The 102,799-nt window shown below is 52.6% G+C and overlaps 6 protein-coding genes across 12 annotated transcripts; 2 read left to right on the top strand and 4 right to left on the bottom strand.

Moving 5' to 3' along the window:
* The first annotated feature begins 4,620 nt into the window (after positions 1 to 4,620).
* Positions 4,621 to 31,685, top strand: PPL (periplakin). Its single transcript, XM_057407932.1, has 22 exons — positions 4,621 to 4,779; positions 14,204 to 14,303; positions 14,813 to 14,967; positions 15,485 to 15,605; positions 16,039 to 16,164; positions 16,435 to 16,476; positions 16,592 to 16,753; positions 17,295 to 17,402; positions 17,924 to 18,019; positions 19,013 to 19,135; positions 20,051 to 20,197; positions 21,002 to 21,153; positions 21,694 to 21,791; positions 22,102 to 22,259; positions 23,200 to 23,378; positions 23,480 to 23,618; positions 24,439 to 24,632; positions 25,281 to 25,431; positions 25,708 to 25,791; positions 26,749 to 26,865; positions 27,520 to 27,612; positions 28,100 to 31,685. The coding sequence occupies exons 1-22, from the start codon at positions 4,718 to 4,720 to the stop codon at positions 30,782 to 30,784; spliced, it is 5,292 nt and encodes a 1,763-aa protein (XP_057263915.1). The 5' UTR covers positions 4,621 to 4,717; the 3' UTR covers positions 30,785 to 31,685.
* Positions 31,686 to 34,321: 2,636 nt separating this feature from the next.
* Positions 34,322 to 59,536, bottom strand: UBN1 (ubinuclein 1). Of its 7 annotated transcripts, XM_057407934.1 has the most exons (18): positions 59,461 to 59,536; positions 58,668 to 59,080; positions 56,694 to 56,780; positions 55,644 to 55,739; positions 55,216 to 55,350; positions 54,600 to 54,703; positions 51,753 to 52,191; positions 48,917 to 48,987; positions 47,465 to 47,594; positions 46,995 to 47,113; positions 46,383 to 46,511; positions 45,340 to 45,483; positions 42,334 to 42,384; positions 41,133 to 41,175; positions 39,593 to 40,810; positions 37,793 to 38,045; positions 37,409 to 37,498; positions 34,322 to 34,946 (listed from the first exon to the last, which is right to left on the bottom strand). In XM_057407934.1, exons 2-18 carry the CDS (start codon positions 58,905 to 58,907, stop codon positions 34,894 to 34,896), a joined length of 3,402 nt encoding a protein of 1,133 aa, XP_057263917.1. In that variant the 5' UTR covers positions 58,908 to 59,080; positions 59,461 to 59,536; the 3' UTR covers positions 34,322 to 34,893. The 7 variants fall into 7 exon arrangements, with proteins under 7 accessions (XP_057263917.1, XP_057263916.1, XP_057263920.1 ...); XM_057407933.1 differs by lacking the exon at positions 59,461 to 59,536 and having other exon boundaries at positions 58,668 to 59,194; XM_057407935.1 differs by lacking the exons at positions 34,322 to 34,946; positions 59,461 to 59,536 and adding an exon at positions 36,034 to 36,981 and having other exon boundaries at positions 58,668 to 59,194.
* An 11,741-nt stretch (positions 59,537 to 71,277) lies between these two features.
* On the bottom strand, positions 71,278 to 74,948 carry NME3 (NME/NM23 nucleoside diphosphate kinase 3). Its single transcript, XM_057407988.1, has 5 exons — positions 74,812 to 74,948; positions 74,599 to 74,729; positions 73,687 to 73,788; positions 72,453 to 72,565; positions 71,278 to 71,678 (listed from the first exon to the last, which is right to left on the bottom strand). Exons 1-5 carry the CDS (start codon positions 74,855 to 74,857, stop codon positions 71,561 to 71,563), a joined length of 510 nt encoding a protein of 169 aa, XP_057263971.1. The 5' UTR covers positions 74,858 to 74,948; the 3' UTR covers positions 71,278 to 71,560.
* A 6,492-nt stretch (positions 74,949 to 81,440) lies between these two features.
* On the bottom strand, positions 81,441 to 88,817 carry SPSB3 (splA/ryanodine receptor domain and SOCS box containing 3). Its single transcript, XM_057407971.1, has 6 exons — positions 88,669 to 88,817; positions 86,019 to 86,196; positions 85,165 to 85,352; positions 83,212 to 83,314; positions 82,693 to 82,818; positions 81,441 to 82,444 (listed from the first exon to the last, which is right to left on the bottom strand). Exons 1-6 carry the CDS (start codon positions 88,795 to 88,797, stop codon positions 82,098 to 82,100), a joined length of 1,071 nt encoding a protein of 356 aa, XP_057263954.1. The 5' UTR covers positions 88,798 to 88,817; the 3' UTR covers positions 81,441 to 82,097.
* A 1,452-nt stretch (positions 88,818 to 90,269) lies between these two features.
* NUBP2 (NUBP iron-sulfur cluster assembly factor 2, cytosolic) lies at positions 90,270 to 94,891 on the top strand. Its single transcript, XM_057407983.1, has 7 exons — positions 90,270 to 90,288; positions 91,369 to 91,487; positions 92,147 to 92,345; positions 92,634 to 92,788; positions 93,005 to 93,115; positions 93,396 to 93,465; positions 94,000 to 94,891. The coding sequence occupies exons 1-7, from the start codon at positions 90,270 to 90,272 to the stop codon at positions 94,143 to 94,145; spliced, it is 819 nt and encodes a 272-aa protein (XP_057263966.1). The 3' UTR covers positions 94,146 to 94,891.
* An 841-nt stretch (positions 94,892 to 95,732) lies between these two features.
* Positions 95,733 to 98,932, bottom strand: IGFALS (insulin like growth factor binding protein acid labile subunit). The gene is made up of 2 exons (XM_057407957.1): positions 98,637 to 98,932; positions 95,733 to 98,082 (listed from the first exon to the last, which is right to left on the bottom strand). Exons 1-2 carry the CDS (start codon positions 98,650 to 98,652, stop codon positions 96,269 to 96,271), a joined length of 1,830 nt encoding a protein of 609 aa, XP_057263940.1. The 5' UTR covers positions 98,653 to 98,932; the 3' UTR covers positions 95,733 to 96,268.
* Between the last annotated feature and the right edge of the window lie 3,867 nt (positions 98,933 to 102,799).

Genomic DNA, 102,799 nt, shown 5'->3' with positions numbered 1-102,799 from the left:
AGTGGTCCAGCTCTGCCAAGGCACCTGGTGCCCACTTCTGCCTGCCTCCTCACAGTGGACAGGAGCACACAGGGACATCCCATGGATGTGTCCCCCACCTTGCCCACAGCCATGGGGGATCAGAGCATCCCTCGAGTCAGGCTTGGGGGGTGGATCATGGAGATGTGCCGGGAGCAAGGCTCTGCCTTGCCCTTTCCTCTGAGTGCTTCCTTCCTTGCTGGTGGAAGCAGAGCATTAACTCCCTTGCCCCTCGGCAGCAGCTGCCCCTGGGTGCTCTCCATCTGCATATTTACACTGATGCAAACGTTACACCCCGGAAATTCCCAGCTTTTGCATCATGATCCAAAGCCTGCCGTGGAGCCCTGACCTTTTTCTCCATCCCAACGGCTTTTGCCAGGGTGGACCCTACCTGGGACATCCTGGCCACGACCTCCACTGTGGGCATCAGGACCACTACAGTGGTTAGGGGCTGCATGGGGGCGCGGCTCACCATGCCACACAGGAGGCAGAGGGGAACCCCGTGTCCACCCTGGGACACCCCATCCCTCTCCATCTCCCGAGACAGGAGAATAAGGACCTGCTGCCACCTCGAACCTTAAAATCGCATGGCTATCTTTAAAACCCGTGATGCCACCAGCGCTGGTAAACGTGCTCAGTGCCTCTCTCATGGCCCCTCTGCTCTGTTCTGTACCAGGAGGGTGAGGAAGAGCCAAATTTAATCTATTCCATGCTGTATTTTCATGCCAAATGAGTCAGAGCGCTGGCCTAACTCGGCGTTTGTTTTGCTTGGCTGCTAACACTGGCTTTCGCTTAGTGTTTGTTCAATATTTAACTCCATTATTGGCACTTGGGCTCAAACCTGCAAGTGCAGCAGCAAAACCCACTTCCTTGCTGGGTCAAGAGCTTCCCTGCCCTTCAGCTCTGCTTGGGAGTGACATACTTGTTTATTCCATTTATTTCTTACAGATGGATGAAGCCTGATCCTTTGAGTACCCCACAAGACCCATTGAAAGCTGGGGGGGGGGTGAGGGGGCGTTTGCAGAAGCTGCAGGATGGGGCTGGAGAAGCCAGGCCGGCTGCTGCTTTCGGAGCAAACCCAGCCTTAAACGGAGCTGAGGGAGGTTTCACCCTGCACAGGACCAGTTAGGAACAAGCACGGCTGCATTCCTGTGCATGTGGGAGCTGCTGAGGAGGAAGCAGCAGCAGCACAGAGGTGTTCTGTGCCCTGCTTTCCTGCACCACACTGGCTGCAGGCAGGAGCTCCCTTCCCACCCTGACACCAGCAAACCCCTGCTGCGGGAGCGACGGCTTGCGCTGGCCCTTCCAAGGGCTGCCATGAAGTCCCACCCAGAAATAAATGAGGTTTTGCCCCCCCCCCCCCCCCCCCCCCGTTGGTTGTGTTCCACCACGTGTATCGGCTTCTGGGAGGCACTTCTAATTCTTCTTTAATGACCCTACCACCCCATCCAGAGCTAAATCCATAAATTCTTCATTGAGACACCCCCCTGAAAAGCCCCTGGGACTGAGTATCCCTGTGACTGGCTCCTCTGCTGCAGTGGATCCCCAAAACCGCTCAGCACCACAGGATATGCTGGGGCCACAGTGCCTTTTGGGGTGCGCAGGGAGGAGGACACCGCTGACACGATGCTGGCTTGGCCCAGCAAGCCCTGATGCCTTCCCGAGTCCGGATGGGCTCAGATCAGTGGGACACAGTGGGATGGCCAAGCCCATGGTGGAGGTGTCAGCAGGACCTGGCAGTGGGGTGGCCAGTGGTGATGGGGCCGGTGCAGGGTGGAGCAGGGCGCACTTGGCAGGGTGCGGGATCCATGCTGGAGAAGGGCTTGCCAGGAAAATGCAATCTGGTTGCATAAAAACATAGTCCCCTCCCGCTCGAGAGCTCCTTACTCAGGTTAAGTCAATACTGCCACATCGCTGCCTGTAGAGGGGCTCACCCCCGTGGAAGGAGCTTGATGGGTGTTTTAGGAGCTTGGGAGGGAGGCAGGGAGTGTGGCTGGGTTGGCTCCAGCCCTGCGGGTGGCTTCCCAGGGGACCACAGAGCAGCAACCCGGGGCTCAGCACCCTCCTATGAGCTCCTATACCCTGAGCAGTATGGAGCCAAAGCCCTCTCTGCAGCATGGGCTCCTACCTGGCAGGACACCCCTACTTCTTAACACTCGAGGCTTCAGTGGCACCAGGTCCAGGTACCAGCATGGGAGGAGCAGGGGGGCACAGAGCACAGAGAGGACCAGCTGCATCAGTAAAGTCATAGAAAGGTTTATTTACTGAATAAATGGTGCAAAAACAAACCCTTCTGAGGCTCCAGAAGATCCCAGCTGGGGAGGAAAGCTCAGCATGCGGCACATGGCACTTTGGGCAGACACTGGAGCTCGGACATGAGCCATCAGAACCCCCAAACTAGAAGCCTGAGGCCCCCCCCCGAAAAGCACACTGTGCAACATGGCTTTGTACAGCGCCTCTGATCTTAAGCCAGCACAAAGACAAAATACCTGGGCAGTTTACATAAGACATAGTTTTCCACTACAACAGAGTTTCTCTCCACCCCATGTTTCGCCCAGCAGCTGCAATTCTGCAGCTCTTAAGGGCATTTGCACACAAAAATGAGCCACGCCAGAGATGTGGGGAGATTAGGAGTGAGCTGGTGCAAGAGAAGATGCAGTGCAAACCCCCCCAGTCCCCATGGAAAAAGACATTTCATCCCAAACACGGCTCACCTCACAAAGGGTTTAAGAATGAGGGGGCTCTGGGATGCATAAAGCTCATGGGGGGGAGGTGGCAGAGGAACAACCAGTCCCCTGAGCACCTGGGTATGTGTTGTCAATAGATATCAGCAGGAATAGAACCATATGAAAATGAGAGTACTTCTTGAGTAAATAAAGATGCTCAGAACTTCATGTGGTAAACTAAAAGCAGTTAGGTTGGGTTTCTCCCTTGCCTTGTTCCGGGATCGGAGCCAGTGTATGCTGCCCAAGGTGGGAGGATGGATTGGGGATGTGGGTGCTGCTGCAGCGATGCTCACAGCCTCCCAACACACTGCAGCACTGGGAAAATCCTCACCCCCACAAAAGATAAGGAAAACCAGGTCTGCATCTCACCTGGGGAGGAGCTCGGCACAGGTGTTTGGCCGTGGCAGGAAATGTGCCAGTCTCCCAACATTAACTGGACCCACAGGGATCAGATGAACGGTTCTTATTCTACATAGAAATCTATTTGGAAGCAGACATTGAAGCTAGGCACCCTGAAGACAAAGCTGTAACCTCAGTTCTAGTTAAACCAAAGTCATCATGGCTGGTAGCTAGTGAAGTCCAGAAATGGCCCCAACCTGTATGGGGCCAGGCCGGCAGCCCCAGGTCAGGGGTGAGCATGTTAAATCTGCCTCTGCTCACCAAAGACCTGAAGGTGCTCAGCTGGACAAGGCCATGGAAAGCCAAAGCAGGGGCACAGCCTGGCTCCAAGCGGATCCAAGGCTTCGCTGCAGGTTTCAGCCTCACAACGAGCTGGCTTCTGATGCCTAATTCACCACTGAGAAGCAGCTGGCAAAGCCAGGGAGCACTTCAGAGCACCCCAATACCACACAGCCTCCCCACTACGTGCCAGAGCACTCAGCCCCTGCAAGGAAACTACTTCTCACCCCCCAAAAGCAGCTGGGAAGGCAACCCTCACTGAACCAGGATAGAGGAAACTCACCCACAGACAGGAACTGGCCTTCACTGTAGCTGCCAGGACCCACAGCCCCCCAACAACCCAAGGCAGGTGCAGCTGGATCCGTGCAGGAATGTCTCCTGGTTGAAGGGTTCCGTGCTCTCTGGCAGAGACAATCGGATACACACAGGGGATTGGGATCAATAGGTCACAGCATGCACTGCCTTACCCACAGAATGAAAATCAGCAGAGGATTTGGGGCTGGTGGGGAAGCCACAATCAGGCCTTTAATCCCACATGGGCACAAAATCCCGGGATAAAAAGGCCAGAGCTGGTCCTAATTGCTGACTGCTGTGTGCTTCTGAGTGTGTGAGCAAAACTTCTTAGGCTGCAGCAAGCCCGGGGTGGGGTTGGGCTGGGCTAGGCCAGGGAATCATCTCTTTGCCTTCTTGCTGCCCAAGCTTGAGCCTCCAGGAAGGATGGGCCCCGCATTTTGAGGGGATCTGCCCCAGCGCTGGCACTGGCTGCAACCTGCAGGGAAGGTGATGCTCCTGGAAGGGAGCCGTGGTTGTTCCCAAAGGCAGAAAACCCCGGGAGGTGCTGGAGCAAAGTAAACCGTGTGGGGGAGGCCGGTAGTGGGGACATCCAGCCTCTCCATGCCTGTGTGTGCCCTGAGCCTATCACCACCGGCCCATCCGAGCTGGCAGCATACACACACACATATATATATATATAACTGACTATCCGTAGGTACACACGGTGTGTGTCTGTGCACTTATACCCTGACTCGGGGAGGAGGTCACTGCTGACCCTGCACGTCTCGGGGTCCCAGTCCTGTCGGAGCCCCTCTCGGGCAGAGCTGAGAGCAGGAGCGCGGGGCTGCACCGGGGCGCTCCTAAGGGCGGGGAGCGCCGAGGGAGGTTCTGCGGGCAGGGGGCGGGGCACCCAGTGGCCGCCTCCCGGCGCGGCCCGCCCGGTCCCGGTGGCGGCGCAGAGGGCTGCGGGCGGCGGCTGGGCAGAGCAGGCGGAGCGCGGCGGGCGCCGTGCCGGGGACGCGATGCACTCGCTCTTCAGGAAACGCAACAAAGGAAAATACAGCCCCTCCGTGCAGAAGAAGAGGTGAGTGACCCGCTGCCCCCAGGCCGGCACGAGCAGCGCCGCGATCCCGCGGCTCCCACCCTGCAGCATCCCCGCACGGAGCCCGGGCACACGCCGCTGTGTCGGCTCTTCTCCGAGCCGGGTCCCCACCTCACAGCCCGCGTGCTGGCACAGGGAGGGTTTTTCCCCAGTCCCTCGCAACGCAGTAGCGGCAGCTCCGGGGAGCAGGTTCCTTCGCTTCCCAGGGGTGTGCTGGGTGTGATCTCAGGGAAGGCAAGCCTGGCTGTCCTTAGCCTTCAGCGACTTGGTCCACCAGGACCAATAATTTCGCCGATCGGCCTCCCCTCAGCCCTGTCTGATGGGGTGGGTATGCGTTTCAGCTGTACTGGTCGTAAAAAAGAGAGCAACGTGTTTAGACCAGGTTGGACGGGGTTTGGAGCAACCTGGTCTAGTGGGAGGTGTCCCTGCCCGTGGCAGCGGGGTGGAACTGAGTGAGCTTTAGGGTCCCTTCAACCCAAACCATTCTTTGATTATGATTCATTCTACGGAAAGTAGCTGTTAAAAGGGAAAAAAAAACAAAAAAATCGCGCCCTCCCCCCAGCAGGCTCAGCCCCATTGTACGGGAGGGTGCTGGAGACTGGGCAGACCCAGCCCCTGCCTGCACCAAGCGGGTGACACAGGGGACATTTTTTCCGAAGAGGTGGCTATTTGCGTCAGTTCAGAATCGTGCCCGCGTTTCCCAGAAGAGCTTCAGCGGCTCTGGAGCATGCGGAGCGGGGTGGCTGGCGCACATTCGAGCCCATGGCTTGCTCGTCCTCCTCTCTAGAGGTACTTGCCCTGGCCGGCAGGCGCAGAGCAGACAAATCTCCCTCTGGGAGGAAACTGGGGAGCTGGTGTAGGGGCTGAGTGTCTTTGAGGACCCAGAAGGGTCTGACTGACGTCTTCCCGGGCGGAGAGCCCCTCGGTGCTCGCGGGTGCGGTGCCATGCGGTGGTGCACTGGAGGGGTGTTCCCCGAGAAAGGAGGGTGCTGCCCCGCGCGGGGCGCTCACAGGCTGCGGTACTCGCTGAGCTCCTCTGCTCGGGCTGGGGTTCCAGCTCCAGCCCTCGGGCCGGCTCCCCCCAGCCCGGCTGGCTCAGCAGGGACGCCCAGGCTGCTGCTCCCAGAGCCTGGGGCACGCTCTGCTGCCAGCTTCTGCTCTGGGGCAGGCTGGCAGGAGGAGACAGGGTGGCCCGGAGCTCTCTGAGGCTCAGCATGCACCTCCCTGGTGGCCCCAGTTTTCCCATGGTTGAAGGATGGTGTAAATTGGAGAGCTGGGGCTGTTCAGACTGGAGAAGACTCCTTAAGGGGAGACCTTAGAGCAGCTTCCAGTGCCTAAAGGGGCTACAAGAAACCTGGAGATGGACTTTGGACAAGGGCCTGTAGGGACAGGCCAAGGGGGAATGGCTTTAAGCTGACAGAGGGGAGATTGAGATGAGCTCTTAGGCAGAAGTTCTTCCCTGGGAGGGTGCTGAGCCTCTGGCACAGGGTTCCCAGAGAAGCTGTGGCTGCCCCATCCCTGTCAGTGTTCAAGGCCAGACTGGACAGGGCTTGGAGCAACCTGGTCTAGTGGAAGGTGTCCCTGCCCAGTTGCATTTCTAGTCTTTGGGGGTGTTAGTGGGACGCTTGAAAAAGAGAAACACCACACCTGGGTTGGCAGCTCAGGACTCTGAGCAATGTCAGGATGCTGGTAGGCAGGAGGAGACAGACCCACCCTGTGATCCCCACCCTGGGACTGGGGTACCTGCTGCTGCACCCTGAGCCTTGCCAGCACTGGGTACTCTCACAGCATCTGAGAACAGATGGGGCTTTGGAAGGTGTCCTTCCCTGTGCACCCTGCCCGAGAGCTCAGCAGTTCTGGCCCGTGCCAAAGCACCTTTGAAGGCTTCGGGCCAGGCTGAAATCTGCGTTTTTCTGGCTGGTGGTGGCCGAGTTGGCAGCACAGGGCTGAGGCCTCAGGCCACCCTCCCTCCCTGCACCTGGCTGTCCCTGCACACCTCGGGAAGGGCTCTGCTCATTAGCCCCAATTTGTTAATTCCTGTGTTGAAGTTTACAAACACCTGTGAATCCGGGGAACACTCCCACCATGTGGAAACAGCCCCACCATCAAGATGGGGAAGCCAGTGCTTGGACCGGTTACACAACTTGCTGGAGAAGGATTGCGAAGCAGCAGCAGTGAGAAGCTCCCCTCCCAGCCCCTGCTCCAGGCACTGCCAGGCTCCCGCCTGGTTTTGCTGCCAGGAAAACAGCAACAAACCTAAAAACCCAGACCGCCCCGCTGGGAACAGGGATGTGTTGATTTCGACACCGGGTACGGCCCGGGCTCACCCTGCGCTGCGGTGAGGCTGCAGGGTCTGCACCTCCGACCAGGGCTCAGTGCAAGGTGCTGCTGGTGACAAGCCCTGGCAGCGCCGTGGTAACAGGGCAATAACCAAGCTCCGGTTTGGCAAGTGCCGGGGCGCTGGAATGTTTCCTGCAAGCAGTGAGGAGCCAGGGCTTCGAGCTCAGCTGATGCAGTGAGGGGTTGCCCAGGAAGCACCGTCCTACATCAGGTCACAGCCTGATGAGGAGCCCCTGTGTCTTGGTGGCTTTTTCAGCCAGGGGACAAGCCCTTCCCATGCTGGTTGTATCTCAGTGAGCAGCTCTGGGGAGTCAGGATTCTGTTAAGTCTGTGCAGCTCAAGACAGGCACTGTAATCTTCCCATGAAAACACTCTTTGTACCTCTGGATGCAGCCAGCCACCCTTCCCCAGCCCTGAAATCAGCCTCCCATCCAAAGCTGTTGGAAGCCTGTGTGCTTCCATACAACCACCTCTGCAGCTTGAGGCCAGCCAGCCCCCCGCTGGCGTTGGTAAGGAGGGAAGCCAGCCTGTTTTGCAGCTCTAATACAGCAACAGTGGGGAAAGAACAGGAGCAGCATGAAATCCTGCAAGGGTTTGAAGACTTGTTGCCTGGTCCTGTGGCCTGCCACTGCTTGGCCATCCTCAGCAGCACCAGCTGAGTCTTGGAGCACACTGGCTATGCATCGGAGGAAAACCCTGGCAAAGCCCTTTGCTGAGCACCCTGGACCACATCCCCTTCCATCCACCTCCCAGCGCCACTCACAGCACCAGCAGTTTCTCTATCCCCAGTGCAGGTGATGCTCCGGAATCACTCCCCAGGATCTGTTTTTCTGATGCACTCCTTAGCAGGACCAGGGTCTGAGTCTCTTAGTGGGAATATCGGCTGCAGCTCTTGCTGGGGCTTGTGGTTTCCAGGCTCAGTAGCCACCTCCATCTGATGCTGGGCACATCAGAGACGTGTGGATGTCTCCCTACTTTGGGGAATGTGGATGACAATATTTTTGTCTCAGGGAGTTATGCTTTTGCTCACCCCGTCCCAGTAGTATAAGGTCCTGGGGGATTCATGTGGGACTGGCTGTGACTACTGTGCTGTTAGCAGATTGTATATGTGTCCCTAGAAGGGAAAGCAGAAGCTTTGAATAGGGACATAGTATGGGGGGAAAACCCTCTCCCTCCTTCCCCATTACCTTCACCAAGCTCTTTGCCATGCTTGGAAAACAGGAGGTTGGTTTTCTCCGAGACAGTCCAGCCTAAGAGAGAGGAGGTATAAAACACAGCTCAGCCTTGAGCTCCCAGCCTTGGAACTCACACTCCTGCCACCAGGAAAGATGTTCATCCTCGGTGAGAACATCCATCACTGAGGGCTCTAGAGACCCTTAGTGTCAGGAGACCCAGTGCCCATGGATGAGGGGGTCAGGAGCTCTTCCTGCAGGGCTGGCATTATGTCTTGAGGCTGTGTGGTAGCACTGGAGTCAGCACTAGGGACCAGACAGCCTGTGAGTCAGGGGACCTGCTCTGTATTTACGCTGGAGCAAACCTCACCATCATCGCCTTGGCCTATTTCTGCTTTAATTTCCATGCACATTACAATCACCATTGCTACGAGGAAAGATAAATACAATTTAAACAAGCTGGACTAAGCACAACAGCCATGCTGTTCAGCTACGCCCTTACTTGATGCTTGATGGCACATTGCTCCAGAGTTTTGAGCCAGATTTTAATCTCTCCCAAACCTGAATTACTGAAGCCAAAGCCTAGCCCTTGTCCTCTGCCCTGCTGCAGTTTCACTCCAGTATCAGAGCTGCACAAGGGAGTATCATGCAGTGGGAGCTGTGCCTCAGTGAGCTTTAGGGGTGTTGATGGTTCTGTGCTGTGGCCTTCTGAAGGATTTGTGCAGTTTAAGTCCAATCTCCAGCAGCAGTGCTCACATGGGTATGGGCTTTATGAAATATGGATGGAAATTAAATGGGAATGGAATTTAGAGCAGCAGTCACTGCGTCCCAGGAGTGGGATGCAGGAAGCAGGACCAGGATCCATGCCCAAACCCCATCCTCAACCAGCATTTGTCCCTGGCTGAGCATTCCCACTGTGGAGAAGCTCTGGGCATGGAAAGGTTTCCCAGCACGAGAGCAGGGGTAGATCCAGCACAGAGCCCTTCCTGTTAACCCTCCCATCAAGTATCTGACCCACAGGGCAAGCTCTCAGCAGGAGCCTTCCCAGGGACACCTGAAGCTGTCAGAACTCCAGGAGTATCTATTTGAACATCCTCACTTGGGGATTAGTGAAATGGCCTCCTTGTTTGGGGAAAGAAAAGGAAACAGCAAGCAAAGGGATTTCCTACCACCTGCCAGAAGGGCAAAGCCAGGGACAGCCCAGAGATGTTAGCTGTGGGGAAGTTTGCTCCAAAAAGTCTCTTACCAGTGAGGGTGCAACCTAACGGGAAGAGATAGGAAGGTAGGAATAAAGAAAAAAGGCCAAGTTTTAGCAGCAGTTTCCATATCACAATAACTATCATTGTGTTTGATAAAAAACTCTCAAAAAAAAAAAACAAAAAACAAAACACCAAGCAACCAAAAAACCACACACATAAAACCTGAACAGAAAACCCCAAACCCAAAGAAAACTCAGTGCATCACCTGAGGTCAGATGTGGTGCATGGATGAAGTGATGTTTGTCATGGAGCAGCAGCTGGGAGAAACTCTCCCAGTCCTCATGGGAATAATTGTGGGACCTTAGTGCCAGACAGATGATGCTGTGGCTGCTCAAGGCAGCATTGGAGAGAAATAACCCTTCTGCCCCGTGCAGCTTTTCAAAGTGACATCAGTTCTTCCTCCCTCATCAGAAAAGGTTGGAGCTCTCCAGCAATGGCAAAGCCAGGTTTTCCAGGCGGGTTTTATTATTTATTCATCCTTCAAACAAAGGCTTATCTGTTAGCAGAAGAGCTCTGCATTCCCCCCCCCTGCCTTACAACGGCTGTGCCCCCAGCGCCTTTGCTCCTGCTCTTCCCAGCTGGGCCACAGCCAAATCCCACCCTCCTCACTCCGCTCCATGCTGCAGCCATCCCCTCCTGCCTGGTTTCAGGCTCTGGCTGCCCTTTCCCTTACCCTGCCCGCAGTTCTGCTCCACAGTTCAGGACCACCTGCAGCTTTTCCCAGCAGCTTCCCAAATGGATCCCATCCACACACCTTTCTTGGTCCAGCCAAAGCTTCCTCACCACTTCACCCATCACCTTGTGTTTCTTCTGCACCTTCCTCCTCTCAGCAGAGGGACACAGGGAAGTTGACATCCTCCATCCCCTGGCATAGTGATTTCAGCCAGGCTTCAGCTTTCCCTGCCAGTCCCTCTGGCACCCTGCTTGACATCCAGACAGATGCAAGGATCATGCTCATCATCATGGGGCGTTAACACAGACCCTACTATGGAGGGGACAGGCAGTTTACTAATAGGGCTGATGTTCTCATATCAGTAATGTCCAGGTTGCTTGGCTAAGTGGCACAGAAGTAATGTGTGATAAGAAATATTATAAAAGAGAATAAGCTCTCTATGATTTCCTTTCTTAGCTCTCATTTCTGTGCTTACTTCTGCACACGTACTGTTTCTGTGTTTCAGGCAGCAGTGGGGTGAGCAGGAGCACACACAGCCTCTCTGCTCATGGTCCTGCATTGTGTTCAGCAGAGATTGAGGTGTGGGGGAGCAGCTCCCCTGCTGCTGCAGAGGGTGTTTGAAATCCAGCTCCTGTGGGAGGTATATATTAGGTTTCCCTGTACCAAAACCTCAGCTGGTGTAAACCTCTTGTGTAAACCACAGAGGTGGAGAGAGCAAGCAGCTCTTTTGTATGCATCAGGGGAGTGGGGCTGAGCAGCAGAGCCATGCCTGTATTACAACCGAGCATGTCCTTGCTTGCTCCAAGCAACCTCTGTCTTTCCTCTTCCCTGGTCACTCCGATACTGCACATTGAAGCAGCAGTTTCTGGATTACGAGGCAAACCATTCTCTGACACAGCAAAACCCCATCCTTTGCCCTTCCTCCTCCCGCAGCCCCAGCACATGCTCCTGCTCCCTTCAGTGCTGAAGAAGGGGCTTTCACCCCCCTGGTACCACTGGGATGGGGTCGGAGGGTGGCTCTGCCCCAACTCTGGGTTCCCCAGCACTGGGTGGGTGGGAAGGACGGCCGGGGGCAGCACCATCAGCTTGGGCAGGGCGCAAGCAGCACTGGCTCGGCAGCAGGGTGGTTAATGGGGGCGATTAGGGCCTGTGGCTCAGACGTGGGGGAAGAAGGGCACAAGGAGTCATCCTCGCCCTGACACGTCACCCCCATCGCACAGTGGCTTGGCAAAGCTGGTACCTGAGTAAGGAGGTCAGGGCACTCCCTGGTTCCTGGCTCCCAAGATGTTTTGCTGATGCAAAGTGAGCACAAAGGCCAGGCAGAGGCTCCAGGCTCAGCTCTGCTAGACCAGATCAGCAGCAACAGCTCGGGAGGCAGTGGCTGAAATGCAGCATGGCCACAGATCCCCAGTGACCCCTGGCTTAATTCTATTTTCTCAATGCAATTCAGAAGCTTCATTCAAAACCAGAACTAGAAAAGCCCCTGGATTCCTGTGCTTTTGGGGGTGGTTTTTCCATTCCATGCTATAGATACACTGAAACTCTGGAGATTGACCTGGGCTTGCTAGGAAACACCAGGACCAAGTTAGGGAACATGTTGATGAACCAGCAAGCCCTGCCAGCCCGCACTCAGCCCCGCTCAGTTCCAGTTCAGCTCCTGGCTATCACAGTGAAGCATCCCAAGCTCCCACCTGGATAATCGCCTCTCCCATGCTCAAAGCTCAGGCGGCCTCCACTTTTTGGTGAGACATGAGGAAGGTTCCATAGCAGTTAGAAGCTTTCTCAGGATGCAGGAGATGCCAGCTCAGAGCAGCCATCATCTGAAGACACACCAACACGTGCAGCACATCTTAGTCACCCAGTTCAAACCACTTTCTCTCCACTGGTTTCATCTGATGTCTTCCCTGGTTTACATGGGATGACGCAGATTAGAAGAAACCCCAAAGTGGATTTTGAGAAGCTGCTTCTAGCAGTGCAGCAGGATCCAGCCACCCCTGCACCCTTCATCTGTGATTATGGAACAGAAAATGAGATTCACTCCTGCCATTACTGCAACCAGGCACACAACTCACAACCACCCCTTTGTTTGCTCCTCTGCTTGGAAACACCAACTTGGATCATTCTGCTGATGCAAGAGGGCCCAGAACCACAGCAATCCCTCTGCTCATCAGGAGGTGCCAGCAGCAGCAGCAGTGACGGACACAAACCACCAACCCTGATGAACACTGTCCTCATGATGCAGCTTCTCTAAAAAAGAGGAGAATCAGTGTAAATCCTTCCCACGCCAAAACTTCCTGGGAAAGTGTGAACTTTTGTGACACTGTTGGATGCTACGAAGCTCCTGCAGCCTGGGGCAGGGTTTGAGGGTGGGAGGAAGGAGCCCAGAGCTGGGTTTTGTTTTGTTCTGCTGCACTGAAAGTGATAGCACTCATGGCAGGCAGGAGTGTGTCCTGCAGCTCAGACCAGTGCCAGGGGGAGGCTGGTCAGACCAGGCTGGCCAAGCTTTGTCCCCCAGTGCCAGTACTGGAAAGGCAGTAAGGTGAGATGTCCCCGCTGGAGGCTGCATGCAGTCCCCAAGGTGCACAGCATAGACAAGGCCATGCCCTGCTTTTACCTGCGGGCAGCTGAGCACTGGACCTGTCCAAGGAAGCCACTGCAAAGTATCAGGACTGCCTCGATGAGCCACGTCCACTCTCAGCTTTGGCCAACCACGCTGTGGCAAGACAGGAGGACATGCCTGATGCTGTCCTGGAAAGGCTCAACCCCTGCCCTGGGAGGGATCGCAGTGCTGCAGGACCTCTCGGAGTTGGGCTGACCCAGCTGCTGAATGAGGATGTCCATGCAGGAGCCTTCTGTGCCATGACAAGCGGGGTTGGGATGCTGGTGCTCTGCCAGGCATCTCTGCTCTCCCCCAGCCTGCCCAGGAGACACACAACTCACCTACCAGCAGCTGTAACAGCTGTTAACACTTCCAAGTACCATCTAAAGATTAATTCTACCACCACATAACAAGGCCATTAAGGCTCATTATCTCCACTCCATAGTGGTTGGGATCGCAGTGAGCCAGCCCTTGGCTTAAGCCTGTATGGCAAAGCAGCTCAGCCGGGACTCGAGCCCCAGGCTCACCACCAACCTCGGCGGGATGAACCCTCCTATCCCGCTGCAGGGACTGCTGAGGACCTCACCCTGCTCCCTGCCTCCGGAGCTGCAGCGGGATTGCTGCTGGCACCGAGGGCACACGGCCTCTGGAGCTGGCCCTGGCAGGCTGCGACTTCCCCTTGCAGCCAGTGACAGCAAGAGGAGGAATGTTTAAAATAACCCAGCAATGCAGGAGCTGCGTCACGGGTTGTTCTGGCTCCGCAGCGGGCTGAGGATACTTGGGCTGAGGCTGTAAACAGGGAGGCTTGGACCAGCATCACCCTGGGGAGCAAAATCTGGGGCCTAGCACGAATGAAAGCACGGAAAGATGGATACAGCATGTGCTGTCCGTCCCTTTATTTGGCTTGAATTGTGAAGAGCTCCTCACAGAGCAAGGAGGCTCTGGCCATGGCATGGAGCGTCACAGTAGGGGCTCCAAGGCAGGGGCTGCCCTGGGCATGGGCAACAGCCTCAAACTGTGTGCATGGGGTCTAGGTCCTCTCTCCCTGTCCCCTGCAAACTGTTCTTTTCCTCCCTGCTCCGAAGCCAGGGGAGGCTCAGGCTCGCCTATGGCACCGCTCCCATTTCCCCGTGTGGGATACACTGCGTCCCCACGCGCCACCCCCCTCCTGGCAGAGCGGAGTATTTTGGAAAGTGTTGGGAATTCTGCAGTGAGTCACAGGCAGCTGCAGGGCCTGGCAGACTCCATTGGCCTCTGGCCACCCTCGCGGTCACAGCACCCCCAGGGCAGCCCCCGGCACAGCCCCATAGCCTGGGGCTGTGGCCGTGTTTGTGGGGTGATGACTCCCCCTCTTTGTCCCCAGCATCTCCAGCAAGGAGCTGACTGAGCTCATCGAGCGCCTGCAGAAAAATGCCGACCAGGTGGAGAAAAACATCGTGGAGACTGACTCCCGGATGCAAAATGTAAGCACACGGGCTCCTCCGAGCAGCCCTGTCCCTCCCGCTGCAGCTCTCCCTCTTTGCTGCCATCTCCTCTCCTCCAGTACACGTGTGTGTGGCTGCCCTGCCCTGTGGTGGGGCTCCAGGCTGTGTTGAGGGGTGCATGGGTTCCCCCAGCTCATGGCAGGGTGCAACAGGCAACAGGGCCCCAGAATTCTTCCCTACACAGGGCTGGGCAGAGCTGGGATGTGCATCCCTGGATGCGCATCCCAGCAGGCATGCAGCTAGGATGGAAGAGAGTGGGCTTTAGCCATCCTCCTCTTCGAGGGGTAAAATGCAGCCCAAGGCAATGCAGCCCCCCAGCCACAGCCCTGCCTCAAGGCTAGCACAGGGGAGGGAAAGCAAAATACATCACTGGGAGGATGGGATACAGCAAAGCTCCTGCCCATCTGTGGTGCCCAGGCACAGTGTGGTGGGATGACCTCTTATTTGTTTTCCCCTGGTGACCCTTCCTCCTGCTCTCTCCTGGGCAGGACTTGCACAAGATCAAGGCGTGCCAGGTAGCACAGTACAAAGACCTGACCGCGCAGAAGCTCACCGAGTCTGACAAGCTGCTCTATGTGCTGGATGGGGATGCAGCCATCGCCCGGCACATGAAGCACCCCCAGGGTGACATGATCACAGAAGAGTGAGTACCCCAGAGCCTCGCAGGGGGAAAGATGCTTCTCCAGGGGCACTGCTCAGCTCCTGCCTGCAGCTGGCAGGTCACCACAGGCTTCTTTATGTCCCAGTTCACATGAAGGTGCATAACCCACAGCCGTCCTTGGGCATGTGTAGAGTGAGAACGGCTCCACGCCTGCTGACAGCAGCTCTGCACAGAGCATGGAGGGTGGCATCTGCCCATGGTGCGGGTAGACCACTCTGTCCCCTGCTCCAACCTGCCCCGAGTGGGTCAATATGCTGAGCAGCCCTGGGCTGTACAGGAACCACAGGATGGGTGCACAGGAACCTCTGCCCTCTCCCTCCCCAGCCCATTGCACAACGCAGCTGCTGCAGCCCGCCTGCAGCGCTGGGCTATCCAGGGGCCCCTAAGAACAATCTCCCCCCTCCATGAGGGCCTGGGAGAGGATCACCTACAGCTCCCAGTGCTAAAGCTGGTCCATACCCACATCCTGCATCCCACCCTCATCTTTCCCTTCCTGCAGCATCCGGCAGCTGAAGGAAAGAGTGGCAAACTTGCGCGTGAAACACGACCAGATCTACAGCTTCCCCCTGCAGCATATTGAGCCCCAGGTCAACTGGACAACAGTGATTGAGGAGAAACAGGTACCAAAGGGACCATCAGTGACATTGCCTGGCCAGTAGTACCAGTTGGGCAGGACCTCATGCATCTCCCTAAGGAGAAACAGGCTCTTGGAAACCTTCTTGGTATCTTTATGCTGGGAGCAGCAATCAGCATGGGAAGGAGCTGGGGTGCTGGGTGGCAGGGAGGGTGCAGAGGATGAGGCCCTAATTTTTTATTTTATCCCACTCCCTACACTCTTCCAGCCGGAAAAGCATTAGAAAACCCCAAACTGGCTTTCCCACGGCTGCCCTCCAGCACAGCCAGTTTCACTCACATGCTCCTGAGTATCCACACGCTGCCAGCACTGGAGCCCATCCAAGCCCAGCTCTACAGCCACCTCCAAGAGGCGTTTCCTAGGTCTCAGCCACCCCATCCCTTTCCCTCATCACTAACCCCAGCTCCTGTGCACTGCAGGATGCATTAATCAGCAAGGGCTTTGGGACCGACCTGCCGCTGGTCAACAGCCAAGTAGAAGAGCACAACATCTTCCACAATGAGGTCATGGCCATTGGCCCGCACATCGCCAAGGAAGGCAGCAAGGTCAGTTCTCCCGCCTCCTGCCCTCTCCCTGCTGCCTCTGCCCCAAGCTGCTCCTGAAGATGAGAGCATCCCACCACCCAAGCTGCTATACCCAGGTTGGGTGGGTGCCCAGATCCACACCTCGGAGCTCAGCATCACACACCAACTCTAGCTATACAAGGAAACACATTCTGTAAACCCCACATCCCCCTCCATCAGCAAGCCCCTGCCAGGCCACCAGTCTCCAGAGACACACTCCTAACTCTTGCCTTGCTTCTCCTCCCTTACCAGGAATACATGAACGACTTCCAAGACAAGTACCAGAAGCTGCTGGTAAGAGATCCCTGGAGTCCTGGGGGCAAGGGATCCCCTTTGGCAGGGGTTCCTTGTTGGGTGGCCCAGCCAGAGAGGAGCTTTGGGCTGAGCTCTCCACTTTGACCCTTCCCAGGCCAGCTCCCAGCAGCGGCAGCAGGATCTGAACTCCCTGCAGGACTACATGCAGCGCTGCACCAACAAGCTCTACTGGCTAGATCAGCAGGCAAAGGACAGGACCCATTACGACTGGAGCGACCACAACCTGGACTACCCCAGCCGGCGCCGCCAGTATGAGGTGTGTGTGCACTCGCCGCACCCCGTGTCAGCTGGGTGCTGGGCATGGAGCTGGGGAGCAGGCTGGGGGCTGGACACATCCTGTGCCTCAGTTTCCCCCATTCCATCATGAAGGAGGTTGGACGGGGCTTGGAGCAACCTGGTCTAGTGGAAGGTGACCCTGCCCATGGCAGGGGGTTGGAACTGGGTGAGCTTTAAGGTCCCTTAAACCCAAGCCATTCTGTGACTCCATGAAGCACTTTGGGATGTGCAGGTGATAGTGCATGAATAGTAAGGTTAATTCTTACCTCTTGCCAAAGATAACACAAGGAGGAAGCTCAGCGGCTTCCTTACTCTCTTCCTTATCTCAGCATTCACTTGGCAAGAGTCACATCTTTAGCAACATCTGCAAGGGAAGGAAAAGCAAAAGCTGCCGTGGGGGAACATCATGCTGTCTGTCCTGTGGAGTTGTTCAGGCCCTTTCAGAGTAGCTCAACCACAGGATGCAGACAGGGTCGCCTCTCTGCACGGGAATTGGTATTATCTCACCTCTTTCCATCTAGAACTTCATCCACCGGAGGCTGGAGGAAAAGGAGGAAGCCATCAACAAGCTGCACGCGGATGGAGATCAGCTGCTCGCCCAGAATCACCCTGGGAAGAATGCCATCGAGGTGAACATCAGGAATGGGTTCCAGTTTCCCACCCGCCCTAGAGCTCAGGGGACTCACCCAGCCCTTCTCCAGTATGGGACCTGGTGCCAATGACTCTTGTCTTGACTTCCTGGGATGCCAAGTAGGAAAATAGTCTCCTTCACCTGTGTGTAAACACCATCAGAGGAGCTGAGATAAGCATAAGGAGCTCTTCTCATCTTCTTCATTCCTGTGGCAATTACTCTGTGCCTGCCTACAAAGGAGAAATTATGGTGGCAAGTTCCACCGCTGATGGGAAGATGGACATAAAGCAACAGGATTTGCCACCTCCTTCCACCCAGCCCCACGGTCCCATCACAGCATTCCAGCTTTGGTCTAGCTCTTTGCTATTCTCATCCTAGCTTTGACTTGACAGCATCTGGGTGGCTTCAGAAGCAACCAAGGGGCTGTTTGCTCAAGATGGAAACTGGTGCTTTCTGGTGGGCAGCTCGGGATACTGTAGGGTGTCCTGCTGACATCCAGCTCCCACCCCTGTGTTGCAGGCTCACATCGAGGCAGTGCATGCCGACTGGAAGGAGTACCTCAACCTGCTGATCTGTGAGGAGAGCCACCTGAAGTTCATGGAGGACTTCCACAAGGTACCAGATCCCACCAAAACTGATGTTTGCTCTGAGCAGCCCAGAGAGTAGGTGCCGAGTTGAGAATATGAACAATTTCCTGCTGCTCTGGAAATAGAAGAGATCGAGTGCTCTAGTTGGTCTGTGGGGTTTTAAGGCTAGGAGGACCACCCTGAGCTGCTATAACACAAGTCATAGCTGCTCAAAAGCCTTGCTTGGCCAAAGCATGACCTGCAGAAAGCATCTGCTCAATGCTGAGGTTCAGGAGCCACAGCCTGGTGTCTGTAGGACATCCTTGTCTGCAGTACAGCAGAGGTGTCTCACAGAGGTACCTCACCCCCAAAACAAGGCAAGGGGAGACTCTGTATGCTCCACTTGGCAGTGGAACAGGTCCAGATGGGGAAATGACACCCGCAGAAAGCAGAGCTGTGCCCTGGGAGCCCTGTGCTGGGGCTCAGCACCTAGCTGAGCTCAGCAGACAGATGTCTGTGGATAAATGGCATCTGCCAGCCAGGGAGGTTCTGCAGGGAGCAGGTTGGGCTGGATTCCTCTCCCACAGCCTGGGTGTGTTGACGTGATGAGTCTGTTGCCAAAGCTAAACTGCGGTGCCCAGCCCAGGCAGCGCCTTTTGCGGGGATCTGACAGAATAACTGCCCCAGGGGGTGGTTTGTGTGTGGAAGGGCTTGGCTCTGCCTCCTCAGCGGAGGCATCACACACCATCGTGATGCTGTCCAACTGAAACGGAAGTGAGGGCAGGGAAAGGTGGGATTTAACCACACTGCAGGAGAAGACCACAGAATAAGCTGCCCTTGGTTGTCTTGACAGTTCTGTTGTCCTGAGCATGCGAAATGGCAATTCCTTGCCTTTCTCCATGTACTTCTGGGTGTCCACATGCCTGTCATAGCTCCCTGTAGCTGTCCCTGCTCTAGACAGTGAGAGGGCAAGGGTGCTGGGGTGGGTCTGCTCCGCGTTCCAGCAGGACCCTCTCTCACAAGAGGATTGGCTTTTCTGCAGTTTCAGAAAGACACCAAGGATGCTCAGGAGCTCTTGAAGAAGGTGGATACAGACCTGGACCAAAAATTCAGCCCGGAGTTCAAGGACAGATACCAGCTAGAGTCTCTCCTCCGGGAGCTGGATGTGAGTATTGGAGCAGGCAGGTCCACAGCAGCAGAAGCTGGTGTCCCTTAGGCACCGAGGGAGGGACATCCCTGCCAGCGCAGGCATCTAGCCCAGCTTTCACCACGGCAAGCAGCAGGACCACACCACTGCCTCCTTTTGCCTGGCCTTCACACATCTCTTCCTTCCCCTCCAGCTAAGAGATTGCCTCTCCCATAGCAACCTAATTGCTCACTGAGCTGGTTTTTATTTGTTCTCTCTCAGTTAGTGCTCACTCAGGGCGGGAGCAGATTTAGATCTGCTGCCAGAGGAGGTGTGGAACGTGCTGTGCTGCAAGAGCCTGGTGCCGAGAGAGATCACCCACTCGGGAAGGGCTGTGCTGAGCCTGGCCACTGGCCCAGCCCCAGCTGCAGCGTGTTGCAGCAGGCCCAGCTGATGCACGTGTCCCAGGACAGCTGATAGCTGTTCCCCAGAGATGTCCCCCTCCTCCTGCCTGTTCCAGCCCACTGCACATTACAGGATACCCACTTGCACAGCTAGAGATAGAGCAGCTGATGAGAGCCTTTCCATGGGACTCTAATTAGAGCTAATAGCTGGGAAGAGGGCTACCCAGTAACATGCAGCCACACCAATGTGGACCGCGAACCAGGGCATGCCTGGCATTGCCTGGGGGTTAGTGCTAGGACATGGGAACTCGTGGGCATAATCTCAGTCCTCAGCATGGCTGCAAAAGCGGGCAGGAGAGCACAGGAGCGCAGGTGTAGAAACAACAGCTGCAGAGCAGGACCCAGGAGACATTTTCACTAGCATAAGCAAAGGAGAAGCCACAGTCTCTGTCCCAGCTGTACACTGGTACACTTTCCTCCCAGCTGGGAAAGCACAGAAGCTCAGTCTTCCCACATTTCCCTACTGGTTTTGGTCATTGCCCTGTGCTAGGACCAAGAGAAGGCCTTGGACAAGTACGAGGAGGTGGTGAAGTCGCTGCAGGAGCGCAGCCAGCACATCCTGCCCCTGCGGTACCGCCGCGAGACACCTCTCCAGCCCGTCCCCGTGGAGGCTCTCTGCGAATATGAAGGCGAGCAGGTAACATCCCCTCATCCCATGAGCAGTGCAGGGGTACTGTGAGGGAACGGTTCCTTGGGGGCACTGGGGGTGGAATTGGTTTTGCCAGTGCCCAAGCAACAATGTCTTCTGCAGTGGGGATAAGGTGAAGATAGCGCTCGCCCCGGTGGGAAAGTGGGTTCTGCAGCTCAGGAGGGGCAGTGCAGGAGGGATCTGGGGGAAACACAGCCTCTGGACTGCGTGCCCACCACATGCCCTTCAGGGGGCTCTGACAGTTCGGCTGTCACATTCCTACACTTCCTGCGCCGGGATGAAGATGTCCAGGCATGTTTCTGTTCAAATGAACTCCCCACTATCACTGGCACAGCCCCAGCAGGCAGCCCCTCATCCCCACAAGCATGGGATCAGTCCTGGGTAGCCAAATGAAGGGATGGGCCAGCAAAGCCAGCAGCCACCCCAGGAATGGCAGGGGTCTGGCATGGAGCAAGCAACTCCAGCTGACTCAGCTGCCTGCCTCTCCAAAAAGGAAAGCCACAGCACAGCCTTAGGAACGCCTTCTCATCTCTGCCCTAGTGGGAATTTGCTTGTTGTGGTTGTTGCAAGAGGAGGCATGGCTTCATACCTGGAGGCTCTGGGGTGGGAGGAGCAGGCACATGGGGTTTTGGCAAGCAGCAGACACTTGGAGATGTGAGAGGGTGCCAAGCAAAGGGATCAAGGTTTATGCCAGTCATGCCTCCCTGCAGTGCAGCTCCCCCGGGCTGCCAGCGTGGAGCAGGGTGGGTGGTGTGTCCTGACCTGCTGCTGTGACTGGTTCCTTTTCTCCAGGGACAGATAAGCCGAGGAGCCCACTACACCCTGCAGAAGAACAGTGGAGACATTTGGGAAGTGGCAGACGGCTCGGGAGACAAGATCAGCGTCCCAGGGGTCTGCTTCATGATCCCCCCGCCTGATGCAGAAGCAATAGCGCTGGCAGACCAGTACGTGCCCCCCAGCCTTGCCATGCCCCACAGCCTTTGCCCTTGCTTTCACCAGCCCAGGCCGTGCCACCAGTGCTGCATAATGCATCTAGCAGTGCTGATGGGGGGCTCCCACCTTGATTCCTGCAGGCTAAGCAGGTTCCTCCTCCTCCTCCTGGAGGAATTCCAGCACCCTCCTTCTTGCACACAAGATTCCACCTGGCAAAGTGGGGTCAGCTCAGAGACATCCAGGTCCCCCCTCCTCTGGGGGGCATTATGGCAGGGGGAGCTGCCCATGTCTCTCTCAGCAAGCAGGTGGCTGCCTTTGCTGCCTGTCCCCTGCTCTCAACCCTTCAGTGACCACATTGCTCTACCCCTTTGCCAAAACAGGGTGAAGGTGCCTCTCACCACCTTGCTTCAAGGCTGCCTTGAGAGGGGCCAGGTCCCACAAGCCCCTCTAGAGCTGTATCTCCTTCCTGCATCAGCACTGAGATGAGCACCAGGGCGATGGAGGGGACAAGGGCCTGACTGATCTCATGTCCGTGCTGTCCTGTTATGCAGAATTGCCAATCACTATGTGAGCATGAAGGAGAAAACAACCAACTGCAAGAACATCCTCCAGCAGCGCTACGAGGGGCTGAAGGCAGACAGCATCGGAGGTGAGGCTCTGGAAGGGCAGCCTGGGGCTTGCTCCTTCTCAGGCACAAGGTGGCCGCTGTAGCCTTGAGCTTAGGTGATTGCTGTAGCCTTGGTGGTGGTCCATCTTGGGATGTCACTGAGAGCTTTCCATCTCCTAACGGTCCTGGGGACAAGAGTGCTGGGCTGGGTGCAGGGGCAGAGCAGCCAGGCTGCAGTTGCAGCAGGCAGGGCTCAGGGAGAGGAGGAGGCTGTGGGTTTTGCACTCACCAGTGGGATTGAGCCTAGACCCAGCTTCCAACCACCTTGAGCCTGCTCCCCCCCATTCTCCAGATGCTGCATCGGTTCAGGGGCGCCAGCTTCTGGCAGGGCTGGAGAAGGTGAACAGCGACCTGGACAAGCAGGAGAAAGCTATAACAGCAAACCTCCGTCCACCGCTGGAGCAGAGTCGGGCTGTGCAGGACAGCACCGAGCGCTTCAAGGACCTCAAGGTACGGGGCTGTGGCAGCACATGGACAGTTCTGTACATGGACCATGCTCCTTCCAGGGGGTCTGCAGGGTGGTCCTCACTATGCTGGGTGCTGTAAGCTCTCCCTGAGCCAGGAACACACAGGGGCGGAGTGATGCTTACAGCTGCTGCCTCTTCCAGTGGACGGGGAGTAGCCCTTTGTGCAGCCTCACAAGCCATAAACCTTTGCCCTGGTCCTGGCCCAGCTCAGTCACAGCAAGGTTGAATGGGAAGAAGGTGATGGCTGCAGAGAGCAGGCTGTGAGGAAGAGAGGGAAGCCCTCGAGTTTTGATCCTGCCCATATGCCCTGTCCCATGACCTGTTCCCTTTTCTCAGCAAGCAGCTGTTAAACTTTGCCACCACCATCACCAGCTCAGAAAGGAACAGAAAAACACCTATGGTTCAGGGCACATTTTCTCTGCTAGGCTCCAGTGCTGGTAGCATCCCAATCCTTTCCTCTCCTTCAGAACCCTAATTAAGCCAGACTCCATGCCACAAACCTCCCTTGGTTTAGGAGGAAGTTCAGGTCATGGTTACATCACCTGCCAAGGGCTGTGTAAAAATCCAAGCGCTACCACAACAGAAAGCAAATTGCTCCAACCGCCTGCAGCGCATTGATGTTTAGGCCAGAATTCATCCGTCAGCCTGCAGAGCCCAGTGATCCACAGGAGTCCAGCACATTTCTAACAGAGCTGGAGCTGCTGGGAACCACTCCCCAGCCAGTTTCTTTGCTATGGGCTAGCTAGACTGCCCAGAAAAGAGAAAAAGATCAACAGAAAACAGCCTACAGGGCTGAAAGGCACCTTCCATCAAACAAGCCCCCAGCCCTGACCCCTCTTCTCACACTGGACAGCCAAGGGTCAGCTGCTGTGTAGGCAGAAGGCCCTAGTTCAGTTGCTATAGCTGCTTTATTCCTCCTGCAGAACATCACCAATGAGGTCCGTCGCATTGAACCTGAGAAAACGAGGAAGATCCAGGAGTGTGAGGTCTTCATTGAATCTGTGCCCAACACCGGCAGCGCCACCTTGGTAAAGAACAAGGTGGAGAACACCAACAAAAAGTACGACCGCGTGGTCCAGCTGCTCAGCGCTGCCCAAGAGAAGTAAGTCATGGCTTAAATCATGTCGAGCCTGGGATAAAGTAGGATCCTGCAGGGGGTAGGTGGGGGTGTGCATAAACACCTTTCCTCCTGTGTCCATACAGAGTTGAGGTGGCCACGCACCTTGAGAGGAGCCTCCAACAAGGCCGAGATCTGTTGTCTACCTACGAGAACCAGCTGGTCACAGATGACACGGTACCAGAGGACCTGCGGGTGGTGGACCGTAAGAAAGAAGAGCTGCTGGTGAGTTTTTTCTCCAGAGCGTTTTCTGCCCTACTGACATGTTCCACATACAAAACCACTTTCCAAGAGCTGGGGCAATTGCTACTCATGTCACAAGCTCGAATCAGTTGGTAAAGGGATGTCTCACCCCAGCTGGAGATGAGTTCTCATGTTAACTGCAGTAATCTCACCTACTTTAAACGCAAGCCATTTCCAGCCACAAACCAGAAATCAAATGCCAGTTGAGTACTTGTGATCTGACAAAAGGACTAATGGAGAAGTGAAGGATAAAATAGTCTGGGAAAAGCCTACACAGTGGCCTGATGCTTGAAAAACTGGACCTAGCAAGGCGCCAAGAACACTTACCATTAGGAAAAGCTGCCAGGCAAAATGGGCAATCCTTCTGCTGCAGAAAGGCCAAGAACTGGTTAGGCTAAAGCTGTCTGACCTTCTTCAGCTTTTCCATCAAGTCCTCAGGTTCAGAGCAGCATGCGAAACTTCCACAGCTCCTTCTGGAGCTGTTGCACTGGCAGGAACAGGGTTTAAGGCTTGCATAAAGAGGACCAAATATATTTTTCACATAGTATGCTTGCCTTTAAAGGTTAACAGGTGGAGAAGGGAGCAAGAGCTACCTATTCACCCCATCAGGTTTATCAGTTGGCTCTGCTTACAATGCAGGCCTCTTAACTTGCTTCTCCACAGCTCAGAGCACTACTGCAGCTCAGCTTTCTTGAGCACCCTGTGCAGCTCCAGTGCAGTTGCTGAAGTTGCTGGGGAACAGTGACAGAAGTCTGGCACATGTGCAGCTCTGGAAAATCCCTCTCTCCTGCTTTTTCCACAGGCCATGAGCACCGAGCTCCAGTCCAAAAGGTTCCTGCTCAATGAAGCAGAGCAGAACTTGTTAAGGACAAAGACGTGCTCCAACACACTGGCCAGCAAGTTCCAGGAGCACTGCCCTGACATTGAACGTCAGGAAGCTGAGCTCTACAAACTCAACCAGCGCTTCAACAACCTCAGCAAGCAGATTGACCACAGGTAAGACTCTGGGACAGAATGTAGCCAGGACTGGATCAACCTGGGTAGCTGGGATATTTACAGTGGAGCTGGAACCACACTGAATGTGGAATGCCACTGGGCATGTAGTGATAGAACAAGGGGGGATGGTTTTGAACTGAAAGAGCGTGGATTGAGATTAGACATTAGGCAGAAGTTCTTTCCCTGTGAGGGTGCTGAGGCACTGGCACCGGGTGCCCAGAGAAGCTGTGGCTGCCCCATCCCTGGCAGTGCTCAAGGCCAGGTTGGACGGGGCTTGGAGCAGCCTGGTCTAGTGGAAGGTGTCCCTGCCTGTGGCATGGGCTGGAACTGGATGAGCTTTAAGGTCCTAAACCTAAACCAATCTGGGTTTCTGTGAATCCGGAAGAGGCATAACACTATCAGAGGAATGAGGAGTTGCAGAAGGGCTTCCAGGGAGGCCTAAGGAGGAAAAGAGGTTTCTGGTGTGCTGGGTCAATCTGGGCAGCCTGTAGGATTAAACACTTTTGCAACAGATGGAGATTTTGGCAAGGGAGAAACTCTGTCTCAAATCTGTCTTTAGGGAGCAGGGGAAGTGGGGATAGGTTAGGAGGTGCTTGCAGGAGACAAAGGAGATGTGACAGTGCTGAAGCTGAGCCAATTTTCCTGCAGAATGCAGACCCTGCAGAAAGCAGAAAGTGCCTATTCCAACTACCGCAGCAACTATGACAAAGTCAACCAGTTTCTGTGCAACATCCCCAACTATGAGCCACAGGAGACTGACAACATCCAGCAAGTGGAGATCAAGCTGAAGAACCAAGCGGTAATTCTGTCTGAGAGCACTCTGGGAGCTCCACAGGGAGAGGAGGAGCAACACTAAAAGAAATAGGACTGAGATAGCTCCTGAGCATAAAATAGAAAATTATAGCGACTTGATTTACATGTTTTTATGCTATAAGTTCCCACTGTCCTACCTGTGCTTGCTTACACATAGCAGGGCAGCTTGAGAAGCTTGTCATTCTCAGGGTTGTAATTTTAAAATGGCAACCCTCAAAAAGGCTGAACAATGCGTTCTGATGTGTGTCTCTGTGCATGCCAGGCACTCCTCAGTGACATTGCAAGCAAGGAACAGGAGGTGCAGAAGGTCTCTGCCACAGCTCAGCAGTACCAGCAGGCAGTGAAGGTAAGGACTGCAAGTCGGCTGCTGGAGAACTAACATAGAAGCACGGAATAGTTTGTGTTGAAAGGGTCATTTAAAGGCCATCTAGTCCAACCCCACTGCGACTAGACCAGGTTGTTCCAAGCCCCGTCCAACCTGGCCTTGAACACTGCCAGGGATGGGGCAGCCACAGCTTCTGTGGGCACCCTGTGCCAGCGCCTCAGCACCCTCATTGTAAGAAATTTATTCCTTATATCTAGTCTGAATCTCCACTATTTTGGTTTAAAACCATCATCCCTTGTCCTATTGCTAAAGGCCTGTCAAAAAGTCTGTCCTTAGCTTTCTCCTAAGCTTCCTCTAGGTACTGAAGGGCCACAATAAGGTCTCCCTGGAGCCTTCTTTGCTCCAGGCTCAACAACTCCAGCTCTCTCAGCCTGTCCTCGTAAGAGGTGCTTATCCCCCTGATCTTTTTTATGGCTTCCTCTAGACTCACTCTAACAGGTCCAGATCTTTCTTGTACTGGGAACCACAGAGCTGGAACAGAACTGCAGGTGGGGTCTCACCAGAGTAGAGGGGGAGAATCACCTGCATCCTGCAAGGAGCTCCATAAAGAAAGCCTAGTGCTCTTGCTCAGTCAACACAGGTTGTATCTACTCTAACATTGACATCATGTGGCCAATAGCATGGCAACTAGCTCAGATTTATTGTCTGGCAGAGGAGGATTTCCACTCCAAACCCAGCACTAGTAAGAGGTAACTCCAAAGTCAGCACATGCTGCAGCTGCACTGTTATGGTCACTTGGCAGTACCTGACCCAAACTGCTGGTAGGTTCTGCCTCCTGTGCTCTGGATCCCATCAACCTCAGCAACTCACCTAAAACACAGGTCAAGGGAAGAAGTCATTAAAACCAGGGTTTAGGAGGATCTTTGCATGATGGGGACCTGGTAATCTCACTTTCTGCCTGGGAATTTCTTCCCACAGGACTATGAATTGGAGGCTGAGAAGCTACGGTCCATCCTGGACCTGGAGAATGGCCGCAATGGGTATATGAGCAAGAAGCCCAGACTCCAGTCTCCAGCTGCGAAAGTGAAAGAGGAGGTAAAGAAGGGGTTGCCCACAGAGAGCTAAAGCAGATGACAGCTTATGGAACTAGTGGGGATTTTGCAGGCAGTTCTAGTTACTGTCAGTGACTTTAATCATGAAGGGACTGTAGGGGAGGGCAGAGAGTCAGGGGAAGAAGGGATTTTTCATCATTCTTAACCCATCCATTTTCTAGGCTGGGCTGGCCAGAATAAGAAAGGGAAGACACTGGATGAAGCACTTTCTGAAAGGGGGAAAAGGGGAGGAAAAGCCAAACCCTGAAAGTTTTTATCCCTCCGGACTTTCAGAGTGAGATTTCACCGTCAAATATCACAAGCTAGACAGAAACACAGAGCAGGCCACAAGCTATTTCTTTATGCAGGATCTGTTCAATGTCTGCCTCAAACTCATCTTGCCTATTGAAGGAAGTATCCACCTGGTTCTTCCTCAGCTGCCTATTTTTGCATATCTTGAATAGGAAACATACAGTACAATGAGTGTGTGTGTGGCTGAGAATCACTATTCCTACCCTAAAGCTCCCCCAAAGCAGGTAGAAGGTTTTTAGCAGAGCACCCAGGGTTACTTCTTTAGGGCCTGTTGCTTCTATGAAGTCAGTCTTACCCAAGCTCCCCTGGTTCCACCACCTCTTTTCAATGCATTTTTGATCCACAGGAAGCTGTTCTGGCAGCCAAGTTCACCGAAGTAAATGCTGTGAACAAACAGAGGCTGCAGAACCTGGAGTTTGCTCAGAGCCTCCTGCGGCAGGTAAGTGATCACCAGGAGCACTGTGATACTGAAAGGAGGCATGGAAATAATACACACGTGTGCCTTTGTGTTACGAGTTGAACTGGAAACAAATGCAGTGTTTCATAGCCCCCAGTCATTAATCAGTAGACACATCAGGCAGACAACCCCTCTGTGCTTCCCAGCCCCATCTCCCACTCACCCTAAGAAGCTCTGCATCATTTTTAACACTTTTGCCAAACCAGGCCAGCATTAGTGTCCCTTGTGGCTAAAAGCTTTGTTCTGACAGCAGTGGGCATTGCAAAAGCAGTTCTCATGCTGGGAGTTCACACATCTGTTCAAGGGCAGCCTGTTTGCATATACCCCCTGTTCAGCATTGGCAGCAGGCAACCGCCATAAAGCGAGCTCAACATCCCCCTGTCATATTGTCACAGGAGGCACTGAAAATGAGCACCAAAAGTATGATTGTTTGGTAGTTGTTGACTACACATTCTTTTCTCAACAACAGCAACCAGAGGTTCAAGTGACAGAAGGCTTTGTCCAGAGCAAAAAATCCCTAAGGCCTGTGGAAGAAGTCTGGAAGCTGAAAAAGGAACTTGAAGATGAGACGCAGCGTCGGCAGCAGCTAGAAGCAGAGATCAAAGCCATTCAGAGCAACATTGTCCACCTGCAAAACCAGAAGCCCCAAGAAACTGTCGTTAAGAAAGAACTGCTGAAGAAAGTACCTGACCCTCAGCTGGAGGAGAGCTTCCACAAACTGCAGCAAAACCTGGCTGAAGAGCAGCGCAAGAACCAGGTCCTCCAGGATGAGCTGGAGGCTCTTAAAATCAGGCTGCGTGTTCTGGAGCACGAGAAGAGGGAGGGAGGGCAGGAGTATATAGTGAAAGAGGTACTGCGTATTGAACAAGACAAAGCTCAAGCTGATGAAATCCTGAAGCTCAAAGAAGAACTGGAAGAGCTCAGGAGGCAGGAAGGAACTAGAGAGAATGAAGTCATCCTCTTACGCCAACAAATCGCTGTGCTGTCCAGCGAGAAGGACAAAGAGCAGGAGAAGGTAACAGAGAAGGAGGTGCTGAAGCTGCAGAACGATCCCCAGCTGGAGATGGAATTCCGGATGTTGCAAGAGAGCAAGCAGAGGGAGAGCGCCCTTCGGCAGAAGCACGAGGAAGAACTCAGCTTCCTCCAAGACAAGCTCAAACGTCTTGAGAAGGAGCGGGCCATCGCCGAGGGCAAAATTACCGTCAAGGAGGTGCTGAAGGTAGAGAAAGACTTAGCCATCGAGAGAGAGGTGAATGAGCTCCGGCGCCAATATGAAGATGAAAAGTCCAAGGGTCGTTCCAATGAGAGGGAGAAGGCTGAGCTGCTCAGGAAGATCCAGCTGCTGGAGGAAGAGAACTCCAAGGTGGTCGTCCAGGAGAAAGTGCGTGAGATTGTGCGCCCAGATCCCAAGGCTGAAAATGAAGTTGCCAACCTTCGTCTGGAGCTGGTAGAACAGGAGAGGAAATACCGAGGTGGTGACGAACAGCTGAAGAGCTGCCAGAACGAGCTGGCTGCTCTGAGGAACAGAGGGCCACTGGTAGAAGTCAAAGAAGTCATTAAGGAGGTCATTAAGTACAAGAATGATCCAGAAACTGAAAAGGAGCTACAGCGACTCCGGGAGGAAATAATCGAGAGGACAGGAGCAATTGAAAGAGCTGACCTTGAAATCTACCAGCTGAAACAAGAGATACAAGCTTTGAAAGACACCAAACCTCAAGTGCATATGAAAGAAGTTGTTCAAGAAATTCTGCAGTTTCGGGAAGACCCCAGGACTAGAGAGGAGGTCGAGTCCCTGAGAGTGCAATTAGCAGATGAACAGATGAAACACATTGACCTGGAGAGGGAGCGCCTTCTTCAAGAAGAGAAAGTAAGACAGAAGGAGGAAGAGCTCTCCCAAGTGAAGGAGAAAGTGGTCCAGCAGGAAGTAGTGAAATATGAGCAAGATCCTGCCTTGAAAGCAGAAGTCAACTCCTTCTCTCAGAGCATTGAGTGTGAGCTGAGGCAGATTGACAGCCTCCGTGAGGAGCTCCGCAAGCTGCAGAGGAGGCGTTCAGAGCTGGAGCGTCAGCTCGAAGAACTGGAGAAGGAGAGACAGGCACGCAGAGAGGCCGAGCTGGAGGTGCAGAGGCTGAGAATTAGGCTGAATGAGTTGGAAGAACAGGAAAGGGAGACAACAGAACGAGTAACTGTGAAACAAAAAGTGATCCTTCAGCAAGATCCCCAGCAAGAGAAGGAACACTCTCTCCTCAAGCTGGAGCTAGAAGAAGAGAAGCACCGGAGACAAGTCCTGCAAACTGAACTAGAAGCCCTGAGAAAGAAGCTCCTTTCTTTGGAGAAGATGGAGGTCAAAGAGAAAGTGGTCTTTTCAGAGAGTGTCCAAGTGGACAAAGGAGACACTGAGTATGAGATTCAAAAGCTGAAGAGCAATCTGGAGGAAGAAAGTAGGCGTAAGAGGGAGTTAGATGCAGATATTAATCGCCTTGAAACCAGGCTGTCTGAGGTGGAATTCAACAACTCCAAGTCGTCAAAGGAGCTAGACTTACTAAGGGAGGAGAACCACAAACTACACCTTGAGAAACAGAACCTCCTGATGGAAACCAGGAGACTGCAGTCAGAGATTGAACTCACAGCAACAGAAGCTCAGGATTTGAGAAACATGACCCACGTGGACAGTTCGATAAACCTAGACTCCAGATTCCAAGCTTTGGAAAGAGAGTTAGATGATCTGAAGCAGTTATCCAGAGAAAAAGATGCAGAGATAGAGCAACTCCAAAATCGCCTCAAGACAGTGGCTATCAAGAGGGAACAAAGAGAGAACCACCTGAGGCGCTCCATCGTGGTCATTGACCCTGATACAGGAAAAGAAATGTCTCCAGAGGAAGCTCATGTGTTTGGCCTCATTGAGTGGAGCCTGTTTGTCAAACTGAAGAGCCAGGAATGTGACTGGGAGGAGATCTCAATAAAGGGTCCCAATGGGGAATCGTCTGTGATCCTTGACAGGAAGTCTGGTAGAGAGTTCTCAATTGAGGATGCCCTGAAGAGTGGGAGGCTAACCACGGCTCAGTACAACAGTTACCTCAACAAGGAGATGTCGATCCAGGAGTTGGCAGTCTTGGTGTCAGGAAGTAACTACACAGCGCTCCCTCCATTTTAGAAACTTTCCTGAAGAGCAGCTGATCAGAGCTGCACCAGTTGTTACCTACCAGATCACTGCAAATCCTTGCCCTCCTTTGCGTCTTCCAAAATGCTAGAGCCTCTGCCCCAGCCATGCTACGAAGCCACACTGCTTGCTGTCATACACTGCAGAAAAGCACCACCAGCAGTAGAGAACACGTTTGTCAGGACAACAGCAAAACCTTCTACCCCTCTTCATCCATACCTACTCACTCAACCTAACAAAACCTAAGACAAAAGCCTCAGGACAGCGAAGTACCTGAAGTCCAAAGACTCGGTAGAATCTGCAGTTTCCTCTGTAGTCACATAAAAAGTTGTACATAGCAGTCATTAGGGACTGAAAGTCAAGGCGACACTGAGGTGACCAGCAGGAGCTGGTTCCATCAGCTGCATGTTGGTAAGCCAGACAGCTCATCGTGCACAACTCACTATGAATGATGGGATCACTTTCCGAGAACACCAGCTGTGTAAAAACAAAGGTGTGCTACACATCTCAGTTCAGTGTCACCATGCCAACACCTGAACACCATCATCTTGTTCACCTACGTGCCTGTGCTGCTGGGGAACAGTGAAGCAGACGTACTTTGACGGCGTCAGCTATAGATCCAGGAGGAGCATTCACAGACCAGAGAGGTCAACAAAAAGTATGTGAAGAGGTGGCAGTACTGCCCAACACGAGAGGGTCGTGTAGAACAAGCAGCTGTACCCAAATGCAGAGTGCCTTCGGAACAGTTCACTCACCTCATGGTTGAAAGCCATTTGTGCTGGTATTTTACTGGTTGGAGTTACATGCATCTACATGTTTCATTTACTCGTGTAAGGCAATGGGAAATAGAGGGGAATTCTATTTATAGTACAAAATAAAAAGGCAGTGATTCCAATCAGAAGTTGGGTTTTCTTTTTTGGTTACACAGTCTGTTCATCTTTGGCTTTGCAAGAAGATGGCACTTCAGAGTCAAAGTTAAAAACCGACACTGTTCGTTTTAGCTGTTGGCTTTTTTCCAAGAGAGAAATTGCTGGAGCAGCATTAAAGCTGGGACTAATTAGTATTAGATGAGAGTGAAGTGCACTAAGAAATGGGACCTGCAGCTGCAGGAAAACAGGGAATCACACAGGGTTGGTAGCAAGAGCTTCCACATCTAGAGCACATTCTTTTCCCCCAAATTTCAGCTAATACCCAAGCCTCAGTAAACAGATAAGGATTGGACTGTGACAGGACAAAGGGGAATGGCTTTAACCTGACAGAGGGGAGATTGAGATGAGCTCTTAGGCAGCAGCTCTTCCCTGTAAGGGTGCTGAGGCGCTGGCACAGGGTTTCCAGAGAAGCTGTGGCTGCCCCATCCCTGACAGTGTTCAAGGCCAGGTTGGATGGGGCTTGGAGCAACCTGGTCTGGTGGAAGGTGTCCCTGCCCGTGGCAGGGGGTTGGAACTGGGTGAGCTTTAAGGTCCCTTTCAGCCAAACCACTCTGTGATTCTATGAAACTCTGCTGTCACCAAAAGCAGCTGTAAGCATTCACTGCACATCCACCAGGCTCTGGGGATTAACACCATTATTTTACCTTTGTGAATCAAAGTGTCTCGCAGGATCACACTGCTGCTGCAGGGGCTGAACCTCACACATGTTCTTTCCAGCACATGTCAACTTCAAGCACCATCAGGAGCACATTGTATGAGAATATGGAAATCTACCACCACCATGGCTAGAAACAGAGCTGTAGTTCACCTACTACGTAAGAGACTGTAGTTAATTAATCAAGAAACAGATGATCATCCAAGCTGAAATGCTTGAAAACAGAATCATGAAACTAGAGGTAAGGAGATGGGAAAAAAAGCATTTTGGAAACTTTGAAACAATTTATTCAGTTGTTCTGTACAAGATGAACAGTTTGCATACCACCCCCACCATCTTCAGCAAGACAGTCCCCGACACACTAAAAAATACCATAGTAACCTGCAGCTCTTACACCCAAAAGGAGCTGCTGTCTGAAGCACATGCCACGGGAGCATTGCAAGTTGCCTCTCAAGGCAGAGATGCCAGAATCCTGGCTCCCATCCACTGCTGGGCCTCTGCACAGTTCTGCCTTGCCATGACTCTGCTCCATCCCATTCACTCATTCATTATAGCATGTAAAGAAAAAATATCCCACAGAAATTCCACCAAAGAAACATTTCCCTGAGGCAAGAGGCTTCGCTAAATTCCTAGAAGGAGGGCATTCTGCTCCAGCCACGCACATGGTGCTTCCCAGCAGAAGCAGTCAAGTGAAAGCAAAGAGGAGTAGAACCAGTACCTCAAGTCACTTGCTGAGGGTCCCTATCCTGTAGGTATCTGAGCACTCTGTCAGCTACCAGGGGAAGCAGGATCAGGCCTTCAGCAAGAATCATGCGACATCCACTGCTCAGAGTCCATCAATAACTGCTGTGCTTAGTTTTATTATCTAGTTCTGTCTTTGGCTCTTTTGCTACAACCTAGGTATTTTCTGTAAACAGATTTTAAATCTGAGCTGCTTATTCTATTTACTGATCTTGGGGAATTATCTATCAGCTCAAACTGAAAACAGTCAAAACCAGGGAAAACTAAAGATCTGCTGGTATACTCCATGTCAGCATCCTTCCCAAAGCTCCCAAAGGAAGGCTGCAACCTTTTGCTTGAAATACCAGTGAAGTCCATGTGGATCAGCACTACTACTGCACGATTCAGATGTGGCTGGGGGTTGGGGAGGCTGAGCAAAGGGAAACTGGGAGGAGAGCAGAAAATCAAACCCCACATTGCTCCGCTGGATCCACAGCCTGCCCTTAGTGCACTGACTGAAAGGGTGCTAAGGAGAAGTATTCAGGTCTGAAAGTTACAAATTCACAAGACAATATACCCCCCAATTCTAGAAGGTCCCATTCCTGCAGCTGCAACAAGCACATGATCCTAGTGCAGAAGTCATTAAGGAAAGCAGTATTATTCTCTGGAATTCACTTGACCTTGGTTAATATAGATCATTCCCTCTGCCCACCAAAGATATCCTAACTGGCGACCCTAGGAAAGAATGGCTTTAAGGGAGGGTCTGGAACCCACCTGCACGTCCTCAGCTACAAACTGGTGTTCTTGCTGAGTTTGGTGCTGTGTTCACAGGCACCAGGACACCACTGAAGTCCAGACAGTGCAGCTTGGTTTTTTTTTTTTTCTTTTTTTGATGTGCAACCATAAAAAGCTCTATTAAATAAACAGAATACATTTTAAATACAGAATGATTAAAAAAGGGTTAAGGAGCACACAAAATAGGGCTGAAATGTGTGTCGCTAGTCCATTCTTGCTCCACCATAAAAGGCACTGGAATTATGTCTTCCTATACACGTGACATGCTGAGAAGTGTCCGAATCAATCCAATGCATTCGATGGTAATGAGGATAGAACTAAGCAGGAAAAAAGCATTCCTTTGGAGGAAAAAAATCCAAAACCCAAAAGGAGAATTCTCAGAGTCAATGACTGCATCTAAAAATGTCTCTCTAAAGAGTCTTCCATGAACATCAGGTGGTTTGTTAGATTCACCACACAAGAAATGTAAGTTCTCCATTGAACTGTAGCAGTGTTTTATAGTACAATTGAACAGTTCCTCAAACGTCTTCAGAAAGCACTGGCAGTGCTAGAATTATCCAAGTAAATCCAAATCAGAAGAAAGAAGCACTTTCCATACCCTCCACTGGGAGACCAAGGAGGTAACTGGACTTGGAGGTACTTGGCAGGTACAGACAGAGGTGGGTGAGAATCCCCTGCAAGAAGCTGAGCCACCCGCGTCTCCCTGCGAGTTCCAGCTCCTGCCAGTGCCAGGGAATGCATGAAGGGCAGCAGCAATAAAACAGTGCTACAAAATGCATCTCTCATTAGGGCATGGTGCAAGGTGGCCATTGTGTGGGGCTTAGCTCTGAGTGCCTCTGAGCCAACACACCAACAAGCTCTTCATTGTGGTTCAGTCTCCAGTTGTCATGAAGGGAAAAAGAAAGGAGGGAAAAAACCCAAAGACACAGCCGGTATTTAAAGTCCATGATCTGTTCCTCTTGGCTTTATCCTATGCATGCTGTATCCTATGCTCCTTGCAGACATCACAATTTGCGCTGCTGAGCATTGGACCCTTTGCCATGAAGCTGAGAAGCATCTGAAAGAAAAGAAAACCAAGTGGGAAGGGGATTGAGCATCAGGTCCACAGAGCTGTGTACAGCCAGGGCAGCCAGATCCCTCTGCACAGAAAAAACTCCCTCTGCCTACCAGCTCCAAGGAATTGGGGTGAGAGGATGTGCTTGGAGACATCTCACAACTGGGAGCAGCCCTGCCCCTGCACCTGAGTTAGGGACTTGGGAAGCTCTGAGGGTCTTCTGTGGCCTCCTAGCAAAGGCACCACAGCATAGATTCAGATAGCTGGTTGATAGCTACCCTATGCCCTTCTCTAATAGCCACTCAATCATGTCTCCCCATTCAGGAAACTAGAAATGTGGTACTGGCTGCCTTGCATCTGAAAGTGGATTGAAATAACACTGTTAGTACACCTTTGCTGCTGTAGTGAAGGCTTTAGGTGCCCACTGAAACAGGAACAGGAAACAGGAATGTAATCACTGAAGTACCATAAAGGAACAGAAGTGGAGGGGAAAGAGAAAATGCACTGAAGAGAGAAAAAGGAAGTTTAAGGAAGCAGAAGTTTTCCAGGAGCAATTAAAGTATCATCAATGATAAACAAATGGGTGTACCAAGATGCACAGTTAAGCGGCAGCGGCACCGACCAGTGTGACAACAGCTTCTTCTCCAGGACAAGGACAGTCCATTCCATGCAAGACCTCAGCCCCAGCACATCACATTTCTGAAGCAATCAGTCAGAATCATCACCACAGCACCAGCACACAAGCACCTCCCCCAGCAGCAGAGACACACAAGCAAGCACTGACTGCTCCTTGCTCAGGTGCTGAGTAATGAATGCTCATATAAGCATTTTCATGAGATACATCAGCATTTGTATTGCATTTGTAGCAACCTCCCAACACACCAGAGTCCTCACAGCTTTCAGGCAGAGCAATGTGGTTCTGGCCACCTGCTTAGGCAGCCAGGCACAGTTTATGCCACAATATAAGTTAATACATTTTAAGATTATGGTGGTCGCTTCAGTATTGACTGTCCTTCTCCAGAACACCACAACTGGTAATGTTCCCGGAGATGGCAGCATGAGGCTCGATCACTAATCTTTATGAGAGAACACACAGTGAGAAGGCAGGTCCCTGATGCAGCTGTCTCAATGATCTGGTTTTCTTCACTTATTCTAGTCACCTTTTGTCTACTCACAGCTTCTGGCACTACATCCTGCTAAAGAGCAGGAGGCCATCAAGAAGTTCTTTTGTTAGAAGCAACAGTGAAGTAACCACTCTAAACTCCCTCAGGTAATGGGACAAAAAACTCCTCAGTGACACAGAATACATTTCACAAGCCATGTTCAAACTGAAATCAACTATCTTACTCTCCATTAACTGAGTTTACAATCAGGAAGGGGCTGTCATACCAGTGACTGCTGCTAGTAGCTGCTGCTTCTGCTCTACCACACCTGAGCAGCGTAACAACCCACCTGAGACCAACTTCAACCAAAGAAGCAAAGACAACAAATCCTTTGATCTCCTCAGGGCACAGCACTTGCTTCTTTCTTCAGCAAAGAGCAGCTCCACAGCCAAGGGCATTTTAGCCCATGCTGGCCATGGCAGGCCACCTGAACCCCAGCGCATCTAACGCAGCAGTAGCACATCTACTCCTAAAGCAGCCCCATATTCCCCAGGGAGACAATCCAACAGGAGCAGGCACCAAGACAGCACTGAACTGCACTGAAGTGCTGAAGAGCACTTGATTAAGAAAGCAGAAACAGTGATTACTAACAGGGAAAGCAACTCCCTGAAGCAAATGAACCCAATCTGCTGGTCCTGCATTTCAATTTTCTAAGTGCTCCATGGATCCCCCTTACTTCCCTCCTTCCTCCACGGTGCTGCTTATTTACACATGAGCACAGCCCACCAGGCAGGACTCCACTTACAAGCAGAGAAGGTGTTCTTCGGGTTACTCTTGGTTTATGCATTGATTCTGCAGGCATCACACTCAGGCTTAACTGCAAAATCATCCCATTGTCCACACCAAGTAAAGCAAACTCCATCTACACCACAAACCTGGTGCAAAGGAGATGCAGGCAATTAGCTCAGTGCACAGACATGGGGCATTCTGCTCTGACACATTTTATGTAGGTCACCAGTAAAAAACTCTATAAAACCCAAATATTCATTCCTGAGCAGTCCCTGGCAGACTATGCATAAACATCGCAGCTTTAATCCTGGCTGGATAATTCTTCACCATGACACAAGCAGCAAAGCTGAGTACCTCCAGGAACCAACGCCTGCTGTAAGCAGACAGGGCTCCTCATTCCAGAAATGCCCAAGTTTGCCCTGGCTAACGAAACAGAACCTCAGGATGGACGTTGGCTTTAGTGATGACCACACTGGTCTGACAACCACTTTGCTTTCACCCGTAGATGAACCATCTGCTGAGACAGAGGACAGCTCAGGAGGCAGGAGACACCGCGACAGACTGACAAGTTACCTGGCAAGCTCTGCGGTATATGAGTGGACAGGGCAGAGTGTGGGAGTGGCGCGGCATGGTGGGGGCTGGAGTGCAAGCCAGCTAGAAGACCTAGAGAGAAAAACAAAGAAAGGACAGGGGAAAACAGGAACAAATATGCATTGAAGACAGAAATGAGCAGAGGAGCTGCCTATAGCTCAGCTTCCAGCTACTGGGATTTCTGGGTTAGCTACCAGGACGTGCCAGAGGTTCTCCAAATGCAACTGCTGCAGATAAAAATGCATGAAGCAACAGCAAGAGAGATGAGTTGGTCTGCAACGGGTTAATGCAGCAGAGCACTGGTGGTGGTGTTATTTGACAGCACAGGCACAAGCAGTACACACATGTGACCAGGAGAATACTCACTGTGGCCAAGGCCATGGTGAAAAGTTCCTGGAGCAGGTCCTGTAACTATTGCATCTTTTGATACTCCTGCTTTTGGGGAGGAGTCTGAACTGAAGGAGATGACATGAAGAGGGAAGGAATGAATAGGAGAGATAATACCTAACGGCGTGGAGCTCAGGGCAGCTGGCAGCTTTGGATTGCTGGACTTGTAGGATGGAGCCAGTACACTTAAGGAGGAAGAACTTGTTAGCAGCACAGCTCCACTAGTTCCTTTCTGAAAAGCAACAAAAAAGGTCAGTCAGGAGTGGGAAAGCATCATCCATACTTAAAGAGCTGCAAAACATGGAGTGCTCAAGAATTCCTCCTTGCAAGAATCCACCTTCCCAGCCAGAACCCAAGAGCTACGAACCCTGCAGATGCCCAGGACACATCATACATGCTATCTAAGCTCTTCTGAATGGGACTGTACTGGATTAAACTCTTGCTTCCTTACTCTGGAACTGTGTCTCCATTAGGCAGAGGAAAAGCCTGTGAGTTCCAGGGAGGATGCTTCCTACTCCGTTTTGGCAGCAGATCACTGCTGATAACTCAAGGCACCAAGGTTTGGTGGACCCCTGCACCCCAGAAGGTTGAGGACATCATAGGGGAGTGCTTTTCAGCTCTCTACCTCAGTAACAATCAAGGTACATAGGCTGAGCAGCATATGGGTTTCAGGGCCATTTAAATACATGCATTTAATTGCTCAGCTCTTTCCATGTGCTACCAAAGACAGGTATGAACAGCCAACAACAAATTATTATGACAGCATTAGGAACGGCCTCAAGCTGCACCAGGGGAGGTTTAGACTGGATATTAGGAACAATTCCTTCCCCAAACAGTGCTCAGGCATTGGAACAGGCTGCCCAGGGCAGTGGTGGCGTCCCCTTCCCTGGAAGTGTTCACAGACCGTGTAGATGAGGTCCTCAGTGACATGGTTTAGTGGTGGCCTTGGCAGTGCTGGGGAATGGTTGGATTTGAGGATCTTAAAGGTCTTTTCCAACCTGCTTGATTCTAAGATTCCTTTTTTGCTATAGGTGAAAATTAAGGCACTTATACCATTAAATCCAGTGGCTGAAAAACATGAGTCTGTAGAGGTAACGCAGGAGTCCTTCAGGAGACATAACCCCATGAACTGTGAGACCCTGCATTCCACAGCGCGCCACTGAGCTCAATTACAAACACCACTTCAGTAGCTTACAGAAGTAACAAGGAGCAACAGGAAAGGGACAGAGAGAACCACCAAAGCTGGGCAGGGATTTGAGTTTATAGCCCAGAATCAGAGGCTATTCTATAGGTCTGTCATGAAAAAAGTGGCAATAATACTACGATTACTTGCAATAATTTAAGAAAGGTCAAGCTTGCAGACCCAATTCACAGCAAACCGATCACCATCATTTTAGTTTATGCAATGATTTCTAGCTCTAGTGGTGATTTGCCCTACTGCACTTCTCCTGACCCAAATGGAAATTCTGCTGCTCCTGGAAGTCTCAAAGGCAGAGCAAGAACATTCGACAGCCTATGCAAAAACTGCAGTCTGGAAGGTATTTTGCTTAGTAGTTAAAGCTGAAAATGAAAGCTGGAATTGTGGCATGCAAGCCCCTGGCAAAGGCCAGGACTTCCCAGCCTAAGCATCCAAGATCCAGACAGTCAGTCAGGAATTTCAGGAAATTCTTCTGAAGTCAATGCCAATGCTTTACAGCAGGTCTGAACACAGGAGGATGTGCCTGACACAACGCCACACACTCCCCTGGCTCCAGGCTGGCCTAGCACAGCCCTGCTTACCGGCACAGAGGTAGAAGATGCGGTGCTGCTAACGACAGCTGGCTTGAGGGAGGAGGTCAGCAACTTGGCCACCCCTTGAGTGCCCCCACTAGAATCTCCGTTTGAACCTCCCGGAGGTGCCACCAGAGTCAGCTTCTGTGAAACAGGTGTCTTCTTCACCGAGGAGCTTGAGGACGGGCGGCTGGACGCCTGGCCCGAGGAGGGTGTCTGCACGCTGTGCAGCAAGCTCCCAGAGGAGCAGCCCTGGTTTGCAGAAGCTCCAGATGAGGAGCTGCTAGAAGAAGCTCCATGCTTGGAGAGAGAACCAGAAACGAAAGGTGATTTGTAAGATTGTCCTGACGAGCTAGAGCCACTTGAGTGCTTTCCTGTGTAGCTGAGAGGTGATGATGATGAACCTGGGCTCTTGTGGGAGTTGCTTGAGTTTTGGGTGCTGCCTGGTGATGCAGAGGAATGGAAGCTCTGAGCTTTGGTTGATGACTTGACCTGTTGGAGGAGAGAGCGCTGGGGCAGTGGGGAGGAGGACTTGGGATTCTGCAGTTTGACAAATGGAGCTGGGGAGGTGAATGTTTTCTGTACCTGGCTGCCTGAGTGAAAGACCTTCACCTGAGAAGCCGGCACTGGCGCAGAAGTCTGAGGGCCGTGGCCTGGCCGGACCAGACTGTGGTGTTTCTGTTTAGCCTGGTGTGCATCAGGAAGGATTTTGCTGGGGGAGGCTTGGCAGGAGAGCTCTTTGTAATTAGAGTTCTCTGTCTTTTTGTCTTGAGAAGACTGGCCCAATGCCAGGGCCTGCTCAGCCAGGAAGTTTAGAGGAGACTGAAGGGAACCAGAGGATGATGTAGGGGAAGGGTTGGACTTTGAAAACGTCCTCTTCTCCTCTGAGGATGGGATCTTTTCTGGTGGAGCTTTTAGAGCCCCAGGAAGAGTAAAGTCAGGACTCCCTCCTGCTCTGCTGTTCAGCACAGCCAGTTCCTTAGAGACTGCTTCAAGCGAGGAAGTGGGATTATGAATTAAGTCCTCATCCAAGGAGTCATCCATGAAGGTAGCGGGAGTGCCAGTGCTGCTGGCTGCCTGGGCTGTCCCAAGGGACAAAAGTTCTCTGGTTTGGGCACTGATGCCCGAAGCTCCCCCCTGGGGCTCTGAAGACAGAGCTAAGGTGTTGCTTGAGTGCATCAAAGGAACAGAAAGTGACATCTTTTTATCTGGTTTGCAGGAAGATTCCTGGAACAAAAGTCACAAGAGAAGGCAGAGTCAGGATAGAGGCAGGGTTTCCTGCTGGAAAGTGAAGGGATCCTGGTTTGGGGATAAAAGGCAGGATAAGCATGTTCCGTGGTCACTCGCCTCACTCCCAGCTGCTGCTGCCATCAATTTTAGCTGCTCTTCTAGTTGTTTTTTTCAAGGCCAATATTGACTAGAATTATTTCTCAGTACAAACTCCTTGTATACAATGTATAAATACAAAGCTCAAATACAGGATTTAAGATAGCAGTCACTTGACTCTTGGTATATGTCAACCAAGAGAACCAGAAAACAAAGAACTCACCTTCACTTTCACTTTAGTAGAAGCTATAACTTTCTTCTTCGACCTGTTTTGAGGGAGACAAAAGAAACACAGTTTCACTGAATGCCCAGAGGGAAGCGTCCTAGGAGGGATTACATATCAGCCACGTTAGTTAAGATCCACTGAGGCTTTTGCAAAGAACCAAGGGAACAGAGGCTGCATCTCAGGTTGCTAGGATTCAAAACCACATCACATTTGGTTGCTGCTCTAGGAAGCCCCAACTCCCACACAGGGGAATGAATCAGGGAGCGGAGCAGAGTCTTGAAACAGCAGCAGAGCAGTGCAAACACTCAACAGACACATCCTGCACCAGTTCCACGGCTCAGAGCTACTGCAGGAACCCACTGCTGGCCTAACTACAGCAATACCCATAGAGAAAGTGATACAGAGACTGGTTTGAAGCAAAGTTACACATTTCTTTAAGGTTCCTGGAAGAAGTCAAGGATGAAAAAGCATCTGCCAAATTCACACAAAATAGAACGTTTGGTCTGGTCAGATGCAACCTCTCATACAAAGCATCCCTGAACTGCTGTAATGGTATGGCTGAGGGAAAGATTTCCTACTAACTGTTTCCTACTGTTCCTCACACTTCCCCTCGCTAACCCAGTGCCGCAAAAAGGACCGCCTGTCCAACAGACATCAGCCTCAGTCTGTATCATCGTCTATTATAGCAAGATCCATGAGACACTTTGGCATTAAAGCACTTGCCCAGCCGGATTCTGAGGGCACTGTTGGTTTGCCACCCAGAAGCCTGTTGCACCCATCTTCACTACTTTGAGCTCATTGCACCCCTTGTTCAACCAGGCAACAAGAAAGAGGGAATCCAGAATCAGAGCGACTGAACAAGCAGTAATAATCACACTGCTTGTACCACACTCCACTTTACCTTCATATGCCTCCCAGGGACTAGCACAGACTCCAGTCTGCTGAACAAGGCCAGGAGGCAACCTGGCTTCAACATTCTTCTCTATGAACTTACTCTAAGGCTAAAGCACTTCAGGAAGGCTGTTGTTGGGAGATGTCACACACAAACAACTACCCTTCCTAGACCTCCCCAAATGAAGCAGCGCCAAACTATCTGATGGGAGCCAAGCAAGCTCTGGTGCTCCTGTGTGATCCACCCAAGCCCCAGGGAATGGAGTTCACCAGTTATCACTCCAAAGGAATGCTACATGATACTCACAGGACTGATGTGAGGTGTCCATGTACACGCCTGCTCTCCTTAAACAGTGTCCTAAGAAGGGAAGAGAGCAATGAGAAGTGATATCCAGCAAGACCCAGTAGAGCAGCTGGGATCACTGGAGACAGAGCTGCACAGTACAGCAGGGGACTTGGTGAAATTAAAAGTCACAGAGAGCAAACAGGTATTCATCCCTTTTCAAGGAAGATCCTCCTGAACTCCCGCACACAGCTCCCTCTCTGGAGCTACGCTTGTAGGCGCTGGAAGGGCCATTAAGGCAGTTGTTGGTCAATAACTAAGAAAGAAGTTCTGCCAGCTTGAAAAGCTGACAGCCAAATGGAAAAGCAGCACATTCAAGCTGGGCATTATTATTGCCATGCATCCCCAAGAGCTGGCAGATCATACAAGAGCTCTTCACCAACTTCAAGGGAGAAAGGTTACCTTCCCCTGCCTCAAATAACATGGATGAGAAGTATTCACATGCTGCATCTCTGCTGCCTTCACATCCCCAGCAAACAGCCAAGGTGACTTCTTCAATAAGCAGCACCATCTCCAACAACTGACTAACCATCATCAAGAGAGCTTCAGCCAAACCCCTTTATTCCTGAGGCCAAGTAAACCAGGATCTCAAACACGAAATTTCACCTAAACCAGGTGCCACTCAGCTGTAAGGGTAAGATGCTTATAAATAAACCTTCAGTACTGGCCTGCAGAATACACTTCCCATCTGCTGCTAACAGCTTGACAAAGCCTTTTGCCATCCTTTATCTTTCAAAAAGCAAGCTTATTTTAGCCTTTTATTCTGTCAATCACCTTTTTGTGCCAGCTGAAAAAGCATGGCAGAGCCTCTCTGAACTCCTATGCAAAGTTGCTACTCTGCCCATCTTCAGCTACTCTGCCCATCTTCAGGTTCCTCTTAAAGATGAGCTTCTACAATGTGATGACAGTGACTCAAGCTGACATGTCCATAAAACTGTTCACAGTTCTTCTAGTGTTGCCAATCCCTCCTCTACCCTTCCACGTGGCTGTCAGTCTACCCTGTCTTTAAACCACAAATCACAGAATATCTCAAGCTGGAAGAGGCCCCTAAAGATCATCAAGTCCAACTCCATCAAGCCCCAGCAAGAAAAAAATATTGTCCTTGGGCCACTGGAAAACCACCAGGAAAACTGGTTTTATTCAGTCATTCTACAGTTAACTTCACTGGAAGGCCTTTCTACACCAACTCTGAGGTGAGCAGTTCTATGCCTAAATACTTCATTTACAAACTAAAGGTGAAAGACTTTAATTTTCTTTTATTCAAAGAAAAGAGCCTTTCAAACTTGGCAAGCTCAGATGCTCAAGCCAGTAACATCTTAATTAACTAAGTAGGAATCTCCACCCACCACCTCCTAGTGCTATCATTCAGCTCCCATACACTGCAACACCACACTACAACCATGCACAGTATGTACTTCATGTGCACCTGCAATAAATGGCCATGGACTTTTCCAAACACATCTGTAACATGCTACTCACTGGTCTTAAGAACTGGTACCTACTTCTTCCTTTAGCCCCCATGAAACCCAAAAAGCAAATTCAGCAAAGAGAAGACAACAAGGCTGCCCAGCTCTTTAAAGGCAAAAAGATGGAGGTTCCAGCAGTAAGACTGTACAGTTGCTCCTTCTTTAAAACTATGGAGCAAACCAAAGCAGGCCAGGCACTGATGACAGTCCCAGAATGACCCTCTGCAACTGCCAGCTCAATGGCATGGATACTGGAGGGTATGAAAGAGCAGGAAACAGCAGTGAAGACACCAGATAGGGTAAAGAAAACCACACTAAAATCCTACTTACTCTACTGACTCTCTGATGTGTCCAGTCCAAGTCCATAAGCCCATAAAACTTTCTGCTTTGCTTTCTTTTGGGAATACCCTAAGGAAGACTTCCCAAAGAGTCTGAAAAATGTATCCTTTGTGAGAAAGATTACAAAGTGACCCTTTGTAATACAGGGTCAAGAAACCAGAGGCCAGTCAGCCTCATCTCAGCGCCAGTCCTGCCTTGTAACTTGTCACCACCAGTGGCATCCATCGGAGGTCAATACAGGGGCCAAGATAACTCAACACAGTCATTTACAACCTGGACTACAACATGGCTGCACTCTCAGTAAGTTTGGGGGTGATGTGAAAACAGAGAGAGAGAAGAATATGTTGCAGGGCTGGGTTGCTGTTCACAGGGACACTGACAGGCTGGAGAAAGGGGCAACACAGACCTTGTGAAGTTCAACAAAGGCAAAGTCCTGTAGGTGGGATGGAAATAACCCCACACAGCAACATGGGCTGGAGACCAACTGGCTCTGTAACAGCCCTGCACAAAAGGACCTAGGGGTGCAGAGAAGGACCCAAGGGTCCTGGTGGACAAGTTGAACATGAACCACTGCTGCAAGCAAACTGTATACTTGCAGGTATTAGACAAGAGCACGGCTCGCAGTTCAAACACTTATTCCCCTCTGCTTAGCACTTGTGAGATCACATCTGGATGCAACATCCAGTTTCAGGGTCCCCACAATACAAGAGACACACTGACAAACTGGGAACTGCCACTGTGGTGGCTGAGGAACAGGGACACATGACAGACAAGGAGAGGCTGAGGGAACTGGTTTGCTTAGCCTGGAAAATATGAAGACCAAGGAGGGATCTAAAGGCAGTCTTCCACTACCTAAAGAGTGTGGAGCACAGGGAGCCATGAAGAAGATGGAGCCAGACCTTTCTCAAGAGTGTCAAAAGCAAAAAGAAGGAATATTCAGTTCAGTGTGGCAAGGGGAATTCTGAGTGTAAGCAAGAAAAGATTTCATGAAGAGTGATTTAGTACTGGAACAGGGGCCACTCCTGGAGATCTCCAGAACTCCACAGGACAAGGCCCTGAGCACTCTGATCTAACTTTGAAGCTAGCCATTCTCTGAGCAGGGGTAGGACCTTCTAAGGTCCCTCAGGACAAGGAATCCCTAGGGTACAACTTGATTCTTGCTCACCTGGCCTGCATCCAGCCTTTTGGCCAAAGGGGCTTCACCTCTCCATCTAGGAAGGTCTTCACATAATCCTCTAGAGACTGAGCCTTATTCTTGTCAAGGTCATAACCATCCAACTTAATCTTCACCAAGTGGCAAAGCAGCTCCCTGAAGAACAGGAAGATTTCAAATACAGTTATGTGGATTAAGTGCCCTGTGTTGGAGGTCACTCTGCTTATCCAGGGCTGGATAACCACACCTAGGTACACCTGGCTCTGCACGACACCCTGCTTCAGTAAAACAGACCCTATGCTGCCTCCACAAGAAAGAGGAAGGGAAAAGCACATTCCCTGCTTCATGTGTCCACACATCCATGTGCCAGGGCAGAAAAGACATGTTACCCTTTCTCACTTTAATCTCCTGAAACAGCAGAGGTACTAAACCAGTGACACCTGTAATTGTGGCACTAACAACCACAGAACTGAACCTCTCTGCTGACCTCCGTACTGAGAAGCAGTCAGAAGGCAGGAAGCAAAGCTTGCTTTGTTCTAAGTGAATCAGCCATCTACAGACCAGCACCCCAACTTGTTACAGAAGCAGACAAAAAGGACAGTGAGATTGAGTCTCATTATCTTTTGTCACTCTTCCCTTCTTCCAGCACCCTCTTGTCAGAGTCTTGGGCTCCAGTGGCAGCAATCCCCAGGAGCTGTAACTGCTTTCAGAACCGGAATCTGCTCTTGGTGAGAGTCCAGTCTCTAGGATTTCAGCAATTCAGCTGAGTTCCTTCTTTTCCCAAAGATCTGTCACTCTCTCTTTTGGCCTCTGCACAGAGGGTTCTTTGCACTTCTCTCAGAGTTGGCTTGTGCCTAAAATCAGCAATTTATATAAGGGTGAGAGTTAATCAGTGGCTTCCATAAAGAGCACAGTCTGCCACAAATCTCCAAGCTGACTTACTACAGATGATCGGCACTGCTCTGAAAACAAGACACAAGTACCAAAATACTCCACTTCCAACTGCACAGAGTAAGACATGTCACAGGTTCACTTAGTATCTAAATTATGCAAACCTGATTTCATCATTCCATTGAAACCTCTTTCGTGGTCCTGCAGCACGCTTTCCTCCCTTTTCTTCATCCTCTTCATCATCAGAACAAACTCGGTCTCGCTGCTCTTTGTCCTTTTCTTCTTCCAGCATTCTAAAATGGAGACAATGTGGAAGTCATTGTCCTGGAGGCTCAAGGAGAGGGTTAAGTATCTCTGAACGACACTGTTCAGGTCTCAGTAGTCAATGGTAACACACACATGGAAAGAGGGCTCAAATGTCTTGCTTTGGTTGCAAGCTGAGCCAAGTGCTCACGGTTAAGAAATCTCCCAATATTGTGAAATAGAGACCATGGGACTAGCCCAGCCTTCCTGTTCTCAGACCGCTGTGATCCTAAAGGCACACCCTCCAGAAGTGAAACACCAGCCAGATCCTGGTCCCATCAGTGCTGCTGCAGTTGGCATTGCCATGGGTAGCACAAAGACCACACACGGCTTGATGAGGCCAGCTAATGCCCATCAGCAATTTTTGACTACAGACTAAAAACAGGTTTCAAACTTCATGAGAGCAGCCTCCTGGTGACAGGGAGCCTGCTGAGCAGAGCTGCAGATGTACAACATGCAAACAAGGGGCTTACTTGGCAAACTTGGCCTGAGTATGGGCTTGGCATTCCTCCTGGTACTTTGCCATCTGCTCTGGCATGGCCCTTCCAATGGCTTCCTTTAGCTTCTGCAGAGGTTCCTTCAACCGACCACCCTAGAACAATCACCAGACTGATGTTCCACATAGAATCATAGAATAGTTACAGTTGGAAAGCACCTTAAGATCATCTAGCTCCAACCCCCCTGCCATGGGCAGAGACACTGCCCACTAAACCATGTCACCCAAGGCTCTGTCCAACCTGGATCACATGACATCTTCCAGCCAGGACAGCCAAACATGGCAGGTCAAGACCTGCCCAGTCCCAGATCCACATCACCACATGCATGGCCTGAACTGTGCAGGCTGGAGGGCACCACCCCACCACAGAAGATAGACAACACCTGTGCTCCAGAGATCAGGAGTAACCTGCACACCAGATGGGGCTGTGCTGCCAAAGCCACTCACCTGCTCATAGAGGTAAAGCTTACGGGCGCGCTTGACCAGAGTGTCCTTGCTGCAGGGGAAGAAAGCAGCCAGGTGGGCATAAACCCCTGACCGGATCTGGCTGTTCAGCTCCCGGGTCTGCAGCTCGATGCTGAGGAACAAGACAAAAACAACGTTGAACGGAGATCTGGCAGCGGTTCTCTGCACAACATAAATGCAGCCCCAATGCAACCTAAAGGGCTGGAGGCAGGGAGAGAGGAATAAAGTACAAGCAGCATGCACGATGGCTCTGCAGGGTTTCAAACAACAGACGTAAAGCCTTGTCCCACGCTGTGGCTTTTAATCTGGTTTCAGAAGATCTTGAAAAGGAACAAAAAAGATGTCAACACCCTCATTTATTCTGCAGCTCTTCCTGGCAACTCAAGTGCAGGAGCAACAGGCAATGAGAAATGAGAGTACACACTGCTGATGTCAGAATCTACAGCAGTCTAACTCAGGAGAATACAGATTCAAACTTTATCTCTTGGGCTTGAACTTACTTCCCAGTGAGAAGGGCAGAGGTGCCAGTGCGCACTAAATCGATCTACACGGTTATATGTCTTAGAGAGCAGCCCTTTAAGCCACCTCTCAGTGTCACCAAGTGTAAAAATCTGGAACTGATTCTACAGCAAAGTCATACAAATATAAATCTCTTCTGAATGTGCATAAAGTTTTCAGTTTGACAACTGATGACTATTTGTGCAGTCAGCACTGGAATGATGAAAGGTTAGCAACCACCACTTGAAACATGAGGGAAACAGACTCCCGAACTTCCCTTCGTCAATTCCCTTCAAGTGCTTGATAAACCTTAATGAAATTAAAGCCTCTGTGTAAGTGTTATTACTCTGTGATGATCACAAAGCTGTGTTCATTCAGCAGCTTTCATTGGGCACCTGAAGAAGAATGAAACCATTTTCAACCACTGCATGAAGCAACAATGACATTCTGTAACTGGGGGACTCGATAACACAGAGCAGTGATGGAGCTCCTCCAATCTGCACAGAAAGTGAGTTGAACAGAGCAGCTGTAGCCTAGTTATAAGAACATATATTATATATGTATATATATTAGCTTATATGTAAATATATTCCATATATTTTCAACAGCAAACAACATGCCTGGTATTTCTGACAGGGAGAGATTTACTGTTTTTCTATCAAGCTATAATCACAGGTCAAATGACCAAATTTAAGTACATGGATATCAAGCGTCATCTTGAGACCAGGAGGCCTGGATATAGCCCCTCCAACATTCTCCTACCTCAGACATACATCATGCTTCATCTGAAAGTCACTTCCAGGAGACTTTTAGGTTACTCTAGGCATGTTCTGTGTCGAGGAACCCCACAACTCCTGCTGAACCTGCTCCTGAATTTCCCAAAAATGCTCTGCCCAATATCCTCCTTTTCTATTCTTCTCCCCCAGCAGCACTTACTCCAATATGATGTTGTTGATGTCCTGAGTGAAGAATCTCTGTCTGCCTTCTCCCTCAGCAGCTCTGGCAGCCTGGACATTAGGATATAACACAAGACACCATCAGTTCCCATATACAGACCCACACAAGCAAGCAGCAAGGGCATCACCCGCAGAGATAAAAATAATATCCCACTCTGCTCAGTGCTTGTCTGGCCACACCTGGAATACTGTGCTCAGCCTTGGCCCCCACTATATACAAAAAAGATGTGGACAGGCTGGAGAGGATCCAGAGAAGGGTCACAAAGATGATCCAAGGTCTGGGAAGCATGTGTGGAAAGGCTGAGAGTGCTGGACTTGTTCACCACTGAGTCAAGAAAGCTCAGGGGAGACCTTATCACCATGTGCCAGTATTTAAGTCCAACCCTGCCATCTGAACTGGTAAAACCACATCCTGTCCAAAGACCCTTGCACTTTGGATTCTGCTGTCCAGATGCACTCAAGTTACTACACTGGAGTAAAGATTTCTCCATTGAATGGGGCAAAGGAGATGGCTTGGGCGCAACTAGCTTTTTTGGCATGCTTCCCACAGGGAGAAGGGGCAGTTTGAGGGCATGGTTATAACTCCACATTAGAGCTGTTAGATTGATTAATGTGAGCATAGAGCTTCTCCCTGAACAGGAAAGATCATCTTAGTCATGTTGAATGAGGGTCAGGGATAGTTATCCCCAGGCTTTCTAGCTCAATCTGGACACTAAGCCAAGAAACCAACAGAAAGAATAGCAGCCCTAGGGGATGTGTTATTCCCAATCAATACCATGGAAACTAAAAAGAAAATAATGAATAAATCCTGTTCAGGAAGCTTCCTGAGCTATGACTGCAGCACACACAGTGCTGCCCAAACATCACACCCATGGAAAACATGTCCAGGGGGGAATAATTCCAAGAGCTGAACAAGATAGTAGAAAACTGCCAAGAGTTTTCAGACTCTTCTGAGTGGGGCTGTAAACAAAACTGGGATTGACCACAAGGCACCACATCAAGTTAGTGATTCCTTGCATAGGAAAGGAGACCAGGAGAGAAGGACAGGGCCTGATTCTGAAATCCCCTATTTAAGACTCCAAGGTTTGGCTAGGAAGTAACTGATTTATGCCCAGAAGGGGCACATTCATCTCCGTCAGCAGCCAGTCACACACACCTATATCAAAGGAGAAGGCTCAATGCTAAAGAGAATCCTCAAACAAGGAGAGGGTTAAAGTCAAACCAATTCAAGGAGAAGAGGGAACGCCTGGAGGCTCCATTCAACTCAGGAGATGCTCCCACCTGCTGGGATGAAGGGACCTTTTCCTCAGACAGAGGACTGGTACCTCTTCTTTCCCACATGCAACAGATCTTATGTCCCAGATTCGCAACTGCCCCAGAGGCTTCAGTTTGTTAAATCTTTATTTCTCCACCATAGTTTCTTTCCTTAACATACACAGTTCACCAACAGGCACAGAGCAGGAAAATCTGTGGGTAGTGTGCCTATCTTGCAGCAACATAACAATCAATTTGATATCATGAGAGCCTCCATAACATTCTCATTTAACTCAGCTATAGCTCAGGAACAGCTGTTTCAGGGGTTTCTGTTAACAGCCTGAACAGCAAACAGAAACCCATGAACAGACCATTACTTTTATCAGCTGTGGCAATACTTACTTCAATTCCTCCTTCTCTTCCATAGCTCACCACTATATACACTTCACATTTCTCAGCAGAACACAGATCTCTAACAGAAGCTTGTCTTTAGTAACAGAAGTTACTAGGAGCTGCTCAGCTAGCAGGTGTTCTAAATCCATGTGCCTTGGGAGGCAGAACACAAACCACTGCACAGGCCTGAGAGCACCGTTTACAACTTACAAATCAATGCAAACCAATGTTCCAAAACATCACTAGTAGCAGGAACAAAACATCTCAGCATTTGTCAGGCTGATGGGGACAGCCCTCATAGCAGAGAAGCCCCACAGCAGCCCTGAAAACACACTTCTTTGACGGGCCAGGAGAAGGATCCCTGACCAGTACCAGGTACTTCCCAGCTCCTCCAGAACTGCACTTCCCAAAACATCACAACATTATGGAGAAGATAGGAGAGTCCACAGGAGTTCAGCTGCAGGAGAAGCTACGTGGCACCCTTCTAGAAATGAATATATTCCACTCCCTAAACAATACCCCAACACTGAGATGTTAAAGATGGGTAAAGAACCCAAACTGCCAGTGACACAGCTCTGGAACTTGTGTTTCAGGAAGGCATCTGCCTGCATATGACACGGGAAATGCTTCTAACAAACCCTCAAGCCCCATCTACAGGGCTTCTCGTGCCTTCTCACACTGCAGAACAGGTAATGCTTTCCAGCTGCACCCACTCATTTCACACACAGAACACCCCACACCACTTCATACACTACATCCTGACTGTCAACAGCACGTTAAAACCATTACACTGGAATTAGTCCTTCAGCCTCAGTTTGCATTTTAAGTTGATTTATTTTCAATTTACTTTGGAAATTACCTGTGGCATCAGGTCCATACTTCGACAGGAGAGGTAAAGAAGCCTTGCTGCCAGGTGGGATATTAAGTGTTACATGCAGTAGGTAACAATGTCAAGGAATCTGTCACTCCCTGACACTGGTGTTCAAGAAGCAACTTGGCCATAAGAGAAACCCGGGTGACACAAAGGTGTGATCCCACACAGCACTGCAGAACAATCCCACTGGAGAATGCTTCCCCATTCCACTATGGGAGCAGCTACCCAAACCCAGCAGGACTGTCCCCTCTCTGGTAACCCCACAATCCCAGTACCCTGCAGCGACCTGCCTTACCTGAGCCAGTTCTTTGATGCGTTTCTCCAAAGGGGCTGGGAGGCCATCTGGGAGAGAGGGTGGCTGCTTGAAATCCTGCTCCAAACCCATCCCTGCAGGATTGCTCCCATCCTCCACGTCAGGACAGGGGCTCCCTTCTGGGGACTCACTGAGGAGCCGCTCCAGGTCGAGGTCAGTTAAGGAGTCCATAGCAGTCGCTGCCTGAAGCAGGTCATTGTCACTGGCATGGCCAAAGAGTGAGAGCAAAGGGTCGGCCATCGCCTCTGCCTCCCTTGGGGCTGGGGGTTCTGCTGGTAAAGGAGTCACCACTTTCTGCTCTTCATCTTTTTTCTTCTGAGCATCCTTCTCCTTCTGAAACCTCTTCAGCATCTCCTTGACACTAAGAGCTCCAGAGTATTTCTTTTTCTTCTTCTCCTTACTAGCATTTAATGCCGTAAAGCTGTAAACAGAGCAGGGAGGAGGAAAGGGAACTGAATACAAGATGAAGGAGCAGAGAGGAAGAAACCTTCATCCCAGCTCACTTCAGCCATAGGCACCAATCTCCCGGGAAGGCTCAGCCCCTTGACCAGTGTGAAATAATTACTGAGCATGATTTAGAAATTAAACTTATATTTGAAAATGTAGCATTGTTCACACATAACGGAAAGGTATAAATTTAAGTGCACCTTCAGGGTAAGGTGCGTCTGCACCTGGTATGCAAGGAACTCGCTCCACAGCGGTTCCTGTGGCAACATCGCACTAGGATGGGGCCGAGTGGAGATTCTGCGGCCAAGCTCTGTCATAACACAAGCAGAGATGGGAACTAGGTGCTACAAAAAACTGATAAGGATGGGTGAGATGCACACGTGCTACCCTGAGCCAGCAGTCTGTCATCTTTTGACAAAATGTTGTCCTTTGTATGAACTTTGCTTAATTTTAATACATTTTAATACAAAAACACATCTCCATCTCCAAAGCTACCCGCCTCCAAGGTGAGATCACCCCTCCTCAAGCATGCCCTTTGAATTCTTTTTGGTATATACCTTTATCAGTGAAGCGAGAGAATTTTACACCAATAAAGGTATGTATGACTAGAGTTGCTCATGCTCCACCTTGAAGGGGAAAAACAGTATAAAAATGGCCCAAGGAAGGGGGAATATCAGGGAAGACATCCTTGTGGACAAGTCGAGGAAGATTCCATCAGCAGATTACCCTTGACTCCTGGGACTGGTCGACAGGCTGGACCTTCCTCTCCCCCCACACAGGGATGCCTTTGGGTAAGACTTGCACTGTACCAAGTGATTCCCAGGAAAATTAGGAATCTCTATACAGAGTCACTTTCTACTTCTACATTTTGAAGCCAGGCTGTGTTATTCATAACTTTGTCGCGCGTTTGTACAATTCACAATCCTAGCATTTGCACGTGCTTTCTGCAGACGGTGTATTTATCACTGGCAATCCATAAGAACCTGTATCTGTTGCTTCAACAAACTGCACTGTTGAAGTAGCTAATCGTAATAGTTTTCTCACTGAACAGGACCAAATGCTTTTAAGTGTGGCCATGTTAGTTCCTGAGCACAATGAGGCTGAAGGTGCAGTGCGCTATTAGTGCATCCAGAATCGTGACAGTTCAATATATCCAACACAACTGGACTGAAAGTGGTAAACTGGGCATCACCCAGAATCTAAGCCTCACCGCACCTAGCCGCTCCAATATCTGAGGACTAGCTGGAAGGCAAGGGGGGTTTATTTTCTGCCAAAAGAATTATCTATTCTCAACAACCAGTTGTTATTCTCTTAATGCAACAACCAGTTACACCAGGAAGAGCATTCTACTGCCTCTTAAGGTGCTCTTAAGGTCCCTCTGCTTGTTAAGCTCTGAGAAGGCTGTTCTCTTCCTCACTGCAGAGAGGTGATGGAGCTAGAACCATCACAACCAAGCAATGTTCTTACTACCTACGTGCATTACTCCAGCATGCAATATTGGGAAACACACTAGTGGAGAGGAACTGAGGCAGGAGTGAGTTAGTATGACAACAGCTTGATACATTTTGCCTGTTAAAACCAGGAAAGCAAATTACTTTTCCCAGCTCACTATGAAGGAACCATGCACTGACAGTACCATGTCAGATGTGTGGTTTGGTGCTGCTAGAAAGAATATCCATGCAGAAAAAAGGAAATCCCAAAGAATAATTAAGAAAGAAGGAAAAAGATAGGAGGAAAATGTAGGAAAATAGACAAAAAAACAGATACAGACATTGAAAGAGAGAGGCCATGCAGAGCAAAGCAACAGAACCAAAGAACTCAGCAAGACAAATAGCCACTCAGGTTTATAGCCAGAAGGAGAGAAGCAATACAGAAGGGTGGTCACTCACCCAAGAAATACTTCAGGCAGGAGTACAAACAACTGCCAGCGAGAGCAGCAATACACAACTTGCCTTTCTGCTATGGTCACTCAAAGCCTTCTAACCAATTCCTCCCCACTAGCCTGACCCGCGCACAGCTCTGAGTTCTTGCCCTTCCTGCCTGCCTTTCCTCCCCCAGCTTTGTCCCTGTAGTTATTATCCTGCTCCTCAGGCTCTCCAATCCCTGTGCCAACCACCACCGTCTCAACAGAGCTCCAGAACACACCAATACTGCTCCAGTGGTGGCACTTGTGCTCACACACCACTGCTGTGGAGCTCTGCTCCCTCCCTGATCCAGCTGCCTCTTGTCACCCACTGTGGAACAATGGGGCGCTAGGGGCTGGTGGTTCCACTGCTCACACTCAGGCCACCTGCACTGCAACAGATACCACTACAGTGTGACAAATGGCACTGTGACCCTGAAGCAGACTGTCCAGCAGTGAGCACTCCCTCCCCTCCTTACCCAGCTTTGGGAAACTTGGATTTCTTCGATTTCTTTTCCTTGTCGTAAGAATCATCTTTCTTTTTCTTCTTCATTTTTTCACCTCCGTCTTTCAACTTCCGCTTCTAGAGAGGATTAAAACCAAGTCATGACTAAAGTGTCTCCTACAATGCTCCCTGCACCCCCCAGAGCCCAAGAACAGGAGACCAGCTCCTCCCACACTGGAACCCAAACCCCACACATGGTTAGTATGAGAGGGGGCTGCTGTCACCTCTACTCTCAGAATCAGGCAGCACCTCCAGAGTCTCATCCATACCAGACACCCCCCATTTTACTGTCAAATACAGGGACAGAAAAAGATTTCAAGGGCTCATCCCTATTTTGTCCACACCAATTCACAAACCTTGCCCTACTCTGAAAGTCCACACGCCATTCACACAGGAAATACAGCAAAAATTCAAGGCCAGGCTGGACAGGGCTTAGAGCAACCTGGTCTAGTGAAAGATGGCCCTGCCCATGTCAGGGGGTTGGAACTGGATGAGCTTTATGGTTCCATCAACCCCCAAACCAGTCTGGGATTCTATGAAACCCTCTGAGCATTAACAGAAGAAACAACTGAGAAAGGTGCCTTGCTGACCTTGGGACACTTCTTCTTCTTCTCTTTAACATAGTCATCTTCAGATTCAGATGCTTGGCGAAACTGCAGCGTTCCTGAGTTGATGTAAAACCCTCCATACTTTGTAGTAAGCGAAGCTGGAACAAGCTCATCGTACTGGAGATAAACCAGAACAATCCATTAGCACTGTAAGCAGCTGAGCTACAGAATGAACTGCAGGATTTGTGTTCCCCAAGAACAGACAGGCCGTGCACACACCTCGTAACTGGCATTCTGCTGCTGGGAGCCTCCCCCAGCATCTCCCCTTCCCTTGGGATCTCCTGTTCCCATGGGATATCCTGTTCCCAGCCCTGGCACACTCCTGGCTCACACCCCACAAAGGCTCCCCCCAGGTGCGAGCTCAGACCCAGCAGCACCTTTAACCACCCTCCCAACGCTCCCAGCCTCACCGCTTCAGAGTTATCGATGAAGGAGTCGGATTCATCATATCCGTACCCCATGTCAATCAAGTCCTGAATCCGGTCCTTCCTGCGTCTCTTGCCACCCTAAACAAGAACAGATTGACAGTGTTCAGCCCGTTTCCCAATTCCCATGGGAGAGCCCCAGCACAGGACACTGACACAGCTCCAGCACAGGAAAGGGAACACAATCTTTTGTGCTCCAAGCAGCAGGAGAATGAGACCAGCAGTAACTCCCATCATGCTGTAACCTCAAGATATGGTAAATCCAGGTTTAGGCCTTGTCATACAGAATAAAACCAGTGCAGCCAAATGAAACAAAACAGTGGGCTGCCCAACAGATTGATGCTGTGCCAACAGAGTTTAGGTTGAACTGGGTCTGTACCCCTTCCACACTTCTGCCAGTGCAGGGATGGAGTGTTCTTCCAGAACTGCTACATAGTACATACAAACATGGTACTAGACACATCAAACTATATACATCAAGCACATGAGAGTGACCCACAGGTCTGATTTGTATCACAAGACAATACAACTCACTATCCAAAGTGCCATTTATAAAGCAGAACATAGTTTTATTGCCACCTACAGAAGTAAAGGGAGGGGAAGAACAGAGAGGAAACAGGCAAGACAGATCTGCTTCTCTCAAGCTATGCAGCCAGTGCTGTCCTGACAGCAGAAGACCCACCACACAATGAACTTAGAGACTTGACAGACTGCACCATGCCACAGCCACCAGGCCTAGAAATTGTTTTTTGCCCAAGAAGATTAAATTTTATAAATTACAGTAAGTTATTTGCCACTACAAGCAAGAAGGTTGTTCAATTTCAGACTCATCTGATTGAAGAACGCAGCAGAACTATTTTTGGGGATCACGGGCCTGAGACAGAAAAAGAACAAGAAAAAAGCAGCTTCCAGGTGAGAACAGGACTGCCAGAGAACAAGAAGGTGAGAGCCAGTGGCCACGGAATGAATACTACAGGCTGAAAGGTGAACAGCAGTGGCCATTCTAAGGGATAACAGAAGGTAACAAAAACATACATATTTTTCTTCAAACTTCCTTGCCAGAGCCTCTACTTTATGCCTTTCCTTTTCGTCATCATTAAAGGGATCAGCCAGGTCTTTCTTCTAGAGAAAGAAAAGAGACAAAAGCATCAGAATCAACCCATCATGCTGCCACCAAAACCCCATGCAGTAAATCCATCACAACCAGAGCAACCAGGTGAAGTCCAGACACATCAACCTTCAGTACAGCATAGTTTTTAGTATTTCACTAACCACTTACAGAGTGGAATCAAGAGCATGCACCATCAGCGAGAGCTGTGTGGTGCAGCTGACACACTGGAGGAAAAGGAAGGGATCCAGAGAAACCTGGACAGGCTGGAGGGGTGACATCGTGCAAACCTCATGGAGATCAAAAGGCCAAGTGCAAGGTCCTGCGTTTGGATTGAGGCGATCCCCAGCGCAAACAAGACTCCCCAGGCTGGCAGACACTGAATGGAGGAGTCCTTCTCCTCTGAGGAGAAGGACTTGGGGGTGTTGGTCAATGAGCAGCTCCCCATGACCCGGCTTCAGTGAGTGCTTGAGCCCAGAACCCCCCCGTGTGCTGGGCTGCACTCCCAGAGCGTGAGCAGTATGAGAGGGAGGGGATTTTCCCCCTCTGCTGTGCTCTGGGGAGAACCCCCCTGCAGTCCTGATCCAGCTCTGGGGAAACAGCACAAGAGGGACGTGGAGCTGTTGGGGAGAGTCCAGAGGAGGCCAGGGGGATGCTGTGAGGGCTGGAGCAGCTCTGCTCTGGAGCCAGGCTGAGAGAGCTGGGCTGGTTCAGCCTGGAGAAGGCTCCAGGGAGACCTTAGAGCAGCTCCCAGTTCCTATAGGGGCTACAAGAAACCTGGAGAGGGGCTTTGGACAAGGGCCTGTAGGGACAGGACAAGGGGGAATGGCTTTAACCTGAGAGAGGGGAGACTGAGATGAGCTCTTAGGCAGAAGTTCTTCCCTGTGAGGGTGCTGAGGCGCTGGCACAGGGTGCCCAGAGAAGCTGTGGCTGCCCCATCCCTGTCAGTGCTCAAGTCCAGGTTGGACAGGGCTTGGAGAAACCTGGTCTGGTGGAAGGTGTCCCTGCCCGTGGCAGGGGGTTGGAACTGGATGATCTTAAGGTCCCTTCCAGTTCAGACCCATCTGTGACTCTGGGAGTGTCTCAAGGCTGTGGGTGCTCTCTCAGACTATTCTGCGCCCACCTCTGCTCTTCCCAACTCTCAAAAGAAAACACAAAACTAAGCAGCATGAACCATGAATTTACTGCTAAACAGTTCAGAAGAGAACTTGCAATCCCAAGTATAGCCCAAACAACTTTCACTTCACAGAAAACACCCACACATGCAGTACAGCAGGGTCCCCAAAAGGCACAACCAAATACTGTGGAAGCATCTCTCCTCATGGCTGCCAGCAAGCCAGGTACCAAAAATCACTGTTATTTCAAACAAAAGGAGCATTATGTCCCATGCTCCGCCAACAAAACATCCCCTTTTGGAACATGAAATTCCAGCCAAGGCAAAGGAGTGAGATAGTGGGGCCGGACAACAGAGCCCCTGCCTGCATGCCAGTTCTGCCTGCAGGATGCCTGACTCTCCACCTTCCACCTCAGGCACCTCCCAGCTTCAACACACACTCCAACAACAATGCTGAACAAGCCTTTCAAATCTTATAGTGATAGGACGAGGCGCTGAAACTGAAACAGGGGAAGTTCAGATTAGGTATAAGGAAAATATTCTTCCATGTGACGATGGTGATGCGCTGGCACAGGTTGCCCAGAGAAGCTGTGGCTGCCCCATCCCTGGCAATGTTCAAGGGCAGGTTGGACGGGGCTTGGAGTAACCTAGTCTAGTGGAAGGTGTCCCTGCCCATGACAGGGGTTTGGAACTGGATGATTGTAAGGTCTTTTCCAACCCAAACCATTCCATGATTCTATGATCTTCAGTTACAAGACAGGTCCCCACAGGCCACAAGGACGCTCACCTTGTCTCCCGAAGAACCACCTTTTATTTTCCCTCGACAGCTCTTCAGAAGATCCGGGTAGAAAAATTCAGGACAACGTTTGTGGTCTGGCTCAAAGAGGGTGAGTGTGATCCGAACGGCAGTGGCAGCCGGCTCCACGTCCTGGGGCTGCTCCGCATCATCCTTCCGAGACCTCTTCAGGAAGGTGCTGCTCAGTGGACCATGGAGAGTGGTGAACGAAACCCTGTGGGGCTCTGTCATGGCTATGGCCAACTCTTACCACTCCTCAGGGCATAGTTCCCATTGCACCAGAGGAGCTCTGCCCCAGCCGCACAAGTACAGATGTCACCGGCTGGTTACAGGTAACGGAGGACATCAGAAGTGGAACGAGCCATTTAATTCTCAAGTTTTCTTGGGAAACAACAGAGGCCCCGCTTGCCGCAACCGGTAGAGAGAAAGAGTCAGCGCTGGCCCCGGGGTAGCCCCCGCGGGGCTGTTCCTGCCCGCCCCAGCGCTCCGTTCCGAACGGCTGCGGGAGGAATCGACTGGCCCAGACGGGGATAATCCCCAGCCCCGTGAGCACGACCCCGGCCCCGCACCGCGGGGCGTTGCGCGGAGCCCGGGCACCGGCTGCGCCGCGGAGCCGGAGCCGAGGGGGAGCGGGCCGCGGAGCTGCAGAGGCACCCGGGCCCTGGTGCTGAGGGGAGACAGAAGCCGGCGTTCTAAGGGGGAGCGCGCCGCAGGGCTGCGGGGCCCGCCGTTGAGGGAAGGCGCTGGCCGGGCGGGGCAAGGGCCGGGGCGGGCCAGGCCCCACTCACCACTACCACCGCCGCCGGGCTCCCGGGGCCGACTCCGACCCCGCTCCCACGTCACGTGCGGGGGACGCCGCCGTCGCGCTAAAGCGCGCACCCAATCGCGGCCGGGGCCGAAGTCACGCCTCGGAAGAACGGCGTCCTGACGGCCGGCCCGGGCCACGTGAGGAGAGCGGGCCAATCCGCGCCGCCGGTGCCGCTCCGTCCCGGCAGCCCTCGCGAGGCGGCGGCGGGGCTTGTGGCGCTGCCGGGGTTGGGACCGTCCGTGGAGGCGCATCGGGGGGGATGCGGGGTCGCGGGCCGGCACCGGGGGCTGCTCCGGCGGTCTGAGAACGGCGCTCAGGGGAGTCCGGTAGAAATCGTTGACACGAGCGCTCCAGCCGCCGGGAAGCTGCGGCCACCTGCTGTGATTTAACCTAGGCGGTAGCTCAGCACCTGCAGCCGCTCGCTCACCGCCGGCGAGGTGGGAGGAGAATGGAAGAGCTTGAACCCCGAGGGTGGAGATACGAACAGTTAGTAACTAAAGCGCAATAGAATACTGCTAGTGATGTTCGGGCGACAACACAAGAGGAACGTGGAGCTGTTGGACCGAGTCCAGAGGAAGCCACGGAGATGCTGTGAGGGCTGGAGCGCTGTCACAAAACTGAGCGCTCAGGATCGCCAGAAGAATCACCATCAGAGATAGTAACAAAAGTAATTCTGATAGAAATCTGTAAATGTGGGATTCAGCAGAACTCAATGGCATGGCCCACTCTTGCACACAAAAGAGATTATGTCAGAATTGGCAGTGATTTATACAGAAATGAATTAAAATAATGTGTATAGAAGCTGAAAATACAAAGGACTGAGGGAGACCTCCCATGAAGTGACGAGGTTCAGACTAGACCCACTTCTATCCTGACCCAGCCTCAGTGTGGCCAGATCTAGTCCTGGTCTCAGGTGTGGAGAACAGGGATTACAAATGTCTTTGAGCAGCAGTTTGGATTGTTCAAATGAACACACGGTTTCTAACAACAGTTTGCTGTTGAAGCTCATGTACGTGCACTTACAATGGAGTATCTGACCTAACACAACACACTCAGATGGAGACAGATGGATATAGAGATGTGTAGACATATATTTACATAGCTATACTAGATTATATACATGTATTTCTCTTGGATGCAGTATACAGTGCAGTACTGATAATACACTCACATCAGCCCTTTCAGCACTCCTCACAGGCAAAGGTTGAGTGTCAGCAGCAGGAACACCCCAAGCAAATGATCCCCCTATTTCCTGAACTTGGAAAGCTTGGGGGATCTTAGAGGTATCCCACTCCGAGAGAGATCACTGGGTCCAGGAGAGCTCAAAGGGTGTCTCTTGGCACCACTGTTGACATGCTTTAAGAGTTGGCTTTAGTCAGTAAATTTTCCTCCTGGCCTCCGTTCTTTGTCAGGGAATGACTGACCATCCTAAAAGAACTCCTGATAGTTAACGGAGTATCTGACCTTCCTGATAGCTGTGTGGTGCTTCCTGCCTGTGTTAGGCAATTAAAGTTCCTGACAGGGCCAGGGAGCACCCAGCACCCAACTCCTTGCACTGTGCAAAGGCTGGGGCCCAAGCAGGAATCCCTGGGGAAGCAGAGGCATCCAGGAGAGGGGAGGGAGGTATGCACCACCACAGCCTGCCTCATGACTAAACTCACTCCATCTTTCTCACAGCATGGTGGTGTGGTGGCCTCTTGCCTCTGTGCTATGAACAGAGCAGTGCTGGATTCCAGTTACAAATTGAGGGACGTTTTTGGTGGGTTTATTCAATTGTTAAGATTTTGTTAGAGGAGATTAAGCAACATTAAACACGTGAGGAGGATTTTGCAGTAATGTCACTTGTCCAGCTCATCTCCATGTTCTAATGTACAGCAAAACCTTTAGCAACAACCCCACTGTAGCAGAAAGTAGTAAAATTAAGGTAAGATGTAACATTGGGTTTAAAGTCCCAGTTGCTGTTCATGACCTGAACATGAACATGACCACCTGAAGATAAACCTGGCCATGCTGTTCATCTGAACAGGGGTCTCCCACCACTGATGTTCTCTGTCCTTCTTCACTCTTTCTAGGACATGGTGTGCCCTTTCTGCATCGTGATACACTGTAACCAGTCTTGTGTCCCTTAGTTTGAACTTGCTTCAGCAGCTGATTCAGGTCATTACATTGCAACAGGTTCTTCGCCAACGTGAGATTCATTCCAATGGGTTACCAGAATCCTGATGGGGTGTAGCATGAGATTGAAGCAGCTGGAAAGATGGAACAGGACTTGGAAAATTAAAGTCTCATCCTGTGATTTCAGTAAAGTCCCACCTCCAGGTGGGTGTGTGAGTGCTTGGGTATTTCTACATCAGTGCCATCCAGAAACATGGAATCCCAGTTCCAGTATGTAAAAGTTCAGTGTCAGGTATCTCATCATTTCAAAATGATGACCATTTTGGTCAGTGTCAAGACAAACGTCTTGGGCCTTAATGATGTTACTGTTACAACTAAACCCCTGGTGTTTCCTAGCCTGGTTTCAGCTAGGACAGTTAATTCTCTCCCTAGTTGCTGGTGCAGTGCTTTGGTTTTAGTCTGAGACTAATGCTGAGAACACACCAACATCAACAGTTTGCCTTTTATCTCCACGTTGTTTGGCTCATACTTTCTGCTGTCATGAATAGAGTTTGGTTTAATCCTAGGGGAACAGTTGGGTCTGTGGTATATACTGAAGCATCACAGGTTGTCAGGATTGTCAGGACACAGGCTGTGATTTTCCTGTCCCTGTTTTATAAGTCAAATTCACTTGGTGTTACCAGCATTGGAATTCTCTTTCCACTTCAACTGCATTGTCCCAGATCACTTTGGAACTTCAGTGGCTGAGGTGCCTTCATAACCCTCTCTTATGATGGTAGCCACAGTTGAGTTTGGATGCAGCTAAAGCCAGAGCAATGTTATATTGGAAAATTCCAAATGCATCCACAGTTACCTGGTAGTGTTTTCCATTAATTCTTTCCCGTTCATGTCATATATCAGCTAATCAGCTACAGCTAATGCTGCAGTGCTGCTGCAGCAGCTGATAAGGAGCTGGGTCAGCTTTAGTGTCAGCCTAAAGCAAAGCATAGCAGTGGGCCAGCGGCCAGGAAGAAAATCAACTATCCCAGCCCAACTAGGAGAGCATCCACCCCTTATTCCATCCCAGTCGCATCATGCCAGGCCTCACACTTGTCACCAGCACCTTTCCTGTCTTTTGACAGAGGTACAGATACATACACAGAGAGATCTCTGTCCCCTGGGGCTCCATCTGTCACACCAGTCTCAGGCAGGGAGGATGATGGTATGTGGTGTTGAGTTGTTGGATGCTGAAGCTCATCCTGATCCTATCCCTCCTGTGCTTGTCCAGTTCTATCAAAGTCCATTTTTCCTGAATGTGGGGATCCAAAGGGAGTCAGGTTCAGATCCCCAAATCTGGAGCAGTGCAGATGGTACCACGAGGTATCCAGTGCAGTGAGGGGTTGCGTAGCCGTTGTAAAGCAACAATATCCAATGTTCTACAGCATTACACAGCTCAACTTACTGCCTACTCTCACCCCAAATCAAATCCCATTGAGGTGCACACTGGTTGGAGTAGCTGCAATGCTTGTAGCTGGGGTTGGAGTAGCTGTATTGCATGTAGCTGTGTTTGGAGTAGCTGCAGTGCCTGTGCTTTGCCATCACATCCAGACCTTCTCTCCCCCTCGAGGGCACTGACTGGTGCTGAACAGGTCGGTGGCAGGGCCTAGCCCAGCTTGTTGCTGTGGTTTGGCCTCTCTGAAATTCCCAGCAGACTTTTCCCAGTGTTTTACTGGTTATTCTGGATTCTGCACTTGTCCAGGGGTGAAGTTCCAAAGCTCTGGAGGTGCCTCTGGCCAGGTCCTTGCTCACACTCTCCACACACCTGCACTCACAACTGTCCAGCTTGGGAACATCTCCCGGTGCTGTTCTCAGAGATGTTTAACCTCAAGACCTGAGCCATGTGCAGCAATGTGCTGGTTCCCATCAAAAGGAGTAGGTTGTTTCAAAGGTACTCAAAAGATACTCAGTCTACAATTCTCGCATGCTGCTGTAAATAGCCTGGTGGGGAGAGGAAGGGGTGGAATATCCTCTCCAGAAGTTGGTCCTCTGAGCCCAAAGCACAGGGGTGACGCAATGCTGAATACGTAGCCCAGAGTAGTGTCACACCAGCAATTCTATCACATTACAAGCCATTACTAAACAGTAGAAGAACCACCTCAGCCCAGGCCCCTTGAAGGAGAAATGTCACTGCAGGAACATACACTGTGAGTAAGGTGGGACCTAACACAACTCTGGGACTCAGAGCAACAACTCCAAGAGCAAATCAACTGGCACTGAGCAGAGACTGTGAACCCACTGCAATGGCTGTTGTAATGGATTTGGTTGGACACATCTGGTCAGACCTGCCATTAGCTCAATCCTTTGGCCCCACCATGATGCCAAAAAGGGGTCTGTGGTGGTTTAACCCAGGCAATTAACCCAGCCTCAGCACCAGCAGCTGCTCACTCACCCCTGGTGGGATGGGGAGGAGAATGGAAGAGTATAAACCCCATGGGTTACGATAAAAAAAGTTTAGTAACCAAAGTACAATAGAATACTACTACTAATGATATAATGATGATATATAAATAATAATGATAAGGGAAATAACAAGGGGAGAGAATATAAAGCCAAAAGGGGGAAAGCATCAATAAACCCAAGTGATGTACAATAAAATTGCCACTTCCTGCTCTTCATCTTTTTTCTTCCAAACATTCTTCTTCTAAAACTTCTCAAACATCTCCCTGTTCATCAGGAGCTTCAGTGTGCTGTTTCTTCTCCTTCCTGGCATTTAATGCCATAAAACTATAAAGTAGGGAGGAGGAAAGGGAACTGAATACAAGGTGAAGGGGCAGAGAGGAGCAGACCTTCATCCCAGCTCACTTCAGCCATGGTCACCAACCTCCTGGGAAGGCTCAGTCCCTTGACCAGTTACACCAAGAAGAACATTCTACTGCTTCTTAAGATGCTCTTAAGGTCCCTCTGCTTGTTGCCCTCTGAGGAGGCCAAGGGTGCAGACTGGGCATTAGGAAAAGGTTCTTCACCCAGGGGTGGTTGCTCACTGGAACAGGCTACCCAGAAAAGTTCTTATGGCACCAGGCCTGGCAGAGGTCAAGCAGCATCTGCATGATGCTCTTAGACACAGGGTTTACTTGTCGGTTGTCTTTCAAGGAGCAGGGAGTTGGACTCAATGCTCCTTACAAGGCCCTTCCAACTCCAGATATTCTATTGTCCTATGATTCTAAGGTCATACTGAGAGCTAAAGATCAGACTGAATTCCCAACACTTCACCTGGTACCAGATGTCCTAAATGACACAAAGCATCTTCATTCAGTTAGGTCCCTCTTTAGTAGCATCAGATCTTCATTTCCCAACTTCAAAGTTAAGGTTTCGGTTCTTTTTCTGGAATCCTCTCTGCTCTCTGGATGCATTTGTCTGAATGCACACTCCTCTCAGACTTCATATCCATTGCCCATGGAACAGTAACAAGTTAGGGGATGTTAAATGGAATTGCACTAAAGCAGATTCTGTTGGAGCAGAGAAAACTGTTCTCATGTACTGGAAACTGTGCCTTGAGGACACACAACCTTGCTGGTCACACACTTCTCTGACTTCCAACTCGACTTCATGACTGATTTGAGCCATGGCTTTCTTTTTAAGGTCTAGAGTGTAGCTGCCCTCCACAGAGCAATTGTCTCTCCATCCATGGCCCCTACCCTGAGGATCCAAATGGAAAGCCCTTCTCAGCTGTGCAATCTGAAAGTGAGGGGAAGCAGAAAGACTCATGCACTGGTGATGCCACAGGTTCATTACCAGCGCAATCATTCACAGCAGGGACAGGGCTCCCGCAGCACAAGACCCACCTTGATGTACAGGTACCTTCTCACTGCAAGACAGGTGATGGAGCTTGGACCATCACCACCAACCCATATTCTTATTTAGCTATGTGCATTATTCCAGCAAGAAAGGTTGGGAAATGCAAGTAATGCAGAAGAACTGAGGCAAAAGAGTGGGCAAGACAGCAACTGGAAGCTTTCTGCTGACTGAAACCAGGAGAGCAAATTCCATCTCCTGCTCCTCAGGCTCTCCAATCCCTGTGCCAACCATCAACGCCTTGCAGAGCTCCAGAACACACCAATACTGCTCCAGTGGTGGCGCTTGTGCTCACACACCATTGCTGTGGAGCTCTGCTCCCTCCCTGATCCAGCTGCCTCTTGTCACCCACTGTGGAACAATGGGGCGCTAGGGGCTGGTGGTTCCACTGCTCACACTCAGGCCACCTGCACTGCAACAGATACCACTGCAGTGTGACAAATGGCACTGTGACCCTGAAGCAGGCTGTCCAGCAGTGAGCACTCCCTCCCTCCTTACCCAGCTTTGGGAAACTTGCATTTCTTTACCTTGTTGCAAGATTCACCTTTCTTTTTCATTTGTTCCCCTCCATCTTCCCACATCCACTTCTAGAGAGGATTAAAACCAAGTCATGACTGAAGTGTCTCCTACAATGCTCCCTGCACCCCCAGAGCCCAGGAACAGGAGACCAGCTCCTTCCCCACTGGATACATGAACCCAAACCCCACACGGTCACTATGTGTGCCAGCACTATGGTCTTCAACACTGCTCAGCACACCTACCTTTTCCACAAGTGATAATCACATTGGGAAAAGGGAAGGGATGCCAAAGGCTCATGCTGTTTTCCCTTTTAGCCACCCTGCTTCAGCATCACGCAATCAGTGCTCTCTCCAGCAGATGCAAGAGAAGAACCCTCCCAAGATATTTTGGCATCTGTATCATCAGGGCCACAAGGATGATCAGGAGTCTGGAGCATCTCTCTTATGAGGAGAGATTGCGGGAGCTGGGCCTGCCTTGGCAGGGCGTTGGACTGGATGATCTCCAGAGGTCCCTTCCAATCCTAATGGTTCTGTGATAATGCCAAGTGACTTTCAGGGTGATGGGGGCTGCTGTCACCTCTACTCTGGGAACCAAGTCCCATCCACACTAGATATCCGTCCTTTTACTATCCAATAGGAGAACAGAACAGGATCTCAAGTGTTCATCATCCCAATAGGGATGATGTCCACACCAGTCCAAGTCTCCCTACTTGAATGTCAACATGCCGTTTGTGCAGCAAACCCTGCGACCTCTAACAGAGAACTGAGAAAGCTGCTTTGCTGACCTGGGGACACTTCTCTTTAACATAGTCATCTTCAGATTCAGACACTTGCTGAAATTCCAGTATTCCCATGTTGATGTAAAACCTCCCATACTTTGTATCAAGAGAAGCTGGAAGAAACTCATTGTACTGGAAATGAGAGAGAGCACTCTGTTGGTGCTGTTGAGCTTTGTTATTTCATTCTGAGGCTGAGCTGCTTGGAGAACAGAGTGGGATTTGTGCTCCCCAAGAACAGACAGGCTGTGCACACACCTTGTAACCAGCGTTCGCTTCCTGGGAGCTTCCCCCAGCAGCTCCTGTTCCCCTGGGATATCCTGTTCCCAGCCCTGGCACACTCCTGGCTCACACCCCACACAGGTTCCCCCCAGGTGCCAGTTCAGACCCAGCAGCACCTTTAACCACTCTCCCAATGCTCCCAGCCTCACTGCTTCAGAGTTATTAATGAAGGAGTCAGATTCATCATATCTGTACCCCATGTCAATCAAGTTCTGAAACCAGTCCTTCCTGCATCTCTTGCCACCCTAAACAAGAACAGATTGACAGTGTTCAGCCCGTTTTCCAGTTCCCATGGGAGAGCCCCGGCACAGGACACTGACACTGGCTCCAGCACAGGAAAAGGAACGTTATCTTTTGTGCTCTCATAAATAGCAGAACTAGATCAGCATTAACTGGCTGAGGTCTGAACAGCACTGCCCATTCTCAGGAGTAACATAAGGTAAAGAACAAAAACATATGTATTTTTCCACAAACTTCCTCACCAGATCCTCCACTTCTTGTCTTTCCTTTTCTTTGATATTAAAGGGATCAGGCAGGTCTTTCTTTTGTAGAAATGAGAGACAAAAGCATGAGAATCAATCCCGTCATGCTGCCACCACAACCCTATGCATTAAACCCATCACAACCAGAGCATCCAGGTGGAACCTCCGACACATCAACCTTCAGTACAGTGTTCTGAGAGTCTCTAGGTTATGGGTGCTCTCTCAGACTATTCTATACTTGTCTCTCCTTCTCCTGACTCTCAACAGATAATACAAAAGCAAGCAGCAAGAACCATCAATCGACTGCTAAACAGTTCTTAAGAGTAACAGCAGAAATGAGCAGAGTAGTCAACTTTTCCTTCCAGAGAAGAACATCCATAGTACAGTTAAGGTGGCTACAGATGTTTGCATGTTGTCTTATCCTGAGAAATGCCTTTCAACAGGCAAACAGCCTTGTCAGGCGGCTTGTCACAGCACCACGTTGGCCAGCTGGAAGGAGATGCCAAGCACTAAGGTGGAAATATCCACATGCAGCAGACCAGGGTCCCCAAAAAGACAGAGCCACGTCCTGGGGAAGCATCCCTCCTGTGGATGCTGTCGTGGTTTAAGCCCAGTTGGCAGCTAAGTACCAGGCAGCCACTTGGTCCCTGCCTGCCTCTCCTGATGGGATGGGGAGGAGAATTGGGGAAAATAAGGAAAACCTATCGGTTGAGATAAGAACAACTAATAATTGATATAAAATATGATAGTAACGTTTAAATATTTGTAATGGAAAGGGACACAACAAAAAGAGTGGAAGAAAATCCAAGAAAACCTCAGTGATGCATCTCCTGGCTTCCAAATGCACTCCAGCAGCAAAGAGCCCACTCACCTTGTCTCCCGAAGGATCGACTTCTCTTCCCTGTTGACAGCTCTCCACCAGATCCGGGTAGTAGAACTCGGGATACCTCTGGTCATCGGACTGGAAGAGCGGCACACTGATGCGCACGGTTGCCTCGGCGGGGCGGGAGCTCTGCGGCTGGTCCCCGCCCTCGGTCCCGCTAGGCCTGAAGCTGCTACTCTGTGCGGTGGGCAGGGTGGTGAACGCGATCCTGCGGCGCTTGGGCATGGCCGCAGCGGGACAGTGTCAACGGCCGGCTGTGGATAACGGAGCACGTCGGAGTGGGAAAAGTCTGGTAAAGCTGAAGTTCTCTCGAGAAGTGCCGGGCGCTACGCTCGCTGCAAGTGGTAAAGACAGAGTCAGCGCTGGCCCTCGCGCTCCCGCCGTGCTGCCCGCTCCGGGGCTCCGGCTACGCCTCGCGCTGCTCCGTTACCAACGGCTGCGGGAGGAACCGCCGGACCCTGCCGGCGACACGGCCCCGGGCCCCGCTCTGGCCGCAACTCTCCCGGACACCCCCGGCCCTGCACGGCGCATCCCTACTGCTCCCCCGGCCCGAAAGGGAAGGGGAAAGGAGAGGGGAAAGGAGAGGGGAAAGGAGAGGGGAAAGGAGAGGGGAAAGGAGAGGGGAAAGGAGAGGGGAAAGGAGAGGGGAAAGGAGAGGGGAAAGGAGAGGGGAAAGGAGAGGGGAAAGGAGAGGGGAAAGGAGAGGGGAAAGGAGAGGGGAAAGGAGAGGGGAAAGGAGAGGGGAAAGGAGAGGGGAAAGGAGAGGGGAAAGGAGAGGGGAAAGGAGAGGGGAAAGGAGAGGGGAAAGGAGAGGGGAAAGGAGAGGGGAAAGGAGAGGGGAAAGGAGAGGGGAAAGGAGAGGGGAAAGGAGAGGGGAAAGGAGAGGGGAAAGGAGAGGGGAAAGGAGAGGGGAAAGGAGAGGGGAAAGGAGAGGGGAAAGGAGAGGGGAAAGGAGAGGGGAAAGGAGAGGGGAAAGGAGAGGGGACAGGAGAGGGGAAAGGAGAGGGGAAAGGAGAGGGGAAAGGAGAGGGGAAAGGAGAGGGGAAAGGAGAGGGGAAAGGAGAGGGGAAAGGTGAGGGGAAAGGAGAGGGGAAAGGAGAGGGGAAAGGAGAGGGGAAAGGAGAGGGGAAAGGAGAGGGGAAAGGAGAGGGGAAAGGAGAGGGGAAAGGAGAGGGGAAAGGAGAGGGGAAAGGAGAGGGGAAAGGAGAGGGGAAAGGAGAGGGGAAAGGAGAGGGGAAAGGAGAGGGGAAAGGAGAGGGGAAAGGAGAGGGGAAAGGAGAGGGGAAAGGAGAGGGGAAAGGAGAGGGGAAAGGAGAGGGGAAAGGAGAGGGGAAAGGAGAGGGGAAAGGAGAGGGGAAAGGAGAGGGGAAAGGAGAGGGGAAAGGAGAGGGGAAAGGAGAGGGGAAAGGAGAGGGGAAAGGAGAGGGGAAAGGAGAGGGGAAAGGAGAGGGGAAAGGAGAGGGGAAAGGAGAGGGGAAAGGAGAGGGGAAAGGAGAGGGGAAAGGAGAGGGGAAAGGAGAGGGGAAAGGAGAGGGGAAAGGAGAGGGGAAAGGAGAGGAGCCGGTACCGAGGGGACCGAGGGTATCGCTGCCGCTCATGCCCTCACCGCCACCAACCGCCGCCGGGGGGCGCTGCGCTCGCGCTGAAGCCGATCGTTGCCGGCCACGCCCAACGTGACGAGCGTGGGCCAATCCACGGGCAGGAGCCTCCCTCGCACCTGAGGCAGCCTCGTGCAGCGGCGGGCAAGGTGGCGGCTGCGGCTGGTGCCGGGACAGAGAGGCCGCGGGGACGCGGCGGGACCCGGGCCGGTGCGAGAACAACGGCGGGGCGGGCTAGGGAGCGCCAGGAGCTGCCGCCTGCAGGAGGCCCGGGGGCAGCAGAGCTCTGGCTGTGGCCGATGGGCAGCTGTGGGAAGCCCTCAGTTCCCTCAGCGCGGGCTCCTGAGTCAATGCCGGCACCACCGTCCTCAGCACCACCACCTTCGGGGCCAGCCCGGAGCAGGGTTTGGGTTGAGCTCACTCTGCCCTCAGAGAACTCTGCTCATTCAGCAGATACAGAGCTGGAGATAGAGACAGAGATGGGCTTGTAGGGCACAGGCAGAACATCCCCCCCTCACGCAGGCGAGCCTGCCCCTGTTCCACAGCAGGATGCCACATCGCATGCAAGGCTGTGCCGGACCTGGGACACAGATGGGAGCACTGAGGTGTTCCAGGAGACTCACAGCAGGGTCAAGGTGTTCTCCAAGTGATTACAAATGGGGTCTCCAGAAACCCTTCCACAGGAAAACTCCGTCAGAGACCTCAGGATCCCCCAGTGCTGCACAGCCTGCACTGCACACAGGAGAGGACTGAACAGTGCTGGTCCTTCCTGAGCCCCAGCTGTACAAACCCTTCCCTGCCTCCCTGTCACTCCCTGAGTGCTGTGCTGTGCACGGTGCTGCTGCTTCACTCGTGTGTGGTGGGTGCCATGGAGGGACGAGACCAGGTCCATGCAGCCAGCAATGGGGCCCACCAGGAACAAGAGTGGACCAGAAGGAGCTGCTCCAGCACCCACAGAGAGAGAAACTGTGTTTAACAGCATCTGGTGATTCTTCCTTCCAGAGACTCACTAATTCCAGCTGAAGACAGGTGCTAACCCTGGCACACAGAAGTCCCACCAAGGGAGACTGAGCATTTTGTCCTGTCCTTTAACACTTGCCCTGGAACGAGTTCTTACCCCAGGGGGCACTGCCCCCTTATCCCACAGCAGCCCAATTCTTTAAAAGCCTTGGGTGAAAAGCCTTATAGAACTGCAGATAACACCAAACACATCGCCTTGTAGTGACCAGAGCTCCCAGCAGGAGCACGTGTTCTGCACCAGGCAGATCAGAGAATCCACCAGAATGGGTGCACTTTTCACTTCAGTGATTCAGTGAATCACCTTGAGTTATTTGCGATTTAAGACACTGCAGCAAACAGTCACAATACCAACTACATACTATAGCAGAGAGAGGAGAGAAAAAAAGACACAACTACTCTTGCAGGGAGCTGAACCAGAGTTTTCATCCAGAAAGCAGCTCCCAGGACCCCTCCAGCCACACACAGCACAACTCCCACAGCAGGATCCACAACCAGCTCAAGCAGCTGAGGTGACATGGATGGGAACACTCCATGCCCAGTCAGGAAGATGTAATTCCTCGGCATGCACTTCTCACTCATAGATCCAGTGCTCGGCTGTGTTCTGCCAGCAGGTCAGCTCCTCCGGCTGGAACCACAAGGAGATCTCCTGCCTGGCACTCTCAACTGAGTCGCTGCCATGGATCACATTCCTGGTGGGAAGACAAAAGGAATCAGCCAGCACTAAGCAGAGAAAGGTGAGAGAGGGAAGCTGCAGTTTGGAGTAATTTCACCTTGAGAGATTTGATTAAACTGACTGATCCAGTTACATCCTACAACATTCCTTCTCACTGCAAAGCCCTTCTCCCTCCAGCTCAGGGGCTGGCTATAATTATGCTGAATGTGGCTTAGGCCATGGATGGGTCTTTGTATGATGAGGAGCCATTTGTCTGCTAAAGGAGGAGCTGCCCACGGCTATTGACTTGGAGGTTGCTTTAGATTTACGTCAGGAATTCAAGTATTGCCTCAAGACTTCCCCCATTCCAGGTTTCGCCTTGTTGAAGCAGGTTTGGTATCAGACACCACAGAATGGACACCTAAGCCAGGAGGATTTGATACAAGCTCTGTCTACCAGAAGCCAGGCTGCAGCCACCCCAGGTCACCACTTGTGGATCCTCACCCGTGAACAGCCCCAGCACATGTAGAGCTCCAGCCTGGCTTTACATACTGAGGAAAAGACAAGCAAATCCCACCTGCTTTCCAAAGAGAAGGCCTGAGGAGGCAGGAGAGGCTCTGGAAAGCAAGCCCCAGGAAGTGGAGCTCAGTTCATCCTGCGAGGGCTGCTCTGCATGCTGTCAGAGGGAGACAGCTCTGCTCTGAGCACAGAAGGGAGCAGCCCTGCTCTGCAGATGCAGACTCCCGTGGCTCAGGAAGGGCTGGAGAGGATGCCCTGGACTACTGAGGGACCAAAAAGGCAAAGCTCTCACTTGCTGACTTCAAGGCAGAAGTCTCCTCGGATGGTGCCAGGCCTGGAATCAGCTGGGTTAGTCTCCCCAATCATCGTGCGAACGGTCTTGACCACATCCAGGCCCTGCCAGACCTACATGACACCAAAACAAGAATCAGCTTTAACAACTCCCCTAGCAGGTCATACCATCAGTCCTCCACATTCCACATCAGATCCACCTGGGTGAAAGACAGAAAACGGTCCCTGTAAAGTCTTCAAACACTGATTTTGGAAAATCATCAGAATTTTCTGTGGATTTAATTTATCACAGAATTCCAAAGTGGTTTGTGTTGGAAAGGACCTTAAAGCTCATCCAGTTCCAACCCCTGCCATGGGCAGGGACAACTTCCACTAGACCAGGTTGCTCCAAGCCCCATCCAACCTGGCCTTGAACACTGCCAGGGATGGGGCAGCCACAGCTTCTCTGGGCACCCTGTGCCAGCGCCTCAGCACCCTCACAGGGAAGAACTGCTGCCTAAGAGCTCATCTCAATCTCCCCTCTGTCAGGTTAAAGCCATTCCCCCTTGGCCTGTCCCTACAGGCCCTTGTCCAGAGCCCCTCTCCAGGTTTCTTGTAGCCTCTTTAGGCACTGGAACTGCTCTGAGGTCTCCCTTTAAGGAGCCTTCTCTTCTCCAGGCTAAGCAAGCCCAGCTCTCATCTTGGCTCCAGAGCAGAGCTGCTTCAGCCCTCACAGCGTCTCTATGTCCTCCTCTGGACTCACTCCAACAGCTCCACGTCCCTCTTGTGCTGTTTCCCCAGACCTGGATCAGGACTGCAGGGGGGGTCCTCCCAAGACTGCAGCAGAGGCAAGAATCCTCTCCCTCTCATGCTACTTGCGCTCTGGGGATGCAGCCCAGCACATTGGGAGTTCTGGGCTCAAGCACTCACTGAAGCCAGGTCATGGGGCCCTGCTCATTGACCAACACCCCCAAGTCCTTCTCCTCAGGGTTGCTCCATCCAGTCTCCCGCAGCCTGTGTTTGTGCTGGGGACTGCCCCAACCCAGGGGCAGGGCCTTTCATGTGGCCTGTTTGGACTTCACAAGGTTTGCACAGGCCAAATTTACTACAGAAAACATCCCTGCAGTCCAGTGCAACTTCAAGAAGCCTCCTGAAGAGACAGGACACCTTGTTTCCATCATACCACACACCAGTGCTGCTTACTCATTGCACTTACTTTCTGTTCCTTGGTTCTGGAGAACCTGGCCAGCACTCACCATGGCTACAATGGGCCCAGAGCTCATGTACTTCACCAGCCGGCTGTAGAAGGGTTGGTCACGGTGGGCTATGTAGTGCTCCTTCAGCAGCTCCTCTGAGGCCTGAGCACAAAGAGCACAAAGCTTAGTCTGCCAGAGCAGATGGATACTTGGGCAAGGTTACACCTAAGATATGTAAAAGCTGGACAGTGCCTGTTCAGCTTAAGCTCCTGCACAGATATGCTCTTCCAGGAGCAAAACAGGTTCACTTTGTTGAAGCCTGACATATAGAGGGAAGAAGTTTCTTGGTCAGAGGAGCAGCTTACAGCAGCCATACATGAGAGCCCTGGGGCATAGACACCCCAAGGGACAAGCTTTCACCCCATGGCTGGCACAGAATCATAGAATCAGAGTGGTTTCAGTTAGAAGGGAGCTTTAAAACTCCTCCAGTTCCATCCCCCTGCCACGGGCAGGTACACCTTCCACCAGACCAGGTTGCTCCAAGCCCCATCCAACCTGGCCTTGAACACTGCCAGGGATGGGGCAGCCACAGCTTCTCTGGGCACCCTGTGCCAGCGCCTCAGCATCCTCACAGGGTACAGCTTCTGCCTAAGAGCTCATCTCAGTCTCCCCTCTCTCAGGTTAAAGCCGTTCCCCCTTGTCCTATCCCTACAGGCCCTTTTATCTTCCTTATATCTAACCTGAATCTCTTCTGTTTAAGTTTGAACCCATTACACCTTGTCCTATTCCTACAGTCCCTGATGAAGAGTCTCTCTCCAGCACTCACCTCTCCAGGAATGATTTAAGCCCCTGGGTGCCAAAATCCTGCTGACCCGTGATTACCCGGTGCCTGAATGCCCCCAGTAAGCGGGCAGAGCCCCCGGCAGAGCTGCACGGGGCTTGTCCCGAGCTCCTGGGCTCCCGGCCCCTCACCTGCAGGAGCTTCATCCCCACCAGCTGCAGCCCCTTCCTCTCGAACCGCCGGATGATCTCCCCGACCAGGTGCCGCTGCACCCCGTCCGGTTTGATGGCCACGAACGTGCGCTCGTTGATCCCGCTGCAGCCTGCAAAGACAAGGCGAGGCGTCAAAGCGGGGAGGCGGCCTTCAGCCGCGGGGTCCCGGTCCGGTCCCGTCCCGTCCCGTACCGCTGTGGAAAAGGCCGGCGAAGAGGCCCAACACCAGGCAAATCATGGCGGCACCTCTCTTAAGGGGGCCGCGCCGGGCTCACAGCGCCCCTTGTGCCGCCCCGTGATCGGCGGAGAGACCGTACTGGGAGCGAGGAGCGGCGGGTGGTGCCGGAGCCCTGCGGAGAGAAACCTCGGGGAGGCGCTGGAGAAGCAGCGGGTCCTGCGGCCGGAGGGTACGCGCCCGGCTCTGCCTGGGAAGGCGGCCACGCTCCCGGCTCCCAGAGCTGGGGTCCGCGCAGCCTCCAGCCTGTTTGCTAGACTCGTCTGGCTCCGTTACTTCTGTCGCTGCTGTCGCGACTGTAGACGAGCTGTGGTTTTGGTTGTGGCAGGTACCTGCTGCGCTGCCCGCACTGCTCCAGTGCACCCCGGAGTACCAGCTGCTGCCGCTCTGGAGCTGGCGAGCCCGGGCTGGCACCTCTGGAGAGTGAACTAGGCTCGGTCCGACAGCTCCAAGTCCCTCTTGTGCTGCTGCCCCAGAGCTGGATCAGGACTGCGGGAGGGGGCTCCCCAGAGCACAGCAGAGGGGGACAATCCCCTCTCTCCTGCTGCTCACACTCTGGGGATGCAGCCCAGTACATGGGGGGTTTCTGGGCTCAAGCACTCACTGAACTGGGTCATGGGGAGCTGCTCATTGACTGTATCTTGAATTGCTTTGTTCATTAGCATCTGTCATGTGCCAATATTGCTAATTACATTATTCCTACACAACTCATTCACTTCACTGCTGCTAGCAGCAAGATTTGGTTAACTAAACATGGTTTTTAAGGATACATGGTTTGTATCCTTAAATGTTCAGACTTCTGGTCTGCTTACTCTCCTCCGTGCAGATCTTGGGCAGGTACTCTTGGTTCTTTGTACTACAGGGACCCAATTGCTTTATCTGACATAGTTTTGAGTAAATTATTACCATGCTTGCACCAATAAAATAATTAGAGGCCATATTCTGAGGGTCCTTAGCATGGCTTTGCCTGAGGAAGATTGTCCCTGTTTGCTCCAACACAGTTGTGCTGACTATTCTGCCAGTAGAAAAGTCTTTGTAGGATAAATGCTGTCACCCACTCTGCTGTGGGATTTGCTGTGAAGTGGTGGGTATAGGCAGTGCTTGGGACATGGTGGAGGTTTCACAAGTGGAACCTTTCTTCAGGTGAGAGACCCGTTCAAGCATGGTGGCCTGATGAGGCAGGCTGCTGGTGTAACCTAGCACACAGCCCAAGAACATGCTGTGTGATGTCCACTATGGCTATATCAGCACCTACTGCATCCTCAGAGATTCTCCCTGTCCCTGGGTTTCACTGGGTTCCCTTCTGCCCCAGAGTTGATCAGTTCAGTTGTTGCTCATCTCCTCCTCCCCACAGGTCTCAACCCTGCTCCTGCCTTCCCAACCCTTCTCTCTACTCCTCACCTCACTTCATCAGCATTTCTTTCCTCTCCTCCTGCATGCTCAGGCACACAGTGGCACACAGCCCTGTACCCTGCCTGTGCCCCGAGGTCCACCCCTTGGACTGGGCTGTCCTGCTGGCAAAGCTCCCTCATAAAAGAAGGTGCTGGTGGTGGGTAAGCAGCATGTTCTCAGAAACAGCTTCCTGGCCACAAATTGTTCAGCCTGTTGGCTAAGTTCTCTTCTTGCACACACACAGACATTGAGTTTCTACAAATGTAATAAACTTTGTTCTTGGTGACCAGAAGAGCTGGCTTTGGAAGTTTGCCTTTGGCAACCTAGAATGCATGAGAAGGTTTTCACAGTCACTGTGGCAAATGGGCCATTGCTGTCACAGGTACTTCGCTGAAGGAAGGAAGGACAGTTTTACAGGTGCCTGCAGAGATGGTCACAGACAGAGCCAGCAATCCAGCCAGCACATGCATGTGCTGTAGGCAGCCACACTCCCAACGCTTGCAGAATTCCTTGTTTCACACTAGTGTTTGTGTTTCTTAGTGCTGATGAAATACCTCTTTTGTTCTGTCCTTCTCCCTGGCTCAGGGGTGAAGGTTTGAAATTCATTGGACTGTAAATATTCTTCTGAGCCTCAGGCAATTCCCTGCAGCATAACCTGGAGGAGAAACATGCCAAGCACAGTTCACTCCAGTGAGTCCTTCTCTTTTCTGTGCATGTGAGCTGGCAACTGAGGTGCTGGCAGAAGAAAGTTTGGACTTGGTTCTCTAGGCTGGACACTGGAGCCTCATAAATCTGACCAGCTAGCTTTGGCAATGGAGCTGGGTCTGATTCTCACACAGATTATTCCAAAACCAGTGTCTTCTAAGCATCTACACCCCATGGCTTTTGGCAGATGTGTACCTGGGTAAACATTCCTGCTTACTGCCCATTCCCAGGCATGGGAATGGGCAGTATGCAGGAATGAGCCCACCACAAGGTGTTCATACAGAGGTTTCACTGGGGTACTGAGCCGCGTTTCCAGACGGAAAGCTGTGAGTGGCACAGCATGCAGCCACCACTGCACATCTGGAAGCTGCCAGGTGAATTTGCTCCCTGGCCTCTTGTTTGGAAAGGCCAATGATTGCTTCTGGGACCTTCTCATAAGGAAGCCAAAAGGGCAGGTACCTTCTGGTACCACTTACAGTTCCCATTTGAGTTTGTTTCCCACGTTGCAGTGGAGGCTGTTCTCATGCTCCCCCTCCACCCCCCCCCCGGCTGAAAATTGCTGTGTTTGCTGTTGCTGGATAAAACATTGCAGATATTGTGGTCATATAATAGACTACAGATAATGTAGGTGCAGATAACATGGTCATCAAAGCGTGTGCAGTGCAAAGGCATTTTGTGTCCTTTTGTCTTAACATCACCTGATGTTGTCCCTGCTTCCTCACCAGGTTATTTTTGCACCTTCAGTGACTTGCTGGCTCAGGGAGGATTCTTTCCTTTCAGTTCAGCCATGGTCTGTCACCACTACAGTGTTGACAGAGCCGTGTGAGTGCTGGTGCCTCTCATAGGCTCTGCACAGGTGGAGACTTGCTGTCTGCTTTTCAACCCAGCTGCTGCTGAAAATGATTTCATCTTCTTTAGTGTTGTGGGTTCAGCAGCAGCAGTCATTTTTCTCCATCTTAGTAGCTGGTGCAGTGCTGTGGTTTTAACTTTCAGTCTGGGAACAGTGCTGATAACACTGGTGTTTTTACTTGCTGCTCAGTAATGTTTACTCTGACCAAGAACTTTTTGAGTCTCACGCTCTGCCAGGGAGGAGGGGAAGCCTGGAGGAAGCAGAGACAGGACACCTGACCCAAACTACCCAAAGAGGTATTCCATACTCATTCATGCCCAGGATGTAGAACTGGGGGCAGTTACCCAGAAGGGTTAGATCACTGCTTGGTCGGGCTGGGTATCTGTTGGCGGGTGGTGAGCTGTTGTGTTCTCTTCCCTTGTTATTTCCTTTATCATTGTTATTATTGGTGGCAGCAGCAGTGATTTGTGTTATACCTTAGTTACCGGACTGTTCTTATCTCAACCTGTGGGAGTTACATTCTTTCGATTCTCCTCTCCATCCCTCCGGGAGCCGGGGGGGAGGAAGAAGGGGGGAGTGAGAGTGCAAGCTGCGTGGCTGACTGGTCTTAAACCACATTTAGGATGGTCCCATGGTGAAGACTGAAGAGGTGACAGAGGTGGTGGTAGTGGTAGAGCTAGATTTTCTTAAGTACCTCTTTTCCCTAACCCTGGCAACACAGATCTCAGAGCCAGACCGGCACAAAGTGCTCTACAGCAGAGCCGCTTTGCGAAGTGAACACCAAAGGGGGGGAGGATTCACTCACAACTGCCATTGCTCCACTCTGAGACAAAGCTGTGTGACAGAGGGTGGTGGTTTGAGAGAACCTGTGGGGAAGCGGTATCCAAGTGCAGGTCTTTAGGGATATATGCAGGCTCCAGCCTTAAACCCCGGAACAGGGAGGACTGGACAGGCCAGATTTGCCTTTCCTTGCATTTGGCTTTTCCATTCTCACGGAGTCCATAAAAGATTTGCTTGAAATAAATGTTGGGAGTACACAGCCCTTGGGGACACTCACATTTTGAGGCAGAGAAATTTGTGTGCAGTCCGTCAGCATTTACACCTGTCTAGGCAGCCTGTGCTGCTGTGCTGAGAAGTTCCCCAGTTATAGAATCATAGAATGGTTTGGGTTGGAAGAGACCTTAAAGCTCATCTGGGAGGTGGCAGATGTGTGTGGGTAAAGTCTGGCCTCTTCTTCTTTATCAAACAGCAGTGCCGAGGTGTGAATACATTGATCTTGTGTGTGAGATACTGGAGGTAAAGCTTCTTACAATCCTTGAAGGTTTTATGTTCCTTGGGGTTGAACTGTATGGAGAAGGCTCCACTGGTAAGCTCCTGTGTGTGAGGAATGCTTTGCCAGGAGAGGCGGTGGCTGGCTTGGACCAGGTTACATCCGCTTCCGTCATCCTTCACCCTGGCCTGCAGTGGGACTGAAGAGGGACTGCAGGCTTTGATGCACAGTTTGGAGCCTTTTCTTATTAAGACCCTGATTCAGAACGGATCCAGCCTTCCTTCCCCAGCCCCACCGACAACTGTCCGCATCTCTGTGAAAGGAGCTGCTGGTCCTTGTTCAGGTCTTTGCTTTGCAGAGCCTGTGTCCCATGGCAGAGCAGCAACGCTCCTTGTGATGCCTCAGCAGCCATAAACTAGGTCAACTACCATCTAAATCCTAGCTTGATATCCCTTGAACTAAATTCCTGCCCTGCCTCAGCATGCCCCAAAGGGGGTCATGACTCGCTGGCTTACTGGGAGCCAAGAAGGATGAGCAGGATTTACCACAGCTCTGTGTAAAGAGACCTAATGCAGCGAGCCAAGCCCAGCTTCACCCCGCAGGGATGTGTCCTACCCATGTGCTTCCGTTGCTGCTTCATTGGGTGCCTTTGGTGGCCAGGGCTGTCACTGGTGCTGCTAGCTGAGGGGTGACAGGAGGGTGAGGGTCTGTCCCACCCGTGCCTGCCTGTGTCCCGGTGATTGCTGTGTTGTATGTCTCACCTCTGTCACTTTTCCTCCTGGCCCCAGCTGTGCTTCAGCTGCAGGGTAACACCAAGGTGTTGCTCCTCGACCTGCATCAGAAATTCAGCCAGCAGGTCCCTGTGCTGACAAAGGCAAGACCAACACACCCGTGCAAGTGAGTTGTGTCACTGGAGACAGTCACCTCCCAGGCCCAGAGCTTTGGGAATCCTCAGCAGAAGTTACAGGAATATGGATCCATGCCTGCCCACCTGCCCTCAATGCCATCAGTGTAAGGCCCAGGCTAGATGTGTCCCGAGATGACTGTCAGTCTCTTGTGCTGATGAAAATCCTCTGTTCTTGTGGTGAATGCGGTGATTCAGCACTGGGAGTGGAGGGGAAATGACAGCCTGAGGAAAATCTTTTCACTCCAGAGTTCTGGAGCTTTCCAGGAAAGGAAAGAAAATTGAGTTGGGTAAAATAGTTGCCCACTGCTTGATGCTCAGGGGAGGCTGTAGCATCTGGGGTCTGCCTTTCACTGAGGTGTTCAATAAGCCATGTATTTCCTGCAGCATGTCCTGACTTTTTATGTCCTACTCATTAAGGTTCTCATTCAAAGCCTATCACAAGAGAAGCAAGAGCCACCTTTGCTTAAAGATCTGGGGTGTGGGAAGGAAAAGCATGGAGTCACGGGGCTCTGTGGAGAATAAATGCACATGGAGCAAAAGCTCTACCAGAGCCTTTGCCAGTCTGTGACAGGAGCAGGGGAAAAGGCAGCAGCTGGAGCTCTGTATTCTCAGTGACAGGGCTGGGAGGAATCCTGTGGAGAAGACAGGTTAAAAGCCATTTATAGCATCATATTTTTTTCATAAATATATTTATTAGTTCCTTATTTCACTTCTAAGCATCCTGCCCATCTGCTCTCACAGCAGTGCGATTGCAGCTTTGACGGGTGCAAGCAGGAGGAAATGAAGGTGCCAAACACGGCCATAACCAGATCATCTCTGTGATGGCTCCTGGAGCTGGCCTGTCCCAACAGCATGACACAAGCTGGGCAGTGAGAACTGCTGAAGCACCTTCACCCTGCTCTTCCTGAGCAGCTTGTGTCCTCTGCAAGGAGCAGTTCAAGAATTTTCCCTTCCTCTTCCCTGTATAAAACTGAGGGTGGCTCAGCTGCAAAGAGCAGGCAGGCAACAGAACCAGGCCACTGCTCCATCAGTGGCTCACCCAGGCTCTAAACCTGGCACTTCCCTTCGCAGAAAGCCTCGGTGAGCTGTTCTGTGTGAAGATGCTGCACTGATACTGCTCTGTAAATTGAATCGGGGGGGGGGGGGGGGAGGGAGGGAGGGGGTTCCTGAGCTGAGGACAAAAATCCTGCAGCCTCCCTCTCCTCCAATGCACAGCCACAGGCCCTTTTCTGGCTGTGCGGAAGATCCAGCCCAGCCCACCAGGAGCCTCAGCAGGAAGCACAAGAACCCTCCCCAGGGCAGAGGCACAGGAGTCTCCTCTTCCTTTACCTGCTCCTGATGGGACACACGAGTGTGGCACCTATAACACCCCCACCAGCCTCTTAGCTGTCCCAGTGTGGCTATTTTTGACCAGCGCCTTCAGATTCCTGCCTTCAACGGCCACAAGAGGAACCAAAGACAGTTTCTACTTTTATTATTACGTTTTAATACAGTCTTTGATAGAGGAGAAGCAGCAGGAGTCAACATGCAAAGCAATTAATCATCAGGGGCTCGAGTGAGCTCACCTGTAGCTCAACTCATGTAACTGCTCCCGCAGAGCAGCAATACAGATGCAGCCGCAGGAGCCCATGTCCCCACACGCTGCTGCTCCATCGGGCCCCACAGCGTAATGAGTTCATGGCAGACACTAAACCAACACACAACAGTTAGGAGGACATGGACTGGTCTTTGAGTTTGTCTTTTGATGAGTCAAGTCTGCTATCTGATAAGGGTCTGGTGTTCTTTGAAAACAGGAAATCACCTTAGTTGTCTCTGCCAGTGGTGAGAAGAGAGATCCTTCAGGAAGAGGCGATGGCTTTGACAGCAAGTCAGGAGATGAAGCACAGATATTTGGCTGCAGTTTACCTGGTTCATAGAGCTGAGACCTCTTTGAGTCAAACAAGGCTTTTCAATGCATGTGATGGATCTTTAGGCTAAAGATTTCCAACAGGGAAATCTTTGCAACCGAGTAGAAATGGATGTCCCTGTGAAGAAAGAGGCGCATTGGGCCTGGGCAGCCCTCACAGGCAGCAGAACAAAACCCCACTGAGTCCCTCACAGGAGTTCCTCTGCAGACACATTATGTCCTCCGGCACCTCTTCCTTTGGCAGGCCTCTGCGTCTGAGCCACAGGAGCTGTCTGAGTCACTTCCAGAGGACGAGGACGAGGAAGGCTTCGATGTGCTATAGTTCATGCTCAAGACCCACCCCAGTTTGTTGTGTAGCACCTGCTTGAGTCCTGGTGGCAGGGGCAGCACCTCCAGCGTGTCCACGTAGTTGGGCAGGAGCTGACGCAGGCGGTAGCAGCAGAGGTACTGCAGGGATGTGCAGCTGGCGCAGGACCGGATCACCTTCATGCTGCTCTTGGCTGCTGTTGAGCACACCATGGGGTAAAACTTCTTGTTCTGCAGCTTTGTGGCTGCAACCCCTGCCAGGGGACAGCAAGGGCAGGTTTCACGTTAGTTTTCACCAGGTGACCTCACTCCTCCCAGCTCCCCTGAACCTATTAACTACAGAGCTGTTTGAATCACTTGGAAATGCCAATCCATAAAACAGCAATTGTAGCCTTCCTCCCACTTGCTCCATGCTTTGCTCCTGTTTTGCTGGTGTTTCCTCCTGCAGCCTGACTCTGAGCTCAGCCACATGTCCCCTGCCAGCATCTGCCCTTACTCCTACCTATGCACTTGCGGTTCTTGAAGAAGGTCAGCGTCCCATGCCACGTGTCCAAATGCACCCCGATGATGGAGCCTTGCCCAAACCTCGATGAGAAGTTTGTTTTGTCTCCCTTGTGGTGCAGCAGTCCTTCAAACAAACACACAAAGGTATTCAGTGGAAAGACTGCGGTCTGCAAATTCATCCCAACTCCTGCACTGCGAGTTCCCACTACTCCAGCCTCACCCAGTGCCTATAAAACCCCTCTGTTGCCTGATCCCTCCCCCTCCCACCCCAGAGTAGGGTGACAAGAAGGGCTAAGTGAAGGTTTTGCAACACCAGAGTGCAAGCAGCAGCATGAAACCCTCACCAGTGGCACCTGGACTGGTAGGAGCTGCTGGCACCTGCCCTGGCTGTCACTAACAAACGGACTCACAGGTCTGGTGGCCTCAGTCCCCTTCAGAGTGTTGTTCAAGCCCCTAAGAAAATGCTTGTTCCTGATGCTGCCCCTCCACCACCTTGCCACAACCCTGCCCGTGTCACCTGTGTAGGACAGTCCCCAGCTGTCCTCATCCTTGCCCAGCAGGCTGCAGAACGTGTGGCGGTACTTGTCCAGGTTCACATCCGATGTCCCAATTCCCACCATCTGGGAGGCAAGGCCAGGTAGAGAAAACAAGCTTAGTGTCTTTCCAGGCAATAACATACAACTAAGACTCACTGCCTGCAGCTCTCCCCAACTTTTCTGGGCAAAGTCCAAGTCATCCAGAGGTTTTGGTTAAGCCAAGACAGAGGTTTCATGAGTTGGAGGCTCCCAGCTCCAATTTCTTCTCCTAAATGAGGCCCAGCTGAACTGCTGGAGAAGCTTGCTGTCCTGTTCAAGGAATCCCAGACTGGTTTGGGTTGAAACGGAATTTAAAACTCATCCAGTTCCAACTCCCTGCCACAGGCAGGGACACCTTCCACCAGACCAGATTGCTTCAAGCCCCATCCAACCTGGCCTTGAACACTGCCAGGGATGGGGCAGCCACAGCTTCTCTGGGCACCCTGTGCCAGCGCCTCAGCACCCTCACAGGGAAGAGCTTCTGCCTAAGAGCTCATCTCAGTCTCCCCTCTGTCAGGTTAAAGCCATTCCCCCTTGGCCTGTCCCTACAGGCCCTTGTCCAAAGAGCCCCTCTCCAGGTTTCTTGTAGCCCCTTTAGGCACTGGAGCTGCTCTAAGGTCTCCCCTTAAGGAGCCTTCTCTTCTCCAGGCTGAACCAGCCCAGCTCTCTCAGCCTGGCTCCAGAGCAGAGCTGCTCCAGCCCTTGCAGCATCTCCGTGGCCTCCTCTGGACTCACTCCAACAGCTCCATGTCCCTCTTGTGCTGTTTCCCCAGAGCTGGATCAGGACTGCAGGGGGGGGTCTCCCCAGAGCACAGCAGAGGGGGAGAATCCCCTCCCTCTCCTGCTGCTCACGCTCTGCAGGTGCAGACCAGCGCATGGGGGGGTTCTGGGCTCAAGCACTCACTGAAGCTAGGTCATAGGAAGCTGCTCATCAACCAACAACCCCAAGTCCTTAGCCTCAGGGCTGCTCCATCCAGTCTCCCCCAGCCTGTGTTTGTGGTGGCGATTGCCGTGATCCAATTGCAGGACCATGCACTTGGCCTTTTGAACTGAGGAACACCAATCACTGGTCTCCACCCCTACACTGAGCCACTGACCACAACTTTTGAGTGTGACCATCCAGCCAATTCCTTATACGGTGATGGTCCATCTGTCAAATCCGTGTTTCTCCAGGTTAGAGACAAGGTTGCCGTGTAAGACAGTCAAATACTTTGCACAAGTCCGTTTAGTTGTTTGTCCCTTTCCCGCCATGGGGCCACAGCCCCATCACAGAAGGCCACCAGATTTGTCAGGCATGATTTGTCCTTACTGAAGCCGTGCTGGCTGTCACCAGTCACCCCCTTACTGCCCATGTGCCTTAGCACAGTTTCCAGGAGGATCTGCCCCATGATCTTGCTAGGCACTGAAGTGAGACTGACTAGCCTGTAGTTACCTGGGTCTTCCTTTTTTTCCCTTTTTAGTAATGGGGGTTGTGTTTCCCCTTTTTCAGTCAATGGGAGCCTCACTGGACTGCCACAACTTCTCAAATATTCTGGATAGTGGCTTGGCCACTTTATCTGCCAATTTCTTCAGGACCCTCAGATACTACTCATGTCCCATGGACCTGAAGTGATAAATGCCCATCCCTGGCAGTGTTCAAGGCCAGGTTGGACAGAGCCTTGAGCAACACAGTCTAGTGTGAGACAACCCTGCCCATGGCAGGGGGGTGGAATTGAATCGTCTGAAGGTCCTTCGCAATCCAAACCAGACTGTGAATCTATGATTCTGTGACTTGTGCATCCTCAGGCTCCTTAGTCTCAAACCTGATCTTCTATTTCAGTACTTCATTTTCACAATCCCTGTTCAAGGAATACTGGACATTTCTATGTGCCCATAAACAACTCTGCTGCACGTACCATGTCTGTGCCATAGACAGGGGAGGTCATCTTGATCTCCCAGAAGTGCTGCCCCTCAGCCAGCTCCTTGTTGCCACGGATGGCAGCAGTGCCGCAGCTGTATTCCATGTGGAAGTTCACCTTGCGGTTGTCACATGTCAGCTGCGTGGCCGTTGACTTGTTCAGGTCATCCCACACCCAATCAAAATCTGTTCAGGAAGCAGAGACAGGACACAGTTGACAAAGGCCCTCAGGGAGTGATCCCCAAGCCAAAGCACAGGTGGGGTTTATTTATTTAGGTTTTTACCATTTAAGAGGGTAAATCCTAAGCTGTGCACAGGGTTCCTTGGGGGCTGAACTATGCTGCCCCACTGGGAAGGGTTCAGTGCTCTGAACCTGAAGCTGTTGGCATTCACCTCTTCCCATTTTGGCCAACATGAGGCTCCGCAGACCCAGATGGAGCCTCTTTCCTTCCTTCTTACACTCCTCGCAGGCTCAAGTGGCAGCTCCACCACGCCACAGGCTTTCTCAGCCAGCTCAAGCCTACCGTTTCCCTACCTTTCCCCCCTGCTCTAAGCACCCTGCAAGGATCAGTGGCAAAGAGGGTTATAACCATAACAGCCTGTTTCACCAGTGGCCTAAGCCAGATTTGCAAGCAGGTCTCCAGAGGTGAACTCTGAGGCATTAAGCTCAGCACTTAGCCCCTGAAACACCACCAAGGCACATGCTTGTAATCTCCCTGCAGCCTGTGTGGCCTTGAGGTGTAAACAAAGGTGCTGGGGCAGAGCTAAGGGCTCCCATGGAAGCCAAAGGATCCATGCTGGATCCTCAGGGCCAAAGGACTATGGTGGGGTGATGGGGAACCCCTCCCTTACACTCATCCTCCTCGCCACACTGGCAGTCCTTCACGCGGTGGAGGCCGTGCAGGCTGGAGCAGTAGGGAGCTTCACTCTGGTTCTCACAGTTGCAGTACGACTCTCCAGTAACAGGGATGGCACTTGGAATGGAAGGTGAGAGGGAGGAAAACTCCGGCTCCGAATCAGAGTCGCTGTGCTGCCGGAGAGAACACAAGAATGGCCATAGAATCATGGAATGGTTTGGGTAGGAAAGGACCTTAAAGCTCATCCAGTTCCAATTCACTGACACAGGCAAGGACACCTTCCACTAGACCAGGTTGCTCCAAGCGCCGTCCAACCTGGCCTTGAACACTGCCAGGGATGGGGCAGCCACAGCTTCTCTGGGCACCCTGTGCCAGTGCCTCAGCACCCTCACAGGGAAAGAACTGCATAAGATCTAACCTGAACTTGCCCTGTTTACTGTTTCCCCTGGTCACTACTTAAGGAGCCCAAGCTCATGGAGCTGGGCTGGCAGAGGGCTGCATTGTGTCTTGGCCAGGCTCACCATTCAGGGACATGAGGGGCTGTGTCAGGCAAATCACCCCACTATGGGACCTGGTTAGTATGTGTCTGAGCCACAGAGACCTCTCAGCAGTGGGCACTCTATGATGGAGTTATGTTCTTTGTGCCTTCCAGGGGTGAGGAGCTGCCATAGCCTGCACACAGTGGGACAGGTCATGTCTAATCACACAGCTGTGGCTTTCAATGGGCAGGTTACAGCCAGCTGGAAACCCCAGCTGAGGTGTCACAACAGCAGAGCACATAGCTGAAACTGCTGCTCTGGAGCGCCTGGAAGCTGAGAGAGAGGAGAGGGAGGCGAACAGGACAAGGAGGAAAAGGGCCAGGAGGCCATGCAGGGGAGAGGGCAGAACAAAGGGGAAGCAGCTCAGCAGCAGGGCAGCAGCTCCTTCTGCCAGCACTGCAGACCCACGGGGAACCCACAGGTGGATCAAAAGGCTTTTGTTGACTTTCATGCATGAACACAAAAACTTGATTTCTTCCCCCCCCCCCCCCCCCCCGTTTTGAGGATCTTAAAGGTCTTTTTCAACCTAACTGTTTCTACAAGACCAAAGTGTCCCTTCACTCAATGCTGTAAGAGTCAATGCCCCATCTCACTCCCACAATGGGAGGCTTGGTGTCACCTCATGGAGTCTCTTATGACAGACTACAGCAAGTTACTCTGGGTTCACACACTGGTCAGGTGTACTTGCTCATTATTCACACCCTGGCAGACTTTGCAGGCAGTATTTAAAGCCCATCCTTAAACTCATGTTCTTGTGGCTGTCTAAGACAGTGGAACTTGAAATGACTTGGGCTTACTTAGGTAGTGCCCACCCTTCCTTCTCTCGCATGCATACTAAGAACCTTGACTTCCATCTTTCACTGGCACTTTCCAACTACTGCTTTGGAGCAATCCAGCCATTCCCATTACTGCAGAAACACAAAGCTGCTCTGGCTCCACAGAAAACTCATTTTCTGTGAGCACAGTGCCTGGGTTTGGACTGAGCTCTGGCAGGGGTCTCACAAGTCTTGAGCCAAGCTTTGAAGCTTCAGGAGCAGTTCCTTGTGTCTCCACTGCTGCACAGGGACCTGAACTCATGCACTCAAGAACTGGGGAGAAGAGTAAAGGGCAGTGGAGGTAAACCCAAGTCACACCTCTGTTTTACTGACCACTTCTCCCTGCTGGGTTCCCATCTTCCAGGGCCAGGTTCAGAAGTGATGTGCACGTTACAGAGCAGGAATTTCACTTTGAAGATGTGTGAGGCTGTAACATCGCAGACTGAAGCAGCCTCACTCCCACTGCACAAAGACCAGATGTCAGGACTGCCCTACAGCGAGCCATAGCTCAGAACTGATCCAATTTAACACATATTTAGATCACTACTTAACAAAGAATATTTAAAATCCATTGCATGTACTTTACATACATCACACACATTTTATATGCTTAAAAAAGCCTTTAGCTTAGTGTCGGTCAACTCCCTGGCTCAGCTGAGAGCTGTGGCGCATGGCTGGGGAGCAGTTTAACATTCCCTGCTTAGGGAAGATATGCTGGGAGCCCCACAGCCCATGTTGGAGCTTGGAGGAGGCTCATTATTTGTGTTCTGATTTCATTAAGTCTGTTCTGATTTCGGCCAGTTGCCAGCTCCTCAGTTACATGGACCTTGCAGAAGGGCCTGGAGCACAAGTCTGATGAGGAATAGCTGAGGGACCTGGCGGGGCTTAGTCTGGAGGAGGCTCAGGGGGGACCGTGTCACTCTCTACAACTGCCTGAAAGGAGGATGGAGCCAGGAGGTGGCTGCTCTCTGCTCCCAAAGAACAAACAATAGGACAAGAGGAAATGGCCTCAAGCTTCACCAGGAGAGGATGAGACTGGATATTAGGAACAGTTTCTTCCCCAAAGAGTGCTCAGGCATTGGAACAGGCTGCCCAGGGCAGTGGTGGAGTCACCATCCCTGGAAGTGTTCACAAACCGTGTAGACAAGGCCTTCAGTGACATGGTTTAGTGGTGGCCTTGGCAGTGCTGGGGAACAGTTGGGCTGGATGATCTTAAAGGTGTTTTCCAACCTGGTTGATTCTGTGATTCTATGGGGAAGGGAAACCTCTCCCCCATGTCACAGCAGCCTACCTGCCCGTCGGAGTCGTAGCCCCAGCCCCGTGTGCCACTGGCCAGGGCGAGCGCCCGAGAGTCCGCCTCGCGCCGCACCCCACTCAGCACCAAGTGCCAGGCCCTAGAGCTCCGTGGGCGCCGCGCCATGCTGTTCCCAGACAGGTAAGCTGCAGGACAAGGGACAAGAGTTTACACATAGCACTTGTGGCCTGCTTTCAGTCACCAACCACTGAAGCAACCCCTCCCAGGTCCCCATAGAGTACCGGGAACAGGTCGGCACAAACGCAGGTCTGCACAGGTCCCATCAGCAAACCAATGCAAAATAATTCCCACAGGGACAACTTCTCCCTGAGCCCATGTGTTGGACTGACCCCAGAAACACTCTCAAGACCCGGCAGCAGCGGCAGCTCCCTCTCCAGCATCCCACTACTGGCCTGCCTCCACCAGGATCATCAGCCACCGAGACCTGGCCTCCCCAGCGCCTGTCACCCTCATGGGCTCTGGGTGCTGCTTGGCCACCACCGTGTCCCCTGTGTGGCTGAGCTGCGTGTGCCTTGCTGTGGGGAAGGCCGTTTCTTCACCTCTGAGCCCATGGAGGGAAGAATTTGTTCTCAGTGGCTGGGGTGGGGGAGACACCACTTGCTCTCTTGCTGAAGGAAAACCGGCGTTTACATGGACCTGTCCTGACTTGCCTCAAGGACACCAGACAGAAGCAAAGCAGCTCTCTGTCTCCTCACTCCAGTGGGTGTTGTTCAGATTTCCATAGGCTCCTTCCCTGTGTACAGCCTGACAGACCACAGCAGCTCCCAGCCACCCCACAGGAGCACTGCACCAGGGGTGATGCAAATAACACCTCCTCAGCAAGAGGCACCCACAGGGCTGCAACCCCCCTCCCACCCCTTGCACCCACTCCCTCTGCTCAGCCTCTGGGACTGCTGCCTTCCACAGAGAGCCACTCTGTGCATCCACACCGGCTCCGGTGCTGCCCTAACAGCATGTGAATCCTGCAAGTACGTGGTGGGCCAGCCCAGACGGGTGCCTGCCAAACGGCACCGTTCCCATTCATCCTGCACCTCATTCTCCGACGGGACGGCAGCTCTTGGAAAAGCAGCACAGGCTGAGTCACGACAGGTCGTGCCGGTGCCCACAGATGCTCTGAGGGGCTCCGGACAGCCCCCTGCCCAGGATCAGGAGGATCCCACCACTGCCGAGCACAGCTCTGCCGGGAAAGCAACTAACACAGCGGCAGAGCCGCCCTGCTCGGTTCTTAACACTGCACTTCCGCTCCCCGCAGCAGCTCCGCTCCCCGGCATCTGCCTGAGGCCTCCGGCCGGCTCACCGGGCAGCACTGGCCCAGGGCGGCGGTTGTCCCGAGCCGTGCTCTGGCACCAAGGGCTGCTGGGGCCCTCCGCAGGCCGTGACCCGCTCGGCGCCCGCAGCCCCGGCCGCTCCTCCCCGAGCGGAGCACACCGCGGGGGTGGGCAGAACCGGCGGCAAAAGGGGCAGCCCGCGGCTGTGGGACCGAGGGCCCTAGCTGGGCCGGACGAGGCCTGGCCACCGCGCTTGCCTCAGGCCACACCGCGCAGCCCAGCCCAGCCCAGGCCTCGGTTCCCACCCACATGGAAGAGGCAGCCGGGGGTGAGGGGCGGTAGGGCCGCGGCGTGCCGGAATGAGCGGGCCGGGATTGGGGGGGGTACGTCCCACTCTAAGGTGGTCGGGCCCTGCCTCTGGTGCTGTTCCGGAGTCACCAGGCCGCGGTGATGGGCCTCGGCTCCTGGTGAGGGGAGCCCTGCGGTGCCTGGTCTGGGCCGCGGCCTCGAAGCGGTGGGGGAGGGATGGGGAGAGGGCGGGAGAGGGATGTTGCTGGGCGGGAGAGGGATGTTGCTGGGCTTTGCCGGAGCCCTGGTCCAGGCTCCCGCTGGGAGCAGCGCCAAGGAGCCGGGGCCATCGGTATCAGCGGGTGGAATCCCGGGAGCACGTCGCTGCGGGGCTCCGTCTCCCCCCTGCCTCCCCTTCTTTCCCCGCTTCCCCGTTACCGTCGGTGGAGGTGCGGATGAGGTCCGCCATGGTGCGTGCAGGCTCCATGCCGCCGGTGCCGGTATGAGGCCGGGGCGGCGCGGGGCGGGTGAGACCTTGGCTCGGTGAGTCAGTGTCCGGCTGTGACGAGGTGCCCGGGAACGCGGACCCGGGTGGGCTGCCGGCCCGACCTGACCCGACCCAACCCGACCCGCTGACACCCGTGAGCCCCGGCCGGGGCAGCCGGCCCCGAGCGTTCCCCACCGGTGGGTCCGAGCAGCGCTGCCGGTGCAGCCCAGCGCTGCAGGGAGGCTAGAGAGGAGCCCATGGCCGCGGGGAGGCGGCCTGGGCGGTGTGGTGGAAGGAAACGCCAAGGGCCTGACCTCACTGTGGCCCCGGGAGGGCTCGGCCCGGCGCTGGCGCAGCGTGACCTGTGAATGTTTATTGCTGCGCTTCCCCAAAGCTGCTTAGGTCATGTGGCCAAAGCCTCTGCTCCTGCTCATATTGTCCCTTCCCCGATGGTGAAAGGCCCGTGGCACATCCACCTCTTTATTCCCTGCCCCTTATGCTTAAACCAGACTTGTTGGGAAAATGACAGCCACTGGTGGTCCCTCAGTGGGGACCGTGTCTCCGTGGTGACCCCGCGGGTACTCCTGTCTTGCATCAGAAGAAACTCTGATGCCTCCTTATTCTTCCTCCCAGAGAGAACCAACTTGGCCGGGGTGCGGCACATCCTGCTGGTGCTCTCCGGGAAGGGCGGCGTTGGGAAGAGCACCATCTCCACCCAGCTGGCTCTGGCACTGCGGCATTCCGGGAGGAGGGTGAGTGAGGGACTGTGGGGCACTGAGCTCCATCTGACCCTTCCCAACCTCCACCTGGGCTGCGTTTGCTCATCCTTTGTGTCTTATGTGGGCAGCGTGTGAAAATGCTGTTTGTGACAGCAAATCAAATTAATCGTTTTCTCTGTGTTCACTCAATCCAACACAGGTTCATTCCCATCTCGTCCAAGAGGCTAAAATCACCCCAGACTTGCTGTTTTTTGGTGCTGAGAAATGATTTTGCTGCTCTGTGGTGTAACACACACTCCCTTTGCAAAGTAAAGAGGGGGAGCCGAAGGACAGATTTAAGATGGGGACAAAAGGGGATTGTGTATGGGCATGAGGCAGGCAGAATTCCCTGAGGATTTCTTTTAAAGGCTCTGTGCAGCAATCGGATCCTGATAGGTGTCTGGCATAAAGATCTCTCCAAAGCGCCTGGAAATACCTGGGAGATGCTCCTCTGAGGGAAGGGGGCGAGGAGGGTGGTCAGACTCGAAAGCAGCTCATCGTGTTTCAAATCCAGCTGCTGAGCTGCTGAAGTAAAGTGCTGTGAGCAACTGAAATCCAGATGCTGCCTTCCCTTGCCCTGGGAAGAAACATGGATGGGGGCAGCCACCAGGCTCATCCCAGGCTGAAGGGCTCTTCATCCTCTCCTGCTGCAGGTGGGGATCATGGACGTGGACTTGTGTGGCCCCAGCATACCCCTCATGTTCCAGGTGCAGGACAGTGATGTGCACCAGTGTGACAGCGGCTGGGTACCGGTCTATGTGGACCAGGACAAGAGCATCTCACTCATGTCCATTGGCTTCCTGCTGGAGAAGCCGGATGATGCTGTGGTGTGGAGAGGACCCAAGAAGAATGGTACAGTTGGGTTTTGCTAGGAAGTGTCCACCTTCCTGGAAGTGGGGCTGGATCCTGCTGGGGGCAGGTCATTCCTTGGAGGAACAAGGCTCCTGTTCTGCAGGAGTGGGTTCAGACTGCTTAGATGGGGAGAGTGCAGCATGTGTTGTGTGCCCTGCAATCTCTCCCTGGGCCCTTGTCACCAGGGGGGTCTCCCAGTCCCTATTCTGCTGAGTCCACAGCTCCCACAGCACCCGCTAAGACCTGTTGAGTTTCTTTTTTCTTTTCCTGCCCCTTTTATTTCCATAGCTTTGATCAAACAATTCGTTGCTGATGTGGCCTGGGGGGACCTGGACTTCCTCATTGTGGACACGCCACCGGGCACATCTGATGAGCACATCTCCGCAGTGGAGGCCCTGAGGCCTCACAAGTTGCTCGGAGCAATCCTGGTCACAACACCCCAGGTAGGGCAGCTGCCTTGGCCTGAACAGGAGCTCCTGGGCAGGCTTCTGCCTCCAGGCATGGTTGGAGGATGAAAATATGCACCCGAGGTGGGTGTTGGCACCAGCCTGTGTGTGGCTGCTTGTTCTACACATTTGCCTTGTGATGCATGCTTGCTCCAGACCCATGGTCAGCCTGGGCAGACAGGCACCCCTAACCCCTGCTGTTCTCCCCTGCAGGCTGTGTCTGTGGGAGATGTGAGGCGGGAGCTGACATTCTGCAAGAAAACAGGATTAAGAGTTCTTGGCATCGTGGAGAACATGAGTGGCTTTGTGTGTCCGCACTGCTCAGTGAGTTTGTCGTGCCCTTGGGACTATTGTGGGGCCTCAGTTGTGATGTGGTGTTGTAAGATGTAGTGCCTGGGTTGGAAAATGTGCAAATGCCGTGAGGGTGATGTAGGGAGATGAGCTGCTGCCTGTCAGCTTTGGAAGAAGCCACTGGCTCCACTTTCCTAATGGAAAAGTGCCCTGAGGCTGGAATGCAGAGGGTAGCTGGTTCTCCTCACGTGCAGGTAGTGCCTTCACAGTGCTCTGGAGATCTTGATTCACTGCTCTGCTCTTCCTCCTTCAGGAGTGCACAAACATCTTTTCCAAAGGAGGAGGTGAGGAGCTGGCCAAGCACGCTGGGGTCCCCTTCCTGGGTGAGTGGCTTCTTGAACAGAGCTCTCTGTGGTCACAGGTGGTGTCTGTGTTGTGCTGTGGGAGGAGAGATACAGTGTTGGAGGGGTGGACAGGCTGGGCGCTGTCCCTGTGAGCCATGGCACCCTCTCAGAGGTGAGGGGTGGTTCTTGCTTTGCTTCTTTTGCCATCCAAACTGCTCTGAGTGGGCACCTGGCCCTGTTGGGGCAGAGGAGGTGATGGTGGGCAGCCTGCTCTGATGGAGTAAGCAAGCCTGGAGCTGCACAAGAGCTGTCCTGAAATGCCCTGGAGCCTTCCTGATAAATGGAGCTGAAGGCTCTGGATTGGGATGGGGAGAGAATGTCTGTCATAAAGCATGTGGTGTGGGGGGTCTTGCATGCAGAGGAAGCTGCTCCTGGAGAGCTCAGTGAGGGTAGTGCTCTTCCCAACTGCTTCTCCTGGAGTTGGCTCCACCAGGGTATTTCTTTAATCCTGACTCCAGGCCTTTGCCTTACAGTGAGCAAGCAGTCATTCTCCCCATTCCTCCTATCCCACAGGCTGTGTTCCTCTGGACCCCCAACTCAGCCAGAGCTTGGAAGAAGGGAGAGACTTCATCCAAGACTTTCCCAAGAGCCCTGCCTTCCCTTCCTTGGCTCGTATTGCCCAGCAGATCTTGGATGGTACATCACAGCAGAGCTCCTGAGGACAGTGTGGGGCTGGACTTCCTGCCTGAGCCCCTCACAGCACCACCAGCAGCGCATGGTGATGGGGAAGCAGCTGTGGAAGCTGCTAAGCTATGAACTGTCTCAGTGGGGAGGTGAGGGAGGGAGCACAGCATTGATGCTGCTTGCAGTGATCCAAAAAGGGAAGTTCTGCTCCATCCCTATGGATCCAAAGAGTCCCTGCACAGACAGCAGCCTGCTTCCTGCCTTTTCAACGTAATGCTCTGCCCAGATGGTACAGTTGTTCCTGATGCCTTCCTCAGCAGCCTGCCCTTGTTCAGGGGCTTGGGGAGCTCTAGTTTGTGTCCCCAGTGTTCTGTATGCTGTGGTGCTTCTGGCCTTTGCCTGGTACAGCTAAAAAGACCATCAATTTGTTCTTCACTCACTGAGCCCAACCAGCACCCATCATCTGGATCGTGGCTCCATGTGCTGCTGCCTTCTATTGCTTTTCTTGCATGATGGATTAGATGGTATTTGGTTCAGTGGCTGGATGCTCCCATGTGGACTCGAGCCAGGCCACCCTGCTGTGAAGTCTCAGCTTGCTGGTTTCTGATGGGCCAGTGGGGACACAGTACATGCCTCACATAAGAAAAGGTCTTTAGGAGATCTGCCACCCTCCTGAGTGCTGAGTTCCTGCTGGAAATGAGGCCTTTTTGGGTTGCTGGGGGTTATCACTCAGGAGTATTTGTAAAGATTCCAAGCAGTAAATACTTTTCTTAAAATCCAAGTCTGTGACTTAAGTTTTTTCCATGGCTTCAGGCTCATTGTAGCTCTGAGTCTTGGACTTACGAGCACTGTGTGTACATCCAGGTCTTTCCTGCTCTGCCCTTTCCTTGCTGGGGTTCAGCTAAATCAATCCTCCTTTCATTCCAGCTTCGAGATCCGGCTGGTCCCTTGTCTTGCTGGCCTGGGGCATGTATTGCCATGGCTGTTCTTCACATCTCTGCCATGTGTGAGGCTCTTCTGGTCCCCACATGGTTCCTCCTTTGTTAGTCTGCCTTTTATGCTGTCATGTCTGTCATGGCTCCTATGGGACCTGCCTCCTCTTGTAGGCTTGAGTTAAGCTGGTGAAGCAGACAAAGGTGGTGTCCTTGCCTTTTACCTCCCTCCCTCCTGGTCTCCAAGCCTGTGTCCATGCTTGGGACTTACCTTCACAGAGCTGTTTCAGGGAGATGAGGGAATCTAGGATTTCCACTGACCAAACTGGGTTGTAGCTGGCAGCATCGCTTGGAAGCGAGCAGGAGGAGCATCTGTCCCTGCTCCTGCTGTGCCACAGCAGGAACTCACCTGACCAGGTTTCCCCATGTGCTGCTGCATGGCCAAAGGTCAGTTATCTGGGTTTTGGAGCGCTGGGAGCAGAGCCTGACCCGGCTGTTGGCTACTGTGGGGTGGCTGGGCAGCTCTCCTCCCACCGTGGGCGCATGTCACCCACCCAGGGCTTGCAAGTTCCTCCAGCACCCTGGGGACCCTGAGCAACTCACTCTGCAGCTGCAGCCCTGAGGGGCTCCGATAAGAAACCCGGGTGGGGTGCAGCATGTGCTTTGGAAAGAACATACTTACAAGATGAGTTACGATAGCTCCAAAGGTTTATTTGTCTGCTACGGTTTATCAGGTGACGTGTGTGGCTTTCTGCAACCTGCCTACACCTGCTAGTGCAAGGAATGAGTAAAGCAGGTCTGCCCCCTCCTCACCAGGGGGCTTTAAGGATTTCTCAGCTCCTCATGGCAGGAAGATGCTTTCATTTGTCCCACTGCAGAGTCCCAGCCCCAGCAGCGCTGCCCCTCGCTGTGGGGAGGGCTCCAGGCTGCAGGTGCAGCTTTCCCCCATCCCCCCGAGCCTCCGGGTTGGGGGATGCTCCCATTGGGAGCAACCTTCCTGACCCAGGGGCTCCCATTTAAATAGTAAAGGCCTGAACCATTTCAGTTTCAAGTCTGGGGAGCAAGTGCCCATGTGGCATTGCCCGGGCAGCACCAAGGTGAGGTGGCAGCAAAGGTGGCCTGAGCGGCGGTGACCACAAAGCCAGAGCTCCTGCTGCTGCCCCTGGAGCCTGGGCCAGGGCCAGGGAGGTGGCAGCTTGAGGGTCCATCCCTGGGGCCAGCACAGCTCAGCAGTGAGCAAAGCTGTCCTCAGAGGTGTCTCGGAGGTCCAGGCCTGCCACGGCCGGGGGGAGAAGGCAGGTGAGGTTGTTGTAGGTGTAAACAGGTACATGGGCATCATCCCCCTCAGCCACAGACTGCACGAAGCGTGGGACCACCACAGGGTGCTGCAAGGAGAAGTCCCGCAAGCCCTTCAAGGAGCAGTTGCAGTGCCAGTTGTTGCCCCCCAGCCACAGCTGCTCCAGGGTAAAGGGGCTGCACAGGAAGCCCACTGAGAAGGTCTCCAGTGAGTTATTCCTCAAGCTGAGGTACCTCAGGTTGGCCAGGGGGGAGATGATGGAGTTGTCCAGCGTCTCCAGCTGGTTATGGGAGAGGTCGAGCCAGAAGAGTCTCTGGAGCGGGGTGAAGGTGTCCTGGGAGATCTCCAGGAGCTGGTTGGAGGAGAGGAAGAGGTACTCCAGGTTTCTCAGACCCACAAAGAGCTGGGATGAGAGGCTGCTCAGCCCATTGTGCTTGAGGTCGAGCTCCAGGAGCTCATGCAGCTCACTGAAGCTTTGGTCCTCGATGACGGCGATGGCATTGTGCTGCAGGAAGAGGCGCCGCAGGCTGGTGAGGCTGGAGAAGGTGTGCACCCGGATCCTGCCCAGGCAGCTGTGCTCCAGGTGGAGGCTGTGCAGCTTGGTCACCCCCTTGAACACGTAGTCAGGGAGCACCTTAATGCAGTTGGCAGACAAGTGCATCACTGCCACGTTGTACAGCCCCAAGAACGCCCCAGCCCTGATGTCCTGCAGCTGGTTGTTGTTGAGGCTGAGAACCTCCAGCTGGCCCAATCCATCAAAGGTCCTTTCTGCCAGGCTCCGGATCCTGTTGTGCCCCAGCTGCAGCTCCTCCAGGAACTGGAGGTCTTTGAAGGTCCTGGGCCTCAGGCTGGTGATGGAGTTGGTGGACAAGCGTAGGACATGCAGGCTGAGGAGGCCCAGGAACGTGTCCTCAAACAGCGAGACGAGACGGTTGTGGGACAGGTCCAGCCACCGGAGGGACTTCATGCCCATGAAGGCGCGGGGTGCGATGGCGTTGATCTGGTTGTGGTTCAGGTACAGCTTCTGTAGCTTCTGCAGCTTGACAAAGATGTTGATCTTGATGCCCTTGAGTGCGTTCCCACTCAGGTCCAGCTCCTTCAGCTCAGTAAGGCTGCAGAAGAGCTGGTGCTGGAGGTAGGGGAGCTTGTTCCCAGCCAGGATCAGCTCCCTCAAGTTGGGCAAGTCGTGGAAGACCTTGTCAGGCAGGACCACGAGCGAGTTCCAGCCCAGGTTCAGATACCAGAGGTTGGAGAGCCCAGCAAACAACCCTTCCTCCACCTTGCTGAAGTGGTTGTTGTTGAGGCTGAGGGACACAAGGTTCTGGGTGTGCAGGAAGGTGTGGGGAGCCAAGTGCTTGAGGTGGTTGCGCTCGAGGTGGAGGTGGTAGAGGCCCCGCAGCCCATGGAAGGCGTGCTGCTCCACGGCGGCCAGCTGGCTGCTCTGCAGGTCCAGGAAGTCCAGGGACGAGAGGTTCCTGAAGGCAGCGGCCGGCAGCAGTGTGAAGTTGTTGCCGTCCAGCCACAGGGCCTTGGCGTTGGGGGGCACATCCTCGGGCAGGCGCGTCAGGTTGCGGGAGCTGCAGAAGACGTTGAGCTCCTCGGTGTAGTCATCCAAGCTGCAGGCGCAAGGGCTGGGGCAGCGGGGAGGGTCTGCGTCCCCCTGCTCCTTCGGGGTGTCCCCCCCCGGGGGCTGGGAGGCTGTGGCCAGCAGCAGGGCCAAGGGGAGCATGAGGGTGATGCCCGCTGCAGGGTGCAGAGGAAAAGGGATGCATCAGTGCAACCCTGGGTGCTCACGGGGACCCCCGTGGGACCCCCCACTGGGTGCCTGTGCTGCCAGGGCCATGGGGGGTCAGTCCCACCCCACTGCACATACTGAGCAGCTGTGTGGGGAGCTGGATTCACCCTTGGGAGAGGGTGCTGGTCCCCCCCCAACTCCTGCTGCAGCTCAGATCCCTTGGGTGCATGGACCCCCACACACATTCATCTGTTTTGCCGAAGCAGCTTATCCCTCTCGGGAACAGGTCCTCAGTCTCCTCTACTCCTTCCTTCTGCTTGCCCACCATTAACTTGCTCTTCCTCAGAGCAGAGGGGTCTTGACGCTTCCTGGCCATCCCTGCAGCCCCCATCCAGCTCTGAGCTCTGCATGCACCCAGGCAGCACGGGGGATCCCCAGATTTCTTATTAGCAGGGGAGGGGGGAGAAGGGTGACTTGAGTGTGAAGCCCTTGCAGGGTTCTAGGGTCTCCCTTCCAAGCCCCCTGCCCGTGGCTGGGTGAGCAGGCGGGTTCCCTGCCTTACCTTTGCCTGCGCTCATGGTGCCGGGAAGGGCAGAGCTCCCTCTCGGCGCTCCGGCCCCTGGGACTGCGCAGGGATGGATGGAGCAACCACCTTGACGCCTGTCCAGCCGCCCGCCCGGCCGGGCTTAACCCTACTGCTGCTGGGACGGGCCGTGGCCGGGGCTGGTGTCACCAAGATGGGCTCCTTGCTCCTCCTCACTGGTCTGTAACTGGTTCTATGGCAGTGCTCAGACCCCCTCATGGGACAGGGAGGTGGAATGAAATGCTCAGGAGGACAGGCTATGGTGGGGCTGTGAGCAGAGAGGGATGGATAGGGCATGACCATGCACTGTGCTCCTGAGGATCCCAAACAGCAGCACTGACCCTGCTCAGCTGGGAGTGCCCAGGGTGAGCCCTGGCAGCTACTCCTCATGCTGCATTGGGACCTTAAATGCACACCATGGGGCTTGGAGCATCTGTATTGCACAGAGGAGTAGAGGTGTGGGGTTAATCTCATCGTAGATGGGCTGAAGCACCTGAAGCATTATGGTGATGCAGATGGGAAATGAGTTGGGAAAGGGGAAAATCTTTTCTCCATGTGGCATTAGAAGCACTGGGGCTGAGCCTGCAGCCCCCTCCTGCAGGTGGATCTTGTCCCGTGTGGGGGGATGGTGATGGGAGCTCTATGCACCCCTTGGCTTGGTGCTTTCATGCCAAAGGGGAAGCAGAGAGCAGAGCCAGGTCCCCCCGGCGAGGTGGTGGCTGTGAAGGTCCCTCAGCTCCTCCACCCCTGGTGGGGGGGGGGGGGGGGTGATGGTGGGTGATACTCCGGGGCTGGCAGCTCAACACTCTCTGCCTGGCAGCTCATCAAACCAGCCCAGGGAAGCTGGTGACCTTGCTCTGTGTCCCAGGTCATTTCCCCACCCGGGTCCAACATGGTTTCTGCAGAATCTTTTACCAGTTTCCAGGAAAGAAAACAAAAAAGAACTAGATAAAAAGCACTTCTGCCCCAGTGAGAGGAACCCTGCTGCTGCTGGGGATAACCCTTCCCCATGTCCTGGTAGTACCATTCCTCCTTGAAGATGCACCAGGATGGGGCTGGCACCGCTCACATCCATGTCTCCAGGACTGGGTGTCTCCCACCGGAGTTGCTCTTCCTAGCCCTGGTTCGCGTTGTGCCGGTGGTGAGATGGAGGATGCTCTCCACCACCAGCCCCATGCCATGGGCACCCCCACCGTGCTCCTACCTCACCCATCCCCGTGGGGGCCTGCCATGGCCTCCACTCTGCAGGGCACATCTCAGCTCTTCACCACACAACTCAGGTGGTTTTAAGCAACCATCTCAGCAGCCAAAGCAGCACCGTGCCCATGGGAAGAGGTGCTGGAGAGCAACAGCCAGGCTCTAGCTTTGCCACCCAATTTTCCCACAAGTGCTGGTTTCTCCCTTTCTTTTTAGGCCCTGAGCACTGCTCTCCCCCCTCTTCTATTTTAATCCTCTCTTCTGGGAAATTATAGATGAGAAGGGTCAAATGAGAGATGGAGATACACGCACCCACTAATAAGCACTAAGCACATATTGACACAAGGTGTAATCAATCTGGAAGCTGAAAAGAGCTGAACCAGCACGGGCCAGCCAGCCAAAACCCACACAACCTCTTTGGGAAGTTTAAACTAGCCCTACCTGCGGCTGGGAGCAGGTTCATCCCTGCCTCCAACGACCTTCTCCAGGGAAAATACCAAAAGAGCTCAAAGGAAAAATAAAGAGGGTCAATAATACACCCTTCCCAATGTGGCTGGGGTGAAGGGAGGAGCTAGACCTGTTTCCACCTTTAAACCTTCTTGAGGTCACCTCCTCCAGTCATGTCCCACCACTGCAGCAGGGGATGCTCTGACACCCCGGCTGGTCCCTCCAGCATCACCATGAGCCCGTCCTGCACACCTGGACCTTGTGCCTGTGCAGCAGCACCACAGCCACCATGGGGACCTCAGTGTGCAACTCCACCACGGGTAGGCTGGTGGCTCTGGCCAGTGTGGACCTCCCCAGCCAATCCCCCATGGTTTCAGCTCCAGCAGCTAATCTCCCTGTCCGGGACCAAAGTCTGAGCTGTCCCACCTGGTTGCCATGGGGAAGGCTGTAATGGTATTAGGAAAAGCAGCAAAATCATAAACAAAATAGCTTTTAAACCTAGTTAAACTCTAAGGAGTCATTTACACTCCCGGGCCTGCAAGTCCCTCCCCAGGAGCTCCCTCCGCATCCCATCATGTGTGTAGATGCCACTGGCTGTCCCCAGCTCCCTCTTGTGTCCCCAGCCGCCCTAGAGGAATGCGTGCTGGTGGCCCTGCCAGGTCTGCTGTGGGACTCCTGGAGCTTCCCAGCCCATCCTACACAGGGTGCATGTTCATGAGCCAGCTCTGGGTACCAGCAGGCACAGCACTGACCTGGCTCGAGCCCTGTGGGGAGCACGGATGTGACATGGGTGGTATCACCAGGGAGTACTTTTAGCAAATCTTGCCAAATATTGTCCCAGTCCAGAGGAGAAAATCTTGCATTGCCAGGGCAACTGGTGCTGCTCCTCATACAAAGCCCTGATGTTACTGCCCAAGAGAGCCAGGAGGAGTGACAACAGCATCCCAGAGCTTGTGCTGCTCTCCTGGGGACACCTACAGGGACCAAGCTCCCTCCTGGAAAAGATCCAGTTGGAGATGAGCTCTGCCTGGTTTCCTGGTCCCACACTCAAAAGGTCCCACGTCACTGGAGATGGGGACCTGGCAGTGGTGGTGAAAGGTTTTGGCAGCTGCTGGCAGAAGTCCCTGTTGGCATCTCCAGGTGGAGATGTACCATGACTACCACAGCTCCTGTGGGGAGCTGGGCAAGGTGGCTGATGCACTGCTGGAGCTTGGAGGTGGTAATTACCACTGTGGTAATTACCATCACCATTACCACAGCGGCCCGTGTGTCCACATCAAACTGCATCACCAGCTCCTGCCTGGCTGGGCTGGTTGGACTGGGGAAGGTGAGGACAACCCAGAGCTGACTCAGGGCGGCCACACATGGGAAATGTCCCAACCCCTGAGGTCTGGGGGAAAAGAGCTGACACTGAGAGCAAGGTTTGGAGGCACATGGGGACAGTGAACGGCAGGAAAACCTGTCCTAGAGGCGGCTGTCATGCAAAATGAAGCTGGATACGGGGGCAAACAGAGGCATGGGAAGCAGCTGCGTTGCCTAACTCCTCTCCATGACAGTGCCAGTGTGCTGGGGGGTAGGAAGGGTAATAGGGGGCCAAGAAGAAACCTGGAGAGGGGCTTTGGACAAGGGCCTGTAGGGACAGGACAAGGGGGAATGGCTTTAACCTGACAGAGGGGAGACTGAGATGAGCTCTTAGGCAGAAGTTCTTCCCTGTGAGGGTGCTGAGGCGCTGGCACAGGGTGCCCAGAGAAGCTGTGGCTGCCCCATCCCTGGCAGTGTTCAAGGCCAGGTTGGATGGGGCTTGGAGCAACCTGGTCTGGTGGAAGGTGTCCCTGCCTGTGGCAAGGGCTTGGAACTGGATGAGCTTTAAGGTCCTTTCCAACCCAAACCAGGCTGGGATTCTATGATTTTCCATATCCCATATAAGCTCTCCAGACCTTCCTGCTGGTGGGTTCCCCAAAGCCCCACAGAGGCTGCTCCAAGGCTGATGGCGGTGGCGGGAGCAGCCCCATGGCAGGAGCCTGTGGGGAAGCACGTGGAGGTGCCAGGGTGTGATAAATGGGATATGAGCCATCAGTGGGCATTTGGAGCCCAGCAAACTCCTGTGCTGCATCACAGGCAGCGTGCCCAGCAGGACAAGGGACGTGGTTCTGCGCACTGAGTCTCCTGAGACCCCATCCTGGAGCACAGGTCCAGCGCCGGGTCCCAGCATGAGGCAGAGCTGGAGCTGTCAGAGCGGGTCCAAGGGGGATCACGGGAGCAGCCAGGGTCTGAAAGGACTCTCCTGTGGAAAAAGACTTGGAAGAGGTGGGGTGGGTGAGCCTGGAAAAGACTTTCTGGAGCCCGTCAGCATGTCAGAGGCTAGTAGGGATGATGGAGGGCGGCTTTTTACCTGTGGAGACGGGAGAAAGGTGTCAGCTTTCGGCTGGAAGAGCATGTGTTTAGGTTGGATAGAAGGAAGGAGCGCGGGGCAGGGGGCTCCGGCTCAAGGCTGGGCT

Source organism: Pezoporus wallicus, unplaced genomic scaffold (genome assembly GCF_028554395.1).
Source record: "Pezoporus wallicus isolate ANWC-B61680 ecotype Strahan unplaced genomic scaffold, APGP_CSIRO_Pwel_v1 contig_4012, whole genome shotgun sequence".
In the NCBI taxonomy this organism is placed as follows: domain Eukaryota; kingdom Metazoa; phylum Chordata; class Aves; order Psittaciformes; family Psittacidae; genus Pezoporus; species Pezoporus wallicus.
Note: the sequence above shows the minus strand (reverse complement) of the source record. Positions and strands in the feature narration are given on the sequence as shown.

Bases quoted from the DNA above. Each gene is read 5' to 3' on its own strand.
- PPL (XM_057407932.1), top strand. From the start codon at position 4,718: ATGCACTCGCTCTTCAGGAAACGCAACAAAGGAAAATACAGCCCCTCC. The intron at 19,136-20,050 runs GTGAGTATTGGA...GCCCTGTGCTAG, and splicing joins CTCTCCTCCGGGAGCTGGAT to GACCAAGAGAAGGCCTTGGA. The intron at 24,633-25,280 runs GTAAGACTCTGG...ATTTTCCTGCAG, and splicing joins AGCAAGCAGATTGACCACAG to AATGCAGACCCTGCAGAAAG.
- UBN1 (XM_057407934.1), bottom strand. From the start codon at position 58,907: ATGACAGAGCCCCACAGGGTTTCGTTCACCACTCTCCATGGTCCACTG. The intron at 55,351-55,643 runs GTGAGGCTGGGA...GTTTATCTCCAG, and splicing joins TCATCGATAACTCTGAAGCG to TACGATGAGCTTGTTCCAGC. The intron at 46,512-46,994 runs GTAAGCCCCTTG...TCTCCATTTTAG, and splicing joins ACTCAGGCCAAGTTTGCCAA to AATGCTGGAAGAAGAAAAGG.
- NME3 (XM_057407988.1), bottom strand. From the start codon at position 74,857: ATGATTTGCCTGGTGTTGGGCCTCTTCGCCGGCCTTTTCCACAGCG. The intron at 73,789-74,598 runs GTGAGGGGCCGG...CTTTGTGCTCAG, and splicing joins TGGGGATGAAGCTCCTGCAG to GCCTCAGAGGAGCTGCTGAA. The intron at 72,566-73,686 runs GTGAGTGCTGGC...GGTGTCATGTAG, and splicing joins CTGGGCCCATTGTAGCCATG to GTCTGGCAGGGCCTGGATGT.
- SPSB3 (XM_057407971.1), bottom strand. From the start codon at position 88,797: ATGGCGCGGCGCCCACGGAGCTCTAGGGCCTGGCACTTGGTGCTGAGT. The intron at 83,315-85,164 runs GTACGTGCAGCA...CTTGCCTCCCAG, and splicing joins CTGTCTATGGCACAGACATG to ATGGTGGGAATTGGGACATC. The intron at 82,445-82,692 runs GTAGGAGTAAGG...GTCCCCTGGCAG, and splicing joins CAAGAACCGCAAGTGCATAG to GGGTTGCAGCCACAAAGCTG.
- NUBP2 (XM_057407983.1), top strand. The intron at 92,346-92,633 runs GTACAGTTGGGT...TTATTTCCATAG, and splicing joins GAGAGGACCCAAGAAGAATG to CTTTGATCAAACAATTCGTT. The intron at 93,466-93,999 runs GTGAGTGGCTTC...CCTATCCCACAG, and splicing joins CGCTGGGGTCCCCTTCCTGG to GCTGTGTTCCTCTGGACCCC.